The 130,122-nt window shown below is 34.1% G+C and overlaps 3 protein-coding genes and 3 non-coding genes across 6 annotated transcripts; 5 read left to right on the top strand and 1 right to left on the bottom strand.

Annotated features, from left to right (window-relative positions):
* The first annotated feature begins 15,535 nt into the window (after positions 1-15,535).
* LOC143405339 (small nucleolar RNA SNORD45) lies at positions 15,536-15,614 on the top strand. Its single transcript, XR_013092050.2, has one exon. It is a non-coding gene; the product is annotated as a small nucleolar RNA SNORD45 (small nucleolar RNA).
* A 139-nt stretch (positions 15,615-15,753) lies between these two features.
* On the top strand, positions 15,754-22,152 carry Rabggtb (Rab geranylgeranyltransferase subunit beta). Its single transcript, XM_076863714.2, has 8 exons — positions 15,754-15,888; positions 17,361-17,558; positions 17,986-18,091; positions 18,786-18,838; positions 18,925-19,035; positions 19,485-19,610; positions 21,263-21,412; positions 21,633-22,152. Exons 2-8 carry the CDS (start codon positions 17,370-17,372, stop codon positions 21,771-21,773), a joined length of 876 nt encoding a protein of 291 aa, XP_076719829.2. The 5' UTR covers positions 15,754-15,888; positions 17,361-17,369; the 3' UTR covers positions 21,774-22,152.
* On the top strand, positions 16,166-16,245 carry LOC143405338 (small nucleolar RNA SNORD45). The gene has a single exon (XR_013092049.1). It is a non-coding gene; the product is annotated as a small nucleolar RNA SNORD45 (small nucleolar RNA).
* LOC143405342 (small nucleolar RNA SNORD45) lies at positions 17,691-17,761 on the top strand. Its single transcript, XR_013092051.1, has one exon. It is a non-coding gene; the product is annotated as a small nucleolar RNA SNORD45 (small nucleolar RNA).
* Positions 22,153-36,041: 13,889 nt separating the features above from the next.
* On the top strand, positions 36,042-108,853 carry Msh4 (mutS homolog 4). The gene is made up of 18 exons (XM_076862285.2): positions 36,042-36,128; positions 37,757-37,864; positions 41,636-41,751; positions 42,561-42,734; positions 47,041-47,213; positions 56,055-56,122; positions 70,984-71,058; positions 79,151-79,215; positions 80,498-80,667; positions 82,921-83,057; positions 83,967-84,070; positions 85,090-85,214; positions 87,000-87,200; positions 91,010-91,128; positions 92,433-92,561; positions 102,252-102,426; positions 104,308-104,396; positions 108,472-108,853. Exons 1-18 carry the CDS (start codon positions 36,057-36,059, stop codon positions 108,661-108,663), a joined length of 2,292 nt encoding a protein of 763 aa, XP_076718400.2. The 5' UTR covers positions 36,042-36,056; the 3' UTR covers positions 108,664-108,853.
* A 4,537-nt stretch (positions 108,854-113,390) lies between these two features.
* On the bottom strand, positions 113,391-124,934 carry Asb17 (ankyrin repeat and SOCS box containing 17). The gene is made up of 3 exons (XM_076863454.2): positions 124,537-124,934; positions 115,819-116,098; positions 113,391-113,597 (listed from the first exon to the last, which is right to left on the bottom strand). The coding sequence occupies exons 1-3, from the start codon at positions 124,932-124,934 to the stop codon at positions 113,391-113,393; spliced, it is 885 nt and encodes a 294-aa protein (XP_076719569.2).
* Positions 124,935-130,122: the final 5,188 nt, after the last annotated feature.

The following is a 130,122-nucleotide window of genomic DNA, read 5'->3' as shown; positions in this document are numbered from 1 at the left end:
GCACAACAGGTTCCCAGCACCTCTATGTGTTCTCTAACCTGGAAGTTCTCTGAATCTCATTCAAGAGTGTTGAGTTCAACCTCTAGTTCCTTTTGACCCCAGAGGAGAAGCTGAAAATCCCCACTTATGAGAGTCTGCTAGGGCTTCCCTTAAAAAAAAAAAAAAAATCCCTGCAGACAGGATGGTGCAAATAGAAATTTATTTTCTCAGTTCTGGAGGCTAGAATTCAAGTTCAAGGTGCTCTTAGGGATGTTTTCTGGTGAATCCTCTCTTCCTGGCTTGTAGACTGCTACCTTCTTACCATATTCTCATGTCTTCTCTGTGCTTATACCAAGGGTTGGATTAGGGGGAGCTCTGGTTTTCTTTTTTTTCTTACAAGGACACCAGTTCTATAAGATTAAAGGCCCTATCTGTTGATCTTAATTGACTCCTTAAATTCTGTCACCAAATTCCTTCACACTGGGAGTTACAGTTTCAACTTCTCAACTTGGGAATTTGCTGGCACAGGGTCCTATGTACACTTGAGTCCATATCATTACACTCTAATTGGTCTTTCTGGTGATCAACACCCTTTTGAGGCTATATAGGGGTCCCACCCTAAATCACCTTATTAGCATAAATGCAGGTATGTTTGAAAATGGCTCACTATGAATGATAAATGATATCTTTATCAAAGTAAATTAGTTTTTCCAAACTTTTTGAAACATAAATATCCTCTTTGAAGATTTTTTTTCCCAAACTTTGATAAAATGATTTTGTTATTCTCACAGATTTCACAAAATCAGATGCTCTGTATGTTACAGACCCTGTATATAATTTGATTTTATGCCAGGAACTGTGGACAAAGACCAAATATGTATTATACCACATTTATTATACCATAAAAATCTAACTGGGGGGTGGGGTACTGGGGATTAAACTCAGGGGCACTCAGCCACTGAGCTACATCCCTAGCCCTATTTTGTATTTTATTTAGAGACAGAGTCTCACTGAGTTGCTTAGTGCCTTGCTTTTGCTGAGGCTGGCTTTGAACTCCTTGTCCTCCTGCCTCAGCCTCCTGAGCTGCTGGGATTATAGGAATGTACCACTGTGCTCAGCTTAATGTTTTCTTTTTTAAAGTTTAAATGACTTTTTTTCATGCTAATATTGAAATTGTATTTCAACTGCACAAGATTGGTAAGATTTAGAGATTTCTTAATTGAATATTACATAGAAATTATAAGCTAAATAGAGAATATGCATTTCAAATGCAGATTTGAATTTGCAATTTGCAGATCCAAAATTTTACCTACCAGTTTAAAACACATAGCTTATAGACATGATATAAATGTGCTTTTAAGGCCATATGAGAATACTGAAGTATGCTTTTTAGCATTAAGCAATTATACAACTTATATGAATCATAACTTTTGAGTCACAACAAATTAAGCTACTTTAAGCAAAGACAAAGGTGTCTTAAATACACTGAAATGTCTCTTGGATGTGAAGAGCGGGAATGGAATCATTTACAAGAAGGGACTACAACCAGACAGTCTTGAGGAATCCATGAGACAGTCTTTTCTTACTCCAAACACTTCTTATTCTCACATTTCATTCCTTCTTGTTTTATAGTTTGGCTTTCTCGGCTTTGATTCCACAATAGAATAAGACCTCTCTGTAGCATATTTGTAATATTAAATTGACCATCACATATAGACATTAACTGTCTAGGGCTGAGAGAGAAATTTGGGAATACAGAAAAAGAAAGATAGTACACTGAGTCTCAATAGAGAAGTTCCCATGAAACTTGAAATGCAAAACAAACAACTTGTAAGCAATGCAGCCCACATCCTTATCTCACATCTCAGCCCCCATCCTTGGCTTTCATCTTTGCCTTCAAAAAAGTAAAACAATGCAGGAAATAGAAAAGAAAGGTAAGGGGGAAAGTGCCATTGATATGGATTCTACAATTATAGTCACAAATTTTAAGACATTACCCCATGACTAAACAGAAGAAGAGGTCTTTGGAGATTAAAAACTATTCCGCAGGCAACAGTGTGTTTGGTTTATTTATTTTAACACGTGTTTTATTCAGCTTTTTTGCTGCTGCAACTAAAAGACCCAACCAGAATGACTATAAAGTAGGAAAAGTTTGAAGGTTCATGGTTTCAGAGGTCTTAGTCCATAGAAGACTGGCTTAATTCCTCAGGGCTTGAAGTGAGGCAGAATGTCATAGCAGATGAGTGTGGTACATGGAAGCAGCTCACATGGTGATCAGAAAGCAGAGAGGTCTCCACTTGCCAGATACAGATATATGCTCCAAAGCCACACCCCTACCCCTATATGCCCCAAAGCCCACCTCCTCCGGCCACATTCTGCCATTTCAGTTACCATTCAGTTAATCTCTATTAGGGGATTAATCACTGATTCGGTTAAGACTCTCACAACCCAGTCATTTCTCCTCTGAACTTCTTGCATTGTTTCACAGGTAAGCTTTTGGGGGACACCTCACATCCAAACCATAACAACATGACAGATTTTAACTCATAAAAACTGTTATAAAAATTGAAGAGCAGCTGGTATGTGGTGCATGCCTGTAATAACGACTTGGGAGTCTTCTGCAGGAGAATCACAAGTTGAGTCCAATAGCAAGGCCTTAGGCAACCTAGTGAGACCCTGTCTCCAAAACAAACAAACAAACAAAAACACAACAAACAAACAAACAAACAAAAACAGGAACTGGGGATGGTGCTCAGTGGTTAAGTACTCCTGGGTTCTAAGTCCCTAGTACTAAAAAAAAAAAAAAAAAAAATGAAAAGCAGACATATAGCAAATCAGAATTTGCTCACTGATAAAAAACTGATTAATACCTGAAAAGGCAATAAAATGTAATGCAGCCATCTTTCCTACATAGTAGAAATAAGCTGTAGGTTATAGTTTATTTGTATTATTTTCTGTTTTCTATAATTTAATTTCTAAGAAAGTTGTAAAACAGTTTAGTTGCTATGGTTTGGATGAATATTTCCCAAAAGTCATATGTAAAGGTTTGGTCCCCAGGGTGGCTGGCTGTGTTGGGAGATGCTGTGGTGAGGTGAGGCCTAAGAGGTGAGGCCTAATGAGAGGTCCTTAGACCATTGGTGATGTGCCCTGGAAAAGATTGTGGGACTCTGATCTACTAGCTTTCTGCTGTGGTTGGAGATGCGCTTTTTGCTTTGGCAAAATCATTGCCATCCATACCACAAAGTGATGCAGTTAAGTGGCAGCACTTGCTAAACCTTTGGTATGCTTGCTAAACCTTTAAAACTTAAATAAAACTTTTCTCTTTGTAAAGTTAACTGCCTCTGGTATTTCACTGTAGAAATGCAAAGTAAACTAATGTGATACCTGTGTTAGTCAGCTTTTCATCACTGGGACAAAATGCCTGAAAAAAAAAACAACTTAGAAGAAGATAAGATTATTCTGGCTCACAGTTACAGAGGTTTCAATACATGGTCAGCTGGTTCCATTGCTTTGGGCCTGAGGTGAGGCAGAACATCTTGGTAGGAGAATGTTGGGGAGAAAACCTGCTCACCTCATGGCAGCCAGGAAGCAGAAAGAGGGAGGATGGACTGGGGACAAGATAATTCTCTTTCAGGGCACACATCCAGTGACTTAATGCCTCCAACTTAGGCCCCAACTACTATATTTTCTACCACCTTCCAATAATGCCTTCAAAGTACTAATCCATCCAAGGATTAGTCCATTACTGTATTGATGTAGTCACAGCCTGCATGATCCAATTACTTCCCAAGAGCCCCCCTCTGAACATTTTATACTGGGGTCTAAGACTTCAACACATGAGTCTTTGGAGGTACACTTCATATCCAAACCATAACATGACCAACAGAAAGATAATCAAAGGTGCATATCCCTTCAGATAATATGCAAAAGATCCATTGAGTAGCATTCTACTAAAAGGAGATCCAGTAATTCTGTTTTATCTAAGTCTTCTATGATGTTTTTTAAGAGTCTCTTCCTTACAATCATAAGTAATGGGTCAAGATTATTTTGATTACAAACAGAAAGGTTTTATTAGGTTTGGCCTGACCTTACCTAGGTTCAGCAAGAATGTTAATTAACCCTGTAGTCCTCAAATTTGCTTTGCAAATACAGAGCCATGAAACACTGAACAATTACTAAGTATATAAGATTAATTTCTATCTGAAATTTTTCATAAAAAATCTAACATTAGACTTTTATTAAAAGGCTCTGTAACTTGCTATCCCAAGGATAGGGAACCAAACTCAAGAAATTATCCACTAGGTTTTGCCTGTAGTATCTAAGAATTTGGGTGAGCTTCTCTCCTGAGTATCTTCAAACATTTGCTAGATTTCTGGGCCTGCCAAACAGTACCCTTCATTACCACCTGTAAGACTGGGATTGGCACTATTTCAATTTAATTGCAACAGTTTTGTAGGCATTGACACCACATATAAAGTCAATTTGCTTTGGATAGCACTTGTCATAACTGATCATGAGAGTTATTCTTGAAGAGAAAATTTTAGGTTAATACAATAAATTTATTCAATTATATCTAGGTAAAAAGGAGTACATATTTCTATTGAGTATTGCCATGAAATGCAAGGAGATTCCTTACAAGTAGTTTCTGTATTCTGAGGGCTTAAAATCATATGCCACTTTAAAATTTAAGTTTACAAAAACAGAGCCCACTAAATTGAACTCAAGATGCTGGAGGTAATATCAAGCTCTGTAACTTCAGCCTGGTTTGCAGGTCCATGACAGGACAAAAGTGAGACACGATCTGCGACACTCTGGCATACTGAGCTCTAGAGCTCAAACAGTATGACAGCCCTGTGGTGAATTTCTAAAGCCTGGGTGTCCTCCTGTACCTCATGGTCACAGGGTGCCGCCTATTTAATGGGACCACTTTTGATCAGCTGAGGAAGTAAGTTCTGCATGCAAGGTGCATCTTCTCCCACATGTCAGCCAAGGTGAAAAGCTTCATCAAATACTGACTGTGGACCACACAAAAGTCCACAGTAGACCAAATCAAAGAGCACCAGTGGCTGGGCCAGGGTGAGGAATACTCACCACATCACTCACTTCCCACACACCTGGACCCCTCAATAATGATGGGCCTGGATTAACCTGGGTTATGGCCTATATGATACCTACGTATCTCTGGTAACCAAAAACTGTGATGAAGCAATGGTGATATAACTGATGCTCTAGCACCAGAAAAACCAGGGGGCAGACTGCACAGTCCAACTTAAGCCTGTACAGCTGGAGGTTTGGCATTGTCCATTCCCCTCAGTTCTTTCCAGCTTCACCCTTTACCCAAAGAATGCCAGTGAGTCCGCTCTTCACTCCTTCCCCTTTGCTCCATGATCATCAGCTTCCAAGGGCAGCAAAAGAGCCAGACTGCGTGACTTCTCCCCTTGCAGCTTGCAGGTAAGCACATCCACTACCAACATAGCATCCCTTCCCCCCAGCATGTCGTTTCACCCCTTCATTCCAACTTCTGATCAGTTGAGCAGCAATATGTGGGAGGCAAAGTGCAGCAAGTACACTCAGGATGTGTCATCAGAAGAAAGCTCTGTCTCCACTGAGTAACCCCATGGTGGAGCCACAGGCTATACCTAGGGAGTGATACTTGCTAAATTATATTGCTATACTGTGTACTGTGTGCATGTACAAACATGTAACAAATCCCATCAGCATGTACAATTATAATACACCAATAAAAAATGTGGGGGAAAAAAGTGGCTCCAGTAAAAGGAGAACAGACACAACCTGGACTCAGAACAAAAGTGGCTCCAATGAAAGTAGACAGCTGAGAAATAGGCAAAGTCAAGTAGACAGATCACACAAGATCTTACTTATGCAGAACAGCTGCTAGAGGAGAAGTGAAACCTGCCGTGGCCTCCTCTGCCACCTGGAGACGAGTGGGCTCCTCTGCCCCCACCTGAAAGAGACATCAAAAACTTTTTCCTGGGACATTTTCCCCAGCCCTGTTCTTCTCTGCCCTTTCTCCCATGTTTTGGGGTATAGCAGAGGTTCTTCTTAATAAATTTCTATTTCTCACAAATCTTATAATAAAATTGATATTCCAAAGATGAAAAATAAATAGATCAAAAGATAGGTTAAGAAGAGTTAACCTCTTATACCTCTATACCTAATATACCTCTAAAATAGAACATTACAACTAAACAATATTCAGAAAGCAATGGTGATTAAATTTGCCTGTGTAATTATTATGGATCTTGCTTGGATCAGTGGACTACTTTCATGAAGCTATTTCCAAACTAAATAGAGTCCTACAAAGGCTCTTCTTCTTCTTTTAAGTATTTAACAGTACGTCAAAAGTGTTATAGTTCAAAGCATCTGGTAGTTTCCAAGACGCTCTGAGACTGTCCCTTCTTGAAGGCACAAAGTTTGACCTCTTGACTATATTACAGCCTTCAAGCAAATATCAAGGTATAACAGGCTGAATATAAGAAGGGAGGAGAGTAAAATTTCCTATTACATCATAGTATGTAATTATTTCTCAAGAATTTGATCATCGTTTACCCCAAGGGAAATAAGAGCACTGCAAAAATCCCTAGGACCTTCTCATAAAGTGTGTAATTTGAGATATATTTATATTAGTAAAATTTTACCTATATAAATTTGAGCCAAGAAAGGCTTTCACTTTTCTGACTTATTTGTCACTTTTCCTATGATGATCTTAGAATAGTGTTGCTAGGAAGTATGGAGCACCTGAAATAAAGAAATAAACCTAATTATTTTTAACATCTTTTTTTCTATAAGGTCAAAGAACAGATTTTTGTGATTTTCTAGGGGCTCTCCAGAAAATTTCAAAAGAGATTTCTAGATATAAAATATATCATAAAATTTTTTATTTTTCTAAATTAAAGAGTTAGGTACTGGGGATATAGTTTAGTGGTAGAGTATGTGCCTAGCATGAGCAAGGTGCAGAATTCAATACCAGTGTTCAAAATTAATTAAGTAATTAATTAAAGATTTAACCCTGAGAAGATAAAATCAAAAGAGATATCAGATATCATTTTTATTAAAATAGGATCATGGATAGCTGAGAAAGACCATTTGGTTACTTTATTTCAAGAGAAAATAAGTACTTAAAAAATAAACATACCAAGGGTATGATTATTTATATTATTAATAAGTATTGTTATATTTATTAACAATTATAAAGAACTTTAGCTATTTCCAAATGAGGAAACTTTGTTCCTTTTCTTAAAAATTAAGGATATAACAAAGTCAATATATAGAGCAAAGAAAATTTATTCTGATAAAACTCAAAATCATTATCTGAACAGAAGGTAAAAGTAAGCCTTTAACATTGTTGGTGATGTAGTTAATGAGTAAGCCAAAGAAACAAGCTCAGTAAAATTGAGTGAACTTTGCCAAAATTGTAGCACTATTCAATATCTTTCAGAAGTAGGTAATATATACCAAGACAAATAAAATTCACTTTTCTTAAGTTTTGCACTTCACATTGTCATTTTCCAGAACAAACCAATACTTTAGAACAAAACTCTTTTGCTCCTAAAAATCCAAAACACATGCATAATTGTATTCCTCTGTCACTATTATTCCCATTGTAGTTACATGACTCTTTTTATACGTTAGTCAAAAAAACTAATGTCCTTTCTTAAATTAAAAAAAAAATTGGTGTGTGTGTTGCTAGGAATTGAATCCAGTGCCTCATGCATGCTCTACCACTGAGCTATACCCCAGCTTCCAAAGAAACTAATTTCTGTTTCACAGAGAAGGCTAGAAAGTAGATCACTGAGAATTGTCATGCAAACATTTTAGCAAACCAACAAAGCTCATGAATATAACACGACTTTTATATAACTACAGCCATCCCTCTCCACCTTAAACTGACATTTAAGAAACACTATTAACTTGACCTAAAGATACAACTCCTAAGTAGAGTATACATATTTAAAAGTATGCTTAGCAATAAATGATTCGCTGTTCTAAGAAACAATAAGCATAACTGATTTGGAGTTAAATCAATCAGTTCAAAATTTCAAATTTCCTATTTTTCTTCAAAATGACTCTAAAATACTGATGGAATTTTTTAAAAGAAGAGATATTAAAATTAGGATTCAATTTAGTAGAATTCAAATATAATATTTTTCAAAGTTCTAAACTATGTAGAAGTTAGGTTAATTAATTTGATCAATAAACCAATATAAAAAGTTTAGGAAATTGAGACTAACTAGTGTCTTCATTAACAAACAAAACTAAACATCATTTAAGAAGTACTATTATGTCTAGGATGATACCTCAGTAGTACAGCATGTGCAAAATCTGAAGCATGTATCATTCTTATCTCAATCCCCACTATCAAACCGTGATGTATAGCACTATATATTTTAGTCAACTTGAGCTGCTATAACAAAAACGGAGGAAAGAAATCTGAAATTATAAAGAAAATATAGAATTTCTTTTTCCCTACAGTGCTAGGGGTCTTGTACATGCTGGACAAGTTATCTACCATTGAGCTGCATCCTGACTCCAGATCTTTCTCATATCCTGTTCCTCAGCCAACTATTTCAACTCCTTGTAGGTAACTGCTTTTAGCAATCCCATATATCCACAAATATGTATATGTACTTTTCCTTTGCTTTCCTCACAAATAGCGTATTGTACAGTTTGGTACCTTTTATGTTTGTTCTCATTTAGTGTGCGTGCGTGTGTGTGTGTGTGTGTGTGTGTGTGTGTACATATATACATAGTACATTTTACACACTATTTATACACACACACATACACACACACACATATATGGGGGGAGCACACACTCAGAATTAAACCAGGGGCTTCACAACAAATGTTAAGCATGTGCTCTACCACTATGCTACACTCTAAATCCACTTTTCACTTAGTGTATTTTGAAATATTTCAATAGCAATATGTATAGAGCTTCTTTATTCTTTTTTAATAATTGAATAATTAATGTATCATAATTTATTTGATCTTTTGATGGTCAATTAAAATATTCATAATTTTTCACTATTATGAGAACTGCTACTATAAATTTTTGTGTGTGTGTGGTGGTGCTGGGGATTGAACCCAGGGCCTGTGCATGCTAGGCAAGCACTCTACCAACTGAGATATATCCCCAGATATGAATATTCTTACACATAAATCACTTCATACCTTATCTTGGTATCCCTTATCTGTAGGAGAAATACCTAGAAACAGAATTACTGAGTGTGATTACAATAATATATTTCTTATATGTATTTCTATTTTATTCACAATTGTATATCCAGAACCTAGACTATGTGGCACATTTTGGGTATCCAGTTCATATTTGTTCAGTGAATTTATAACGTAGGAAGTGAGGTTTAGTTTTCATTCCTTCATCCAGTATTGACACAATCTGAATAATGCTACGTCTTGGATTTGAGGCATGTAGCATTTTTATTTCATGGACTGATTTTCCTAGGACATCTGATCAGTTTCTCTCTCCTCTACTTTCTTCTACTGATGCAGCCACCAGATACCCCCATCAAAAAGATCCCCACCATAATTAAGCTTCTCTAAAGACTTCTACCATAACTAAGCTTCTCTTGTCAGAAAGATTTTTACAAAGAATGTATTCCTTTTATAAAGTATTTCTGCAGAGAGCTCATTATGGTTTGAGGTTTCCTCTTTGTTGTAAAGACCAACTTTCTCTTTCTTATAAAAGCTAGATCTGCAATCAAGCTTGCTGCTGTGCAAAAGTTATTATTTCTGTTTTCCTTGGTAAAAACTTGTGAAATCTGTCTGATCTAAAACACGGGACAAAGAATAACTGTTATGTAACCTGTCCTGGGTGTAAACCCCCAATGAGTATAAATCTAAAAAAATTTTCAGACCTGGGGTCCAGAAATTTTTAGGCATCAGCCCCTCTGGACTACTGCAGCTTAAACCATCTTTTAAAAAATTCCTTGGGTGTCCACCTCTTCTGTACTACATACCTACCATACTGCCCTCAACCCATTGATTTAGACACCTTTTTTCCAGGATGCTGAGCTTGCCTTTATCATAGAATTTAATCATAGATTATTTACCAACTGTCATCCCACTAGGATCATTAATGATAGAAACTTTTTTTTTTTTTTTTTTTTGGTACCACAGATTGAACTCAGGGACACTTAACCACTGAGCCACATCCCCAACTCTTTTTACATTTTATTTTGGGACAGGGTCTCGCTAAGTTGTTTAGGGCCTTGCTAAGTTGCTGCCTCAGACTCCCAAGCTGCTGGGGTTGTAGGCGTGCACCACTATGTCCAGCAGGAACAGTTCTTATTTGAGCTGTTTTCTCTAGTTGAGTGTCAGCTATATAGGGCATTTATTACAAGTATGCATAATGTAGATTTAGGTAATTTGGACCATTTGACCTTTGTCAGAAGCAAATGCAAGTATTCTCCAGAGAAAAACACCTTCTAATAGGAGCTTTCATCCCCAAAATCTCTAAAATAAATAAGGAATCAGTCCCATGGAAAAAAGTAAAAAGAAATTAAAAATAACAGATTCTGGAATCCAAGACTACATATAAGAATGATCAGACACAGCCAGGCATGGTGGGGACACCTGCAATCTCATTGACTCAAGAGGCTGAAGCAGGAAGATTATATGTCTGAGGGCAGCCTCAGCAACTTAATGTGACACTGTCTCAAAATAAAATAAAAGGGCTGGGGGTGTGCCTCAGTGGTAGAGGGCTTCTGATTCAATCCCCACTACTGGAAAACAAAACAACTAGAATGATCAGTTAGACAAAAACTAATGATAAGCCAGGGTGGTGGTGGATGCCTATAATCCCAGTGGTAAGAAGGTTGAGACAGGAGGATTGTAAGTTTGAGGCCAGCCTGGGCAACTTAGCAATGCCCTAAGCATCTTAGCAAGACACTGTCTCAAAAAAATATAAAGGGCTCAGTGGTTAAGCAACCCTGGGCTAAATCCCTAGAACAAAACAAACAAACAAACAAACAACAACAACAACAAAACTAATGACATAAAAGAAAGAACAGGCAATTACAAAAACAGATCTGAAATAATAAGACTGAATCTTTAGAACTAAACAATATAATTATTAAAATTAAAATGTACTGAATTTGTTAGATAGCAAATTAGGCACCAGCTGAAGAGAGACTTAGAGAACTGAAGTAGTGTTTCTCAAATTTTAACATGCATAGAAATTACTTGGGGAAATTGCTAAAATAAAAAACGTGATTGGTAGGTTGAGGGTCCAGCTCTGCCTTTCTAAAAGATCCTGCAATGTTGATGCTATTAGCCCACAGACTGTGTAACAAAAGGACAAAAGAAAATAGACTTGAAGAAATTACCCAAGATAATCATAAAAAACAAAGGCAGAAAATACAATAGGCTAAGAAATAAGAAGCATGGAACAAGAAAGTCTAACATGTTTACTAAAGACCTACAAGTAGAGAATATTGAGAGAAGATCCACCCCTCACATTTTTAGGGCCTAGAATAAGCACAAATGGAGGCCTATACATATGTATTAATATTTAAAAGTTAAAAACAAAGTTAATAAACTATGTTCTATCCTCCCACTTTCATAATTATACCTTTATGACAATGCAGAAAGCCAGGATCAAATTTAGACTACTTGGGCTTCTAAGAATCCTGTGCTAAAAAATTCAAAAGAATAAAGCAATGCCTCTTAGGGCCTGTCCCTCACCTTGTCTTGGGTTTTGTACCAATGAATGTAGACATTTCAGCCTATATATCCAAGCTGTATCCATACACAACTTAGCATAGTGCTTTGACCACCCTGAGGACATGTGGTACACATCCAAGCATATGCTTTACCTTTTAAGAAACCTGCCCACAGAAGGAACCCAGAGAGAAGTGGGCTATGAAGCAGGTGGGCAGGGAAATTCAGGAGGTCCTAAAATATGGTCTGGAAATGGGGAAGGAGGCTCTGGGAGGCATACTCAGTTGTCAGAGATAAGTGAATGGCTCGGTTCCAGGGACACCTTGTCAGATGTAGAAGAATGTTGGATGGAGGATGAATAGAGCAGGACTTTCTATAAATGAGGTCCAGACCAGGAATCCAATTTGGGTTTAAGAGTGGCATTGGAAGAGAAAATGTTAGAGAATTTTCAGATCGGATAAAATAACTAACTTGCAAATATATGAAGTTCATCAAATATTTAGTTTAAAAAAATCCACAATTAGACACATCTTCATTGAAAATGCATAAAACAGAAGACCAAGAAAAGATCTTCTAAGCAGAAAAGGGAATTCACCCACAAAGTGACAAGTAGAATGACTGGTATCTTCCCAATAGCATTAATGGATTATCTTTTAAGTGTTGAGGAAAAAAACAACTGTTAACTCAGAATTTTCTAAAAACAGCAACAAACAAAATTATTTGAAGAATCATCCAGGGTGAAAATAAAGGCATTTTCAGATAAACACAACTGAGAGTTTACAATCAGCAGACAATCATTCAAATAAGGAAGATCATTAAAGGAATAAAAAATGACTCCAAAAGGACAGTGTGATATGCAGGAGGAAATAGTTAAGTGAATTGATAAATCTTTGCCCTCATCAGGTGATGATAACAAAATATTATTTTTGAAGTTAAAAAAAACTAAAATACTACAGTTAAAAGAAGGGTGACGGGAGCATACTAAGGTTTTTATACTGTTGGGAAGTAGAGTCAGGGTATTAATTTTAAATGTTTTTAAGTGGGCTGTGTTTGTAGCTCAGTGGTAGAGCACTTGCCTACCATGTGTGAGGCCCTGAATTCAATCCTCAGCACCACATTAAAATAAATAAATAAATAAAGGTATTGTGTTCATCTACAATTTTAAAACAAAAGAATTTAAAAAGTGATTTTAAGCATACAATGTAAATTTCAAAGTAGTCACAAAAATGATAGAATTATATATAGTCTGTAACTTATAAACCAGAAGAATAGGAAAAAAATAGAATAAGGAAACAGATTATTAGAACATACATTTTTTTTAAAAGGCAAGAAAGGCCAAAACAATAAGCATAGAGTTGAGCATGGAGGCTAATGTCTATCATCCAGTTAGGAGGGAGGTTGAGACAGGAAGATGCCAAGTTTTAGTCTATCCTGGGCAACTTAATAAGACTGTCTCAAAAAAAGAAAAAAAAAGCAGGGGTGTGTGAGTGTGTGTTTGTGTGTGTGTGTGTGTGTGTGTGTATGTGTGTGTGTTATGTGTGTGCTGGAGGTGAAGCTCAGTGGTACAGCTTACATGTGAAGGCCTTTGGTTCAATCCCTAATAATGCAAGAAGAAAAAATAACAGAGTTTAGAAAATGAATAACAAATACAAAGTAAAAAGTTAAATATAAGTCCAAATAAATAGTCACATTACATATAAACGGATTGAAGTTATTGGTTAAAAGTAGACAATAAAAAAATCTGCTACTTTCTATTTATAAGACATTTTCTAAAACATAGGAATATTGAAAGCTTAAAAGGTAAAATTGAAACAAAACTAACAAACAATCCCCTGGAAGTAATTACTAACCAACAGAAAACTAGGAAAATTACATTAATATCTAACAGAGGAGGCTTTTTGAGATAAAACACATTGTTGGAAACAGAAATAGTCCTTACCTAATGATAAAGGCTCAATTCACCAAACTAATCACCAAACAAGTTTAGATGCATTTAGCAAAGCAGTTCTAAATTATAAATAGGAAAATCAACAGAATGATAGGGAAAAATAATAAAGCTCATCATCATAGTTTGTCTCAATTATTGACAGTTCATGTGTATCAGCATATCAGGAATACTTCTGCAACCCTAACTTAAAGAAATCAATTTTATTTTCTAAAGGATGCTTAAGTGTGACCAGCTTTGGTGGCGCAAGTCTGTAATCCCAGCGATTTAGGAGGTCAGGCAGTAGGATCGCAAGTTCAAAGCCAGCCTCTGCTCGTTGGCAAAGACCTTGTCTCCCCCCACCTACACCCCGCAAAATTAAGAGGGTGGGATGTAGGTCAGTGGTCAAGTGACCTTGAGTACTAAATCCCCAGTACCCCCAAAACAAAACAAAAACCTTTAGCGTGGAAGACAACACCGAGAGAAAAAAAAATCAGAATTCTGTAGAAATCTCAATTTCTTTTTGGAAATAACATCTAAGTATTTTAATTACTAAGCACTTCCTCAAGAATCCGGGAGCAGAAGGCAATACAGGAATGGACACTTACTACGTGCAAGCGGGCATTCTAATTAACTGCCATTACACATCTTTTAAGCACTTAAGAACAAATAGTTTCTTAACAGGGTTCAGATACTTCAACGTTACTTAAAACTGCTTCATATAAATCGAACTGATCTTACGACGGAGAAAGGTGAGCCAAAAATTTAAGACGCAGGCAATGAGGACACCTATGAGAAACCAGTAGGATCCTAGAGCAGCCAGGGAATTGCTCCGTCCTTCAGGCGGGCATATGGGCAGCTATGTCGGGTGTGGTGGGGGCCTCAAGGAAGCTACTGCGCAGGCGCGCGAATCGTAAGTCTACGCAGGAGGTGGGTAGGTTCTCTCTTTTCGCTCTCAGACATGGTGAGTGTGCATGGTCTTTACCCGGCTCCTCAGAGTGGTCAGAAAAATAATATGTACTGTTGAGCAGTTAGTTGCTATAGGTTATCTGTCTAGTATTAGAGAATGGTTAGGTTAAGACGCGGGCCTTGGGAACTTTCTGAGGGCTCGGGTTGAAGTATTACTCAGCGTTTTCTGCAAATTTCGCAGGCGCAATTGCCGCTTCTAATTTTATGTAGGCTTCATCCTTTTGGGCAGGCCTCTTTTGGGTTGAGCGGCCGCGTTTCTTGGTTCCTCTAAAAAAAGCTTCACTGATGGCTGACTTTCCCTCTGTGTTTATTGATTTCTTTATACATACACACATTTTTCCGTGCTTTTTGTAATTAGTTTTGGGTTCGAGTAAATTTTAGAAATCATTAGCGATGAGGCTAATGATTTTCCCTGGTCCTGGGGTTTGAATCGTGGCCTTTGTGCATGCTATGCAAGCCAGTCCTTTCTAATTTTATTTTGACACACGAGTGGAAAAAATTATCCAGACTCCCTTGTGCTTGAGATCCTTATGCTTCACCCTCTTGGAGAGCTGGAAATCTCCTAAATTTTAAATGGAATCTAAAGGAAATTTGCTACTCAATTTTATTTTTGGTCATTTCCGTGGCATACTTCTGGTAACTACAGTTCAGTAGTAGATATATGAAAAAACTAATAACTACATTATTTGGTGATTGTTGGAAATACTCGGATTGAGCTTAACGGTGGTGAAGGAGTTAATGGGATTGCATACTTCATTATTGGAATGGTTTATGAGAGTAGAGGGTGCTTTGAAACCTGAGTTTGATTAAACGGGAGTGCAAATTATTTCCCACCCAGACATTAAAAAAAAAAATTGCGTGCTTTCTGCCACGTGTTAAGTTTTCAAGTTTTCCGCATTTGGTAAGCTTTTACTTAACTCAGTGAAAGACAGGAACAATAAATGCAAGTGGTAATTTTTGGGTCAATGATGAGCTGGCATGTATTCTGAATCAAAAGTTGATTATTAATATATTAGCTCTAGAATTACTCTGAGACCTGAAAAATACCTGAATTTGACTGGTTGTTTAAAAAGTTACTTTCACAACAGATACCTGAGATTTTTTTAATTGGAAAATTTTCAGTGAGAAAATTCAGATGTAAATTGGATGTATGCTAAGGGGCAGAGTAAACATTGATGAGATTGCTGTTTTTTTATTTTTGAAAGGGCACACCACAGAAGGATGTTGTCATCAAGTCTGATGCACCTGTCACCCTTTTACTGGAGAAACATGCAGATTATATTGCATCCTATGGCTCAAAGAAAGATGACTATGTATGTATGAATTTTTGTGTTCAAAAGTTTTAAAGAAGTCTGACATATCCAAGTAATAATAGCAGTATTTATGTCTTGTTAAAGTGGTATCCTCCTCTGTGTAGAGGACTGAAGATTTGCCCTTAAAATTTAATATGTGTCGCTTATATATCTGAGTTTGGTGGTTTGGCAGAATCAACCATGATCTTACCCATAAGTATAGACCTTGCCAGACAAAGAAGATAGAGTATAAGGTAAAAAATAGGCTTCTATTTTTGTAATTGAGGTATACATTCAAGGTCAATGATGTATTGGCATGTATTACCTGAATTTACTGCTGATGTGTAATACTTAGCTCTAGAATTACACTGAGACCTTGAGAAAATTTTGCCTCAATTTTTTTTTTTTTTTTGAACAGGGATTGAGGGGGGGGGCGTGCTTAATCACTGAGCCACATCCCCAGTCCTTTTTTAAAAAATATTTTATTAGAGACAGGATCTCATTAATTTGCTTAGTGCCTCTAAGTTGCTGAGGCTGTCTTTGAACTTCCAATCCTCCTGCCTCAGCCTCCCAAGCCCCTGGGATTATAGGTGTGCGCCACCAGGCCCAGCATTACCTCAAGCTTTTAGACAATAATTTAAGTAGATTATCTGGCTCCATGAGAATATTAGCAAGAAGTAGTGAACAGTTTGGATATAGTATCTGAGCAGCTAGTTTTCTGCCATCTTGGGAAACAAACATCTGATATTAACTTTCGCTCCTAAGTTTTAGGTTTTTAACCCTGTAGTTTCACATTTCTTAATAGGATCATGAACTTAAGTCAGAACTTCAATTTCCCCAGTGTGACTTTAAGAGGCATGAAACTTGACTTGTTCCTTTTTAATGAATTGTCTCCTTTGAACACTGGATTTGGTTTGGCAGCAAACTAAGATCCTCATCTGATTTACAATCTCTAAAATAATGCATTGTTGAGTGCAGCAAATTTTTGTTTGGGGCTGGGGTTATAGCCCAGTGGTGGAGTGCTTGCCTAGCACATATGAGGCATTGGGTTCTATCCTCAGCATCACGAATAAATAAAATGAAGGTATTGTGTCCATCTATAACTAAAAATACTTGAAAAAAATTTGTTTCTGGAATCCATACTAATTTTTAAGTCTTCTTGATTATCTACTATTTGAGTTGGGCATCTATCTGCACGTATACTTTCTGTGTTTTTAGGTCATTTTTATAAATTTTATAGATAATAGATTTTGTGCCACATTCACATTAAAAGAATGGATGTCTGATAAGTGGTATAGGTACTGTGAAAGAAACACTGAACTTTACTGATAAACAGATCTTTTTTTGTTGTTTTTTAAAGCTCTGGTTTGCCCTTAAATTTTCAAACAGGTGAATTAATCCTGGTTAACCCAGTTTATAAGCCAGCTATTAGTGTTAAATCTCTTTAACCTGTCATAAATTCAAGTGACACATTGAAGAAATTGTTGTTTTAGGAATACTGTATGTCTGAGTACTTGAGAATGAGTGGTATCTACTGGGGTCTGACAGTAATGGATCTCATGGGACAACTTGATCGGATGAATAGAGAAGAGATCCTGACGTTTATTAAGTCATGCCAACATGAGTGTGGTGGAATAAGTGCAAGCATTGGACATGATCCTCATCTTTTGTATACTCTTAGTGCTGTCCAGGTAAATGTTTCAGGTTCAATAGTTTTGATAATGTATTCTCTTTTCTCAAGAGTCAAGAATTGAAACTATATTAGGAAGATGATTAGTATGTTAATGTTAAAAAGTCTTGTTCTGTTTAAGTCATTCCCACAAGGTCAGTGATGTGATGGCATGTATTATCTGAATGCAAAGTGATGTGAATTCTAAAATTACACTGAGACCTTGAGGGTAAAATTTTTTCCTTCAGTATATGTAACGTTGAAAATAATAAGAATTTAATATTGAAGTCTATTTATACTTAGGTTGATATATTTAATAACAGGATAGTCTGCATGTTTTGAGAAAGGTTCATATAGACAAAGGACATGATTGTTTGACATCTTAGAAAGTAAGTGCAAAAGAACACACTCAAAAGGTTACTTACCAGATTCATTTATCTTTCTTACAGATTCTTACTCTTTATGATAGTATTAATGTTATTGATGTAAATAAGGTTGTGGAATATGTTCAAAGTCTACAGAAAGAAGATGGTTCTTTTGCTGGAGACATTTGGGGTAATGTCAGATTTTGTCCATACTACCATAAATTGAATATCAATATTTCCTGGTCTTGGTAGTAATCAGTTTATAAGGAGATTAAGTTTTTCATCTTTTCAGGTCCCAGTAAGCAGCTGGTCTAACTGGAGTTAATGGTCTGGAGGTTCCAGCATGCCCTGTGGTAGTTATATCAGCATACAGGAGCACTGGAACAGAGGGGCCCAATCTAAAAAGATAAGGTAGGTGACATTTTTTTCCCCCAATATTTGGTGGTTTTGTAAAGTTTTTAAAATTTTTGATGGAAAGAGGACCAAAAAAATAACAAAATTTCTGAATATTTAAATGGAGGAGGGAATATATTTGATAAATGTAGATAATCTCTGCTTTAGGGCTGAACACAAGTGCAGACCAGAGAGACCAGCTGCTTCATGGGATATGAAAATCTACTTTTGTAAAATAGGGTAAGTTTATTGCATTTTAGAAATTACTAATCCTTTCAGTTCTATGTAAATAAATTAAGATAATTTGCTCTTATTTGTTAGTTTTTAGTTGTTAGTTTATTCAGTTTTCTCCTGACTATACAACGTAAAAGTTAAGCTCAAACTTCTGGAAATTTTGAGATATTTGTCTGACGTTGTTTTTAAGATAACTTGAACTGTTATGATCAGAAGCCTCTGGTAACATATGTTGGTTTAATCCATTTTTGTTTTAGGAGAAATTGATACAAGATTCTCCTTTTGTGCAGTGGCAACTTTGGCTCTGTTGGTAAGATTTGACTATTGATATTGAAATGATTGTAGACATTCATGAATATTCTGGAATTTAATAGTTTCTTTTCCTTCTGTGTATAGGGGAAACTTGATGCTATTAATGTTGAAAAGGCAATCGAATTTGTTTTATCCTGTATGAACTTTGATGGTGGATTTGGTTGTCGACCTGGTTCTGAGTCCCATGCTGGACAGGTAATTTATATTGATTATGATTCAGGGTCCATTTTGAAGAGACCATTTGTAGTAAATTTGTTGAATGCAAATGAAGTTAATTTTGATTGTAATGTGGGATATTACATAAGAATAGCTTAGTGCTACATGAGGGGAAAGCATTTTTACAATAGTTTGTCCCATGTATCTACCTTCCTTCTTAGTAGATACCTCTGATTAGGTAGATCACAATTAGATTAAGTCCTCATGTTTTTCTGAGTGAGCACATTCTGCCAAGAATATTGTATATGTAAATGCTTGTGGAAATGGACTGTGAAGAAATTTTGACAATATTTATATCAGGACAGAATTTGCTCCTAGTAATAAAACTTAAATACAAAATGGAGTTTAAATAGTTTGAATGATTTTTTTTAATTACTTTTGCTATCAAGAAGTTATTATACACATGTACTTTATGTCTGTAATTTTAGATCTATTGTTGCACAGGATTTCTGGCTATTACTAGTCAGTTGCATCAAGTAAATTCTGATTTACTTGGTTGGTGGCTTTGTGAACGTCAGTTACCTTCAGGAGGACTCAATGGAAGGCCAGAGAAGGTATTGTTTCATAGCTGTGTTCTAGCTTTACTAGTTTTTTAACCCTGAGCAGACACTGCTTCTTTGTCATCACATTTCAATATTGCTATTGATCAATTATGAGCTTTTTCATAGAAATGAAACCTTTTCTAAACCTTAATTCAGGGACCTATACCAGGGTATCAGACATGCACTGAAGGGGTGAAAGCTGATATAGCCAAAGGCTTTACTGTGACACATCTTATACAAAAAAGTCTCCATGCCCATATATTTGAAAGCACAATTGATTTTGCCCAGTTTTGAGGTTTGAAAACTTAAATAAGACATCTTTCTGGGAAAACCCAAATTTTGACATTTTTAGAGGTAAGGTTACTGAAATTTTCCTACACATTATGTTCTAAATCTTAAGTCTCTAAGGGCCAAACTGAACGCAGATTGAGTATCCATAATCTGAAATCCAGTATGTTCTAAAATGTGAAAGCTTCAGATCTATATGATCCTACAAAGTGTAAAATTCCACACTTAACCTATGTGACAGATTACCACCAAAACACAAGCACACTAAAATAGTGTGTAACATTACTTGTCCATATGTTTCAACTATATATGAAACATGTTTTTGGATGTTTTTGCAAATATTCTGAAATTTGAAACTCTGTTCCCAAGCATTTTGGATGTAGGATAGTCAGCCAGTGTTTTGATCTTGCTGGTATGCAGTTTTGTTTGCAGGACAATTTGTCCTATTGCAAATACAGTCATAGAAATATGAGTCTGGCAGTGTTCCAGTTAAAATTATTGTGGGATAACATTTGTATTTTATGATCTAAAAACTATGTACTGTTTTAAAAACTATTAGGTTATAGTCTAGATTTGACTCATGAACAAATCTAGGAACCATCTCCAGTACTAGCATAAGACCCCATTAAATGCGCATAGTTTTAAGTTATTTATAGTCTCACATCTGAACTTTTTCCCCATCTTTCTGAAGGCTTGCTGTGCCCCTGACCCATGAACTAGGGCATGATGGTACATTTCATTTGACCTGATGTATTTTTAAACTTTGCTTTATAAATATTTTTGGATAACATTAATGGCTAGGGAAATACCCACAACTGATATGTAGATAAGGTCTGATTTTGAATCCTGGGAACCTCATTAAGAAAAATGGGTGGCTGTCAGAGCACCAAGAGCCTGCGTATGAGTCTGGAGCAGCCTTTAATGTACATATAAATCCTTATGGGAGTTCATTAAAATGCAAACTATTGTGGGTAGGATCTGCATTTCTTACACTCAGGTGACCACATTTTCAGGATTTAGGTGTGTAACCACCTGGACCATACTTGTTAAAAATGCTCTACCTAGGAACGTGGAAAATGGGTTTTGTGAGCCTTTACTACTAGACTAGGCTTGTTGGTTAAGGTGCTAAGTTAGACATTAATAAAGATATATGTATGCTTATTCACTGAGAACTGAAATAGCATGGGTACGAATGGGTGGAGATTGGTCATTTCCAGTGATCAGTTTGAAAAACATTTCAGTCTGTTTGTAATATCTTTGATTTCTCCCTGCATTGTTTTAACAAAATGAGACTTATTCACTTACAAATATTTCTAAAACTAAGAATATAAGAGGATGATATGCTGACAATTTTTTGTGCCCTTTTCCCCTTCCAGTTACCAGATGTGTGCTATTCGTGGTGGGTATTGGCTTCGCTAAAGATAATTGGAAGGCTTCATTGGATTGACAGAGAGAAACTGCGAGCTTTCATTTTGGCATGTCAAGATGAAGAAACTGGAGGATTTGCAGATAGGCCAGGAGACATGGCAAGTATATTTTGAACATGTTTGTATAAAGTTTGGTTTTTGTTTTTAAAATATTAAGTGTCATGGTTCTTGGCATTTATGGTTGTAGAAATGATGGTACATCCAGTGGGTGGTCCTAGTGTAGTTTTGAAAGTAGTGTATTTAAGCATAACTGACATTTTTAGTATTTATAACTTTAGAGACATTTTCATTTTGTAATGGTCTCAAATTTTTTTAATAGGTGGATCCTTTTCATACATTATTTGGCATTGCTGGATTGTCACTTTTGGGAGAAGAACAGATTAAACCTGTTAGTCCTGTTTTTTGCATGCCTGAAGAAGTGCTTCGAAGAGTCAATGTTCAGCCTGAACTAGTGAGCTAGATCACATTGTTGATGGAAAAGATCTTCCTAGAGTTTTGCCATCTCAACTTTTCTGGTTTTGAACCTAAAAATTACTGCTAGTATTTTGTATATTGTTAAATTAATTTTAATAAATTATATGATTATACATATTATAAAATAAAGGCTTGTATTGCATTTTCTTTTAGATTCCTTTTTGAAGTGCTGTTATGTTTTTTTTGTATAAATGTATCTGTTACTCTTATCCCCATAACAGGAAACTTAAAAGAATTTAATTTTACTTGATTTCTTTGAATGTGCTCCTGTATTCAAAAACCATAGTTCATGTTAATTGGTTTGTGTCAACGGAATGTTCACTGATGTAAATGGATAAACATGAATTAAAAGATGCACAAAGTAATTGACTGTTGAAATTTGAATATGGTTACTCTTAAGTTAATCATAATTCCAACTTTGGAAAGGTTTGCAATTTGGACCTGAACTAATTTTTAGCATTTTATGGATCTGAATTGCCTGAGGGATATATTTTGACTATTATCCCAGTAAGGAAAATTAACAGTTCATAGCACAATGTTTTTTTCAAGACAAAAATGTTAATAACTTCGTCCAAATTTAACGGCTTGGGGGGAGAATAAGAGGTCTTTTCAAGCATGTTTTTGTCATCACCAAGTAATAGTCATTGTAGAGTTCTCAGTTGTACAGCCATTGCATGTGGGTGAATTAGGTTATATCTTTGAGATGCTTAATGCAATTTAGTAGTGTAGTGTATTTAATAGCTTATGCATTAAGGTGCTTTTCCTGGTATCCCTAGGAAAACGGTACTATGGTTTTATCTGAAGAGTATAATATTATCGCAAAGGTGAGTGCTTCTCTCCCTCCCCCCCCCCCCGCCCCCGCCAAAAAACTGCAGTTTAAACTTGTAGTCTTATATGTGTGAAACTGCAATAATTCGAAATTTGTGGTGTTGGGACTAAAACAGCCCGAGATCTCACCCAGTCTTCTTTCGGGTCCCTAACATAACTATGGACACAGCCTTGTGCATGCCATAGCCTTGTGCATGCCATAGCCTTCGTGATGATTTGAGTACAAGTCTTAATGGGCGCACCTAGGAACCAATGAAACCCCAGAGGTTGTGGAAAGCGGGCTTCCTGCTCTGCGCACCGTTCTCCGGTCCTTTTCGGTAGCAACTTCCGCCCTTGCCTCGCGACCAGGCATTCACAAACGACCTTTCTGAGGCCCGGAGAGGCTTGTGAGAATGCTGAGACCTACTACCCCCGCTTCCGCGTCTGCGGCTTCCCCCTTACCCGGAGGGGTTCACCCGCGGTGTCCCCGAGGTCCCCGCTACGCTTTCGAACTTCTGGAGACGCCTCAGAGCCGCCCTTCCGCTCAGGCCTCAGCGTCCTCTACTCCTCCCGGCACTTCAGGAGCTGCGGGGGATCGCAGCTGCAGCAGCAGCCTCCCTCACCAGCCACCAAGCTCTCTGCCAGCCCCAGGCAAGGAGTGCTTGATGGGGTGAGGGTGCACCCCCTGGGCTGGACAGCCACCACGGAGGAGGGCAATGTGGTTCCTGGGGAGATGCAAAGAGGGTGTCCTGGGAATTGTATGGGTCAGGCCCATTAAAAGGCTGGATGCCTTTTCTCAGGTCTGAATAAGGCCGGAACAACACCCACTATAATGGGTGACAAGTGACAGGTTGTGCATGAATAGTCTCTAGGTCATTAAATGGGACGAAAATAGATTGATTTGAATATTTCATCTGATCCTAGTGAATATGTTTACTATTAAAAACTAAGTCCTTCAGGCTGAGGTTATGGCTGTTCAGTGGTAGAATGCTTGCCTAACATGATGTATGAGGCAATGGGTTCAATTTTCAGCACCACATATAAACAAATAAATGATAAAGATCTATCAATAACTAATAAAAAAAAGCCCTTCAAGTTAAGTTCGACTTATTTAAAAGATAAAGATGACTCGTTAACTGTTATGAGTGAGGAAAAACTTCTATACTTAAGTCTTATATACTTAAGATTAAGCTATCAGGTTATTGAGATAAATACAAAAAGCAAACTACAAAGCATCAGAATGAAATATTAATTATGATTTTGAGGTATCTATCCATCATTGGAAATTTTAAGAGATAGTCTGAAATAGAAATCTGGAACCAGATCAGATCCAAGCTGTGCATTGCAGTTGTATGTGAAAATGATGCTTTTACCATGAACTGAAAGAGGGTGCCAGTATTCTGTCCATTTCCATCTCTGTGCTATTGCAGACTCTCATAATTCTATGTCTAATTTTATGACATAATTTTATGTCATATCCTTTCTTCTTCCAGGTTTACTTAGAGTACCACTTGAGTTATGTGGAAAATGCAAAATTCTTATATCCCATGCAACTTAAATCAGTGGCTCTGTATCAACAGGTACAAGGTCAAACTGTTTAAAAGACTGTCCATGGCCATTTGGGATCTGTTTCCAATCTTTATAGCTTTCTCACTGTTGTGACTAAAGGACCCAACCATCACAACTATAGAAGAGAAAGAATTTATTTGAGGGCCCACGGTTTTAGAGGTCTTAGTCCATACAAGGCCAGCTTCATTTCTCAGGACTCAAGGTGAGGCAGGACATCATTGCAAAAGAGTGTGACAGAGAGAAGCAGTTCACATCATGGTGATCTGGAAGCAGAGAGAGACTGTACTCTCCATATACAAAATATATACACCATAGCCACGCCCTAATTCCCATCTCCTCTAGCCACACCCTACCACTCTAGTTACCACTCAGTTAATCCCTATCAGACGATTAAATTACTAATTGGAATAAGACTCTTAAAACCCAATCATTTCTCCTCCTTCTTGCATTGTCTCAGCTCAGATTTTGGGGGACACCTCACATCCAAACCATAACATCTCCCATCCCTTCTTTAAAAAAAAAAATAAATAAATGTATTTTTTAGTTATTGATAGACCTTTATTTTATTCATTTATTTATATGCAGTGCTGAGATTCGAACCCAGTGCCTCACACATGCCCGGCAAGCACTCTACCTGCTTCTTGATATTTACACTGCTTTAGAACAAAACTGAGAAATTTGCAGTTCCTGCAAGGCTATATGCATGTTTATATTGTTAGTGGTTTTCCTCTTCGCAAAATACATTGTCATCCATTTATTTTCATCAGTTCTAAAAATATCCGCTAATTAAAATTCATATACTTCATTCTAGTTTCTTATTAGGAATATTAAAACTCCAATGCTCACTATAATTTTGCAAAGTAGGGATTTTTGTTGTTGTTATTTAGTTTTGTTTGTACTGGGGATTGAACTCTGGGGAAGCTGAACTACATTCCAATCCTTTTTTAATTTGAGACAAGGTCTCACTAAATGGCTTAGGGCCTCACTAAATTGCTGAGACTAGCCTTGAACCTGGATACTCTTGCCTCAGGCTCCCAAGTCACTTGGATTTTGGGTGTTACCACTGTGCCCAGCCAAAGTAGGTGTTTAGTTCCTTTTTTACAGAAAGAACCAAGACCCAAATAGGTGAGCCAAGGCTCTAATTGTTAGGAGCTGTGAATAAGAAAAACATGTTTTCAAGGAATTTATGGCTCAATAAGGAAGACAGGTTTACAAATCTATACATACACTTTTAAAAGATAACTATATTTGAAGACATTTTTGAGATATTTATAAGTAGGAAAACCAAAGTGGGAAAAGAAATTCAATAGAGTAAGTGCAACATGAATTGGTTTTAAAAGTAGGACAAAGAATACCAACTAAAGGGAAGTAGAAAAGAAACCAAAGAACATTCTTGAGAAAGAAAAAACATGTGCAAAGGCACAGAAGCAGCAGATAAAACTGCAAATAATTTTGTGTCACTAGAACAGATGAGCTGATGTAGGTAAATTTAAAGTACTTATGGGAATTAGATCTGAGAAGCAGATTAGTTTTATTTTCCATGCCAACACTAGGTCTTCTCTGGCTTTGATAATTGAATAGATGGTCATACTCTTACCTGATATAGGAATTTTTTAGTAGAAACAACTTTTAGAGGGAAGCTGATGAGTTCTGTTATGGACATTTTGAGTGTGAAGAGCCTCTGGCATGTCCATATAGCTAGGGCTAAGAAGAGACATTTAGAAGAGATACAGATTTAAAACTTATGTATATTTGGGATCAGAGGAGAGAATATGAAGAAATACAGCAAAACAGAGGTTAAAAAAAAAAAAGTTGGAGGAAAGCTGAGACAAGTGGACAAGTTTCAAGAAAGGACTCAGAATCTAAAAGTAGCTTGAGAACAAGAAACAGTGGTCTCTGTCTTCAGTCTCTAGTACCTAGTTCCTTCCTTAATTCTTTTAAGCCTGGAGATGCTCATGAAGGGTATTTTGTCAGATTCTACACTTTTTATGATGATACCCCTGAATTATCCACACCATTGTGAATATTTTCTGAGGAAGATACAGGCTTGAAATGTGCTGATAGGAGTGGAGAGAGTTGGAAATTTTTCTAAGTTTACAATAAACAAAAAGAATTACAGGACTTGGTAATTCTGATTAGCTGTTAGGATTGATAAAAGAGGAATTAAAAGTTACTACTAAGTTTATGACTTGGGTGTCAGGATCCAAGATGGCACAATTGACATGACTGGTAATAAATATTGGGGGAAAGATTGAAAGCTCTGTTTTGGATTTAAGTTCTGGGAAAATATCTACAGGTTTATGTCCAGAAAGTAGTTAGATACAGTAATCTATACTACATCCTCTGATGGAATTTTCTGTGAGGATTAGTTCAGTGTAGTGGCACATGTCTCTGATCCCAGCAGCTAGGGAAGCTGAGGCAGGAGGATCACAAGTCCAAGGCCCACCTCAGCAAATTAGCAAGTCCCTAAGAAACTTAGTAAGACCCTGTCTCAAAATAAAAAAAGATTAAAAAAAGGTTTGGGAATTAGTGCAGTGTGGGGCCCTGGATAAACAGGACTTTAAGTCCAGATGCCCCAGGGTCCTGAACAATTATTACAGTTTCTCAGTAACTCCCAGCTCAGATAACAAGGCTGGGCTCCAGGTGTAGTTACACTCACCTGTTTGTTCCTTTGTAATCCTACCCCTTCTGCCTTTTTTGAATAGAATGTTCTAAGAAACAGCATCCCCCTCCCCAAATAAAGGCCCACTTCCAACCGTTGGCATGTCTGTCTGTCTGTCTCTCTCTCTCTCAACTTTGTCTTGTCCCCTTCTTGGGGAGCCTGAGGCTGGGAGACAGGGAAGCTATCCTGAAGCTTATAAAAGGTATTTTGTGTCTGTGTGGTATTTTGCATCACCCCAAATTCACATGAGTAACTTTAGTTCAGCTGCTTGTACTGGACAGGGGCAGCAGTGCAGTAGTAAAGCACTCTTGGGTTCAATCCAAAAAAAAAGAAGAATTTTCTGTGAGGATAGAAATATTCCATATCATGCTGTCCGTATGGTAACCAGTTGACAAATGTCACTTTTCAGCATTTTAAATGTGGCGAGTATGACTGAGGAATTGAAGTCCTAATTTTATTTAAATAGCCACCTGTGGCTAGTGGCTTCTATATTGAACAGTGCAGGCAAAGTAGTAAGAATGGTTTTTGCATTTTTTAAAAGGTTGAAAAATTTTAAAAGAATATTATTTTATGGCATGTGGAGATTTATGAAATTTAAATTTTAGTATCTAAAATAAAGTTTTATTGAAATACATGCTTATTTACTAGTGTATTATCTATGACTGCTTTCCTACTGTGTCAGAGTTAAATAATTGTAACCATGACTGTATAGTCCACAAAGCCTAAAGTATTTTCAGTCTAGTCCTTTGTTAAAAAGCTGATCAAACCTTTGTTTACAGTATAGTAGAGGGATCAGGACTGCATAGGAAGATTTGAGAGTTGTCAGGAAATAGAAGTTAACAGGAACAGATGAGATGCTAATAGAAAATGTATAATGTTGATTTGTGAAAGAAGATTTAAAGACTAGAATTCTGTACTCCAACAGTTAAGAGGAAGACAGAAGAAAATGGATCTGGCAAAGGAAACTAAAAATAGTTTAAAGTGAATCAAGATAAAAAGTTGTCATGGAAATTAAAGGAAAGGAAATAGTAGAAAAGAACTATTTATTTTAAACCTCCATATTTCAGGACACTATGCTAGGCTGTTTATACTTTGTTTCAGATTACACTGTAAAACAGGTAATTTGTCAATAGATAAATATCTAAAAAAGTAACTGAAATCAAGTCTGAAACTTATAGTACCTTTTACATGTGAAGAGAGAGTTTCAATGAGGAAGTTAACAGAGGAAAGAGGCTTAATATTTACTAAAAAATTAAACATATTAAGTATATTTAAAGAAAGTAATTTATGATTTTAGCAAGAGTAGCCTCAGTGAACTTGTGGAAACAAAAGCCATATTAGCATATTTTAGTACAAGAAGACTACTTATAAAAAATGTAACTAAATGCCATAACTTGATATTTTAAAAAAATCATTATGAAGTTTTATAGAAAGTAGACAATGTGAATTATAAGGATTTACACATTGTTACATAATTCTAATCTTTAAGAATTAATACTTTTTTTTTTTTTTTTCAAATTTAGGTTCACACTTTGGAAACAAAAGATCTTACACACCAAACCCCATTGCAACAAATTTTGGTACAAGCTCATCTTCTTTACAGGAAACTTATCCTCAAATACTTAAAACTCCATTGTCTGCTGGAAATCCCCAGAAATCAGGTTATAAAAGTTGGACACCACAAATAGGATATTCAGGTAAAATGAGTGCAAGACTAACATTGATGACCTTCTGGCCTTTTGAAACTTTTTTTTTTCTTTAGTGATACTGGAGATTGAATCCAGGGGTGTTCTACCACTACCCTATGTCCACAATCTTTTTAATTGTATTTTGAGACAGTCTCACTAAGTTTCTCAGGTTGGATTCAAATTTAGGAACCTCCTATCTCAGCTACATAAGATTCACCCAGCTTGAATCTTTTATTAGAGTTCTATAAATTATGGTGACTGAGTTTATTTGAAGTCATCTATTACTGATATGGATGATTGAAAAATAAATGTCAGTTGACCCATATTCATAATTTTTAGCTACATTACTATGGTTACACAGCTTCTGATATTGTTTGTTATCTGCATTTCTATGTAGTTTTATCCATCCTGACAAAAAATTACAAGGAAGAGAAAGCTCTGTTACTCCCATGATGTTTATTTAAATCTAAGTTAGTCCTGATAATACTATTGAATGTCTTTTAATATTCAAATTTTAATTTTTATTTAATCTACTTCTTTGGATAAATGGATGAAATAGGTTTTAATGTATAACAGTTCTATAAGGTACATACAAGAAAATTTTTGGTTATAAGATGTTGCCAATTGTTTTATAAAGTCTAAAATGATACATAATAATATTTCAAGACAGACTGTATGTGATGTTGTTCCTATAAGATTATGATGGAGCTAAAAATTTCCTATTGCCTAGTATTTTTACAATACCTTTCTGTGTTTAGATACACAGATACTTACCTTTATGTTATAGTATTCAATACAGTAGCATGCTATATAGATTTAGGACCAATAGTCTATACTATATACTCTAGGTGTCTAGCAGGCTATATCATCTACACTGAGTTAAGTGCACAATTTGATTTTTGGACAGTGATGGAATTTGCTAATGATGCATTTCTCAGAATATATTCCCATTGTTAAATGGCACATGACTGTTTTCTTCCAATATACACTTTTCTTAACAATGTGAGAGAGTACTTGTCAGCATTCATATCGTTAGATTCTAAATATTTACCAACCTAGCAGTACAATCTATAGTCTCAACTTCCATTTTTTTGATACTAATGAGGTTAATTTACTTTTTGCATATTTTTGACCATATATCTTTAATTTTCTTTGAAATGAATGTTCATATCCCTTGCCCATTATTCTGTGGGTTTTTTTTTTTACCCTGAATTTTTTAAAAAAATTTTCGGTCAACAAATCATTTATAAAGGAGCAATCAATCCATAGATTGAGAAAAACATTTGCAATACACATACTTGTTTACAAAATATACAAAGACTTGAAAACTCAACAATTAGCAAATAATGCAATTAAAAATTAGCAAAATAAACAGGTATTTCATTGAAGAAGATAATCAAATGGCAAATAAACATACCCAGTATTATTTGTTGCCAGAGAATTTCACATTAAAGCCGTAATGGGATGACAAAGAGATTGCTTATGCATATATTGCCTATGCATATTTGAATATTAAAAGACGTGTGTGTGTGTGTGTGTGTGTGTGTGTGTGTGTAAATTTTTATTTGCAAAATAAAAAGTGTTAACGGGCTGTGGCTGTGGCTCAATGGTAGAGTGCTTGCCTTGCATGGATGAGACACTGGGTTGGATCCTCAGCACCACATAAAAATAAATAAATAAATAAAGATATCGTGTCCATCTACAGTGTTAATAGACAATAATATACATCTGTTGCTGTGCACCATATGATAAATGAGAGAATGAATATCTGCAATAAAAGCATTCCAACAATCTTCTCTCTGAGTCTGACAGTGGGACCCATTTTATTCAACCCATTTTCCAAAATATTACATCATCAAACGTATCATTTATCCAATTTTCCACTGACCTTCATGTCAGGTGTTCTTTTTTTTCATACTATCAATAATTAATTTAAATATAAATGAACTAGATATTGTACTTGTATAAAAATCAAACAATAACTATATGCTCTATACATGTCACAATTTAAATATCAATACACCAATAGGTTAAAAGCAAAAGAAGGGAAAAATAAGCATGAGAAATCTGAAGTAGAGCTATTAATATAAAATAAGTTTCAAGAAAAAGCATTTTCAGAGATAAAGGGGAACATTTCATAACCATAATACAGTAACTTCTTCAAGAAAGTATAACAATCCTAATGTGTCTGTACCTAATAACAAAATTTCAGAATACATGAAGTAAAATTAATAAAACTAGAGAGACAAGTCACAATCATATTTGGAAATGTTTAGCCCTCTCATTTTGCTGGAAGGAGTAATGATATAGAAGGCTGAACAACATTATCAGGCAATTTGACCTATTTGTTATTTATAGAGAACTATACACAAAAATGACAAGTAGAAAATTAATAAGAATGGACTGTATTCTATCATAAAATAAGCTTTGAGAAATTTTAAAAATATGAAATCATACAAGCTGTGTTTCCTGCCTAATTTATTACATTAGAAATCAATAACCTTAAGATATATAGAACCCCACCCCCCCATCTCATCTACTTTAAATTTAAACAGCACTTATAAATAAATATCACACAAATCAAAGAAGAAAGCACAAGAAAGGTAAATTAAAAGTGCTTTTTATCACTAAGTGATAAAAATATCAGAATTTCTGGGATGAAATAGTACTCAGAGGAACAAAGTATTTATATCAGAAAGAAGCTAGATTAACAAATTATTTTCAAAATTACATAGAAGGAAGGAAAAAGTAAGAGTAGGAGCAGAAATATGTGAAATAGAAAAGAAATAATACAGCTTAAAGTTGATAAAAATCTAACAAGTCTAATTAAGAAAAAAATATCAGGAAAGGGAGCTATCAAAACACCCTTACAGATGCTAAAAATGTATTAAGGTAAAATTACAATTGTATGATTATAATTATATAGCTTACATAACTGTCTATTTTAGAGAACAGAAACCCCTTCTTGTTATGCAGTCCATGTGAGTGATATGTTTTTTCCCATCCTTTCACCTTCAGTCTGTAAATGTCTTTGCTTATGAGGTCAGTCTCTTAGAGACAGCATATTGTTGGGTCTTGTTTTTTAATCTTATCTGCCAGTCTCTGTCTTTTGAGAAGAGTTCAGGCCATTAATGTTCAAAGTTATTATTTAGATATGATTTGTGTTCCCAGGCATTTTGGTTTATTTCTAGTTTTTAATTTGAATTAGTTCCTCCTTTGATTGACTATTCCCTTAGTGGAGTTCCTCCCTTCATTGGTTTTCACTTTTTTTTTCACTTCATTTTTGTGGAGTATTTTCTTAAGAATATTCTAAAGTTCAGGCTTCCTGATTGTGAATTCCTTTAATTTTTGTTTATCATGGAAAGTTTTTAGTTCATCTTCAAATCTGAAGGTTAATTTGGCTGGTATAGGATTCTTGGTTGGCATCCATTTTCTTTCAGAGATTGGTATGTGTTATTCCAGGACCTTCTAGCTTTGAGAGTCTGAGTTAAGAAATCAGCTGAGATCTGAATTGGTTTCCCCCATATGTAATCTTATATTTTTCTCTCACAGTATTTAAAATTTTATTCTTATTCTGTATGCTAGGCACTTTCATTATGATGTGTCTTCACATGGGTCTGTTGTAATTTTGCACATTTGGGGTCCTGAAACCTTCTTGTATTTGATTTTCCATTTCATTCTTTAGCTTTGGGAAATTTTCTGATATTATTTCATTGAAAAGATTATGCATTCCTTTGGGTTGTATCTCTGTGCCTTTATTTATTCTAATAAATCTTAAATTTGGTCTTTTCATGTAACCCCATAATTCTTAGAAATTCTGTTCATGTTTTCTTAACATATTCTCTCTGCAGACAACTCTATTTTCAAGATTATATATTTTGTCTTCATTGCCTGAGGTTCTGTCTTCTAAGTGATCTAGTCTGTTGGTAATGCTTTCTATTGAATTTTAAATTTGGTTTATTGTTTCTTTCATTTCAAGGATTTCTGTTTGGGTTCCCCCCACCCCAGACTGTCTATCTCTTTCCTGAAAATATCTTTTGCTACCTATATTTTCTCTTACATCATCCTTTACTTCGAAGATCAGTTTAACTACTGTGTATTCTCAACTCCTTCTCTGACATTTCTTCCACTGTGGTATCAATGTATTCTGTTATTGGAATATCCTGGTTTGCTTGGTGCGATTTGTTCCCTTGCTTTTTCATATTGTGTCTACCCATTTAACAGTATGGATCTGAGGCAGTAGAATTTCTACCCTGTGGACTTATAGTGTCCTTAAAATAGTTCCTCTCTGTTTAGGGGGAGATAAATAATAACTAAAACCAATGCAAACAATTTACAGCATTAAACCAAATAGTTCCTACTATGACATCTACAGTGTTAATCATCACAATAAACAGAAATGATGTGATCAGTTATGCCTATAATAAAAAAAAGACAAGTTTGCAAAAGGGTTTATATTTTCAAATGGTGGACAGGGAGAGAACAGAAGTGATATATATAATTATGAGGGAGGAGGAGAGAAGACAGAAGAAAAAGATTAAAGAGTAAAAAAATGGTGAAAAAGAACAACAGTTTCTTCTATTAGTAGAAGAAAGGAGAGAATCAAGGGAAACAGGTAGGAGAAAAATATACATAAAGCAAAATTTAAATACATTAAAAATAAAAGAATACAAAACAAAACTAAAATATACTAATCAAACATCCTAGTTTTTTAAAAAAAACTAATCCATGTAAAATAATTGGCTTTAATAATGCTAGAGAAGAAAAATAAAATAGGAAACTGTATAAATTCCATGTACCATTATGGTCACAATTAAACAGTGAAAAAAGAGTAAAAAAAAAAACAATCTTCATGAGAAGTTTAAGAATTCTTTCCACTGGAGTTCAAAATATTCTCGGCTTTTCTTCTCAGGAGTTTTAGGTAGAGCCTTCTGGAGTGTGGTGCTCCACACTCTGGATTGCTGAAGTAAGAGAGGTAATCCTGTAGGTGAAATTCCTGTCGGCAGGGTTTAGGAATACGTGGTCTCCAGGCTCTTTGCTGAATGCTAATTATTCTGGAGATTTTAAATCAGTCCATCTCCAAGGCTCGGTACTTCCTGGTCCACACTGGAGGACTTTATCCCAGGGCTGCTCTGGGGGTTCCACTCGTGGTGGAGGAGCCAATTCTCTCTCTCTCTCTTTTTTTTTTTTAGTACCAGGGAGTGAATTCAGGGTTACTCAACCACTGAGTCACATCCCCAGCCCTATTTTGCATTTTATTTAGAGTCAGGGTTTCACTGAATGCTCAGTGCCTCCCTTTTGCTGAGGGCTGGCTTTCTTTTTAGAAAAAACTTACCATCCTCCTGCCTCAGTCTTCCCAGTGGGTGGGAGTATAGGCTGCATCACTGCACCCTGCTGGGGGTGGGGGAGCCAATTCTTAGTCCCCTATGTCACCTACAGACCCCACATTTCCTGGTCTCTGATTCAGTCTCCAGTTTCTTCTGACTCTGCCCAGCCAGAGATATCTCTCTTAGCAGGTCCTGCTGTTAGACCAGGATGCAAGAAAAGACCACTGACTCCAATTAAAATCAAATTAAAGCAAGCTTATTATTTTGACCGGCCGGGCTGCCTCTCCCTCCCAAAACGGCGGGAACAAGACAGCACCCCAGCTTTCCTGCAGCCCAGCTTTATAGCCCAGAAAGTTACACAAAGGGGGGTTACAGATAACAGAACTCTAACAAGCATCACACTAATGGTAGTTTACATTTTTTGCTGGCCCCAACATCAGAATATATGAGGACCATTAGAGCCTCAGAGAGGGTCGTTGTCTGGCCAGGGAAGGCCAATATTTATGAGGTGTCACTAAGTTTCAGAGAGGGCTGCTATCTGGTCAGAGAGCCAGGCATGGGTGAGTTCAAGGCACGGGCAGGCATTCCAAGCAGGTTCAGAATTTGCAGTAATTTATAGTAAAGCCGAAATTATCTTTTCATGGCTTTGTGGCAAGATGCCCAATTTTAAGAAAAGATCAGGTTGGGTCTATCACTGCAAGCAGTCAGATTGGAGGGGGAGGGGTAGAGAGGGTGGGTTTCCAAAACAGTTGTCCCTTGTGTAAACCTCTCTCCAGTTTTGATTTTCTTCTGGTCATTTAAGTATACTCTATATTGTTCAGCGTGTTCAGCGTGTGTTTACCGGACCTGTACTTCAGGCCCAAAGTGGGTTTGCCAGGAATTGACTTCTTCAGTTTCCGGCTTCCCCATTGTAGCTTCAAAATGGTTCCTTCCTTTGTCTTCCACAACTTGCCTGGAAAGATGGCAGTTTCATGTACAATATGTCCTTCAGGTTTGCTGGGCAATGTCTTTGATCTCTAACTGCTCTATACCCAGACACACCTTGAGCTTCCCAAAAATGCAAGTTCCTTTAATTCCCTTATCCTCATGGAGGGACCTCTGGCTGGAGCTTCCAGCCCATCTGTGGCAGCTGCTGTGCCCCTGGGGACTTTTTCCTTATATTATCCAACTTGCTATGTCCCTGATCTGCTTTAAATATTCAGTTCTAGGTTCCAGTAAACTACCACTCTGCCTTTTTGTTGTTCACCCACCTTGTGGAGAAACTGCCTATTTTCTTTTTTGATTTCATGCCATGGAGCAGCCAGGAATGTGACCTTTATTCTACCATCTTGGATCTCTCCATTCTGTAGGTTTTTAAAATTTGTATCCATTCTTTATTCTGGATACTAAAACTTTTGATGATTTGTATATGTTTGTTTCAATATCTAGTTCTCTTTTAACCTGAGTAGGTCATTATGTCTATCTCTGTGCCATTATTATACCATCTTTAACTTTATAATAATTCTTGCTATCTAATAGAATATCCTACTCACCCTTAATATTTATAAGCCACCTTCTTTTTTTCCCACATTTTTTATTGATTAACTATAGTTGCATATAGTTCTTCTTTCTCTTTTGGTATCAGGAGTTGAACAGGGATGCTTAACCACTGAGCAACATCTTCAATCCTTTTTGTTGAGACAGGGTCTCTATAAGTTGCTTAGGGCCTTGCTAAGTTGCTGAGGATAGCTTTGAACTTGTGATGCCTCAGCCTCCTGAGCCTTTTGGATTAGAGGCATGTACCACTGCACCTGGCTAATTCCTATTCTTTATGTAATAATAATTTTATTTTCTTTAAAAATTTTTGATGCAATAATAATTATAAATATTTATGAGTATAATATAATGTTTTGATTCATGTGTACATAGCACAATGATTAAATTGGATAATTACCATATCTGTCACCTTAAACATTAATCATTTCTTCATGGTGAGTATACATCAAATTCTCTCTTCTAGCTTCTTTGAAATATAGACTGCATTTTTCTTAACTATGTTCACCTTTGGGGCTTTGAAGTCTTATGTGAGAAAATTAGAAATGATCATTTGTAAGTTTATATATTTTCTTCATTTAAAACTTTTTTTTATAGCTACATCCTCTTCAGTTTCTGCACATGCCCCATCAGTTATTGTAGCTGTGGTAGAAGGGAGAGGACTTGCCAGAGGTGAAATAGGAATGGCAAGCATTGACTTAAAAAGCCCTCAAATTATATTATCCCAGTTTGCAGACAATACAACATATGCCAAGGTAAGTATTAATAATTCTAGAAAATGGTTGTTCTAATAGGCAGTATGCAGATTTCCAAGTCAGTGTTTTGTACTTTTTGGTAGGATAAAGGTTATTCATGGTTATTCCAGTTACTGTGAATTAAAATAAAGTTGTTTTACATCTGATTTTTTAAAAATATTTTTTATTCTAAAAAGAAAATGTTTGGGCTGGGGCTGTGAGCACACCTGCCTGGCATGTGTGAGGCACTGGGTTCAATTCTCAGGACTGCACATAAATGCATAAAGGTCTATCAACAACTAAAAAAATATTTAAAAAGAAAATGTTTTATTGTTACTTGGAATATTCCAAATTTATGTTTAACATTAGTGTCTAAAATTAATGTATTCGAATTAATAATACCTGGGCTCATTCTAAAGGTAACATGATAATCGTATCTCTAGGAGGATTATTTCCATTGAAATAATATTTGTTTTTTTTTCTAGAGTTAAGGGAAACTAGTATCTTAGATCATCATAATCTACTTCCTTAGCTTCTTGCCCTCACTTATTTTGCCTCCGTATTGATCACATGAATTTGGGCCACTGACCTGTGGTCATGTGTGATATATCAGCTAGATGTGAACCTTTTCCTAATCTTTTCATTTAGAAAAGTTGTTGGTATTATTAATATTATTACTATTGTTAATTCCAGGGATTAAACCCAAGGGTGCTTAACATCTGAACCACATCCCCAGCCCCCAGGCCTTTTTATTTTGAAACAGGATCTCATTAGATTACTTATGGTTTTGCTAAATTGCTGAGGCTGGCTTGAATATGTAATCCTCCTGCCTCAGCCTCCCCAGCTGCTGGGATTACAGGCATGTGCCACCATGTCTGGCTAAAGTTACTTGACAAGATTATAATTACTTTTAAAATATGATGTACTATGTTACTTTTAGTCTTTTATTGTTTAATCTTTTCAAGTTCCCCTTTATGGTTCCCCAGTATATATAGGCTTCATTTTCCTAATAATTTTTATTATCTTTAACAACCTAAATGATATTAATACTGCATACTAACTTCATTTCTGGATATTTAAAATTTTTTATATAATTTGAAAAGAATAGGGAATTTTTTTTTTTTAAGAAAAACAGGAATGTTGGACATACTGATTAAGTTTGTGTCTCGAGTAGCCCCAAGAAATGCATCTTGTTAAAAAGCACAAGGCAGAAAGCAAATATTTCTCACTGCTTTTTGTACTTTTCAACTTCTGAAATGTACTGATGGGGATGTACTAATCCCATTGCCATGCTTACATGATCGGAATGTTCATGTTTTTAATGAAGATGGATAAAATACTGAGTAGAAGAATTTATTTTAAAATACCTTATTTGGGGAATATATATTTCATAAGTTCAAATTAACTTTTAAGTTATAATTATTACAAAATAATGTGAGTTACATATAGCCTATGTTTATTATAATGTATATATGTGGATATATGTTTAATATATATCATTAGAAATTGATTTAAGTATAACTTGGACCATTTGTGATTTTGTTATTTCTGAATTAATATTAAGTCATTATCTCAGAATATTGAATTTTTTTGTTTTAAAGACTGTTCTAAGATTACATTGATGAAATTATTTATACCAATAATTTTAGGTGATCACTAAGCTCAAAATTTTATCACCTTTGGAAATAATAATGTCAAATACTGCTTGTGTTGTGAATTCAACGAAGTTGTTCACTCTGATCACAGAAAATTTCAAGGTAAACAATTTCATTCTCAAAAATAACATTCAAGGTTTAATTATTATCTGTTTTGTAATATAAAGAAAAAATAATTTGAGTAACTGTATATTCAGAATCCTAAAATAGTCAATAAATGCAAACACTAATCTAAAACAAGAATAAAATAAAGAATTCACATTTGATTGGACATTCTGATCTACTTTAAGTAAAAGAAAAAAATGTTTTAGGTAATAAGAGGTTTCTCAAGTATACAAGGGACAGCAGATTATTAGTTAAAGCCCAGTTTTCTTTAGATGTAGCTTTCTGGAAACTAGTTACTGTTAAAATTGAAGTTCTCATCCTTCCAGGGGATAGCAACTATCAGTAAGTGCTTTTTTTCTCTAGGCAGTTTAGTTTGTGTTACAAAATTGTTTCAGCTTCCCCAAAGGGAACATGTACTGCCTTACAATTAGTCTACTAGTGTAGCCTCCCTCTGTGGGACTGTAACTTGTAAATGCTGTACAACCTATACAACAAATGCTTTGTCCCTCATATAGTTTCTCTCTTCTCTAGTAACTCTCCCTGTTTAGTGGAATTGGGACTGTGGTTCCAAGAAAGTAAACAACACTGCAGTTGGAATAATTCCTGAGGAGTGCTAATTATTTTCAGAATATGGAATATTTTGTTATATTTTTAGACTTAGCTTTTATTTTAATACATTTGGAACCAACATGAGATTTAGGGTCTAATGAATTCTGCTCTTGTTCTTAATATATTCAGCATCTGTAATCATATAAGTTTTTCCCCTCGTGGTGCTCTTAGAGGTACTACACAACTCAGCTGTTTTGTTCTGTTTTGTTTTATTTTATTGACTCATTGCCAGAAATAGTCCCTATTCTAAATTTATTGTCTCTATTTTACAAGATTCTTTCTCTCTGCTCTCTCATTCATTGGCTCATACTTCTTTTCATCATCCTTTTTACATATTTATTTCTCACTTCTTGTTGTCCTGATTAGGCCTTTTAGGTCTTTTGGTAAGTAGCAGGAATCCAACTTAAACTAGCCAAAAATTTATTGGCTTATGAAACTGGGAAGTCAGTGGTTGGATAGATCCTATGTCAAAGATAAATCTGATCACATCTAGATAAGATAGTTGTTGGTAGACCTTTATTATTTATTTATTTATTTATTTATTTATTTACGCGTGGTGCTGAGAATTGAACCCAGTGTCTCACACATGCCAGGCAAGTGTGCTACCCCTGAGCCACAGACCCAGCTCAAGGACAAATTTTTAATCAGAAATATATTATTGCAATAGGAAAAAGTGTTCAATGTGGAGTGAACTCTGCTTTGTTAGAGGTGACTGGATATTTTAAAGGGAGAATGAGGAACTAGGGAGGGAAGTGAGAGAAGGGGCCCAGTAGAGTCAGGGAAGCGAGAAGGGGCTCAGTAGAGTTAGGGAAGTGAGAAGGGGCTCAGTAGGAAAGTGGAGTTGGTCCATGTGAAATCTATCTGGGTATTGAAGTTAGGCTTCTTCCCTCACAGAGAATGGAAGACAAGGACTCTTATCTTTAGGCATTGGCTAAAATAAATAGTAAGGATTTTTTGGCATCCTTTTGTTTTCTTAGGCAGGCACTTTAAGAGGGTTTAGAATCATCCTAGGGATGTACCCTTGAGCTTTTAGAAACCTTGTTAGTGTTTAGTTTGTCTGGATAGGTCAAAGTTGAGATCTACTGGCTAGAATTTAGTCAATGAGAGAATCTTTGCCTCTACCTTCTCCCCAGTATCATCTCTTTTCTACTGAAGATAGATTACCTCCATGAAGTTTAAGAAGATGATTGCTGATGGCTTTAGGCTGATGTAATTTCAGCATATCCAAACTAGAGAGAAAAGAATGTCTTTCTTCCAGTGTCCATATATGAATTTCAGGAAAGGATGCTGACTGGTCCTACTTTATTCATTTTCTCACATTAGACTAATCACTATTTCTGGAGGTAGAGGCACTATGATTAATTCTCCTAGATCATGTTCTTTTTGCTGTGGGTCACAGAACACTGTAATTGACAGGGCTACTAGAATCACGTGAAATGTGGAACAGTTAGGTCCTCCAAAGGCAAAACAAAAAATATTCCATATGTTTGAGATGTAGTATAGCATAGTGCTTAAAAGAATAGAGAAGTCAACCAAATATATTGTTATATTGTGTGCATGTATGAATATATAACAATGAATTCCACAATTATGTATAATAATACACCAATTAAAAAGAAGAAAAATAAAAGAACAGAGAAGTTGGATGTCTTGATTTCAAATCCTGACTCTAAATGAACTTCTGCAGGTTATTTAACATCTTTGAACTTCAGGGTTGTTTTTTTTTTTGACAGAAAACTGAGGACAATATTAGTACCTACCACTAAATAATTCATATTTTATATAAAGTAATCAGAGGTGGCTTCATTCATAAGATTACACTTGGGCAAATTCATAAGATTACTCCTGGAATGGAGTGAGGGAGTAAGCCATGGGAAGAATTTGAAGAGAAAGTATTATACATAGAGGGAAAAATAATAATTATTATTATCACTCTTGTTATTATTACTACACTTATCATTAAAAAAACCTTCATTAAGTCAGAATCAATATGAAGTAGAATAAATGTGGACTTCATAGTTAAAGAAGTTTTACTTTGGACTGTGTATATCAGGAAAGTTACTTGACTTCAGAATTTTACTTAGAGGAAAATAAAACAGGGTTATTGTGATGATTAAATTGAATAACTTTTAAAACAATCCTGGCATATATATTACTTATCTGCTCATGTTTTTTTTCAGTCCTAACAGCTTTTTCATAGTTCATTGTTATTATACTATCTTTCTAACCCATTACTTTTTTCCAGAGTAAGTAAACCTTTTACTGTACAACTACATGCCTTTTTTTTCCCTCTTCAAAAAGTCCCATTAGCTCTTTCTCTTTAATCTAAATAAATTAAATTCACCACATGTAAATAGCATTTTATAGAACAGGGAGGTGGGAGTTGGGATTTTCATCTTTTCAACTAGCACATTATAAAGTTGACCCTTTCTCAATATGTTAGAGTATGGAAGACTGAGGTTAAAACCGTGTGATGTTATAGAATTGTTATTATAGAATAAGATTAATAGAAGACAAAGACTTTCATGTTTATTTATTAATCTAAAAGTTATTTGGTACTGGGAAGTAAACCTAGGGCCTCATACATGCTAAGGAGGCACTCTACTACTGAGATACACTCCAGCTCTATTTTTTAAATGATCATATCTAATATATATTTAGTTAAATTTTATGAGAGTAATGCCTAATAAGAACTACAGACTACACTATAGTTCATTTAGCAAGATAAATAACCATTTTCTTTTTTCAATAATTAATAAAACTTACTTTAAATGTTGAAAATATTAAAAGATAAATTTTAAGCAATATTGAAACCACCTACCCATGTACCAGGATTCACTTAAGAATAACAGTTTTGAGGTGGGCGCGAGGTGGCACATGCCTGTAATCTTAGTGACTTGAGAAGCTGATGCAGAAGGCAAGTTTGAGGCTAGCGTGGGCAACAGTAGTGAGGTCCTGTCTTAAAATTAAAAAATAAAATTAAAAAGTCAGTATGTAGCTCAGTTGTAATGTTCCCCTGGGTTTAATTTCTGGTATCAAAGGAAGAAAACAAAACAAAACAAAAAACTACAACAAACAAAAAAACCAAGCAAGCAGTTTTTTAGTAACTGTGTGGCACTCAACAATTTTTACAGTTTTAAAATAAAAACTTCTTTTCAGAACGTTAATTTCAGTACTATCCAAAGGAAATACTTCAATGAAACAAAAGGATTAGAATACATCGAACAATTATGTATTACTGAATTCAGCACTGTCCTACTGGAGGTTCAATCCAAGTAAGTTATAATATAAAGGAAATTAATCTCTAGTATGAGTGTCACAAGGGCAAAGATTTTCTTCTGTTTTGTTATCTGTTATATCCCTACCACCTAGAAAAGTGCCTGATTTCATAATACATAGTAATTACTGAAGTAGAAAAATAATTAATGAAGTTTATATACAAAGCATATATTACTAATTTGATTTACATAGAATTTTTCAAATTAGTCATAATTTGTTGCCCTAATGGTTGCTGCTTGCCATACTTTGGAGTTAAAAACAAGTAGTTACAATATCCTAGAATTTTGAGTACTAGAAAATGAAAACAGTTAAGGTTGTGTTTCTGTTACTTCATACATTTATTCCTAAAAGGGTCAGCATGAGACAGTGATGATACTTTTGGAAAAAATATTTCTTTAAATAAGCTAAATAGATACTCTCTGAGCCAGTGGACCTCCTGTTTACTCAGTTAATCATAATGGCTGCGGGACCTCTTGACTATACCTATAAAGTCTCAACTTATTTGAATATTTAGAATGATATGTCAACAATTGATACAATATACTATTGAATGTTTTCTTCTAAGTAACTTATTGGAGTTTAATATATCCCTTAAGTAATGGGATTTTTTATGGATTAGAGGTTATTTACCTTGTTTTAAAAAATTAGGCATATTCAGTGTACCTTTTAGCTTTGAATTTAAGTGATCCTATGCAAGTACTTGTGATTTTCCTAATATTAAGGTGAAATAAATGTTTTCTTCTCTATCAATACTTTTTTTTCCTAATTCTAAACACATAGTGCTATGTCATTGGTCACCTTACAGGTATTACTGCCTTGCAGCTGTTGCAGCCTTACTAAAATATGTTGAGTTTATTCAAAATTCAGTTTATGCACCAAAATCGCTGAAGATTTGTTTTCAGGGTAGTGAACAGACAGCCATGATAGATTCATCCTCAGCCCAAAACCTTGAATTGTTAATTAATAACCAAGACTATAGGTAAGAGCATCAGTTTTTTTCTTATAAAATATATCAGTGTATTTTATGTCATATTTTATGTGAATACATGTAAGTTCTTTTAATTTTTTGATAGAGAAATATTGAATAAACATTTTTAATCATTGTACCCTTGTTGGTGAACCACTCAGATGTTTTACAAAAGTTAGGTTTTAAAACATATTTGTATGAAACAACAGAAAAACCCAGTTACTATCTGAGTAAAAGGACTTAAAAGACATTTCTTCAAAAGATATAACAAAGAACAACCAAGTACATGAAAAGATAAACTAGCATTAGGGAAATGAAAATTAAAACCACATTGAGGTACTGCTTCACATATGTTATGGTGTGGGTTAACATTATTATTGATTTTCTGTTATTCTTCTTATGTTATTATTATTATTTTTTTAGTTGGACACAATACCTTTATTTTATTTATTTATTTTTATGTGGTGCTAAGGATTGAACCCAGCGCCTCGCACATGCTGGGTAAGTGCTCTACCACTGAGACACAAACCCAGCCTCATATGTTATTTTATTTTAACATAAAAAAATCAATGATCAACCCTGGTAATTGTTGTAAAGTGCTTTATATTCAGTTTTACCTCATGACATTGCATAATTCATCATTGTCAAACATTGCTTGAGTTCCTGCTGTATATTAGGGATACACAAACTTAAAGGAATATCTGATCTCCAGAGTTTGTACTATAATAAAAAATGAGAAATTCAGAAGTCTTTTCACAGACTTGAATCAAAGAATCTCAGTTTAACAGATGGATATATGGACTTGTCACCTGTTACACCCATTAATTTCTGTAGCAAATGTCAGACTTGTGTGTATTGGTCACTTCCTTTATTTCTACAGAAATCAAGTCCTCAAAAAGTTAAAAAAAATTGTGCATGTGATGAGAGACCCCCCATAAGTTAATCTGGATAGTTCCCTAAAAATTTGTTTAATTTGATCTGTCCAAAATCTAATAGTCTGACTACAAACTTAAGAGTCACTTTTATTTCCTCTCCTTTTAACATCCCAGATCTAATCCATTTGTAAATGCTTCTGACTCAGGCTTGAGAGTCTATATAATTCTGTATCACTTCTCACCGTTTCTAAGACTAACCCCTAACCCAAACCTCTGTTCTCTTAGACTGGACTAATATAATAGCCTACCAACTTATCTCTTTGCCTTTTCCTTATCCTTCTACAAGTAGTAGCCAGAGTGTGATATTTTTAATCTAGAAGTCAGGTTTTCTTTTTTAAAAATATTTTTAGTTGTAAATGGCTCTTTTTTTTTCAATTTATTTATTTATTTATATGAGGTGCTGAGGATCAAATCCAGGGCCTCACACATGCCAGGCAAGTACTCTAACACTGAGCACAACTCCAACCCCTAGAAATCAGGTTTCCTGACTTTCTTGTATAAAACCCTCCAGTGGTTCCTATGACATTCAGAATAGAGTCCAGATTCTTTACCATGACCTACAGGACTTCTGTGTCCTGGTCTCTATCAACTTCTTTATTCATCTCTCTCATTCTTAGCCCACTTGTAAAGCTCAATCTTTTTTTTCTGGTTCTAGATCCAGAATTCCTGGGCTTAAGTTGGTATTCTACTACTTACTTAGAAACTTACTTGGAAACCTTGGATAAGTTAGTCTTTGTGCTTCAGTTTCTTTAGTTGCAAAATGTGACTAATAATAGCATCTACCTTATATTATGGTTTGTGGGAGACCATCCTTGCACATGACTGAGTCACACTCCCTGGCTGGGTGCTGAGTCACAGAAATGTGGTAGAGCTTTCCCCACCCTTCTTGGGTCCGAGGGTCCGTGTCTCGTGCATGGGTGTGACTTGTTACAGCCCCATGGGTGAAGCTATGCTCACCTGTTCCTTTGTAATATAACCCCTTGCCCTGTTTAGGATAGAATCTTCCATAGAAGTGCCTTGTGTGTGTCCTTACTGTGCCCTTGGGTGTGGTCTACCCAGGTGTCAGTCAATCTCCTGACAGTGGACATCATGAAGATAGACTCAGCCCCCTGAAACCTTGTTGGGGATGCAATTAAAGTCAAGATGGCGCCTGGCAGTTTGCCAGGAGGAGCAGTTTGTGAAGCAACGCCAGCGAGCCATTAAGATGATGAAGATTCCTTATTGGCTGACTGCTGTATCTAGATAATGTTAATTGAGTCAAGCTGTGTGTAATTAGTTAGGTATATATACCTCTGCTGTCCCGCAGAGAAGCGGTTCCGCTACCTTAGGAGCCCGCTACTTTGAGTTCGCTCAGTTCCCACTGAGTTCACTTGCAATACAGTAGTTCCTGCTTCAACCTTCAAGTTGCTTGTCACCTCCCGGTTATTTGCCCATCAGGATTGCAGCAAAACCTGACCCCTTGCCTCATTTAAATAACTTCTCCTCAATAAAAGGGATCAGCGCGTGCTCTCGCTCTCTCTCTCTCTCTAGACCCTTAAGGTCAGAGGAGCAAGTCACAGCGACCCCCCCAAAAAAGGTATTTGTGTCTCTTATGTGGTTATTTTTTTTTTAAACACAATATCTTTATTTTATTTTTACATGGTGCTGAGAATCGAACCCAGTGCCTCATGCTTGCTAGGTGAGCACGCTACCACTTGAGCCACATCCCCAGCCCTTATGTGGTTATTTTGTGCAGCCCAGTTAGCCCAGTTTATTTGGAGTGACCCCTGAGCCTTTTAGTCATGAGAACAGAAACCTGGCAATGGTTGTTAGAAGTAAATGAGTCAAATACATGTAAAGTGATTAAAGCAATTCCTGGTACATACCAAGTGTTCTTCGTATGTTAGCTATACTCATCATTATTGTTATAATTCCCATCCCATCATCCTCTTTGCATTGCTGCCTCCTTTTTTTGTCATTCAAGTCTTAACTGTTGAATACACAGAGAAGTCTTTCTTAATCAACCTAACTAATCATCAACGTTTAATCATTTTCTTAAGCATTCTTATTATCATTTTTTTGTTAGTAGTTTATATATGTGAAATGTTTTCCCTCTCCTCCTCCCTCTCCTCTCCCCTTTCCCCTCCCCTTTCCCTTCCCTCTCCCCCTTCCCTTCTCTTCCCCCTTTCCCTTTTTCTTCTTCTCCTTCTTCACCAAGGATTGAACCAGGGGTGCTTAACTATTGAGCTACATTCCCAAACTGTTTTATTTTTTATTTTGAGACAGGTTCTTGCTAAGTTTCTCAGGGCCTTGCTAAGTTGCTGAGACTGGCTTTAAACTTGTGATCTTCCTGCCTCAGTCTCTCAAGCTGCTTGGTTTACAGGCATGTGCCACCATACCCAGCTGTTTTTTTAAGATTATGTGTTTATTGTCTCTCTGTCCCCAAATTGTTTTGTCTTCTGTTATGACTAATTAATGGATAAACACTGGTTTTGATCCTCAGCACCACATAAAAATAAATAAATAAAATATAGGTATTGTGTTCACCTACAACTAAAAATAAATTTAAAAAATTATTACCACTACACTATAAAGGCCATAGAAATTATGTCTGTCTTATGTTCTAAGGACTTAGCATAGAGTTTTGAATACTGTAAGGACTCAATAATTATTCATTAAAATTAGAATTAGGGGCTGGGGATGTGGCTCAAGCGGTAGCGCGCTTGCCTGGCATGCGTGCGGCCCAGGTTCGATCCTCAGCACCACATACAAAGATGTTGTGTCCGCCGAAAACTAAAAAATAAATATTAAAAATTCTCTCTCTCTCTCTCTCTCTCTCTCTTTCTTTCTCTCTCTCTTTAAAAAAACAACAAAAAATTAGAAATAACCAGATATTTTACATACATTATAATTGTCTCATAAAAAGTCCAATGAAATTCATTCTTAATAATAGCTTATTTCTTTATAAGAATCACTTAGAAATTATGGAATTCTCTTTTGCTTATAATTCTGTAACTTCTTCAATTAGAACAAAATCAGTACACTAAATACTCATTTTTAAAAAATCAATATAAATGCACCCCTTTTTAGGATATATTACTGATAATTTTGCTATTATTGATGAAATGTCATAGGTTTAAAAACTTTATATTAGTCTCAATATTGTAATTGATCTGTGGAAAAAGTCGCTAAAGGTAAGGAGATACTATTGATCCTTGATAATCAAAATTTGGTTCATTGACTGACCCTGTGTTTCCAAGACATACTGAAGAATCTCCAAGTAGTTTATATGCATACTAAAGTTTAAATATCACTGTTATAGATTATAAAATTATTTAATTACAAAGTTAAAATGGAATTTTCTTAGTATACTTAATGGAATTTTCCAACTTGTGTTTTCAAAGGAATAATCATACTCTTTTTGGTGTTTTAAATTATACTAAGACTCCTGGAGGGAGTAGAAGACTTCGTTCTAATATATTAGAACCTCTAGTTGATATTGAAACCATTAACATGAGATTAGATTGTGTTCAAGAACTACTTCAAGATGAGGAACTCTTTTTTGGACTTCAATCAGGTAAAAGAATATCATCTAATTTTGAAAATACAGTTGGTTTAGTTGAATTATTTTTTTCTAAGTTTTTGAAAGGCAGTCAGTGAAAGTGTAAATTCTTATATTCTTGGAGTGAAGCTATTTTCCTGAAAATTTCCTTTAAATTTCATGGTAAATAATTTCAGAGATATGTTTTTATTTTCTGGATGCTATTCTTTTCCTTTTTTCTATTCTTTTAATGAACACTTCATAATTATTTTGCTCTGTGGTAATCTTCAGAGAGGGAAGATCTTTCCAAATTAGATAATTATTATCAGATGGGGTATATTAGTTTCCTAGGGTTTCCTATTTAAAGAGAACCACATACTCCATGGTTTAAAACAACTGAAAAATTTTGTCTTAAAGTTCTGGAAGCTAAATGCTGAAATCAAGGTGTTGGTAGGGCCATGCTCCCTCTAAAACTGAAGGGGAGAATCAATCCTTCTTTGTTTTTTTCTAGCTTCTGGTGGTGGCTATTCACAGTGTGCCTTGACTTTCAGCTCTATCAATCCAATCTTTGCCTCTGTTGGCATATTGCGTTCTTAATGTCTTCATGTAAAACATTAGTCATATTGGATTAGGATCTATCCTAATGACTTTATCCTAACTTGACTATATCTATAAAAAAAAGTTTACAAAAAAGTCATGTCACAGGTACTAGGAGTTAGGACTTTAAAATTTCTTTGGAGAATGCAGTTCAGCTCATAGCAGGGGACAAGAAAATAGCTCTTGAGAAATTCCTTATTTGTTCACTGGCATGATGGTGCAGTTTCCTTCTTCTTTATTTCTTTTTCTTTTTTAGCATTTTATATTTATTTATTTAATATTTCGAGTATCCTTCCTTCTTTAATGCATATAACATTTTTAATATCCTACTTTCTTTAATGCATATCTAAACTTCCATCTAGTATTATTTTTCTTCAACTAAAATAATGTCAATTTACATTATGAATAATGCTGATTTGCTAGCAACACTTTTATCTAGCTTCTATTTATCACTTTTTCTTTTGGAGAAGAAAGCATAATTTATTTCTTTTTAAATTTTAATTTGTTATATATGACAGCAGAATCCTGTCACCTCTTTTGCTTAGAAGAACCTTTTTAATTTGAATCCATCCCATTTATTGATTCTTGATTTTAATTCTTGGACTATAGGAGTCTTATTAAGGAAGTAGGGGCCTAATCTGACATGATAGGGATTTGGGCCTACTTTTTCTTTTAATAGGTGCAGTGGCAGTTCTTCTTAAATCTGTAGTTGGAAGGATAGTTTGTATACATTTCTTAGTCCAATTTCTGGTTGCTAGCAATTTGGCCAGTCTTCCATATCTCTATTCCCTTCACTACCCCACCTTGTGTTCTAATAGTCTAAATTGAAGTGGTACCTGAAAATGGAGAAGACATTTATAGCTTCAGTGAGTTTTTCTCAGTCTAATTCCAAATACCTTGTAATTACTTTCAAATTTTGGTATTGGTTGGACTATTTCTCTATATTTCCAATGTTGTTGAATGTACTCCTTTCACCCTGTATGTACCTGTGTATTTAGTGAGACAGTAGGAAAGGTAGAAAGAGGTCATTTTTAACTGGTGACCCTTATTGTTCACAGGAACATTTTGTTGACCTGTCTATACCTAGGATTTGGTGTAAAACTCAAGTGCCAGGAATATGAAAATCATTTAATCTTGTAATGTTGGTTATGCTCCACCTTTGAATTTTTAAGCTTTCTGCTACCAAATATTGTACTCACCCACTTTGCTTTCCCCTTGTTTCAGTTAGAAGTAGTCATTCCTGTTCCTTTTATAGCTAATTCTGTCAACTATGTTCTGCATCCCATTCTTTCACTGGATTATTTCTTTTCCTGGGGCAGGGAGGGGAGACCAGGGATTGAACTCAGGGGCACACAACATTGAGCCACATCCCCAGCCCTACTCTGTATTTTATTTAGAGATGGGATTTTTCATACTATACTGGTTTTCTGTTGCTGGTGTAACAAATCACAAGAAATTTAAAACTGAATTTATTATCTGGAGGTCCCAAATCAGCTTTACTGGACTAAAAATCAATGTGTTAGCAGTACATTCTCATTCTGGAGGTTCTGGAGAAGAATCCATTTCTTTGTGTTTCCTTTTTCTAGGGGTCATCTGCATTCTTGTTATTGCCCTTGCTCTGTCTTTAAAGCCAGTAACATAGTATCTTCTTTGTTGTTGACTTCTGCTTTTGTGCTTACATCATCTATCTTTGACACTGATCCTTCTACCACTTGTAAGGACCCTTGTGACTTTATTGGGACAAACAGATAAAATCTAAAATAATCTGTTCATCTGTTCAAAATACTTATCTTAATTCCATTTGGTAAATTCCTTTACCAGTTAACATAGTCATAGGTTCCAGGAGTTAGGAAGTGGACATCTTTGGGAGGTTATTTACTTTTAGAATAAAATTCAAACTCTTTTATGTATCTCTTTCTCTGTCATCTACCACACCATCTCTTTCTATGCCATACTTTCCATTTTTCTTTCTAGTCTAATGGAACTTCTTTAAATTACTCAAACATATCTGCTCTTGTTTTCTAGCCTTGGTACACTATAAATTTTGCCTTTCTCTTTTCTGAAACCTCTTTCTCTCAAGCTGTTGTGTAGCTAGCTGCAGTAATGCTTTACCATTTTAATTTAAATTTCTCTATGACTAGAAGTCTGACTTCCCAGTCTGTGTTAAATGTCTTTTCTGCATGTTTCTATAATGTAATTGTTATGTTATTTATCTTACTATGTTGTAAATGCATGTTTTGTTGGGGAATGGTTCCTTTATATGAGTAGGACCTAATAGGTGTTCATATTTTTTTCTTTAATATTTTGGATATTTGAATATTTTAAACAAAATTTTAAAATTAATTTTTAAAATTTATATGTGACAGCAAAATGCATTACAATTCATATTACAAAATATAGAGCACAGTTTTTCATCCCTGGTTGTATACAAAGTATATTCACACCAATTAGTGTCTTCATACATGTACTTTGGATAATGATGACCATCACTTTCCATCATCATTTCTAACCCCATGCCCCCTCCCTTTCCCTCTACCTCTCTGCCCTATCTAGAGTTCATCTAATCCTCCCATGCTCCCCCTACCTACCCTACTATGAATCAGCCTCCTTATATCAGAGAAAATATTCGGCATTTGTTTTTATAGGATTGGCTAACTTTACTTAGCATTATCTCCTCCAACTCCACGCATTTACCTGCAAATGCCATGATTTTATTCTCTTTTATTGCTGAGTAATATTCCATTGTGTATGTATGCCACATTTTTTTTTTTATCCATTCATATACTGAAGGGCATCTAGGTTGGTTCCACAGTTTAGCTATTGTGAACTGTGCTGCTGTAAACATTGATGTGGCTGTGTCCCTGTAGTATTCTGTTTTTAAGTCCTTCTTTGGGTATAGACCAAGGAGGAGAGGGACAGCTGGGTCAAATGGTGGTTCCATTCCCAATTTTTCAAGAAATCTCCATACTGCTTTCCATATTGGCTGCACCAATTTGCAGCCCCACCAGCAGTGTATGAGTGTACCTTTCTCCCCACATCCTCGCCAACACTTATTGTTGTTTATCTTCAAAATAGCTGCCATTCTGACTGGAGTGAGATGAAATTTTAGAGTGGTTTTGATTTGCATTTCTCTAATTGCTAGCGATGATGAACATTTTGTCATGTATTTGTTGATTGATTGTATATCTTCTTCTGAGAAGTGTCTGTTCAGGTTCTTGGCCCAGTTATTGATTGGGTTATTTGTTTTTTGGGTCCTTAGCTTTTTGAGTTTTTTATATACCCTAGAGATAAGTGCTGTATCTGAGGGGTAAAAATTTGTTCCAATTCTGTAGGCTCTCTATTCACCTCACATATTGTTCCTTCTGCTGAAAAGAAACTTTTTAGTTTGAATCCATCCCACTTATTGATTTTTGATTTTAATTCTTTCACTATAGGATTATTACTAAGGAAGTTAGGGCCTAATTCCACATTATGGAGATTCGGGCCTGTCTTTTCTTCTATTATACATAGGGTGTCTTGTTTTATTCTTAGGTCCTTGATCCATTTTGAGTTGAGTTTTGTGCATGGTGAGAGATAAGGGTTTAATTTCATTTTGTTGCAGATGGATTTCCAGTTTTCCGAGCACCATTTGTTAAAGAAGCTATCTTTTCTCCAATGTATGTTTTTGGCACCTTTATCTAATATAAGATAATTGTAATTTTGTGGGTTAGTCTCTGTGTCCTGTATTCTGTACCATTAGTCTATCAGTCTGTTTTGGTGCCAGTACCTTGCTGTTTTTGTTAGTATTGCTCTGTAGTATAGTTAAGGTCTCCTGTAGTGATGTTACCTGTTTCACTCTTCCTGCTAAGGATGGCTTTAGCTATTCTGGGTCTCTTATTTTTCCAGATGAATTTCATCACTGCTGTTTCTATTTCTGTGAGGAATGCCATTGGGATTTTGATCAGAATTGCATTAAATTTGTATAGTGTTTTTAGTAGTATGGTCATTTTGATAATATTAATTCTGCCTATCCAAGAACAAGGTAGATCTTTCTATCTTCTAAGGTCTTCTTTGATTTCTTTCTTTAGGATTCTGTAATTTTCATTATATAGATCTTTCACCTCTTTCGTTGATTGCCAAGTATTTTATTTATTTTTTTTGAGGCTAATGTAAATGGGGTAGTTTTCCTTTCTGAGGATTTGTTACTGATATACAGAAATGCCTTTGATTTATGGTCGTTGATTTTATATCTTGCTACTTTGCCGAATTTATTTATGAGTTCTAGAAGTTTTCTGGTGAAACTTTTGGGGTCTTATAGGTATAGAATCCTGTCATCAGAAAATAGTGCCAATTTCTTTTCCTATGTGTATCCCCTTAATTTATTTTGTCTGTCTAATTGCTCTGGCCAGTGTTTCAAGAACTATGTTAAATAGAAGTGGTGAAAGAGGGCATCCCTGTCTTATTCCAGGTTTTAGAAGGAATGCCTTCAATTTTTCTTCATTTAGAATGTTGGCCTGGGGCTTAGCATAGTTAGCCTTTATGATGTTGAGATATGTTCCTGTTATCCTAATTTTTCTGGTGTTTTGAACATGAAGGGGTTCTGTATTTGTCATTGTTTTTTCTGCATCTATTGTGATGATCATATGATTCTTTAAGTTTATTGATATGATGAATTACATTTATTGATTTCCGTGTGTTGAACCACCCTTGCATCCCTGGGATGAATCCCACTTGATCACGATGCATGATCTTTTTGTAATTGACTTGCCAGAATTTTATTGAGAATTTTTGCATCTATGTTCATTAGAGATATTGGTCTAAAGTTTTCTTTTTTTGATGTGTCTTTGCCTGGTTTCGGAATCAGTGTGATATTGGCCTTATAGAATGAGTTTGGAAATGCTCCCTCTTTTTCTATTTCCTGAAATAAATTGAAGAGTAGAGATATTAGTTCTTCTTTAAAGGTCTTGAAGAACTTGGCTGTGTCCTGGGCTTTTCTTAGTTGATAGGCTTCTGATGGCGTATTCTATTTCATGGCTTGAAATTGATTTTTTAAAATTGTGTATATCATCCTGATTCAATTATATGACTCTAGAAATTTGTCGGTGCCTTCTATATTTTCTATTTTATTGGAGTACAAGTTTTCAAAAATAATTTCTGATTATCTTCTGTATTTCTGTAGTATCTGTCGTGATATTTCTTTTTTCATCATCTATGTTAGTAATTTAAGTTTTCTCTCTCCTCTTTGTTAGCATGACTAAAGATCTGTCAATTTTATTTATTTTTTCAAAGAACCAACTTTTTGTTTGTCAATTTTTTCAATTGTTTTTGTTTTAAAATTTCATTGATTTCAGCTCTGATTTTAATTATTTTCTGTCTTCTACTGCTTTTTGATGTAGATTTGTTCTTCTTTTTCTAGCACTTTGAGATGTAATGTTAAGTCATTTATTTGTTGACTTTTTCTTCTTTTAAGGAATGAACTTCATGCAATGAACTTTCCTCTTAGAAATGCTTTCATAGTGTCCCAGAAATTTCAATATGTTGTATCTGTGCTCTCATTCACCTCTAAAATTTTTTTAATCTCCTCCTTGATATCTTCTACAACCCATTGTTCATTCAGTAGCATATTATTTAGTCTCCAGGTGTTGGAGTAGCTTTTTTTCTTATTTTATCATTGATTTCTAATTTCATTCTATTATGATCTGATAGAATGCAGGGTAATAGCTCTATTTTTTTATATTTGCTAAGAGTTGCTTTGTGGCATAGTTTATGGTCTGTTTTAGAGACTGCTAAGAAGAAAGTGTATTCTCTCATTGAAGGATGAAATATTCTATATATGTTAGTTAAGTCTAAGTTATTGATTGCATTATTGAGTTCTATAGTTTCTTTGTTCAGCTTTTGTTTGGAAGATCTATCTAGTGATGAAAGAGGTGTGTTACAGTCAGCCAAAATTATTGTGTTGTGGTCTATTTGACTCTTGAACTTGAGTTTTTTGATGAACGTAGATGCTCCATTGTTTGGGGCGTATATATTTATAATTGTTAAGTCTTATTGGTACATGGTTCCCTTGAGCAGTATATAGTGTCCTTCTTTATTCATTTTGATTGACTTTTGCTTAAAGTTTACTTTATTTGATATGAGGATGGAAACCCCTGCTTGCTTCCGCAGTCCATGTGAGTGGTATGATTTTTGCCAACCCTTCACCTTTAGTCTGTGGATGTCTTTTCCTATGAGATGAGTCTCTTGGAGGCAGCATATTATTGTATCTTTTTTTTAATCCAATCTGCTAGTCTATGTCTTTTGATTGGTGAGTTTATGCCATACATTCAGGATTATTATTGAGACATGATTTGTATTCCCAGCCATTTTTGTTTATTTTGGTAATTAACATGACTTGGTTTCTCCTCTGATTAGATTTTTCCTTTAGTGTAATACCTCTCTCTGCTGATTTTTATCCTTGTTTCTCATTTCCTCTTTGTGGATAATTTTGCTGAGGATGTTCTGTGATGCAAAATTTCTAATTATAAATTGTTTTAACTTTTGTTTATCATGGAAGGTTTTTATTTCATCATCCAATCTAAAGCTTTATTTTGCTTGATATAAGATTCTTGGTTGGCATCCATTTTCTTTCAGAGCTTGATATATGTCGTTCTATGATCTTCTTCTGGCTTTGAGGGTCTATGTGATCTGATTTCTCTCTCTTGTGGCTTTTAAGATTCTATCCTTATTCTGTATGCTAGGCATTTTCATTTTAATGTAACTTGGTGTAGATCTGTTGTAATTTTGTACATTTTGTGTCCTGTAAGCCTCTTATAATTGGTTCTCCCATTCATTCTTTATGTTTGGGAAATTTTCTGATATCATTGAAGAGATTGTGCATTCCTTTGGTTTGAAACTCTGTGCTTTCCTCTATCCCAATAACTCTTAGATTTGGTCTTTTGATGCTGTCCCATAATTTTCGGATGTTCCGTTCATGGTTTCTTACTATCTTCACCATGTGATCAACTTTATTTTCCAGATTGCGTTCTTTGTCTTTATTATCTGACGTTCTTTCTTCCAAGTGATCTAGTCTGTTTGTTATGCTTTCTATTGAGTTTTTTATTTGATTTATTGTATCCTTTATTTCAAGGATTTCTTTTTTTTTTTTCTTCTGAGTCTCTATCTCCCCTATATTCTTGTAGTACCTGTGCAGATTGTCTGTACCTCACCTTGATGTTGGGCTTCCAGACACTCCTGTTGTCCCTCAATGTATGTTACTGCATCTAAAGATGGTGGCGGCAATAATCGAGGTAACTTGAGACAATAGTTAAGGTGCCCCAAGATGCATGCAATATCTTACAGAGATGGGGCTGAAAGGGTGGGCCTCACGCTCTCTTGGGATGCTTGCTCTGAGATGCAGCTGCTTCTAGGCACTGTCTGTTGTCAAAAAGTTAGGGGTTACTGCGTGGGGAAGACTATGGTGATGACTGCAGTGTCCCAAGATGGAAGTGGGTTAGGCTTAGGCTCCCAGGTGGGGGGAGGGGTGAACTTTGACCTGCCTTGGACCTGGGTCCTGTGCAAGTCCTGGGGGTTGTAGGTGGATCTGGGCCAGGCCTGGGCCTGGGCCTGGGCCTGGTCAGAAGGGGCGGTGCTGTGCCAGAGGAGGCTGGGCTTCCATGGGTACCTTTTGGTGGAGGGGTGGACCTGGGCCTACAGTGAGCCTGGGTCCTGTACAGGCCAGTGTGAGTGGATCTGATGCTATCCACATTGAAAAGATGAGAATATCTGAAGTTCAGAGAAGTTAGATAACTTCATGGAAGGTTAATTACATGGTTAGTGGTTAAGCCATGCTGCTAAACTAAGCATTTTAAATATCAGAAAGAGAAGTAGAGATCAAAGTAGATAAAGAAAATTTTATAGGTAACATCCAAAAGACAGAGTAGCTTCAAGAAGAAAAGGGTTGTCAAAATGTCAAATTTTGAGAAACGATGGGTGAAAAATCAAAATTAACAAAAGAACATTAGAATGTATTGTTTTATTCCTGAGAGAAAGAATAATATTAAAATAAGTAAGAGTTACAGGTAGAACTGTTCTGTTTTATTATTCAAGGGTTATATTTTACACGATATATATATATTTTTGACTGTGCCATAAAGGTTTTTGTTTTTTGTGGATTTTTTTTTTCTTACTAGGACTACCTAGCCCTTTTTATTCTAAGACAGGGTCTCACTAAATTACCTAGGGCCTCACTAAGAGGATGAGGCATAAGCCACGATGCCTTGCTAGCCCTAGTTTAAATGCTCACATTTTGTCTGTTTATTTCAGTTATATCAAGATTCCTTGATACGGAGCAGCTTCTTTCTGTTTTAGTCCAAATTCCAAAACAAGACACGGTATGCTTACTTACACATCATGTTTTTAATCATTATTGTTATATAACTTATCTTAATATAATGTAACAATGGTAAAATATAAAAATGTTTGGGAAAATACTTCATTATTTATATTTAGAATATTTTAAGACCTCTTAAAAAAATCTTTTAAAAATGTATTATCCCAGGCTCAGTGGTAAAAGCCCTTGTGAGGTCCTGAGTTCAATCCCCAGCAGCACCAAAAAAAAAAAAAAAAAAAAGTCTTTCAAATTAAAAAATGTATTATCCCATATGTTATGGCATAATAAAAAATTTCTTAGATCTTTCAGGAATTGGCATATTTAAGTTACTGAAAGATTTATATATAATTTTAAAAAAACCTTAAATTATAATAATATTTGCCTAATAAATAAATAAAATTATATTAAATTCAAAGAGTATTTTTTATTCCTCTTTGAAAATTATTTTATTTATCATTTATTTATTTTTATGTGGTGCTAAGGTTCAAACCCAGTGCCTCTCACTTGCTAGGCAAGTGCTCTGCCACTGATAGTCTTTAAATATGATTAACCTTTAAGAATAAAACTACTTCTTTGGATATTTTCCAAATTTAAGTAGTCCTCATAGATAAAAGAAATAATACATTCTTCCTTTTAAGGTGAACTAAAGAATATTTACTTTAATGAAATAAAATCTTGTACATCAGTAAAATTTGATTACTTTTAAAAATTCATTCAAACCTATTTTATATTTGGGAAATTATCCCATATTGTAGAAAAAAAAACACCCTTTGAGGTTTATTTGTAATAAAAGCTCAATAGGTGGAAAAGCTTCAGCTGTTGGACAGGCACAGAACTGGAAGTTTCTTCAAGTAATTAAAATACCTTAAATTCAGTATAAACAAATTGGAGATAACCTGAGATTACTGATAATTAAATGACTTTTGTAAAGTAAATTTGAAAGTATTCTCCCTACTCTTCAATTTTTCTGGTAGAGTTTATGTAGAACTGATATTATTATTTATGTACATTTAGTAGAATTCACAAATGAAGTCATTGGAACCTGTACTTTTTTAGTAGGAAGGTCTCTAACTAAAAATTCAACTTTTTACATAAATATGGTTCTATTTATGTGTTTCTTCTTGAATGAGCTTTAGTAAGTTGTATCTCTCAAAGAATTTTTCATTCCACTGAAACCTTCATATTTACTGGCATAAATGCTTGTAGTATCCTCCTCATTGTCTTTACATGTCTGTAAAGTTTTTGGTGATGTGCTTTCTCATTACTGATACTGGTAACTTGAATATGATCTTCTTATCAGCCTTATTAGGGTTTGTCAATTTTGTTGCTAGTCTCAAGGAATCAGCTTAGGATTTCAATTGTTCTTTGTTTCATTGATTTTTTTGATTGTTTTTTTGTTTTATTTTTTCCTTCTGCTTACTCTGTGCTTAGGTTTAACTTTTTACCAACATGTTAAAGGTAAAAGCTGAAGTCATTGATTTGAGACCTTTGTTTCTTTTCTTATATAAACATTTAGTATTATAAATTTTCTTATGAATATTGCTTTAGCTGTAATCCACAACTTTGTTTTCTTTTTAATTAAGAAATATTCAAAATACTTTCTAAATTCCAAGTTTTATTTCTTCTTTGATATATGGGTTATTTAGAAGTGTGTTTTTTTGTTTCCAATGTTTGGGGACTCTCCAGATACCTTTCTGTTATTAGTTTAAACTCCTAATGGGCAGAGAAAAAAGGTTGCATAATACAGATCCTTCTAACTTTATAAACGCTTATTTTTTAGGGGTCAGAATAAGCCTATCTTAGTTAATGATCCATGAAAAGTTGACAAAAATGTGTATCTTGCTGATGTTTCATAAATATCAGTTCAAGTTGATAGTGTTCTTCAAGTCTCTTATTTTCATACTGGTTTGTCTATTTGTTCTTTCAGTTATTGAGAAAGGTGCATTGGAATCTCTAGCTGTAACTGTGGATTGGCCTCTTTGTTTCCTTGCAGTTTTATCAATTTTTATTCAGCAGTTTGGAGCTCTGTTATTAGGTACAGAGATCTTTAAGATTGTTATGTTCTCTTGATGAGTTTTAACCTTTCTCATGAAATAATCCTCATTATCCCTACTAAAATGTTTGGCTCTGAAATCCACTGTTCTATTATTAATATAACAAGCTTGCTTTTAATTAGCATTAGAATGGGACATCATTACCCTCCTTTCTCTTTTAACTTATTTATATCTTTGTACTTAAAGTGAGTTTTTTATAGGCAACATACATTTTGGGTCTTATTTTTTTTGTATCCAATCAGAATGTATTGAGGTATCTTTCCCTTTACATTTACTGAAATTATTCATATGGTGGTTCCATTTAAATCTGCCATCTTGATTTTTTTTCTATATTCCTCATCTATTTCCCTCTTTTTCTCTTTTATTTACCCCCTACCTTCTTTTGGATTGAGAACTTTCTATGATCCCATTTCATTTATTTTGCTGACTTTTTAGTTAGAACTCTACCACTGGGCTACATTCTTAGCTCACTTTGTTCTTTTTTTTTTTTTTTTTTTTTTTTTTTTTTTTTTAAGAAAGAGTGAGAGAGAGGAGAGAAAGGGAGAGAGAATTTTTTAATATTTATTTTTTAGTGTTTGGCGGACACAACATCTTTGTCTATATGTGATGCTGAGGATCGAACCCAGGCCGCATGCATGCCAGGCGAGCGCGCTACCGCTTGAGCCACATCCCCAGCCCTCACTTTGTTCTTAATATGTATGTTTATGGTACATTTTGCTTATTCATTTGTTAGTTGATGAACATTTAGGTTATTTTCACTTTTGGCTATCATCAGTAATGCTACTATGAATATTTGTGTACAAGTTGTTATACAGACATATGTTTTCATTTATTTTGATGTGTACCTATGAGTGGAAATGCTAGGTCATATGATAACTTTATGTTTAATTATTTGAGGAAATACCATACTATTTTCCAAAGTGACTTTATCATTTTACATACCCACCAGTAGTGCTTGAGGGTACTGATTTCTCCACACCCTTGCTAAGACTTGTTATTATCACACTCTTTGATTGTTGCAATCCTAGTAGGTAAGAAGTATTATCTCATAGTTTTGATTGGTAGTTCCCTGATGATTAAAATGCTTAGGCATTTTTTTCATGTGCATATTGGCCATTTGTGTATCTTCCTTAGAGAAATATTTATTCATATCCTTCATCACAGGGCAACCATCACCTCACCAGGGTAGTTTTCTGCTCAGGATATGATGGGCTGCCTGAGAAAATGAAAGTCTGAAATAATTAGTGAAGAATTAAGAGATAAAGCCAGAAATTAGTGTTAAAAAGCAGAGTGCCTAATAGCTCCTTCCTCCTGGTAGGAGCTGGAACTGAACAACTAGAAAGCGGCACTAATTGTTTATTTAAGAGAGAGTACATCAAAGGCAGGGACAAGGTTTCAACAGGTGTAGTCTTGCTTCATGGTAGCTTGCAGTCAACAGATTTGTTGGTACCTTGGCAAGTCACACTCATCTCTGAGAGGTTGTGTGGCTATGTGGCTCCAGTACGTCACTCCATCTCCTGTTCTGTGCAGAACCTGTGACAGAGCTGAATGGGAATTCACCTGAACTGGGCAGTCTCAACAGCAGGAGTGCCTCTGTGAGTTTCCAGATACCAGACTTTCCTACCCAAAGGCTTCCATGCTAATTTTAGTTCATGCACAGTTGGTGAATGGCTCCCGGCAATCCTTTACCCATTTTAATGGGGGTTATGTGTATTTTTGAATTTTAAGAGTTTATTCTGGGTACTAGCCCCTTATTGGATTTGCAAATAGTTTCTTTCATTCTGTGGGTTGTCTTCCCCCCCCTTTTTTAAATTTTTTAATGAGTTGCTCAAAACATTACAATGATCTTGACATATCATACATTTTATTCAAATGGAGTATGAATTCTTATTTTTCCACGTGTACAGATTGCAGGATCACATTGGTTATACAGCCATGTTTATACATACTGCCATACTAGTGTCTGTTGTTCTGTTGCCCTTCCTATCCCCCCCTCCCCTCCCTTCCCCTCCCATCACCTCTCTCTACCCCATCTATTGTAACACATTTCTCTCCATCCTAGCTTCCATGTGCTGAGAGGCTTTCCTCTACTGTGTCCTTCTGCTGTTATGTCTCACCTCAAGTTCAAAGCAGTGGAGTCAGCCAACCATGAACTGAGACCTCTGAAACCATGAACCCAAAATAAATTTTTTCACCTCTAAGTTTTTCTTTCCAAGTATTTTGATCAAAATAATGAACAACTAGTTGACTGACACAACTCATAAAAATGTTTCATATATGAAGAGTGATGAATGTATGTCATTTGGAAGTACACTCATTATTCTTTATCACTTTCTGGTACAATACAATGGAATCAGGTTTTCCTTGTACTTTCTCTGCTCCAGCGTTTGAATCAGGTATTTCTCCAAGGAGTTCTTGTTTATTTTAGTAGGGAATTGTATCCACAAGTTAAGATTTGGAGAGGCAAGATGGCCTGCCTGCACTCACCTACTTTTCTGGAAGTTGGAATCAGAACAACTAGAGAGCAGCTTCTTATTAAAGTGATGACTATGGGAAGATGCTGGGGTTCAATACTGGACAGAGACTTGGATAAGACCAGGGACTCTAGAGAGTGGAACAGAATGAGAATGAGTGTCCCAGTACTGAGTGTGCAACAATGTAGTGCATACAACAGTGTGACTGAGGGCAAGGGTAGCGGGGTGTGGGTGGTTATGGTGACAGGAGGGAGACCAAGTGAACACAAGTAGAACAGAAATTGGCACAGTACAGAGAGCCAGTACTTCCAAATGAACACATCTGATCTGTTTGGTATCTGCATAGGAAGCTGGTGCTGGAGAGGTTCTCTGTACTTTCCAGTGTGTACTTGTGGTGCTGTAATAGAAGTAACTTGAGAAGGTTGCATCTGAGCTTACTGCTTCTGGGAAACAAAAGCCCCTGCATTTTCCTGAACTTGGAGAACCCATAGAAAACATTACTAACAACACTGTCTCAGCAGGAATCTCTCTTGAGATTTGACTTGACTCTGGAGGATCAGAGTTCCCCCTTTAAGATGGATGGCTTAGGCAACCAGCTAAAGAAGTTCAGGGAACTAATGAGATGAGCACAGGAGCTAGGTGCTAGGTCTTGGAAGGCCAGAGTCATGGGTAGTGGATTATACAGGGATCTGCTGCAGGCAACTCCCTCTCTCAGGCCCTCACAAAGTGCGAATTGTTGCCCTTCCAAGTGGATTTCGCAGAAGGTGTTGGTGAATCAGATGTACTAAAATGCAGTGGCTACACAGTCCTGGAATAACACTGAGCTGAATCGAATCTCCAGAGTAGATTTCTGCCAAGATATTGTCCTGTGCTGCCTTAGCTCACACTGATGAAAAGGCCAACTAAGTATTCTAACTGGTTCCAAACTGATCCATTCCTACTGGTCATCTGTGAAGCAACACAAGAGTAAGAAGGAAAGGGTGATAAACTCCAGTCTTTGCTCTCTCCAAGAGGTGCATAGCTAAAAAAGTCAAGGGAAGAATGCTGATTTGCATAGGTAGCAAGCGTTTACTCTTGCCCAGACAACTGAAAAATAGTAAAATATTTACTATTTTGTCCAAATATTTATGTATGTATACACACACACACACACACACACAAATTCTTTTTAATTTTTCTTAACTCTTTTTTAAGATTCAAATTTTTGTCTTATTTTTTATTCTCACTTTCAAAATTTACCATTTTTGTTCCTTTCTATTTTTAATTTTATTATGCTTTCCTTTTCCCTTTTTTACTTCCTCAATTTTATTTTCATCATTTTTTAATTATTTGGTTGATTCTGTATGATTTTTGTTGCTGCCATTTCTAGTGTTTTGTATCTGATTTGCTTTTATTTGTTTTTCTTAGAGTTACTTGTTTTCTTCTTTCTGCATGGTACTAGAGATTGAGCCTGACATTTTATGCATATTGGGTAGATCCTCTGCCACTGAGCTGTACTTCCAGTCCAGATAAGAGATTGCACCTTACTTCACCCATGACTCAACCCTGCTTGAACCTAAGCAGATACTTCAGCATAAAGAATAGGGGAAATAAAAACTCCAAGTTAATAACATGCCCTCAAGCAGGCATAGCTGGCATCAGTGCTGAAGACCCACTCCCATAGCAACGACAGAGAGAATTAACAACTGTTTTGGACATTGCACCTACAAGGGACCTCATTATAGGTCGCTATCATACCCTTGCAGACAGCACATTGTTGACAAGTCTGAAAGAGTGACCACAGATTATCCATATACTCTGCTGTCTATAACACACCTACCTAAACTACTAAAGGGACCCTCTCTTGCAAGATCTAAAGAGGAAGGGGGAGTCTCAGGCTCCAACACAGTATGCACTGTCAAAATTCACCAATCACAGCCAGAGAAACCACAAGTAAACTTACACTACCAAGTCTATTTTGAATTAAATTCAACACTATGCAACAAACCATGGGCACATCATCATGAAAAGGCTCTTCCTAAAGAAGGCCTTCATATAAAAGTGGAATAGATACACATTCAACAGATGCACAAATCTCAAAAGAAATATAAGAAACATGGAAGAACAAGGCAACACAATTCTTCCCAAAGTTCATAACTATTTAGTAATTGATTCTAAAAATTGATTCTAAAAAGAGGATGAAATGCTGGGCAAAGAATTTAAAAGAATAATAATAAAAATAATGAATTCAAAGAGGATTCAAATAAATAGCTGAATTAATTAAGGAAGATAAAGAAGAATATGAAAGAACAATTCAATAAAGGGAGATTCAAAAAGGCAAACAGAAATCTTGGAAATGGAAATCTCAATAAGTCAAATAAGAAACTCAGTTGAAAACTTTGCCAATAGACAAGATCAAGTGGAATAAATAATATCAGGGCTTGAAGAGAAGGTTGACAAATTATTACTTTCAGATAAAATAAGAATGAACAGAACGTAAAATACCTTTGGGACATGATTAAAAGACCAAACCTGCAAATTGTAGGAGTAGACAATGGAGCATTGTCTACTCCTATTCAGTGGAAATAATATCAAAAAATTTCCAAATATTGGGAATGACATGGATGTCCTATATGAGTCTGACATTTTATGCGTATTGGGCATTTAGAACTGCAAGTAGAAATGACCAGAAAAGAATTCTTCACATTATATTATATTACCAAAAATTCAGAACAAAGAATATTGAAAGCTGCAAGAGAAGCAAAAGTCACTTATAAATGCAAACCCATCAGAATAACAATATGTTTCTTAGAAGAACTATAAAAATCTGGAGGGCATGGAATGATATATTTCAAGCCCTTGAAGGAAATATCTGCAAACCTAAATGACTATGTCCTGCACAATTATCTTTCAGAATCAAAGAAGATCTTCTAAGATAAGCATAAACTAAAGGAATTATCACCATTTGCCGAAGTCTGGCTGGGCACAAATCACGAGCCACTGAAGCAGGAACAAACTTTATTTTTGAACTGCAAGAAAAAACCTCACACACGCTCCTGGGGAAATCTCCCGAATGCCACGAGGCTCGTCCAGGAACCCGGCAGCAGGAAATATCTCCTCCAGAAAACCCTCCTCCTGCACTTCCCCAACCAATGGGAACTCTCAGGGAATCCCTGGAAATCCCCACGAGAGCAGAGGCGGATAGTAATGCCTCGCCTGTCAATCAATACTGTTGGCAAAATGCCAGGGGCCATACAGACCCCGCTGGCTCTCAACAACCATTAAACAACATTACAGAAGACACTTAAAGGAATCCTATTCACAGAAGAGGAAGCAAGATAAACAGAGTAATGAAAGTCCAGGAAAGAATAAATGTCACTAGAAGAGTAGATATATAAATGAGAAAAAGGAATCTACATCATTGATTCAGTAAATCATCAAATCTCTAAGATGAATAAGGGAGAAAGTAGTGAACAAAGATCATTCAAAGAACTAGACAAAACAATCAGGCAAGAGAACAAAGTAAAAGGGATACAAATAAGAAAAGAGGAAATTGAATTGTATCTATTTACATGTGATATAATTCTAAAAGACCCTAAAGAATCCATGTAAAAACTCATATAACTTAAAAATTGAGCAAAGTAACAGAATACAAAATCAACACAAGCATTAATTTTTTTTATAAAACAATAAGTATTTGCTGAGAAAAAAATCAGAAGAACATTTTCATTCACAATATCCTTAAAAAAATAAAAGAAAATCTAGAAATAATCCTAAACGAGTAGGTGAAAAACGTTTACAGTGAAAAATTTAAAACTCCTGGGGGAAGACATTGAAGAATACACTAAGAGATGGAAAGGCCTTCCATTTTTATGGATTAGGAAAATTAATATTGTTAAAATGGCCATGCTACCCAAAATAATCTGTAGATTCAATACAATACATGTCAAAATATCAATGATGTTGCTTACAGAATTAGAAAAAAACAATATTAAAACTCATATGGAAGCTCAGAGACTCTGAATAGCTATAGCAATCTTAAGCAAAAAGTGCAACACTGTATCACAATATCTGACTTCAAAATATTCTACAGAGCCCTACTTATAAAAAAAGTATAGCAATAGCATAAAAACAGACACACAGACCAATGGAACAAAACAGAGGACTCAGAGTTAAACTCACATTATTTACAGCCATCTGTTTCTTGACTAAGTTGCCAAAAACATGTGCTGGAGATAAGACAGGCTCTTCAACAAGTGGTGCTAGGAAAACTGGATAACCACTTGGAGAAAACTTAAACTAGGTTGCTATCACCCACCTTGTACAAAAATCAACTGAAAATATATAAAGACCTTAATGTAAGACCTGAAACTTTGAAACTACTATAAGAAAACATATGGGAACCACTTCAAGGTATTGATATAGGCAACAATTTCTTGAACAGGACTCCAAAAGCTCAGGAAATAAAGGCAAGAGTTGACATATGCTATTGCATCAAATTAAAAAGCCTCTGCACAGCAAGGAAAACAGACAACATTGTGAGTAAACAACCTACTCAATGGGAGAAAATTTTGTCAGCCATTCATCTGATAGAGAATTAATGTCTAAAATATATAAAGAACTCAAAAATAAGTCAATGATAATCCAATCGATGGGCAAATGATCTGAGCAGACACTTCTCTTAAGTATAAATGGCCAATAAATATGTGAAAAAAATGCTCAACACCTTTAGCCATCAGGTAATTGCAAATCAAAATTTCACTGCCATCTATCTCACTTTGGTCAAAATGGCTATTATTCAAAAACAACAACAACAAAATAATTATGTAGGGGACAATGTGGAGAAAAGGGAAGCTTTATACATTGTTAAGCCAGTAGACAAAAGAAATTCCTGCATACCCACATTTATTGTGACACTATTCAGAATAGTCAAGACACAGAATCCACCTGAGAGTGCATTGCCCATTGAATAGATAGGGAAGGTATGGTATATATACATAATGGAGTTTTATTCAGTAATAAAGAAAAAAATCATGTCATTTGCAGGAAAATCGATAGAACTGGATATTGTCATATTTGTTATACAAAATTAGCCAGACACAGAAAGATAATTGTCACATTTTCTCTTATGTATGAAAACTGGAAAAGAAAAAAAAAAAGGCGACCTGAAATAGAAGACAGACTGTTAAGGAAAGGGAAAGGGACTGGGAAGAGGAAGTAGAGAGGAGAAAATAAGAGGGAGGGTGAATAAGATCAAAGTATGCTAAGTACATATATGGAAATATCACAGTGAAACCCACTAATATGTACAGTTAGTATGGTGGAATAATTATAATAATATAAATAAATAAATTTTCAAAAAATATCTGAGCACTTGTTGCTATTGGAGTGTCATAACTCCCAACCCTCTCATGGCTAGGGAATAAATATGTATTTATATCAATAAGTATAGAAGTATATACATTTACCTCTATATATTTATTTCTATATTCATCTATACAACAGAAAATCATGAGTTTACACCAGTACCTCCAATTTCAGTCGGCCATCCCTGGGTATACTAGTTCTTTCCCTTTCCATTATTGTAATTCCCTTTTCTGCCAATGAGAAACCTGATGAGAAAGTCATTATCATTATCCTTAATACATTAAAATGTTTGGTCCATTTCTCCTATTATTCTCTCACTGCTGTCACTTCTTCCCCATGCAGGTACCATCCTCATTCTGCCTGTGTTCCAGTACCTGCTAATAAATTCTTCGGTATAGTAATTCTCTCCCTTCTCTCAGGCTTATATTCTGCATCAAGCTTGCCTCCTATGCAGAAACTTCTTCAGCCTAGTTGGGATCCAAAACTAATGCCAAACTATTCTCCCTTTGCATAGATACTCTCCTGATCTTGTTCAAGCTCATATACACTGTGATGGCTGTGATGGCAGACCTCCAGTTTGGATGTCCTTATCACTATCCTGTACTATACCATCTCTCCATCTTCCCTTGTTCTGGTTTTAACTCCCCCACAGCAGGAATGCTTTCTTCTTCCAGTTTCAATCCTAATAATTAATATTAAATTATAGTGATTATATTAAAATAAAAGGATTTATGATTATACAGATAAAGTACTTCACTTTATTTTTGAATATGTCATTGCTAACCTGGATAATTAATCTTTTTTCACTTTGCATTTAACAGTATTTTTGGAATCAGTAAATATTTAAGGATTTTTAATTATGAATGTTAATACACAAAATATTATGATTAGCCTTTATGGCCTTTTGCCAAATGCCACTGCTTTGAATGATAATTTTAAATGAGAAATGTGTTAAAGAACAATTTTACTTATGAATTGCACATTTTACCCCAAACTATTAGGTTGCAAATAGTGCAGAACAAGTTAGAGTGCTACCATTGCAAAAATTCTACGAGATCACACAATATTGTTAGGTCAGAGAGAAAGGACTTCAGTATCACAGCAGTAGCAATAACTAGAATATCATCATTTTCTTGCACTGGTTCCCAAAGGTCTATTTCTTACAGGATGATATGAAGAGGGCCTGGCAACACCTGTTCATTCAGTGTGTTGCAAGAGAGAATCACTGAGCTTAAGGAACTAGAATCTTTTATAAGGGTCAGGAAGTATGCCTTCCTGCCATTCTGAAGGGGATAATATATTTATTTTCCAAAACTGTAGGTAAACCTCTTCTTTGCTCTAGGACACTATATCTTTTGTGGATGTTCATCCTTGGAAATATTGTCTAAAAAAAAAAAAGGCAGTCAGTGTCACTCAAAAGATATGTGGAAATGCAAAAGGCCAGTGGAGAATTGTCTCCTTATTCTTTATGGAGAGACTGTCCCTGTGGTCTCTGAAGAAGCAAACTGTGAAGAGAATCTCTGTAAGTTTTATATTGCTGTGTAATAAAGAACTGCAACCATAGCCCCATAACACCTACTTACTATTCAATAGTTTTTGTGGGTCAAGATTCTCTGCACATCTTAGCCTAGACCTCTTCTAGTGTCTCACAAATTGCAGTCCCAGTGTGTCTATTTTTAGTTTTTACTTTATATTTTTATCATCAAGAGTCAGTTGGGACCCTACAATTTTTCCTGGTTCTATCAAGACTATTTTCTGTGCCAATCTTTGTTTTCAGTGTTTATGTGAACTAATGTTTGAATTGCTCTTTGCTTTTGAAACATCAATGATAATTTGTTGACCCTACTCCTGTTCATGTAAGTCAACAAGAAGCCCAGTACTTACAACTACTTCTTATTTTGGACTATATAGCTCTGTCCCCAAAAGCTCAACTTTAACTTTGCTGTCTTTATTTCCACCCCTATCCATTCCATGATATTTCCATTTTCCTCTCTGGTTACTCAAGTTCAGTTATTACCAAATCTCCTTTATATTCTTTAACTTCTTCCTCAAACTGAAAATTACAGGTTGGTGACTCTTGTTTTGCAGACCTCTTAGTGACAGTGGTTTTCCTTTGCATATTCCTCTTACTAGGGAGTTTAAAGCTGGTGTCCTCGTTCCTTATTGGTACTCAGACTATTATTCTCCATACTTTCTAAAATTCACTAGCTTTGACTCTCATATATTCACAGAGCCTTCAAGGCTACCCAATAGTCATTCTGTCTTTTTCTTGACTTTTAATATGAGCTCAGAAACCATTTCAGTTCATCTATCTCCTTTAACCTTCAGCACCTCTTCAGTAGTGACTAACTACCATATGTTTAGTCAAATTTGTGGAGCAGGTGCTATTGGCATATCATCCACATCTTCTTGGCATTCACTTTTGTGCAAGGGAAGTTGCTTGCTGGAAGCAGATGAGATTACCTGAGAACTTTCCCTCACCACAGAAAAGGCCCTAGTGTGTATCAGGGAGTTGATGCCCCTGGCAATAGGTTTTTAACCAATACTGAATAGGAATTGGTGAATGAATATACCCTTTTCCTTATCTTTGGAGTAGATCCTGAAACTTGCTATAAAGCATCCCTCATAAATCTCCAGCAGGACTGAGCTGCATTGGTAACCTGATGCTATCATTCCTTTCCTTGTCTTACTCCCCCTGCCTTGTCTATTCTTGCTGGAATTACTTTTCAAATAAATTATCTGCCTTCAAATTCTAGTTTCTCAAAGTTGACTGTTGGCAAACCAATCCTGGCTTAGTAGTGAATAGAAGTGCTTAATTTAAATGTCTGGATTCATCAGTGTTTTTTCTTTATAGTTTATGCTTGCTGTGTCCTACTTAAGAAATATTTACCTATTCCAATATCATGATTTTACCCATTGTTATGGTTTGTATGTGAAGTGTCCCCCAAAAGCTTACATGTGACACAATGCAGAAGGGTTCAGAGGAGAAACGAAAGGGTCATGAAAGCCTTAACCCAATCAGTGAATTAATCACCTGATGGGATTATTGGAGTGGTAATTGAAGGCAGGTGAGGTGTGGCTGGAGGAGATAGGGCATTGGGGGCATGGCTTTGGAGTATATATTTGTATCTGGCAAGTGGAGTCTGCCATCTGATCATCATGTGAGCTATGTACCTCCACCATACTCTTATGCCATGATGTTTAGCCTCACCTCAAGCCCTGAGGAATGTAGCCTGCTGTCTATGGATTGAGACCTCTGAAACTGTGAGCCCTCAAGTAAACTTTTCTCCTCTACATTGTCAGTCCTTAGTCACAACTGTGAAAAAAAAGTTAACTAAAACACCCATGGATTTTTATTTATGGAGGTGACTAAATAGCAACATGGAGAAGTTAATGACACTGAAAGAGTTTTATTATTTATAATTCCCAAGAGGAGAGAGCAGGTTCACACTAGGAAGTACCAGGTCTGTTAAGAGATGGAAAGAGCAAAGGAAAAGCATAGGAAAGTCCTTTATTACTATAGTACCAGGAAGTTGTTAGTTAGGTAGGAATGTTTTCTGTTTGGCAGAAAGCAAAACTTAGATGTTAAGGTTTGTGATTATAGGATTTATAATACGATTTTTTTTTGTACCTACAAAAGCCAGACCACAGGGAAGATGTACACAACTTTGGCTGTTAGCTTTACCAAGTGATTAATGGATGCCAAATTATCAATTACAAAGTTCTATAAAACTTAGAACACCCAAAGTCATATATATATATTCTTTTGTTATAGTCCAGATGTTTTATTTGTTTTACTTTTTACATTTAGATTTACAGTGCATTGGAATTAATTTTTACATTGGTGGGGTGAAGAAAGGTCCATGTTTCTTTCTTCCCATATAGATTCAGAATTGTATTATCATTTATGGAAAAGATTGCCTTTTTCCTATTCTTCTGCAGTCAGCCTTTACCATAAATCAAGTACCAATATGTGCTTGGGTCTGTGTCTAGACTTTTTATTCTGTTTTTTTTTTTTGGTCTCTCTGTCTGTTTCTTAATTTATTATAAGTTTATATTCAGTGTGTTAATCTTTCCACCTTGATCTTCTTCAGGGGAAGTTTGGCTGTTTTTGGAATTATTTACATTTGGTGATAGGAAAAATAGTTGTCTTCTTTGTGGTGAATTTTATTTAGAATTAATTGTCCTGTTACTTTCAGAGATTCTTCATAATATAGTATGAACCGCTTTTTGGTCTGATGACTTCATTATGGTATCTTCTGAATTGGGCCAGATGGTCATAGAAGGGCTCAGATACCGTGCAGTGAAGATATAGGCCAGGGGACCTCAAAAGGAAACAGCTCAATGTCAAGTACATTGTGTTATAACTGGGATATCCTAAAACTCTGTTTCTGTCAATATTGATAAATTAGTCCATGCACAACAACATCCTCATTTTCCTAGGTCGGTACTACTACTCATTTGTAAAGATTGTAATTTCATTCACAAAAACTTTATTTACAAAATTTAGAATGTTGATATTATTGTATTTTGGAAAATTATAACTAATTTGGACCACTAGAATTATGAAAATGATTTTATTTGTCTAAACAGGAATATGTTGTGGGAATTTGTGTTGTTCTATACCTATCTGGGAGATTCAGATTCAGTTTCAAAATACCATCTATCCACATATATTCTTGGTGCTTTTTAAAAATTAACCTTAGACTCTTGGTGCCACTCAGGTTTAAACTATATCTACTTTTGTTATTACAATTTAAGTTTAGCTCAGATGTAAAAATAGAAATGAAAATTAGGCACGATGAAGTAAACTCCTCCCATTGTCAATTGCCAGGAAACTATAGTCTGCTTGGCTTATTATGGTATGTCAGTAAGTTCTAATTATTCTCTAGACTGGCATCCTGAATAGACTGCTAAAATATTCAAGAGAAAAACCCATTTTTGCATTAAATATTTATGGTTCCACATTTAGATTTTTATCTTAACAGGTTAATGCAGCTGAATCAAAAATAACAAATTTAATATATCTAAAGCATACCTTGGAACTTGTGGACCCTTTAAAGGTAATTTACGTGTGTATATATGTGTGTATGTGCATATATATATATATATATATATATATATATATATATATTCTAATCAGTTATACATGACAGTAAAAAGCTCCTCATTTACATGTGTGTATATTAATTGTATAACATGTTAGGCATCATTTTTTCAACTTGGTGTTTAGGAAAAAATTTAAACTTAGAGAAATTACATGATTGTTTAACAAATTTGCATATCTTTTCTTAACACAAACAGCACATGCACACTCACACACATGTGTTTATTAATAACTTTCACTGAACCATTTGAAAGTAAGTTGAAGTACCTAAATACTAGCTTGTGTATCTTTTACACAAAAGGATGTTCTCTTATATAATGACAATATAATTATCAAACTCAGAATATTTAATGTTGATATAATACTATTATACAGTGTATTACATTTTATCAAATTTTTAACCATATTCTTTTTTTTGTCTTTTTTTTTTTAATTCAAAACATTACAAAGATTTCAGAATCACATCTGTTACACATCCACATTTTTACATAATACCATAATAGTAACTGTTGTATTCTGCTACCTTTCCTATCCTCTACTATCCCCCCTCCCCTCCCCTCCCATCTTCTCTCTCTACCCCATCTACTGTAATTCATTTCTCTTCTTATTTTTTTCCCATTCCCCTCACAAACTCTTATATGTAATTTTGTATAACAATGAGGGTCTCCTTCCATTTCCAAGCAATTTCCCTTTTCTCTCCCTTTCCCTCCCACTTCATGACTCTGCTTAATGTTAATCTTTTCCTCCTGCTCTTCCTCCCTGCTCTGTTCTTGGTTGCTCTCATTATATCAAAGAAGACATTTGGCATTTGTTTTTTAGGGATTGGCTAGCTTCACTTAGCATAATCTGCTCTAGTGCCATCCATTTCCCTGCAAATTCCATGATTTTGTCATTTCTTAGTGCTGCGTAGTACTCCATTGTGTATAAATGCCACATTTTTTTTATCCATTCATCTATTGAGGGGCATTGGGGTTGGTTCCACAGTCTAGCTATTGTGAATTGTGCTGCTATGAACATCGATGTGGCAGTATCCCTGTAGTACGCTCTTTTGAGGTCTTCAGGGAATAGTCCGAGAAGGGCAATAGCTGGGTCAAATGGTGGTTCCATTCCCAGCTTTCCCAGGAATCTCCATACTGCTTTCCATATTGGCCTCACCATTTTGCAGTCCCACCAGCAATGTATAAGAGTACCCTTTTCCCCACATCCTCACCAGCACTTGTTATTGTTCGACTTCATAATGGCTGCCAATCTTACTGGAGTGAGATGGTATCTTAGGGTGGTTTTGATTTGCATTTCTCTGACTGCTAGAGATGGTGAGCATTTTTTCATGTACTTGTTGATTGATTGTATGTCCTCCTCTGAGAAGTGTCTGTTCAGGTCTTTGGCCCATTTGTTGATTGGGTTATTTGTTTTCTTATTGTTTAATTTTTTGAGTTCTTTGTATACTCTGGATATTAGGGCTCTATCTGAAGTGTGAGGAGTAAAAATTTGTTCCCATGATGTAGGCTCCCTATTTACCTCTCTTATTGTTTCTCTTGCTGAGAAAAACTTTTTAGTTTAAGTAAGTCCCATTTGTTGATTCTTGTTTTTAACTCTTGTGCTATGGGTGTCCTATTAAGGAATTTGGAGCCCGACCCCACAATATGTAGATCGGAGCCAACCTTTTCATCTATCAGACGCATAGTCTCTGATTTGATATCAAGGTCCTTGATCCATTTTGAGTTAACTTTTGTGCATGGCGAGAGGAGGGGATTCAGTTTCATTTTATTGCATATGGATTTCCAGTTTTCCCAGCACCATTTGTTGAAGATGCTATCCTTCCTCCATTGCATGCTTTTAGCCCCTTTATCGAATATAAGATAGTTGTAATTTTGTGGATTGGTTTCTGTGTCCTCTATTCTATACCATTGGTCCACCCGCCTGTTTTGGTACCAGTACCATGCTGTTTTTGTTACTATTGCTTTGTAGTACAGTTTGAAATCTGGTATCGCTACACCTCCTGATTCACACTTCCTGCTTAGAATTGCTTTTGCTATTCTGGGTCTTTTATTTTTCCATATGAATTTCATGATTGCTTTATCTATTTCTACAAGAAATGCCGTTGGGATTTTGATTGGCATTGCATTGAACCTATAGAGAACTTTTGGTAATATTGCCATTTTGATGATGTTAGTTCTGCCTATCCATGAACAGGGTATATTTTTCCATCTTCTGAGATCTTCTTCTATTTCTCTCTTTAGGGTTCTGTAGTTTTCATTGTATAAATCTTTCACCTCTTTTGTTAGGTTGATTCCCAAGTATTTTATTTTTTTTGAGGATATTGTGAATGGGGTAGATGTCCTCATTTCCAGTTCAGAAGATTTGTCGCTGATATACAGGAATGCCTTTGATTTATGCGTGTTGATTTTATATCCAGCCACTTTGCTGAATTCATTTATTAGCTCTAGTAGTTTCTTTGTAGACCCTTTTGTGTCTTCTAGGTATAGGATCATATCATCCGCAAACAGTGATAATTTAAGTTCTTCTTTTCCTATTTTTATGCCTTTAATTTCTTTCGTCTGTCTAATTGCTCTGGCCAGTGTTTCGAGAACTATATTGAATAGAAGTGGTGAGAGAGGGCATCCCTGTCTTGTTCCAGATTTTAGAGGGAATGCCTTCAGTTTTTTTCCATTTAGAATGATGCTAGCCTGAGGCTTAGCATATATAGCTTTTATAATTTTGAGGTAAGTTCCTGTTATCCCTAGTTTTTCTAATGTTTTGAACATAAAGGGATGCTGTACTTTGTCGAATGCTTTTTCTGCGTCCACCGAGATGATCATATGGTTCTTATCTTTAAGTCTATTGATGTGGTGAATAACGTTTATTGATTTCCGTATATTGAACCAGCCTTGCATCCCAGGGATGAATCCTACTTGATCATGGTGCACAATCTTTTTGATATGTTTTTGTATACGATTTGCCAGAATTTTATTGAGGATTTTTGCATCTAAATTCATTAGGGATATTGGTCTGTAGTTTTCTTTCTTTGAGGTGTCCTTCTCTGGTTTGGGAATCAGGGTGATATTGGCCTCATAGAATGAATTTGGGAGTTCTCCCTCTTTTTCTATCTCCTGAAATAGATTATGGAGTATTGGTATTAGTTCCTCTTTAAATGTTTTGTAAAACTCTGCTGTATATCCATCCGGTCCTGGGCTTTTCTTGGTTGGTAGTCTTTTGATGGCTTCTTCTATTTCCTCCCTTGATATTGATCTGTTTAGGTTGTTTATATCTTCCTGATTCAATCTGGGTAGTTCATATGTCTCAAGGAATTTATCTATGCCTTCACTATCTTCTATTTTATTAGAGTATAGGGTTTCAAAATAATTTCTAATTATCATCTGTATTTCTGAATTGTTTGTTGTGATGTTGCCTTTTTCATCCCGTAAGCTAGTAATTTGGGTTCTCTCTCTTCTTCTCTTTGTTAGTGTGGCTAGTGGTCTATCAATCTTATTTATTTTTTCAAAGAACCAACTTTTAGTTTTGTCAATTTTTTCGATTGTTTCTTTTGTTTCGATTTCATTGATTTCTGCTCTAATTTTAATTATTTCTTGCCTTCTACTGTATTTGCTGCTGATTTGTTCTTCTTTTTCTAAGGCTTTGAGGTGTAGTAAGAGGTCATTTATTTGTTGGCTTTTCCTTCTTTTAAGGAATGAACTCCATGAAATGAATTTTCCTCTTAGTACTGCTTTCATAGTGTCCCAAAGATTTCGATATGTTGTTTCTGAGTTTTCGTTTACCTCTAAGAATTTTTTAATTTCCTCTTTGATGTCTTCTGTAACCCTTTGTTCATTCAGTAGCATATTGTTTAATCTCCATGTGATGTAGGGTTTTTCCTTTCTCATTTTATTATTGATTTCCAATTTCATTTCATTATGATCAGATAAAATGCATGGTAGTATCTCAACTCCTTTGTAATTGCTAAGCTTTGCCCTGTGACATAATATATGGTCTATTTTTGAGAAGGATCCATGTGCTGCTGAGAAGAAAGTGTATCCGCTTGATGTTGGGTGGTATATTCTGTATATATCAATTAAGTCTAAGTTATTTATTGTATTATTGAGCTCTATGGTTTCTTTATTCAATTTTTGTTTGGAAGATCTGTCCATTGGTGAGAGAGGTGTATTAAAATCTCCCATGATTATTGTGTTGTGGTCTATTAGACTCTTGAACTTGAGAAGAGTTTGTTTGATGAACGTAGCTGCACCATTATTTGGGGCATATATATTAATGATCGTCAAGTCTTGTTGGTGTATGGTTCCCTTGAGCAGTATGTATTGTCCTTGTTTATCCCTTTTGATTAACTTTGGCTTGAAGTCTATTTTATTTGATACAAGTATGGACACCCCTGCTTGCTTCCGGGGTCCGTATGAGTGATATGATTTTTCCCAACCTTTCACCTTCAGTCTGTGTATGTCTTTTCCTATCAGATGAGTCTCCTGTAGGCAGCATATTGTTGGATCTTTTTTTTAAATCCATTCTACTAGCCTATGTCTTTTGATTGGTGCATTTAAGCCATTAACATTTAGGGTTACTATTGAGATATGGTTTGTATTTCCAGTCATATTTGGTTATGTATGATACTTAACATGATTAGTTTTTCCTCTATGCTTAGTTTTTCCTTTATTGTACTACCTCCCGTTGTTGGTTTTCATTGTTATTTTTCATTTCCTCTTCCTGTAATGTTTTGCCAAGGATGTTTTGAAGAGCTGGTTTTCTAGCTGCAAATTCTTTTAACTTTTGCTTATCGTGGAAGATTTTTATTTCATCTTCAATCCTGAAGCTTAATTTCGCTGGATACATGATTCTTGGTTGGAACCCTTTTTCTTTCAGCGTTTGAAATATGTTGTTCCAGGATCTTCTAGCTTTCAGAGTCTGTGTTGAAAGATCAGCAGTTATCCTGATTGGTTTACCCTTAAATGTAATCTGCTTCCTCTCTCTTGTGGCTTTTAAGATTCTCTCCTTATTCTGTATGTTGGGCATCTTCATTATTATATGTCTTGGTGTGGATCTCTTATGATTTTGTATATTCGGTGTCCTGTAGGCTTCTAGTATTTGGATTTCTTTTTCATTCTTTAAGTCTGGGAAGTTTTCTAGTATTATTTCATTGAATAGATTACTCATTCCCTTGGTTTAGACCTCTGTACCCTCTTGTATCCCAATAACTCTTAGGTTTGGTTTCTTGATGTTATCCCATAATTCTTGGATGTTCTCCTCATGATTTCTTAACATTCTCGCTGAGCTGTCTATGTTCTTTTCAAGTTGAAAAACTTTGTCTTCGTTGTCTGAAGTTCTATCTTCCAAGTGTTCTACTCTGCTGGTAATACTCTCATTTGAGTTTTTAATTTGGTTTATTGTTTCCTGCATTTCCAGGATTTCTGTTTGTTTGTTTTTTATATCCTCTATCTCCCTATAGAGTTGATCTTTTGCTTCTTGGATTTGTTTATGTAATTCATTGTCCAAGTGATTTTTCATTGTCTGAATTTGATGAATAATGTCTTCCTTGAGACTCGTATATCCTGAACTCTTTGTCTGACATTCCATCAGCTGCAGATATTACCTCATCTAATGTTGAATTGACCTGTATTGTTTGTGGTCCTTTCTTTCCTTGTCTTTTCATACTGCTCATGATTCTTTCTAGCTTTGTGAAACTGTTGAGCTAATGTTTTTCCCCTTATATATTTGTATTGTTCTTGAATAGCTCCAATATCCCTCTTTTTCGGAGAAAGACAATGTTAACAGATCCCAATATCAACAGTACATTATCTAAGGACAAGTTTCATTATTAATACATTTATAGTTAGATTCTAAGACTATAGATGTTGGATTTAATTATTACTTAAGAATATATTCCTTAGTTTCATAAAAGGCGTACCATATCTGGTGGCATATAGAAAACTTAATTTCAGACGAAGGATGTTATATTTAAAGAGAAAGGAGTGAGGGAATGAGGTTAAACTAACTTAGCACCTTTGGAGAACTCTAACCACTCGACTGGTAATTTATGGAAGAATGTATAGACTCAACCTCCTATTTAGATAGTTACCCTATGTATAGATAGCAAAAGTTAGGAGATTGAAAGTGGTATAGAGAGAATATGAATTTAAAAAAAAAAGAAAAGAAAAGAAATAACAAGGAAGAAAAGAGAAATAAGAGAAGGGAAAGGGAAGTAAGATAGAAATACAGAAAAAAAATGGGGGGGAGGTGGGGTATATGCAATTCCTCTATATTATATTACTTTGGTAATTCAGTTGTTCATGCTCAGTTCTTGGTTTCACATATGCTGAAGTTGTGGAAGAGAGAGAAGAAAAGAGAAAGAGAGGAAAAAAAAAAAAAGTCTCTCAGAACACTGTTTTCCTTGCTTCCAGTAGGTGGTGTTGTCTATTCCTAGTTTGAGCCTCTGTATTCAGGGTGGTGGGTATAGCCAGTGTGAAGGGAAATGAGCTTCCACCTGTATCTTCCCTACTCTAGTCTCTGAGGTAGAAACCAGGTGCCTCTACAGTTGTTGTTTTGTGTTGATAGCTACAATCCCCAAAAGCTTGTGGGAAATATTTTGAGTTATCGCAGCTAAGGGTGGGGGAGTTGGAAACCGGGTACCTGGATCAGCCGCAACTGTGCTGGTAGCCACACCCACTTTGATGGGTTTTAAGGGTTGATGGGCTTCCTGGAGACTAGCGCTCTGGGCGGGACCGGACTTCCTCCTCCGGTCTGGCTGAGCGGCTGGCGCCTTCTTGCTCCGGTCTGGCTGGGCGGCTGTCGCGGCTTCCTGCTCCGGTCTGGCTGGGCGGCTGTCGCGGCTTCCTGCTCCGGTCTGGCTGGGCGGCTGTCGCGGCTTCCTGCTCCGGTCTTTAACCATATTCTTAATAGAATTTTTTTCTTGGTACAAGATCCAGTCTACCACCATACATTATATTTAATGTTTTAAACTAATTTAAACAGGAAAAAAGTTTGTTAGCCTTTTCATTCATGGTATGATTATTTTGGAAAAATGAGAGACCAATGAGATAGAAAACTTCTTAAACAGTACAAATTGTACCTACTTTATAGGAAACATTCGTAACATATATCTTTTGATCTTGCAATACTATGCCTACAAATCTGTTTGAAAAAAATTAACAAATGTTGACCAAGATTTACATCCAATGATGGTCAACATTATTTGTATTAGTATGAAATTATACGTGGAATAATACTCAAATAATTAGACTATTTGTTTCCCACAGGGTGGAATATAAATTATTAAATTTTGTGGTATGAAAAAAATCTCTAATACTTATATGTAGTATTAACTGTGGGGAGAAGGAACATATAATGGTGTATAATTTTTGATTTCTGATAGGAAATATATTGTAATATTTAGAGTATCTTTAGAAGAGATATAATTTTGTGATTTAATTTTTCTTTATGTTTCTATGAAATTTCTAGTTTTTATCAGTATGTATATATTATTTTTCTTTTCTGAAGCAAAAGAAAAATGTTTTTGCCATTGCCTTATATCAACTAAAATAGATAAAGATCAGGTTAAGGAGGTATTCTCCTCATTTCTGTTTATTCAGTTAGTGACCACTCATAATTTTCATTAAGCAAAACAAAATTCCTACTTTTGCCACTTAATAATAGAGAAATTGCTTTATTTACAAACATACCAAGCACTTTTCTAGTTTAATGTATTTACAATCCTAATTTTGTAATTATATGTTGAGAACTCTAAATGTACAACAGAGCTATATTACTACCTACCACTATATGTTGTTAAATCTTAACAATTAGGAGATAAAAAAAATAGAAGTCATGAAGGTGAAACAATGAATGACACTCATTAACTATGTGCTCTTTTTGGAAGGAAAAATATGTCCTCACCTACATACCTAAAATATTTTGGGGGTACATGAAAATGAGAAAGCAAGAAAGCACTTGATAAACTATAAAGTATTAAACAAATATAAAATGCTGTGTTTGAATAATGTCATAATTTGTTATGTTTAACTATTCTTTATTTTACTCTTTAATAGATTACTCTGAAGAACTGTAACACACCTTTATTAAGAGCTTACTATGGTTCCTTGGAAGACAAGAGGTTTTTGTCATTCAACTGTTAATAAAATATAAGATTATTCTTTTCTTCCTGATAATAACTTATTTTAAAGATTCCAATTGTAGTCTATAGAATAGTTACTTGAGTTTTAGTTAACAGAAACTTTAAACTATTCATTAAAATTCTAGCTATATATTTCATCTTATGTATATAAAAATAGGGTAACAACACATTATTTATGCAACTGGCAGGTAGACTTGTATGAGAGATTAAAATCCATGGGTGATTTTTTTTGGCGGTGGGAGGAGTGGGGGGAGGAAGGAATACCAGGTATTGAACTCAGGTGCACTCTACCACTGAGCCACATCTCTAGCCCTATTTTGTATTTTATTTAGAGACAGGGTCTCACTGAGTTGCTTAGCACTTTGCTTTTGCTGTGGTTAGTTTTGAACTCACCATACTCCTGCCTCGGCCTCCTGAGCCTCTGGGATTATAGGCATGTGCCACTGTGCCTGGCCTATGGATGATTTTAATACTTCCCTTTTTAGTCATTCTCTATGGAAAGACTTAAAAATATAGAAATATATTCCTTTTCTTTATTAAATAAAAAAGGGCTAATGCAAATAGAAATAATAGATATGAGTATGGAAAAAGATCTAAGTACAGTTTGATTTGAATCTTGTTAAATTATTAGCAATAGCCTTTTAGTTCATGACCAAAAAAGATACTTAAAAATATTTTATTTATTCAAGTTTTATACAAGTGTGATGCCACAAACTGAAGTTAATAATAAAACCAGCTTAATTGCAAATAAACTACAGAGCAGAATAAAGGAAAATAGGTGTTACCAGGCTTCTCCACTCCACTAGATAACTGATAGTTATGAGGCTTCAGTTACACTGCCTCACAATATATGTTTAGTCTTCCTTATGAGGTCAGGGAGCACATGTTATCTTTCTTTGAATCCTTGTACCTAGTACAGCTCTTGCTACACCGTGTAAGTATTTATTGGGTGAATGAGCATGAAGACAGAATTTTTATGACAGTTCTTTAGGAATATGTTTTGTAGTCACAGGCACAGTCAGTATGTATAATTTGGGAGATCTATATATTAGCAGATCTTAGAATTGTTCTTGGTAGCCTCACACTATTCTAGTTTTGACTGATGAAAAAATTTAGAATTAATATTGAGTCATAACTGTAACTTATGGAAAATAATTGTTGCATAATTATTTGAAAATAGCTTTCAATAAGTTTACTATTATTATGATCAAATTATAAAAAAGCTGATTTATTACTTGTAATTTTTTAACCTTAACATTAGGTTTGAAATCATACTTGAAAAGATTAAAACAGTAATTAATGATGATGCAAGATACATGAAAGGATGCTTGAATATGAGGACTCAGAAGTGCTATGCAGTGAGGTCTCACATAAATGAATTTCTTGACATAGCCAGAAGAACATATACAGAGATAGTAGATGACATAGCAGGTAATTTATTTCAGACTTTTTTTTTAATTTTAAGGAATAAAACATACTTTTTAGGACATGCTGGATTTTTTGCTGGTGATAACTAGTTATACATATTTTAAATTTATTTTTTATTTCAAAACAGATAATGTTAACATGTTACTATATAAGGAACCCTTTTTTTAAAAAGGACATGAAATTATTATATCTTTTTTCTGAACTTGAATATAGTTACTCTCATACAATATTGTATATAAGTTATAAGAAAAATGTAGGCTATTAATGCTAAAAATTTCAGCAGCAGAAACATCATTTTTTCTCAAGAGGAGGTGATTATTAAGCCAGTCCAGTAACCTTTTAACAAATATTTATTGATCTAATAATACCTTTGATACTGATCTGGGCACGAGGAATACATAGTGATCAAGATTAAGTCCCTGTCCTCACAGAGCTTATGTGGAGGCAGACAATAAAGTAAAAAACACACATACATAAATATGTACACATTATATATGTATATAAGTACTGGTGGATTTAAACCCTAAACATCATAATTTCACAAGAATATTAGGTGTATAAAGGAAAATGCAGCATTTGAGAGGAGTCAGAATAAATAGAGGATCTTCCCATAGATGATGGACATTTGTTGGTAGTTGGAATAGCCTAGGGAGAAATTCTAACCACTGGCAGTGGTATAAGCTGAAGCACAGAGGTTCAAGGAAATCCTCAAGGAATGAATGAGCAAAGGTGATAGGATGGAATAAGACATCCCCTCACAGTACTAGTCAAAGATAAATCCTAAGTGTAGACTGGGAACCAGAATTTAGTCTTTGAGAGTTAGGAGTTTAAATGTTTTCCCCAAAGAGAATGAAGTACTGAGATGGTTTTGCCTTGTGAAATAAAATTTATTAAAAAATATATTTAGTAAAGTTGAGTAAAATGGAGTCAGGGAAACCAGTTTAAATTGTTGCATGTTAGTAATATTAATATTAATATTTAGGATGATAACAATGAATCTGAGTCAAGAAAAATACCGAGGTTAAAAGAAAATTTTATATAAGTTAATTATTAAGTAAATATGGCCTTGGTAAAGGGAAATGTGGCCATTAGTGCTTAATGAAATTTCTAATGTAAGAATGATGATACCATTGAGAAAAGCAGGAAAGTCAGGAGGAGTGATTGTTTTGAGCAATGTTCAAACAATGTTCAAGATTAATGGTCATAAAATAAAATATAAATTTAAAACTCTGTATTAGTATGAAGTTGATAGGAGGTTTAGATTTTTAGGGAATTTTGATGAATTAATTATTTCTTTAAAAAGAATATTTTGTGTTATAAAATATATTTTATAGAGGGACCTTCTTAATGATTGCAATAATTTATGTGATTGTTATCTTTTATTAAAATTAGAATGGGGGCTGGGGCTGTATGTAGCTCAGTGGTAAAGCACTTGCTTTGCATGTGTGAGGCACTGGGTTCAATTTTCAGCACCACATATAAATAAATAAATAAATTTATTTATTCTGTCTGTCACAACAAAAAAGATGGCAAAGATTAGCGTTAAATAAAATAATGCTAAGTGAAATTAGGTAATCCCCCCAAAACAAATGCCAAATGTTTTCTCTGATATAAGGAGAGTAACTCAAAGTGGGGTAGGGAGGGAGAGCATGGGAGGAAGATTATTTCAAGATAGGGAAGAGGGGTGGGAGGGAAAGGGAGGGGGAAGGGGATTAGCAAGGATGGTGGAATGTGGTGGTCATCATTATAAGAAATACATGAATGAAGATTTGAATTTGGTGTCAACATACCTTATATACAAACAGAGATATGAAAAATTGTGGTATATTGTAATGCAAAAAAAAGAGTACATGTGTAATGGCATAATTTGGCGTAAACATACTTTATATACAGTGTTACGAAAAATTGTGCTGTATATGGGTAATAATTAGTGTAATGCATTACAAAAATAAAAAGTAAACATCTAGACTAAAGAACATATCCATCACTCCAAAATTACCATTTCTTTGTGGTGAGAATGTTAAAAAATCTATTCTTTTAGCAATTTTGAAACATACGATGTATTATTATGAACTATGGTCACCAGTAGAAATTATTCTTGTCTATTACTCATTTTCAACTACAATAAAATAAAACTGGAAAAAAATGTTTAAAAACTATTTATGGAAAAATATTTTGTGACTTTTTAAACAAAAAGCAACTCTCTCATTAAAATTCTTTCACTTTATTTTTGTTTTTCTTGTTTCTGGCCATTAGGAATGATAACGCAGCTTGCAGAAAAATATAGTCTGCCTTTAAGGACAAGTTTTAGCTCTGCTCGAGGATTTTTCATTCAGATGACTACGGATTGTACAGTGCTACCCACTGATCAACTTCCTTCAGAATTTATTAAGGTTCATTCAAGAGTGGTTAGGAAATTATTGTTCCTGATTTTGTAGTACATTTACATATATTCCAGCACTCCTTAAGTTTACATGCCAATCTTCTGAATACTTTGTATATTGCTTCTTTTATTTTCCTCCCACTGTGTAAGAGTTATACTAGACTTAGAGTGATTTAGAAGCTTTTTTTAGGAGAAAAATCAGTTTTGAGAGCTTGGTATGAGAAGAAAGGAAAACAAAGAGACTACCTAAAATAGAAAATGTTCCTCTATACATATTTTCCTATTTTGAAAAATCCTGAAGTAAAGAAATCTGCTTAAACTTTAAAACTTAATATCTACAAACCTTTGGACCATGGAAATTTTTTTTTTCTGCATGCTTATTAACTTTTCTTTCTCTGCTTCCAAGGAGGACCTTTTGACAAAAACAAACTCTTTAACTTTTAAATTTATTTGTATATTACCCACATACATACACATGCATGTACTCTGGGGTGTGTGTGTATAAGCAAACTGTGTTTCCAAGAAGTGAGGAAAGGATGAAGTAATGAATGGGTTAAATTCAGCAATGTGATTAGATTTTGAGTGAGGTTCAATTATGGGATAAGGGATAAGACAGGAGTCATACATGGCATGAATATCACTGATATCTGTCATGTGTGTCAGTTGGTAATAAAATGCAGTGTTTTAACATTTACACAGACTATTTAAAACCTGTCAAAGTGGTCATGTTGGATAGAACAGGTTAAAATAGACTGCTTTAAGCTTTGAAGTTGTCTTCCTTTTATTTTTCCCAAACATTACTTAGAACTTTTTTTTGTGATATCATTTCTCAAAAATTAAAGTGACTTATATTTAAGTTGTATAAATCTGTTTTGTTTCATATGCATGTTCATATGTCCTGTTTTTAAATTATTAACAGATTTCTAAAGTGAAAAATTCTTACAGTTTTACATCAGCAGATTTAATTAAAATGAATGAAAGATGCCAAGAGTCTTTGCGAGAAATCTATCACATGACTTACATGTAAGAGCATTTAAAGTATTTGAATTTTGAAATAAATTGGTTTAAAGAACTATGATAAATTTTATTAATTGACTTTTTGTCTGATTACAATTATAAAATTATGAATGTTAGGAAAGAAAGTCTGTCGTTATGGTGAGGGCCACTGAGCCTCACAGAAACTTCAGGGCAGATCTAATTACACAAAAAATGCCATTATAACATTATAACCAATACTTCTATATTGTACTTTCCACCATAAGTAGAGGAGGTTAGCATAGCATGGGCTTATCTTGAATTTCTTTTATTTTTTTCCTATGGTCCATAAGCCCTCAGTTTCTCATATCCTGACATTTCTATAGCAATATCGCAATGGTACCAGTTCTTTTGTTGTTCGTGAAACAATGCTGTACTGTTAGAAGAAATAGAAAATTTAGAATTGGTGTTCTGAGATAATAGAGATATGTTGGGATTTCTAAACAGTTTCAAGACATGGACCACAGACATTATAAAATATAATAAGCTTTGGGTACATATTTATCTTGTAAGGGAAAAACTTTTATACTATATCAAAATACTGACACATAAATTCTTAAATGATTATGTTATTTGGATGTTGCATGCGTAGGAGAGAATGAAAGAAAAATATATAATAGCTTTTGTGTTCAATCTAATGTGTGCAAAAACAGAATTATTAACAGATGGGATTAAAGTATTGTTAGGGCTTGATTTGACCTATATATGATGATTTTATTAATAAAAGATTATTTTCTTAATAGAAACATCACTTTAAAAATGTAGTGTTAATACACCAAAAGATAGATTCTTTGTCATTAAGTAGATGGTAGATGTGACTTTAAGCAATCATTTCATTTCCTCATCTCTAAAATGAAACAACTGAACAATAGGTTTGTGTAGTTGTGGTGTACACTTCACTATGAATATTACTCTACCTTAGGCAATAAATTTAGTAGTATTTGATAATTGTATTGTATGTGCTTTTTAAAAAATAATTACGTGTCTTCCCCAATATGTACTTTCAGGATAGTGTGCAAACTGCTTAGTGAGATTTATGAACATATTCATTGCTTATATAAACTTTCTGACACTGTGTCAATGCTGGACATGCTACTCTCTTTTGCTCATGCCTGCACTCTTTCTGACTATGGTAAGTTACTTTCTTTGAAATAAGAATGTGGCATACTGAGATTTGTATTCCATTTAAATAATTGTATTTAACATGAATAATTGTATTTAACATTATGTAATGTTTTACATGAAATGTAGATTCTTGCCTATGTCCTAGACTAGGACACAAAATAAAGTAAAGTTGCCCCTAAAATTTATTTTAAAATCCAAAAAATTATTCACTCAGAAAATGGGAAATCAAAAAGAAAAAAACTGCAAGATATTTTAAAGGCTTACCAAATAAGACACTACAGAGACATTTCCTTGGTGAAAATGGCAATTATTGAAACGTATGAAGTTCAGATCTGAATATTCATTAGAAGTGATGTGACAAATGCTAATAGAGAGAAATGAATCTCCAAAGTGAGCGTTTTTGTTCTTTAGATGTGAGCATACCAGGATCAGGAATTATGTCATTTATTTTTGTATTCAATACTATGCACAGACCTTGAATACTAATGTTAAATAATTTTCTAATGTTGAGTGAATACTTCACTCAAGATAGCCCTTTGAACTTTCTTATCCAACTTATTAGTAATAACCATACTCTAGCATGAGAATTTACAGAACCAGTATGTGATGGTTATGGTTCAATAATTGTAGACTTAGGCTGGAGTTGTGGCTCAGTGGTAGAGTGCTGCCTAGCATGTGTGAGGCACTGGGTTTGAGTTTCAGCACCGCATGTAGATAAATAAAGATTCATCAACAATTAATGAAAATATTTAAAAAAATAATTGTGGACCTAATAACATTAAAAACATTAAAATTTCTAATTAAAATCAATGGTAACATTTCGAAATTATGATGTTAAGTTGTTTTTATGGGAAGAATCATAAAGTTTTTCATATTTCTCATGGAAATATTACTTTTGCTTTGGTATTTTATAGACTGAAACTTATTAATCTTTTATATGTCTTTTGGGATCAAAACCTTACATTAGGGATTGGCCATCCTGACAATAGTTTTTTTTGTAACTCTTAAAGGATTTAATATTGTTCTATTTTGGTTTGACAGGGATAATAATAATATTAATAATGAATAAATAATGAATTTTTGAAAATCCCTTAAAATTTTAAAAATTAATCTCTGTTTTATAATGCATGCTTTCAAGTTTATGCATGCATTTCACCTAGAGATTATACAGCATTTTAGTTTTCACTCATACTTCCACCTTCTTCATCCTACTTCCACCTTCAATTGGTTTCCATAGAGATCTGATCATTATTTGTTTTTATGAAGTAACAAAACTTTTGTGTTATATTTTATTTGTGCTCTTAAATTTCTTTTTAGACAAATTTCTCTAGAGGCTAGGACAGAAAATTCTTTTTTCATTGCTTTTATTCTATAATCATACCTTATTTAAAGTGCTAAGGATTCAAAATAATATTAAAGGTTGAAATAATGTTTAAGGTACAGTAAGTAAATATGCAATTCTGTAGTAATCACTTGTTACTTTAACAATACCACCAATGGATACCTTATTATTTTTAATCTATACAATTTAATCTGAAAATTGAATGATCTTGAACCTAAGACAGTGACAAAGAACTAAATTGCAGAGTTCTCTGAAAGCGAATAAAAATGATTAGAGTATATCCATTGTAATTTAGAGGGATTTAGTTAGGGATTTGTGATAAAATAATATCAAAATTAATGTCCCAAGTTGGCCCTGGTAAAATCTCTAAGTTATGCACAGTAATACATATCACAAACTCTTTATATATAAATATACTAATCTTTAAAAACGTTATATTTTTCTCTTCAGTACGTCCAGAGTTCACTGACACTTTAGCAATCAAACAGGGATGGCATCCGATTCTTGAGAAAATATCTGTGGAGAAACCTGTTGCCAACAATACTTACATAACAGAAGGGAGTAATTTTTTAATCATAACTGGACCAAATATGAGTGGGAAATCCACATACTTAAAACAGATTGCTCTTTGTCAGATTATGGCCCAGATTGGTAAGTTATGCTTTTACTTTAGTGTTACCAATTATATTCCCTTTTGAAAATGTTTTATGCCTAGATTTTAGCTCCACGTGCAAAAGTTTTGAGTAGATTCTCCTACCTAAAAGTATGGTAGTGAGGGTGGGGTTGTGACTCAGTTGTAGAATTCTTGCCTAGCATGCGTGAGGCACTGGGTTCGATCCCTGGCACCACATACAATAAACAAATAAAATAAAGGTATTGTGTCTATAAAAAAAAGTATAGTAGTGCACCTATTATGTAGATCATAACTTTAACTCTTGGTATTCATTAAAATTCATCGATTTGGATTGTATAGTGGAATATTTCATTTTGGAATATTACAAAATTAGAAACTTGCTTACTCTATTAATATTGTATCAATTATCATCGAATTGAATTTCAGGATCAAAAACACTTTTTTTGTGAGAAAAAATGAAAAGAGTAGGATAAGCTTTTGCCTTGAATAACCCATGTGAGTTTTTCCCAAAGTTATAATATTTCAGATAAAGAAATTTATCCTTTAATTAGAGGGTACCAATAGCAATTGGATGTTAGGCATACATATATGAACACACAACACTGTCACATATTCTTGGTGTCCAAATAACTACTATCTCTGAAAAATGAGTGTCCTTGAGGAATATATGGATCGGGGATGAAATTTTTGTTCCTAATGCAGGAATTGTCAACAAGGCATGGTTTTGGTTCACTTTCCCCCAAGCCTACAAATTTGGTTTTGGTTCCAGACCCCTAACCCCCAAACCTAGGAATCTGGCAATGTCTGAAAATATTTTTTGATTGTTAACTGGTGGGAGTATAGAGTCCAGTAATGCTGCTAACATTCTATAATACAGGGCTCCCCTCTTTCTCCTTCCCTCCTTCACCAACACATAAGAAAAATGTATTGAGCCTGAGATGTTAGTAGTATGATGGGTGAGAAACCCTGGTCTAATGTAAAGGATTGCAAGGAACACAGCAATGGTAATATTGTTGATACAGAGAAAATTTATTCTTAGTTCTGGGAAAGAAAATCAGAGATTAACAAATGAAGGAAATTAAATATTTTATTTAGAGTTTTCCTGAAATTAAAAATACATCTTAACTAACTGATTTATATGTGACGTAATCTCCTACTTGAGTATTTATGAGGAGCTTTGTCTTTTAAAAAGGCTGTCCGATTATTGAATAGCCCTAATTGTTAAAGTATTTATTATACTAAATTCTAACTTTCTATAACTTATATTTATTAGTCATAATTCTTTTATTTATCACAGAAAAATCTAGTCTTTCTGATATTAGTTATTTAAATATTTAAAGATAATTATTTTCTTGTTGTTGCCCATCTTAAACCTCTGAAATACCTCAAACTATATATAGTGTCTGTACAGTCTGAATAAAAGAAAGCTCTGGGACTTGAAAGGCTTGATAGTAAGAACACAGACTTGGCAGGTAGATCCATTTATCCAGTTACTAGTTGTGTAATCTTAAGTAAATTCCTTAAATTCTCAAGTCTTAGTTTTCCTATCTGAAAATGAAGATTATAATATTAGGTACCTACTTCTAAGAATCATTATTAGAACTGAAATAATATATACAAAATACTGTGAAGGGGAGGGTATGAGAAACAAAAGGGACTTCCCAGACAGAGGTAAAAGCATTTTTCTAAAGCACAGAAGAAAAAAAAATAGTATGATGTGCTCAAGGATTTACAAATAGTCCAGAGGTTTGTAGTTCTTTTGGTTTGTTGAGCAGAGTGACTGAATGGCAGGATATAACGCTGGAGAAATGGACAGGAATTAAATCATGAAGTGTCTAGATCCTTACTGGAGGAGACTGAACTTTATCCAGCAATCTTTAGGGAGCTATTTAGCAAGAGAATGGCATGATCCAATTTAACTTAGATAGATGACTCTTACTGGTTATAGACAAGAACCAGACCAGAAGCAAAATATCAGCTAGACAGCTTTTGTAATAATATAAATAAGCAATTTTGAGAATTTTGGGGGTGGAGGTTAGGAGAAAGGATAAAATACAAGCATGCCAATTAATAGCATATTCTATATTCTCTTTTTGGTACTTTTAACATTTATTTTTCATTTAATTCTTCTGAAAACCCTATAGGAAATTTATATTTAAGAGATTAATAATTTATTCTCTCTGAGGGAAGGGCCCATGTCTGTGTTACTCACCCCAACACATAATAGCTTTTAATAATTATTTGCTAAATTTCTACATAACAAGGAAGATCAGGGCCAAAGATTTGCCCAATATCTCCCCATATCAGTTCTTTGCCTTAGTGTACCCAAATGACCCTAATAGCTAATTCTGTTTCTCTGTACCTTCCATCTATTATCCTAATATATGTATTATTTATCTATTGCTTATAAAAATATAATGAGTATTATTATTAACTCCATGTTATAGATGAGTAAATCAAAGAATTGGGAAGTAATTTATCAAATATCACATAATTCCTATGAGGCAGATGTATATGTAGCTTGCAAATGTATTTTAACTATAGATTCAAACTCAGACAGCATGACCCTAGACTCTTAGCTCTAAATGAATAAAATGTCCCATCTTCTAGACTATTAAGAAAGAAGCAGTTCATTTCCAGTATCTTGAGAAAATAGAGGTTGTTTTTGTTTTGATTGACAAATCTGATTGAAATTCTGCCTTCCTCAATTCTTTATTTATTTTCCAGAAAACATTTACATGAGATTATGATGTGTTAGAAGCTGCTCTAGGTTCATAATCTCTGCTTTTAAGAAGATTAAAAATAGATTAACATGAAAGAGCTACATTTTACTAGCTTTGTAATTCTGAGGCTCCCTGTTTTCAGTGGTAAAATGAGAAAAATTAGAACCTACTTCAGTGGATTATCTTGAGAATTGGAGAAAATAATTATAAAATGTCTAGCATGTGAAAAGTAGGTGCAATCATTATAATTGCCATCACTACTTTTAGTTTTATTAGTATTAGTTTAACTGTTGCTTTCTTACCCCGATAATCTTGTTCTTCTGATCTAGGCTCCATCCTTTATCCTTATCTTTGTTTTAAATGGCTATTTCTTTGCTCCCATTATTTCATTATTTTATCTATAAAGAATTTTATATGTGTAATACTTTCCCCACTCAACTATTGTATATTTATACTCTTATGATGTTAGAATGTCTTTTATATCCCATACTATGTAGATAGATGGGTGCATCCTATCTGCAAATGAAGATTATAATATTATGTACATACTGTTAGATACATACTAATTAGATTGACTTGTTTTCAAAAGATAAATGTTATAGATTAGTTATCATATTAATTTCTCAGATAAAAACAGTCTTATGGATTAAAATTCACCTTTTTCATTTCTGATCCTGTTTCTGTATATTTATGATAATGTTTCCTAATATACCTTTCTATAGTTATTTTATCAACTTGAACTTTATAAACATTTCCTTCAAATTCTCATATTTTGAATGTGATTATCATTTAAGTATATTACTTAAAAATTATTCCATTTGAAATAATATTTGTATTATTAGAACTTCCAAATAACTTTGTACAACTATTTCCCATTTTATATGTGAGGAAGATGATAACTCAAGAGAGTTCAGTGCTGTTCAAGATTATGAAATAAATAATAGGGCTGGGCTGTGTTTCTAACTCTATATCCATTGCTCTTTCCACCACATAATTCTAGTAAATGAGCCAAGAAGTATAAAATGTTGTTGGTACTTATATAATTTTTTTATAAAAAAATTTTATAAAAGCATTTTAGTTTACTTTGATCTTATATTTTATAGGATCTTATGTTCCAGCAGAATATTCTTCCTTTAGAATTGCTGAACAGATTTTTACAAGGATCAGTACTGATGATGATATTGAAACAAATTCATCAACATTTATGAAAGAAATGAAAGAGGTACTCAAACAAAACATTTCTTGTGTTAAATATATTACATTTTCCCATTAATGGTCAATTATGCTAGAAAGTATTCTTGGAGTAAAACTTGCAAAGTGCTTATACTCCTTTCTGAGAGCCAGAGGGCAGTCAAAGACAGCTTCCTAATTTTTGTTTTAGGAAGAAATAGAAGTGAATATTTTATTGAAAAATACAGTTTTAAAAGAAAATCTTGTTATTGAATGATAAAAATATGCTTACATGTTTTTATATGGAATGTATAAAAGACTTTTCAAAAAACAATATATAGTATCATTCTGTATAATATCTATTTTTCCTCTTAGGCTTGATTTTAAAATAAAAAGTAACTGTTAGAAGGATTTTTAAATCACCCTCACATTTGCCCTTATAGACTTTTCTTTTGCTGAATAAAATATGTAGCCTTCCCTATTTCCAAACCTATATCAAGTAGGCTTGACAGCTAAACATAGGTCTTGAAATATCTATATTAGGTAGGAATTATTGGATCACTATAATTGGATAATTTTCTGTAAATAGATAGTGAATAAAGTTATAATTTGTCCCACAATTTATATAATTACTTAGTATATATTGAATGTCTTTTGAGGAGTATAGCAATATACCAGGTGCTTGAGGTGTTTCTTTAAATCATCCTAGCCTTAAAAAGCTTAGTCTCATTGAAAGAAACAATGTTCATAAAAACTTACATTGTGTCATAATATAATATAGTTGGAATTCTATCTTCAGTGAAAGAAGATAATATTCTTTTGGGTAAGGAGCACTTCTGACAATTTAAGTCTTACGTCTTTATTGGTCAGGAATTCCATTTTTTTTTCTTAAACAAAGAATTAAGAATTGGACACTTTTTTACTAAATTTTTCTTTCCATCTTTATTGAATACAGAGTGATGGTAAAATAAATTTGTTAGATGATTTTAAGTACTTTATGACAGTGGTTAGTCGTTTGTAGAAAAGAAAATGACTATCATGATGTTTTATTTGAACACTTAATTCACTGCTTTGTTTTATTTCACTATCTCTAAAGACATCAATATTTTAGATAATGATTATTTACTGTTGTCTCATATACATATGTCTATCTCTTTATATATCAGCTATTCTATTGAAATTGTTAGTCATGAGATCTTAAGAAAGAAAAGCAATGTGTTATTTTCTACTCAGCAGGATTTCTATATTAAAATACATTTCAGATGAACCAATAAAGAGATTGGGTTTCATTCCATTTTTCTATGATAGTGACAGCTGTTTGGCTACAATGAATAATATTAAAATTATATTTTTCAGATAGCATATATTCTACATAATGCTAATGACAAATCACTCATAATAATTGATGAACTTGGCAGAGGTACTAATACAGAAGAAGGTATTGGTATTTGTTATGCTGTTTGTGAATATCTCCTGAGCTTAAAGGTATACTTCTCTGTTTAATGTAAATGTATTAATTTTGAGTCATTTTTTATATATTTATGATTGGATGTCACAGGCACCCCAAATAGCTTTGCAAACAATTTTGGGGTTGAAAATGTATATCATAGCATTTTATATTTTTGTTGCTTTATTTCTGGTGGAAATGGGAATAATTGGTATGATAGCTGTAATATAAACAAGGAGAAAATAAATACAAACAATGTAAAAGATGGTTGGCTTTAATCAATTTGAATAGAAAAATATGAAGACATTTTAATAATTATTTCCACATGTAATTATATTGTTTATGATGTCACAACATGAAGTAAACACTATCCATCTGAGGTCACTTGCAAAACTCTATTGACCTACTCATCTAAAATCTAATTCCTTTACAGAAAAGAGTTTTTAACAAATCATCTATGTCAAACAGTGTCTTTTTTTTTTAACTTCAGATACATTTTATTATAATCTTAATACAGTCTACATAAATTTCAACTTGTATTTATTTGGGTTCAGTTATAACATAGCATAATAAAAATCAAAGCACTGGTTGTCTGAAATAAAGCAGGCAATCACCATTCAATAAACACCCTTGATTTATTTTGTATTAAAGGGTTAAGTTTACAACTAAACTTTTATAAAAAATTTAGCATGAAAAAATAACATCATTACACTTTTAAACAGTGTTTTTTCTCTATTATTAGTCTAATTTTTAAAATGTCTTTTTAGATGATCATTCCAAATACTTTTTATATTTAGAATACCTTAAAATATTCCTAAGATGAACCTTAAATGAGAGTCTGTAGTGATTTATTATATAAAATAAGAAAAAATTTCTTTTATACACAAAGGTATGTGATGAATTAAAAAATAATGTTCTAAGCACTCAGTGAGACCCTGTCTCTAAATAAAATACAAAATAGGGCTGGGGATGTGGCTCAGTGGTAGAGTGCCCCTGAGTTCAATCCCCGGTCCCTACCTACCGCCCCACAAAATAATAATGCTAATCGATAATTTTAGTTTTTATAATTCTAAATGTCAGTCAATTATAATTTCTCATATAAATAAGATGTACTTATTACTTAAAACCAAAAGCTAATTAGTATCTATGGTGGATGATTTTATGTGTCAACATGACTGGGCCAGGCATTTGGTCAAACATTATTCTAGGTGTGTGTATGAGGTTATTTCTAGAATGTGTTAACATTGAATTGTAGATTGAATAAAGCAGATGGCCCTCCCTGATGTGAGTGGTCCCCTCTAATAGATTAAGAACCTGAATAGAGCAAACAGCCAGATGACTCAGAGTCTGCCTGCATTTGATTTGGAAAAGGACAGAGTTGGGAAGGAATGGAATACTGAAAGTGTGAATAGAGATGTATAGGAAGATCATAATGAAGTTGGAGATATTTAATCCTTAAATTCTGATGAATCTTTTTTGTCAGACCTCCTTACCCCTAGTGAAAGTAGCTTTCAATCTCCTCTGAGGAGATTACCCAGTATTACCTAAGGAAACTATAATGACTGTTCTGAGGCAATTTCCATGTGAGACAATGCTGAGTATACTCCCCACTCCACCACTCATCTTGGCTTCTTTTTCTAAAACCTATACAAATAGAAATCTAGGAAACATGGGTGGGGATGGGTATTAAGGGTATGGGATAATGATAAAAGGGAGATAAAGTGGGCTGGGGATGTGGCTCAAGCAGTAGTGCGCTCGCCTGGCATGTGCGCGGCGCTGGGTTCGATCCTCAGCACCACATACAAATAAAGATGTTGTGTCCGCCAAAAGCTAAACAATAAATATTAAAAAATTCTCTCTCTCTCTCTCTCTTTAAAAAAAAGGGAGATAAAGTTGAATCAAGGTGATTTTATTGGTATGGGCTGTAAGTAGAGTCTGTATTTAATATTGCAACTCTGTGAATTAAGAAGGGCTCTAACAGTTTGGTTGGTTGGCTGAAATATGGAGCATAAGTGGCCCATCATGAGTGAGTTGGAAATACTGGGTATAATTCAAGGCAGAAGAAAAGCTTCAAAGCTAGGGAGGTTGGAATGTTAGAGTGTATTTGTCATATATGACCTATTTACCCCTTCTGGGAAAGTTGAAAAGACATGCCTTTCACCATGTGTATAGGAAATAAATTTATGAGAGAAGTCCTGGTATCCTTGAAATGGTCTGTTATCACTCTTTTCTATAAGCCAGACTTTATGGTGGGAACTGTGGTTTCTGAATTGGGAAACCTGTAATAGGAATAATTGGATTTGTGGTGGCAAGGGCCAAACAGTGATACTCAACCACCAAAGTCAAAGTGGGCATAGTTACTACCATAATAAGCAGAAGAGTCAAAACAATACTCAGAATAGTTTGACTTGGGAGCTTGTGAAGATGGCAGATTAAAGGAAGGGAGTACTTTCCAATTGTTCTACAGCTTGAGATTCAAGCAGCACAGGAGTATTGCTTCTTAGCAAGGGGGGTACCTGAGGGAATTCACTTAAATTCAATACTGGAGGGCTGGGGATGTGGCTCAAGTGGTAGCACGCTCGCCTGGCATGCGCACGGCCCGGGTTCGATCCTCAGCACCACATGCAAAACAGAGATGTTGTGTCCGCCGATGACTAAAGAATAAATATTAAAATTCTCTCTCTCTCTCTCTCTCTCCCTCTCTCACTCTCTCTTTAAAAAAAATTCAATACTGGATAGTAAAATAATTATAGAGACACAGAAATTCAGAAGCTTTGAACATAGAACAAGAAATAATATATTAGAGACATAGCAGCTTTTCTGGTGGTAGCAGCATTAGCACTGCCAGTTTACCACAGAGGGGAGGGAGAACACAGACTGAAAGAGAAAAAGATACTGTGAATAAATTTGGCATGAGAGAACCATAAAACGGAGAAGGAGGCTGATCTCAACTGACCCAGAGATATTGGAGCAAACTGATGATTGAAAGAACTAGAACCTCTTGGCAGTGAGCAGAGAGTTGACACAAGAGACATTTGCAAGTGACTGGGTGGCAGCATTCAGTGGTGGAAGCTCTGGAGTTCATAAAATTTATTGCCAACCTGTTCCAACAAATGCCTGGTGAGGTGTCCAGAGTGTACATAGCCCATTGCAACCGAAATAGGCATAAAGAGGGTTGTGCACAAGGGAATCCAGGCTGAGGATACCAAGGGAAGAGAGGCTTGTGTTACCATTGTTTCTAGCAGTTCATGCACCAGCTGGAGAGAGATCCTCTTGAGAAAGAATCCTGGTACACTTTCAAATATTTATACAGTCATCTCTCAGTGTCTGTGGTACCTGGGTTCCAGGAACCCCCAAGTTTACCAAAATCTGCAGATTTTCAAGCTCTTATATAAAATGGTGTCATATTTGAATGTAATATATGCATATCTCCCTGAATACTTTAAATCATCTCTAGATTCTTTATAATTCCTAATATAATATAAATGCAATGTAAGTAGTTGTTACACTATATTAAGGAACACGAAAAAAAAAAGATTGTCCATGCTAATACAAACCTATCTTTTCCCCATATATTTTCCATCTGTGGTTGGTTCCATCTATGGATATGGAGCCAATGGATATAGAGGGATAACTATTCAATTTATCCTCCTCCTACCCTATCCCCCAAAGGGATATATGGCCTTTCACCCGGATAATTGTGCACTGGGGAAAAGAAGCAGTCAAATTTTGTAAGGACTACTGACTGGTCCTGGCTTTGAGCTTTCTGTAATTTTAGGAAATCCAAAATGTTACTGTAGTCCCTAGTCAGAAAAGGGACTTATGAAGGTCAGGTGATCAATTAAATTTTAGTGGGCCCAGTGAATTCCCAAACTAATTCTGTGGTTATTTCTCCAATACTGTAATGCCTAATTAAAATATGCTTAACATCTGGAAAAATCCTTACATTGGTTCCCTGAATTGTGACTTGAGGGAAATTATCATTGCAAAGGCCAAGTAAAAGCCAACAGAACTGCCTGTATGCACACTATGCAGGTACCCCTAATGGTGGACAACTCCAGCACTATAATCCCTTTCTGGGACATCTCTTAAACACAATTATGAAAGAAAATCCCCTCAGAAGGAAGAATTTCAAGTACTGACCAGGTTGACCACTCTTCCTGGAAGGAAAAATGGCCAGATATGCAACTATATATTAATTCATGGACTGTAAGCAGTGGTTTGGCTACATAGTCAGGAACTTGAAATATGATCAAACAATTGATGACAAGGAAATTTGGGGAGGAAAGATGTGAATAGACTTCTGAGGATAGACAAAAAAAAAAAGATATTTGTGTCCTGTTGAATGCCTACCAAAGAGTGACCTCAGCAGAGGAAGATTTTAATAATCAAGTGGATAGGAGATAGGATGACTTGTTATGTGGACACAAGTGATATGGTTTGCATATGTGGTGTCCCCCCAAAGCTTATGTGTGAGAGAATACAAAAACTTTCAGAAGTAAAAAGATTAAAGAACTATAACCTAATGAGTGGATTAATCCTCTTGAATATATTAATTGAGTAGGAACTATAGGTAGATAGGATATGATTGGGGGAAGTAAGTCACTGGGGGCTTGCCTTTGGGGTTGATATTATGTCCCTGGTGAACAGAGCTCCCTCTCTTTCTTTCCTGGCTATCAAGTACTGAAATGTTTTCCTCCACTACCCTTCCAGCATTCTGTTCTGCCTTACCTCAGGCCCATAGCTATGGAGCTGGCCAACCATATACTGAAAATCTGAAATCATGAGCCAAAATAAACTTTCCTCCTCCAAGATGTTCCTGTTAGGTATGTTGGTCACAGCAATAAAAAGCTGACTAAAACCTTCAACTAGCTTCTTTTCCCAGACATCTTTGTCATTATCACCCAAAGGACTCAAGAACAAAGTAGCAATGATAGGAGGACTGGAAGTTATACATGGACTCAGCAACATGGATTTTTACTTACCAAGATCAACTCAGCTATGGCCACTATTGAGTGCTCTATCTGCCAGCAGCAGAGATCAACATGAAATCCCCATTAAGGAACCATTCCCTGAGATGATCAACCAGCTCCAGGTTAATTACATTGGATAACTTCCATCATGTTCTTACTGAAATATATACTCTTGAGATGGATTTACCTTTTCTACATATGATCCTTCTGCCAAAATTATCATATGGACTTATGGAATGCCTTATCTACCATCACAATATTTCACACAGCATTGCTTCTTTTTTATTAATTATTTATATATGACAGTGGACTGCATTATAATTCTTATACATATAGAGCATAATTTTTCATATCTCTGGTTGTATACAAAGTATATTCATACCAATTCATGTCTTCATATATGTACTTTGGATAATAATGTTCATCACATTCCACCATCATTTCTAATCCCCTCCCTTCCCCTCCCACCCCTCTGCCCTATCTATAGTTCATCTATTCCTCCCACGGGCCCCCTCCCTACCCCACTATGAATCAGCCTCCTTCTATCAGAGGAAACATTTGGCATTTGGTTTTTTGGGATTGGCTAACTTCACTTAGCATTATCTTCTCTGACTCCATCCATTTACCTGCAATTGCCATGATCTTATTCTCTTAAACCCCTATTTCTCACCATGCACAAAACTCAACTCAAAACGGATCAAGGACATAGGAATAAAACCAGAGACCCTATGTATAATAGAAGAAAAAGTAGGCCTGAATCTCCATCATGTGGGATTAGGCCCCAACTTCTTTAATAAGACTCCTTTGGCACAAGAATCAAAATCAAGAATCAATAAATGGGATGGATTCAAACTAAAAAGTTTCTTCTCAGCAAAAGAAACAATCTGAGAGGTGAATAGAGAGCCTACAGAATGGGAGCAAATCTTTACCCCTCACACATTTATATTAGATAGAGCACTAATCTCTAGGGTATATAAAAAAACTCAAAAAGCTAAGCACCAAAAAACAAATAACCCAATCAATAAATGGGCCAAGGACCTGAACAGACCCTTCTTAAGAGATGATATACAATCAATCAACAAATATATAAAAAAATGTTCATCATTGCTAGCAATTAAGAGAAATGCAAATCAAAACTACTCTAAGATTTCATCTCACTCCAGTCAGAATGGCAGATATTATGAAGCCAAACAACAATAAGTGTTGGCGAGGATGTGGGGGAAAAGGCACACTCATACACTGCTGGTGGGACTGCAAATTGGTGCAGCCAATATGGGAAGCAGTATGCACATTTCTTTCAAAAATTGGGAATGGAACCACCATTTGACCCAGCTATCCCTCTCCTCGGTCTATACCCAAAGAAGAACTTAAAAACAGAATACTACAGGGACACAGCCACATCAATATTTATAGCAGCACAATTCACAATAGCTAAACTATGGAACCAACCTAGATGCACTTCAGTAGATAAATGGATTAAAAAATGTGGCGATGGAATATTACAGCATTACACAATGGAATATTACAGCATTACTTCTGATCAACTCCCTTCACAATAAATGCAGTGTTGCAAATAGCTTTGGAATTGACTGTTTTTACCATGTTCTCCACCATCCAAAGTAAACACCTTCACAAAATCGTGGTATGGCCTTTGAAGAACTCAGTTATAGCACCAGGTAGGAGGCAGTACCTTGTTATACTGGAGTAAGGTTCTCCAGAAGACTGTATGTGTTCTAAGTCAGCTTTCAATATATGATGCTATTTCTCCCATAGCCCAGATTCATGAGTCTAAGAATAAAAGAGTGGTAATGGAAAAGACATTGCTCATTATTATCCCTAGTAACCACCAAGCAACATTTTTGCTTCTTGTGCTTGAAAACTTGTACTCTGTTGGCATAAACATCTTAATTACAAAGGGAACAATGTTTCCTCCAGGGGACACAATTACTTTGACTTGAAAGTTAAGGCTCCTCCCCAGCTACTTTAAGTTCCTTTATGTCTCTAAATCAAAGAAGGGAATCACTATGCTGACAGGAGTGATTGATCTTGATTACCAAAGGGAAACAGCACTACTCCACAATGTGGGCATGAGGAGTCTGTCTGGAATACCAGAGATTCCTTAGGGTATCTGTTTGTAAATTATCACATCTGTGATTAAGGTTGATGGAAAACTATAATAATTGGATATAGGAAGAACCATGGTTGACCAAGATCCTTCAGTAATGGAGATTTGAACCATGTTAGCAGGCAAAGAACCATGAGTAGCTAAGGTGCTTCCTTAAGACAAAGGGATTTTAAAATAAGTTCTAGAAGCAGCTATGACTATATTACCAGTTACAATAATGAAGAGTACAATTATGATTTCCCCTCCTTTTTTATTATAAATATTTGTACATAAAGACATATATTAAGTGAACATCTTTATTTTTTGCTATCAGGTGACCCAAATGTATTAACTTAATACCATAGGATTTAAATATTGCTAATTTTACATCATAGGTTTTTTTAAAATATATTTTTTTGTTTTATTGGTGCTAGACTCAGGGCTTTGTGCTAAGAATGCACTCTACTATAGAGCTACATCTGTAGTATCCATCATAGTTTTTAAAGTATAAGACATCAAAGAGAAGAATGAACTCTCTGGAGGATTTTTACCTCCTCTTCTGGGGAAGTAGTTAATGTATTCATGGTTGTTCTCAAGATAGTTGTATCATATTAGGTAAAATTATGACCTTATTGTTATCTTCACTTGGAGATGAAATATGGTATAAGGAGATATATATAGGTACCAAGTTGACAAGGAGTGGACTTGTGGATGGTTAGTTTCTTATATCAACTTGATGGGGTCACAAGTTGTCATGACATTTGGTCCAACATTTTTCTGTGTGTGTCTGTGCAGATATTTCTGGAGGAGATGAACATTTGAATTGTAAGCTGAATAAAGCAGATGGCCCTCCCAAATGTGGCTAGGTCCCAGCTAATAAATTGAAAGCCTGAATAGAACAAAAATATTGACTCTCTCAAGAGTCCTGAGAAACTTCTGACTGCCTTCAGTCTGGAAGATGAGTTCTTGTCTGCCACCAGCCTCAAACTGAAACATCTACTTTTTCTGGATCTAAAATTTGCTTGCATTCAGACTAGAACTATAATTGGCTCTTCTGGATTATCAGCTTGCCAATCACATTTCTTAGAACTTGTCTGAATCCATGATTATAAGTCAATTCCTAAATAAGCATGGTGTACATACCTGTAATCCCAGCTCCTTAGGAGTCTGAGGCAGGAGGATCACAAAGTCTCAGCATCAATGTGAAACTCCTGTGGTACTCTGTAGTATCTAAGAATAAAACCTTTAATGATAGGTCTGAATGTCTTTTTCTATTATAAGTAATTTAGTAAACATATAACATTGCTACTCACTTTTAAGGAGCTTAAAGTTAATTATTATTTTTATAATTTACTATCTTCAGTTCCTAGCACAATGTTTGCAATAGAAAACATTGTGAATAATTATTTGTTAAATTGAACTAATGTGAAATACAGTTTACAAAGTTATTCTAGTAGATAGGTTAGACACATAATTTTTAAGAATATTGTTATTGACCATGGTCCCTAGCTTTTAAATAGTTTATTCCAGTAATCAAGGACTGCCCCCTTGCTCTTTTATATCAACTTGTCCTAAAGTACTCACTCCAGTAGACCAGCATTGATTTCTTCTAGGAGCAGTGACCTAATTACCTCCACTAAGCCCTACGTCTTAAATGTTCCTTCACCTTCCAGCATTGCCAAACTGAGGAACAAGCTTTTAACAGCTCCTAAGAGGATGCACTCAATATCCAAACTATTAGCAAGTTATATACAAAACCTTTTCTTTCCTTTCTTGCTACCAGTCTTCCATGGTTGTACCATTTTGCCAACCAAATCCCTCCCTCCCTCACTCCCTCTCCCCGCCCCTCTCCCTGCCCCTCTCCCCCCCTCTCCCCCCCCTTCTCTCTCTTGTTTGTGGTGTTGGGGCTAGAACCCAGAGCTTTGTGCATTCTAGGGAAGAGCTCTACCAGCTGAGCTACATCCCCAGCCCCCAGTCAAATATTTTCTTTTTAGACTATTTTAGTATTCTGTTTTCCATTGATCATCTATTTCTTTTCTCATTGGTAAATATGTCCTAAAACATAATAAATTATGCATACCTCTACTTATTTTAGCAAAAGTAAAAACTTTGGTGGCTTTGCTTTTGATTTGATCCCTAGCACCACAAAACAAAAAACAAACAAACAAAAATCACATTAAGGGAATTTCGAATACCTAAAGGTAATCCATTGATTTCAATTACAGGAAGGGAAGCTACTTTCAAAATGGAGTTTTTAAAAGTTGAAGGAAATATTATGATTTTATCATGTGTGGGGGTTATCTCCCTACTAAGTGATTCCCTCAGTTAATAGTTTTGTTTCTGGCAAACATCTTTTTAATATATTCAAATATATTTCTTATGATCTTAATTTTAGATTTGTTCTCTTTCCCATAAAGTACCATACATATATATGAGGAAAAATAATAAAGATATTACTTCATTGGATATAAAATTTCAAAACACTTTAAAATGGATTGCTCATGTTAGCCTCCACATTATTGGTTTTATTCTTACATCTCTGTCAAGCTATTTGGAAAAAGAAATTAAATTTTTATGTTTAAATAGTTACATTTGAATTTTCTAATTCACTTTAAAAAGCACTAATATTCATTGTCTTTTATGTATTATAGGCATTTACACTGTTTGCTACACATTTCCTGGAACTATGCCATATAGATGTCTTGTATCCTAATGTAGAAAACATGCATTTTGAAGTTCAGCATGTAAAGAATGCCTCAAGAAATAAAGAAGCAATTTTGTATACATACAAACTTTCTAAAGGACTCACAGAAGAAAAAAATTATGGTATTGCATATATAAATTATATATTAAAACACATTCTCTTCAGACAAACTGTTTTCTCCCCTTTTCTTGGCTATCAATCTAAGCAAACTTTCTTTGTTTAGTTTTTTTTTTTTTTTTTTTTTTTGTGTGTGTGTGTGTGTGTGAATGTTTATATGCCTAAGACTATATGTCAAAATCACATTATGTATCTGTTATACTGGTTCATATAAGTTCATACAAGCTGAAAATTAATATATACCATATATATGACATTCATACATTATAAGCTTATATATATATAATACACACATGTATATAACTTTTTAATTTATATAGACTTACATGAACCAGTAACTGTATAGAAATATGTTAAATGAAAGCCCTAGAAGTATGAATTTCTACTCTTACAAAAATGTAATTTAGTTTATAATTGCAAGTTAAATATTAAGTTGAAAATTGTACATTTCCTACACACTCTATTAGGAGTAAATTCCTTCTGTTTTCTTCAATTTCAGAGTATTACTAATTAAATGAGAATTATTACCAAATCATATGATATTCCTAAACTTTATTAGATACTTTCTACATAAGTAATTATATGACATATAAAATCATCACAGATTCAGAGAATTTTCAGTTGATCCATACATATAAGGTTCCAAAAACCATTTTAGCTATGGATGTGACTGACCCTGTGAGGAAAAGTAAAGCATCCTTGTTTTACTTTTCAAAATGGTAAATCAACTAGATAACTTATTTGTATCACATGTCTTAATTTCATTACCTATGAAATAGGGATAATTTTTTTATATAGAGAGAGCCATAAAGATTCAATGTTATCAAAAGTCAACTGCCTAGCAAAGTACTTGGCAATGAGTAACTTCTCAATAAATATTGTCATTGCTTCCATTGCTTCTAAAGTACAATAAACAATTGGCACACAGTAGAGTGCCTGCATGGCATTGATACAATACAATTAAACTTTAACAATACAAGAATAATAATTTATACTTTGAATTTGCGTAGAGTGGTCACCTACTATTGTATCTTCTGAGAAATTCTAATCTCATAGTTTTGCTAGAGGAACATTCAGCTGTAAGGTTGTCTCTGTGACTCAACATTCTCATCATTTGAAAAAACAAATATCCTTCCATTCTATTAACCAACTACTTTTTGTTTGTTGTTTGTTTGTTTTGGTACCAGGTATTGAACCCAGATTGCTTAACTACTGAGCCATAGCCCAGACCATTTTTTATTCTATATTTTTAGACAGGGTCTCACTAAGTTGTTGAGTCTGACTTTGAACTGTTAATACTCCTGCCTCAGCCTCCTGAGCTGCTGGAATTACAGCCAGTACTATGCTATACGCTAGGCAGCTGACTTTTGATAGTTTATTGAATTTTTATGAGTCTCTATATATGAAAAATTATCCCCATTTCATAAGCCATGAAATTGAGGCTTATATAGACATGTGAAGCAAATAAGTTATCTGGTTGATTTACCATTTCAAAAAGTAAAACAAGGATGCTTTACTTTTCCTCACAGAGGTCCACATAGTTGCTGGATTACAGGCATGAGCCACTGTGGCCAGCAACTGACTGTTTTTGTAATTGTAATATTAATGTTATTATTTCCTAGTTACCTCTTTTCTTTCCTGTCTCAGAAGCATATTGAGAGGTAATTGATATTTGCCTTATTTGTCTGGGACAAGCAATTAAATCTAATAATTGGGAAGTTGTCATCCAAAACTTTGGAAAACTTAATTTTGAGAATTGAGCAGTTCAGAAATCCTTGTACAAGGGAAATTTAAATCTTTGGAAAAAATATTAACATCAGTTAAAACAAACATAAAAATATCATAAATAACTATTTTGAAGCCAGTTTTTTTATTTATAATTTTAGGTTTAAAAGCAGCAGAGGTATCATCACTTCCACAATCAATTGTCATGGATGCCAAAGAAATCACAACTCAAATTACAAGACAAATTTTGGTAAAAACCACTTTAACAATAAGAATTGTTTTTCAAATTAAAAAAATGGTTTTAGTGTACTTTCTTATTTTGGCTTTGACCTAAATATCTTGTAATAGTAATAGTTAAAATAATTAAATATTTAAAATATAAAGCTTAATTCTTAAGAAAATTATTTTTATTTCTCAAAACATTTTTGATTTGGCCTGTTATAGCTTTTCCCAGCACATCAGCTACTAAAAGAGAAAAATTCAGCAGTTCAGTTTCTATATTAATTATTGCCAAATGAATTTATAATGAGAAAATAAGTATTTAAAAGGGACATTAAAAATAAAAATCACTATGCATGACATTTGGTTTTATGTAGCATTGAAAAGAAGAAATGAAGTAGTTAGGTCTTTCTAATAAAATGATAAATAATAAATGTATTACCATTTTTATAGGTTTATAGAGGTTAAATGATTTGCTACAAAGTAGTATATCCAACACTAAAAGCACATCTGTTGATTCAGAAAATCGGAAATATTTTTCATTTTTCAAATTAGGTTGCTTTGTAGTGTTTTAAAAAATTCAATGTGAAAAAAAAAAAAAAAGAAAATTCAATGTGTTCAGTAAGTTGAGCTAGGTAGTGGGAATTTTCTTCAATAATAGTTTTCTTTCACTTTTTCTTAACCTGCCTTCCACTTTTTATTGCATTCTTTCCTTCTCTGATTTTTTAGACTGTCTCTATGACTTCACTTGCCTAATTACCCATTTAAATCTCTTCATCAGTAATTTTATCAGTGTTATAATTCTGAAGTACCTCTCATTCCATAATTTTTCAGATTTAATCTTGCCAAATTCCTGTTATAGGCCACTTCTTCACTGGTCGTCTAGGCTTTAACTTTCCTAGTAATGTTTGAAAAATATTCTAGATAGTCTAATTTTATCCACTATAAAATTCTTACATTCTAACTTTAGTTGAATATTTTACTGAATAATTTTTTCTCCTTTTATTGATCTCTATAACTCCTTTTCTGTAACTCTTTCAAAACATTTCTACCCTTTGTGAGCCCTTGTTGCACAATTCCTGCAAAATTCTGTTCTTGGAATATTTATTTTTCACCCATTTCATATTTCTTCTATTTTAAGAAAAAAGATTGCTTTTCAGACTTTTTAAAATTAACTTTTCTGGGGTGAGGTTGTGGCTCAGTGGTACAGCGCTTTCCTAGAATGTGTGACACTGGGTTCGATTCTCAGCTCCGCATATAAATAAATTAATAAAATAAAGGTTCATTAACATTTAAAAAAATTTTTTAAATTAACTTTTCTGTTTTCTTTCCTTCTGAGTAAATTATTGTTTCATTTTTTTCTCTTTTGCTTATTCTTTTCTGCACTGATATCCCTTTTTCTATGAATATGATTATGTTTTTTTCTTCCAACAAGAAATCCTCACCCCAATTTCTTAAATTATTTTCCCATTTCTTTTCTTTACTGAAAACTCAGGAGTATCTATACTTTCTTCTTCTGCTATCCACTTGGAATCTTAATCTTTTTTTCCTTTTTTTATTGGTTGTTCAAAACATTATAATGCTCTTGACATATGATACATTTGATTCAAGTGGGTTATGAACTCCCATTTTTACCACATATACAGCTTGCAGATTCACATTGGTTACACATCCACGTTTATACATACTGCCATACTAGTGTCTGTTGTATTTTGCTGCCTTTCCTATCCCCTTCCTATCCCCCCCTCCCCTCCCCTCCCATCTTCTCTCTCTACCCCATCTACTGTAATTCATTTCTCTCTCTTGTTTTTTTTCCCTTTCCCCTCAGTATTTTGAAACTTTTTTCTTAAATCCCAGTTAATCAAAACATCTTGTGTTTTTTGTTTTTTTAAAATCACTTCTTATCTTCCATGATATCTCTATAGCACTTATCACTTTCCTTTCCTTAATTTTGTCTTGGTTCTGTGCAGTTTTTCTCTTATGGACATTTTTATCCTCTTATTTCTTTGATTATTACTTATTTCCTTTCTTCATCAACACTTTATCTTTTTACACTTACTAAATATAAATGTTTATAATATTTTTCCCACCCCCACACTTTTTTAAAAATTTGCAGTCTTGGTGATCTCATCCTTTTTCACAGATTCTGTATCACTACTGCCCATCTCCAAATCTATATACATTTCCCCTTGACACCTTAGTCTACGTTTTAGGACAAAAATTGAATTGAGAATTACTTTTTCTGAAAACATCTCCCATATCTTTTATTTCAAGCCTCCCAGTGACCCATAAGAATCATCTATGTATCCCTCCTCTTAATTACCTCTCATTAGGTCTATGTAATTAAATTGTCTCTCTTTTCAATACCTCCTACACACTTCTACCAGATTATCTTCTAATGCTTAGTTCCTATCAGATTGTTTGCCTACTCAGAAACATTGTCATTTCTTAATATAAAAGTTGAACTCCTTAGCCTAGTGTTAAAAGTCTTCTATATTATTTCTCAAAACATAGTTTTAAGAAATTAGAATCACCTGAAATATTTGGTACATCTTAGATTTTTAAGGATCTCAGGAATTTGTGGCTCAGGAATTTGCTTTTTTTTTTTAAGCCAGTTATCAGATGATTCTGAAGTTTGTTGATTTTTGTGTTAAGATCTTCTTTGTTATCTACACAAGCTTTACATTACTTCACTCAGTTTTGCATAATCCACATTTGTCACATTGAATTACTTGTCATTTCATCACTTTGACTTGATTGTGTAGCATGCTTTTGAATGTGCTTTGGCTGTTTCTTCTATGAAGAACACTGTCCCTTCTAGGTGCTTCTACCCATTAGGATTCATTCCAAATACTCCATTTAATTTAAGCTTCTCTTCATGTGATCTAGAAGTGAACTTCCCTTTCTCAGAATCTTTTATATTGCCCTTGTGGAACTTTTCATAATTGCCATAATAAATTGCTTAAAATAAGCCTTTTTACCACTAGACCACAAGCTCCTTGAGTTCTGATATTATATCAGGTTCACATTTTGTATTCTCCCTAGACACATATACACAAGCTTTGGGGTCTGGAACATAGATGGTAATAGATATCTAAAATTTGTTATTTGAATAATAAAGTAATGGTAATAACTTATGTATTAAGTAGAAACATGGGTGAATATATGATAACCTTATTCTACCTCATGGAATCTTAACTCATCTTTTCCTATAATAAAAGTAGGAAAATATTTAGAATTCCTTGCTGTATTGAGAAAGAGTTGACAGGATTGTATTTCTGGGAGACTAACCAAGACTTTTCATACATAGTTGAGATTGAAAATGTTGATTCCTCTATCTAGATCAGGCAAAGGTATGAATTAAGAATTTTTCAGCTGTATTTCCAATCATGAAGTACTATTCAAAAATGGAACATATAAAAGTCTTCCAAATTCTCATTTTAAATTTCTTGGGTATCCTCAAGTATAGTTTGTTAGGAATTAAGGCATAATTTTAAATAGCTATTTATGTTGTGTATTTTTAAAATGTACTATTCTCCTCCATTAATATTTTCTCTTAGACTCCAACAATTTCTACATATGAGTTCTGTTAGGGACAAGGAATTTTCTGATGACCCATTATTTTCACCAGTTTATTTATTGAGGAATTAAAATAGGAGACAGCATAGTGGTATATTTGGATAACATTAAAATTATGATTACTGTATAGCAATGAGTAGTGCTATTTTCCCATACCATTTTAGTGAAAAAGTATTTGTAGAACCTTTCTCTGTTGAATTTTCTATTACTTTTTTTTGGTATTTTTATTGAAGAATTTGATTTATTTAACAGAAATTTTTTTCATTGAAAAGCGATTTTTGAGGATTTAAGGTTCTGTCATAAAGTACTAAATGTTCATAAGAAATTTTATTCTTCCAAATAGTATTTTTATTCTTCCAAATAGAATTTTAAAAATTTCTTCTAGTGTATTATTTTTACTAGTTGGATGGAACTGATTCTTATCTTTGAGTTCCTCCATATTTCTATAGAAGTAGAACAGTGTCAAACTATGATTTAAATAAAATTGTATTCATTTTAAATTTATATCTTTGGATATTTAATAACAGCAGCACCAAAGGAGTACCCCGGAGATGGAAAGACAAAGAGCTGTGTATCATCTAGCCACAAGACTTGTTCAAACGGCTCGAAATTCTCAATTGGATCCAGACAGTTTGCGGATGTATTTAAATAATCTCAAGAAGAAATATGAAGAAGATTTATGCAAGGCTGAGCAAGTTCCAGGAAAAACTGAAGAATAATACAAGTCATATTTTATACTAATGAAATAATATATCTTAATATCAGGAACCTTGAATTAATTTATCTCCTAAGAACAAAAGAAAATATTTGCTAAATATTATATTTTAATTAAAAACCATATTATATTAACCTCAGAATTTTCATCTAAATATTCTAAAATGAACAAAAATTTGCTATTTTAATTTAACAAATGAGAACTATTTAAAGGAATGATCTTTATGTTAGAAAAAAGTATAAGGCATAACTTTTATCTCATTAATGAAAATCACATTGCTAAGTTTATTTGCATTTATAAATTATAATTTAAAATATTACATATACCTTAACTTTAAAAAAAATCCTTTCTTTTTAGATCTGGAAACTTGTTTGAGTTTTTTTTTTTAACATTCTATTCTGAAGTAATATACCCTATAACTCAACAATTGCTGAATTGATACCCTTAGATTCCAATTATAAATGATTCTGATGTTAGAATGCTACTGAGAATTTTAACGTTCTCTTTTGGACATTCTAGATGTAGAAATAAGCATTTTGTAATGTTAAATCCTTTTAATTTTCTAGACATCCAATAGTTCAATTTTTTCTTACTTTCTTCTTTTTTCTAATTTTTATCTTGGTCATCTTTATTAGGTAAATAAAAGGCAGTAAAAAGGAAATACAGTATTTTTATTTACCCCATTTGTTGTTTTATAAAGGAGCTGTTTTTCAGAGGCATGTGGCTTATACAACCATTTCTGAGTTTACCCAAAGGTTATTCTTATTTTATAAATGGGCAGAAGAAAACAGAAGACTACCAGTTATTAATGAATTAGAAAGAGTCTTCTCAGGCATCTTATTTCCATATTCAGTAGGTGACTTATTCACATAATCACTGTATAAAGGCCTAATATAAGGAAGTTAGTCTTTTCTTGGGCAACTGTTATTCTTTTCTGTTGCTGTGACTAAATACCTGAGAAAATAAAATAAAGGAGGAAAGGTTTATTTTGGCTTATGATTTCAGAGATTTTAGTCAATGGTTAGCTGGTCTATGGGAGACAAAACATCATGGTGAAAGCTGCTAACCACATAGTGGCCAGAAGCAAAAAGTGAGTGAGGAAGAAGCCTAGAACATATTATACCGTTTAAGGACATGCTGTCAGAAACTAATTTCCTCCAACTGCTTTCTACCTTCTAAAGTTTTCACCACCTCCAGTAATGCCATCAAATTATAAACCCATCAATGGATTAATTCATTGATGGAGTTAAGAGTGCTTGTGATCCAATCACTTCCCAAGAGTCTCAACTCTAAACATTGCTGCATTGAGATCAGTGTTGAAACACATTTGGGGAAAATTCAAATTATAACAGCAACTAAGTATATGGAAGTCAGAGTATACATTTGAACTATTTATTCAATAACTGTAGTATCAATAGTAATTTGGCCAAAAAATTATTCACAGACTGATTAAGGCCATATTTTGTTGACATATGCATGTTACATTTTATAAGATTTAAATTTGTTGACCTTATTAAACTTGCTCTAAGTATTTTAATATTAGTAGCCAGGTTATTTTGAAAAAGTTATAATTTAAATGACTTACATACTTCCTTGAAAAAGTACATGTAAATTAGTGTTTTACACTTAATATGTATTAAATGTCTTGTTAGACTACTTATATTCTCTATTGTTATGTTTTAGAAAAAGAATATCACTCTATTTGTATTTTAACCTTAGCCACATTTTAATTCACAGTCTTTGTATTGAATTATATTTTATGTGATTATTCCTAAAGACATAATTTAGGCTTGTGACAGATTTCTAAAAGGCACGGAGGAGTAAAAGGTCAAGGAAGATTGGGAGAGTGGGAAAGAAAATGTAGGAAGCAGTAAAAGGTAGAAGGGGAATAGGCAGTAGAAGAAAAACAGACAAGCAGAAACAGGTGAAAAGTATCAAACATGCTGACTATCATTTCTTCAAATGCATTAGCTTCCTTGTAGAATTAACCCTAATGTTAGGTTCCACTAGAGTTTTAAGAAAATTTTTCAGTTAAAGTTTTGATGCAAAAACTGCAGCCAATTGATTAATCCCTCTTATTTTAGATTTGAGATATTGAAATAGAAATAGCCTTATATCTTCTTAAAATTAAATTACTTTTTCTTATACTATTCTATGTGTAGCAGAAACATAACAGAAAGCAAATCAAAGGAAGAAATAATTATGTCACAAAGAGAGGGAATACACGGGGGACAATCCTTCTTGAATTTTCAGATCTATTCTGCTTCTCCGTTCTTTGTCTTTTTTCAAAATAAGATGACTATTTCATAATCCAGCCTTTGACATAAATACCTATTATGCCTTAGTAGTAATTCCTTTAACTCTACCTCAAAGCCATTCTATTAGTTCATTCCACCTTTCTCCTCATAGGATAAAGTCCTGTATAAGGTAGTCTTTTCAAGTCTAGAGTAAGATATGTGGAAATGGAGGAAAAAGGAAGCTTATCCTCATGCTTAGGAAGTGTTCATCTTAAAATTTGCAAACAGTAAAATCAACTTTTGTGGGTACAGTTTTATGAGTTTTAACATATATTATGGTTTGAATATGAGGTGTCCCCCAAAAGCTCACATGGGAGGAGAATTGGTTGGGTTATAGCCTTAACCTAATCAATGAATTAATCCCTGATGGGATTAATTGAGTGGTAGCTAGAGGCAATGGGATGTGGCTGGAGGAAGTGTTCATTGGGGGCATGACTATGGAGTATATATTTTGTATCTGAAGAGTGGAATCTCTTTCTCTCTTTTTATCTCTGTATCTCTTCCTTCCTCCCTCCTCCTCCCCCTCTCCTCTCCCTCTCTCCCTCTTCCTCCCCTCTCTCCCCCACTCCTTTCTGATTATCATGTGAGCTGCTTCCCTCTGCCATACTCTTCTACCATGATGTTCTACTTCACCTCTAGCCCTGAGGAATGTTGCCTGCCTCCTATGGACTAAGACCTCTGAAACTGTGAGCCCTCAAATAAACTTTTCCTCCTCTATCATTGTTCTGATTAGATCTTTTAGTCACAGCAGTGAAAAAGCTAACTAAAACATATTGTGGATTTATGTAACCACCACCACAATAAAGATATAAAAGTTCTATCACTACAAAATATTACCCTGGCATTGTCCCTAACTTTAATCCACCAACCACAGACCTACATTCTTTCCCTATAGTTTTTGTTGTTGTTGTTGTTGTTGTTGTTTGTTTGTTTGTTTGTTTGTTTTTGCTTTCCAGAATTCCTAGTGGATACCTGCATAGAGTATATAACACTGAGATTTGCCCCTGTTGTTATGCCTTTCTATTGTTGGCTGAAAAGGGTTACACTGAATGTGCTTTAGTTTAAGCATTCATTCTTGGAAGGACATTTGGCTTTCTAGCTTTCGTTAATTATAAATAAAGTTACTATACATCTTCCTTTACTGATTTTTGTGGGAGTATACATTTTCATTTACCTAAATTAAATAGGAAGAAACTCTCTGACCTTTTGTAAGTTTATGTTTAACTTCATAAGGAGATACCAAATTGTTTTCCAGAATGGCTGTTATTTTTTGCATTGCCATCAGCCATATATAAGCATTCTAGTTGCTCCTCATGATTACTAGTATATGGTATCGTTAGAGCTCTTACTCAAAATTTAGTCATTCTTATAGCTGTGTATTGAGCAACACTTTGTTGGAAATTTAAAGTTATTCTGGTAATTCTTTATCCAGCAGTGATGTTTTATTTCTTTTTTTTTTAAATTAAAATTTTTTAACTTCTTTTAGCTTACTCTCTGACAGCACATTTCTAAATCTGTCCCTTCAAGCAAAAGCTTTTAGAATATGTCTTACTGTTAGAAAGCCACAAAGGAAATCTAATTCAATAAATATTTACTAAAGACCAGTCAACACGTCAGATGTTGGAAATACAAAAGATATGTCATCTAACTTTGAGAACCTCAGAAGTAGTAAAGAGAAAAAACACATACATTTGGATATATGTGGTAAGTACAATAATGTAATATATTACAGTAATATAATATTGTTACAAAGAATATTATCTCTGTGGCTCAAAGGGAGTTTAAAGAATAAAATATGTCTAACATTCAGGAAGGAATAGGCATTTTAGATAGCAGGATCAGCAATATGTAGAACCAAGGGCATGAAACAATAAGCATTTTATAAGTGTTTTTGTTGTTGAGCAGTGGGAAAGGGGTGGTGGTGATGTTAGTGGTGGGTGTACACCATGATTATATTTACATTTTAATAATATAACGTGGTTGGTAGTATAAATGATTTTAAGATGAGATTGAAACAAGAGTCAGAGATCAGTTTAAGAGAATATTTCAGTAGAATTGATGAGGGTTAAAAGTAGAAACAATGTTCGTGTGAGATAAAGAGACTGGAGAGGGTAGAATGACTGGTGAGGGATAAAAGACATTTACTTCAAAGAAAAAATAAATTTAGTGACTGAACCAAATTTAGTGACTGAAATGATTTTTTAGTTAGAAGTTTGTTATGTGTTGAATTTTGTCCCCCCACAAAAATATATGTTGATGTTCTAACCCTCAGAACCTCAACATGTGACCATATTTGGACATAGAATAACTGCAAAGGAAATAAAGTCCTTGTATATAATGAACCTCAAAAAATCTTTCATGAAGTTAATAATTTATTAACTTCAAAGTGGCACAATGGTGAGCATCTTTAAAGGACTTAGGATAAAGATGCATATTAGCTTTCTAAATTCAGGTAGCTCTGTAGACGAACAGGAATTACGAGTGAAAATATTCCATTTGGGAGCATATTGTTGGTTAGTAGTTGAGTCCTGATGGTTATTCTGCAAAGATGTAATAGTTCACATGGATCTTTGTATCTTGTTGAAGGAATGTATTCCAACCAATTTGAAATAACTGGATGTCTTCCTAAGCTCAGTTGTGTCTGAAATAAGGAAAAAGTTTTTGTCATGTTAATCATTGGATTAGTCCAAATTTTTAGCAGTTTTATTTTTTTTACTCAAATTCAGAAAAAAATGTTAATTTTTTTTAACTCTTGTAGCCTTTTCAAAAATATTTTCACCCAAGGCAGGTATTTTTTTCCCATTTTATACTAACAATGATAAAGTTTAAATAGTGTTTGTAAGAATACATACCAAATTGTTTACCACTATAGCTATGTAAATTTTTAATTTTATATGATCATACTTATATTTTATCAGTTTATTGTTAATGTGGCCATATATTAGTGGGTGTAAAGATTTTCAATGCTTAGGACCTATTTCAGAGATTGATTCTATGGGTCTAAAGCTGGACACAGACAACGTAAATCCTAGTTGTTCCCTGGTGGTTCCAGCCATTGTAGAGTAAAAGTTAACACATAGAAGGCTTACTAGAGGCTTCTCCAAATTAAAAAAAAAAATTAAGTTTTTTTGAAGGTGTCTCTTTAAAAATATAATTCTAGAGGTCAAAATATTAATAGATTGACTTGGTATTCCTGTATTACAAATGTATTTCCTAGTAAAACCTATACTCTTCAGGCTCCATGACACTTTCAATTATTTAACTATATTAGATACATACACATTTATTATTTATTCAATCATTAGTTACTTGAAGAATATCTAATATATCCTCAGCATTGTGATAGGCATTTGGGATAATTGCTAGGGAATATAAATGAGACACAGTTTTTGTGCTAAGATTCATCGTGTAGACATAGAGATATCTAAACATTTACTTACAATAAAATACATGTGCTATGATGGGGAACCTACTTGGAAGTGTTCTTTTTCAAACAATTTAATCCTTTATCTTCTTACACAGTGCTATTTTAACTTATTCAACTGCAATTGATTGGAAATTCTTTGCCACTCAGGTAGGTAATTTTGGTCAATTCACTCTATCCTAGTATTTTCTTCCTGTAGTGATACCTCAGTAATAGCATTCATGGAATTGGTTGAAAATTGATATGTTCTGGAATAATTGTGCAGAACTAACACTGAACAAGAACAAGCAAGTTGCTGAAAATGCAAAAAAAAAAAAAGTTATTTTTGTTTTAAAAGTGGGTTGCCAAAATAATTTGACCTACTTGTTTTCCTTACAGTTGGTGAAGGCATTGCTATTTACTGTTGAGTCACTAAGAAAAAAAATACAGCAGAGTTATATCTCTATTAGTTTATTTCTGGAGTGGGAGAATTGTTCATTCTTTTATTTAAAGGATGGGAGAACTGTTCATTCCTTAGTAATTTGACTGGTTTAAGTTTATAGGAATAACTTTAAAAAGGCATTTCTTTCTACTAGTGGGCATGGTACAATTTGATTCTAGAACTTGCTGTTTATTTTGAAGGGTGAAAATTTTCTATATAGATCGTCATTTTTTTTTTCTCTAAACCTGGTTTATTTTGAAAACCTTAGAAGAAGATCTTTACCACTTCTGAGATATATATTATTAGAACAAATATTTTAAGCCTTTATGTCTTTATAATGATTAGAAGTGTTTGGAATTTTGAATGGGAAAAAATATATTTCTTAGTATGTGATTTGATTTGTAAAGAGAAATGCAACTTTCATTTTAAAATATCTTATTGGAAAGAGGTCTGCAAAATGTTTAATCTACTCTGCTTTTTGTTTGTTTGTTTGTTTTGACACAGAGATTGAACCAAGGGTGCTTAACAACTGAGCTACATCCCAGAACTTTTATTTTTTATTTTGAGATAGGGTCTTGCTAAGGTGCTTAGGGCCTCACTAAGTTGCTGAGAACTGGCTTTGAACTTGCAAACCTCCTGCCTCAGCCTTCTGAGCCTGAGAACATAGGTATGTGCCGCTATGCCCTGCTCTATTTTGCTTTTAAGAGACAGAAATCTTAATAAACACAGCTGCTTATGTTAATAGTATTTAATAATATACAACTATATACTAACACTAAATAAACTGTAAATTTAACTTTTAAAATTCTTCCATATTGGGGAAATCAAAATTATAAAGTAAAGGACTAATTTTTAGCTAATTTGGATTTTGCCTCTAATTTTTAATTAATAAGCATATGATTAATTTGTCACAGGATATAATCTGTAGGTTAAAATTAACTTTTTAATTTTACCACCACAGTTTTATCTTAAAATTCATCATCAGTAGAAAAACCCAGAGAACAATATTTTACTTACCTCTATTTCCCTGATTGAAATGGTGGAAAGCACTCTGGAACATAACACTAAACATGTTTTGGCATCTTCCTCAATGTCAATCAATTCATGGTCAACCATTATTCTCACTCTTGAAGGGTACAGCAATATTGTTAAGACAATGTTGAGAGGGTTTTTTTCTCTTTCTAGGATTCCATATTGCAGGAGTATTTTTAAGATGTTAGACTGTCTTGTCTGAGCTACATAGAGTAGAGGTGTGATGCCACTTAGTGGGCTTGGACAGTATACTGGTGTGAAAGTTCTGTGAGTCAAACAAACAAAAACTTTATTGAATACAGAATTAAGAAATGTGACCAAACCCTTTGAATAGTAATAGAAAAATAATAGCATTATTTTAAATATTGTCTTAACTTTTAAAGTCTACCTTTATATATATAAAGTGTAATTTACATTTACATTAGTATGCCTTATGAAGAGTTTTTCATTGTGTAAGTCTAGACCAAACTGAAGGATAAAAGAAAACTACCAAACATCTGAAGTCCCCTTAACACTTGAAGAAAGGTAAGCATAAAAGATTTATAGTGTGTGGAAAGGGGTTACTTGTAGTCACAGCCATTCTGTGTTTCTCATTTGAGAAAGCCATAGTGATTAGAAACATAGTATAAAACTCGTGGAGCTCTGGAAAAAAATCTAAAAAGGAAAATTATTTTTCACAATTTTACTTTTGTTAACAGAATAATGGAACCATTTGGTATCTTTTTGTTTGATTTTGTTCTTGATCATGTGTCACATATGAGCTTAAATTGAGATTGGAGATTAGGTGAAAAAGGAGTAAGTATAGCTATCTTAATTCTATTTTTTCATTTTCATAAAATTAGAATGAGCTTAAAAATGTAAATTAGGTTGAGAGCTATATCAGGTTCCTTAGGGCAGAATTTTATTTTTCTTCAGAAGTAAAGTTTTGATTCCTCTAAAATCTTTTTTCCTGGAGTGCTGCATGATGGCTACACTTGAAAATTTTTCCTCTCTTCTGACAGAATGGAACTTTTTTCCTAATGTTATGCGGTGTAATTGTTTCATTTAATAGACTTTGGTGCTTACTATTGAGTTGGTTGGTGTAAATGTAGAGTAAACATGGCGGTGGTGTTTTTGATCACATGGAAATCTATATTAACAAGTGAAATTTGGCCAAGTAACATGGCTTTTAAGACCACGGAAAGGGAAATTTGGTTAATAATCCTTTCCTTTGGGATTATCTTGGCTGACCTAATAAAATACTAGTATACACTGCACAATAGCATACCAAGTATAAATATTGGTATGAGACAACTAGGCAGAGCAAGGAAAGGAAGCTTTAAGATTGTATATATTTAATTAAGATGAAGGCAGCATGATATAACAGTATACAGTGGAGTTTCTCCTAACTGTGTGATCTTGGGTAAATCATTCTCTTTGTCTTAATTTCTTCATGCATTTATGTACTAATTTGCTTATTCTTTTGTTAACTGATTTGTTTAACACTAGCTTGTGCAGAATGTACTGAGAAGTAGCTATATAGAGATGAAAGATGCAGTCCTTGATTATTTTGGTCTAATAAAGAACAGACAAGTAATTAAACACAGTAAATATAAGGTAATAATTGCTGCAGTAGAAGTAAGCTTGAGGTAATGTAGAAGCACTGAGAAGTGGCACTTGACTCTACTTAGAACAGTCACTTCCTGTAGGTTATCCAGGAACTTAGACTGGCTTTGGGGATTGTTATACAAGACTAGCTACATAAAATAAATGTTTTGTTTTAGATATATTGTTTTCAAATTATTTTTATCTGAAGAATTCTACAAAACTCAGAAAAAGGAGTATCTCTGGTTGAAGTGGATTTGAAGGTGCTAGAGCCCTCCCCACTATTAGTTCCCTGGTTAGGAACTTCAAAAATTATTGTTAGAAAATCATTAAACTAACTAGCTTGTCTCCAAAACTTCACTGAGCTCTGAAATGTCAGAATTTTGTAATTGAAAAAAAAAAATAGTATGTTGCAGTGCAAAGTAGCATTTTAGAAGTCAAAAGGTAAATCTTAACTTTGCCACTAGCACAGTGTGTGTGTGTGTGTGTGTGTGTGTGTGTGTGTGTGTGTGTATTTATCCTCATTCTCTCCTGAAATATCTTGAGGTGAATATTTTCATGGGCATATCTTTTTCACAGATATTTTTAATATGTAACCAAAATTGAACTCTTAAACTACTTCTTTTGTGTTATCGATCATTGGTATTCTGTTTTCCAAACTACCATTGTATTTAGCTCTTTCACATTTCTTTGCTTTGTATATGTTCTCTTATTTTTTTCAATGCTACGTCTCACTCATTTTAGAAGACCCTGTCCAAAAAATTCTTTCATGATGTCTTCTTTGAATACCCTGAACTTTATCTTATTCTTGGCATTTTGAGCATACCTCTCTTAAGTTCTTATTATTTTGGAAAACTTACTTAAATGCCTTTAAGCTTTCATTTTTATCATCTTACAAAATAAATGGCTGAGCAAAATTATCTGTAAAAAATTGAAGCTCCAAAAAGACAGAAATTTTGTGATTTTTATCCACTATTGTATCTCTAAGTGCCTAAAATAATACTGGGCATATATAATATAGGCACTCAAATATTTTTAATTGGAATTTGTCTTTAATCTTCACAAGATTTTTGGTGATATACAATCATTTAAACTTACCAAAGCCAATAAAATTTATTCATCTTGCTACTTCTTAAGAAAGCTAAGTTGCCTTAACTTTATAGTATTGGAATTCAGGAGACTTGAGGAACAAAATAAACCTTAAGTGGTCATTTTTAAGATTTGAGATACTAGTGGATTTAAATAAATTAAAATTGTGATTACCTTTAGAAATATTAAATGAGTATTGCAAAATGTTGAAAATATAACTAAAACTCAAATAAGTTTAAAATGAAATTAAAAAGTGTAATCAGTATCCAAATGATATATGATTAATCATCATATTTAAAGAGAATGGTACTATAAACCAAAAGTTGCTTAATCTGTAGTGACAGTTAATTATAACAGTATTTATATGGATAAAGTAAGGCAAGCAAAGCAAAATTCAGTTTTAAAATGTAAGGTTAATGAACTGAACCCTCTGTATCTGAAAACCTGTCATATATGCTTATGAACTGGAGCATAATATTTCCATATAGACATGCAAAGGATGATTCCGTTTTGTAGCTATAATTATTTCTAATTTTTTTCTAACCATTCTCCTTTGGTTTCTAGCTGACAAAACTTAGTAGATGCTTCTCCATATAATTTTATCTCTGTGGTATTTAACACAGAGGTTCTTGAAGCTATGTTTCCCTTTTCTTCAGACTATTGTCTCACTGTTCCCCATCTGTCTCTTTGGCTATTCCTTCTCAACTCCCCTGCACAGTCTCCTTTTTTTCTGCCTCATCATCTAAATAATATATGGCCTTTTGAGCAATTTTAATTTGATTCAGGAAATTTCATACATGACCACAATTTCAACTACTGTCTACTCATTTATTTCAACAAATATTTAATGTATACTATGTGCTAGACACTGCTTTCGGTGCTTTGGATACATCAGTGAATAAAATAAAAACTGTTGTCTTGCTTATGTTATAGTAAACCATTACTGACAATACAGGATGTATACAGCAAACAAATTTTATATGTTAGGAGGTGCTAAATTCTGTGGAAAATAGAAAAAGTAGCACAGAATAAGAAGTATGGATATATTGGGAAGTGTATTGAGGGCATTTTCCATTTTTACATTGGTCCTTACTAAAAAAGATGACATCTGGACAAAGACTAGAAAGGGATAAGATGCCCTTTAGATATTTAAGAGCCCTAAGGCAGGAGAGTGTAAAACCTGGAGTGATAAAGGAAGAAGGGAACCAAGTGTGGTTGGAAAGGTTGAAAAGGGCAAAGAAGGGTAGGATATGAGATTAGAGGAAATGGGATACCACACTGAAATGAACCTTACAGATTATTATAAGAACTTCACCTTTTACTCTAAATGGAATGGATAAGCCATTGGAAAGTTTGGTTAGAAGTGTAGCATGACTGGCACTTTGTTGAGAACTTACTATAGGACAAAAGGAATAAAACAACTTAGCTTGGAACAGGGTGACAACAGTGGAGGTGGCTCTATTCCATAAATTGAAAACAGAAGCAGCAAATTTCCTAACAGAGTAGATGTGGGATTTAATAGAAAGACATCAGGGATGACACTATAGATCTAGCCATGTACTGTACATCTCTACCTGGATATATCCCTTAGGCAATGCAAACTCCTACACCTAAAACTGAGTTTTCATATTCCTTGTAATGTCTAGAGAGGCTTGTGGTCATGTGTGGTAAGTTAAATGATGACAAAAGGAACTTTGCACATGTGATTAGGAAAAGGATCTTGAGATGGAAATTATCCTGGTAATTGCAAGGGTCCTTACAAGAAGTTTTGGAGAATGATTGCAGCAGAGTCAATGAAGGATATATGATGACCCTACCATGCTGCTGAAGTCATGCTGGCTTTGAAGATGGAGGAAGAGGCTGTGAGCCAAGAAATGTAGGTGGGCTTTTGAAGATGATAAAGGTAAGAGAACTGATCTGCTTTAGAGCCTCCAGAAGTAGCCAGACCTGCTGAAATTTTCATTTTAGTTCCATAAGACTCGTTTTGAACTTCTGCCTCCCAGAACTATAAATTCATGTTGTTTTCAGCCATTAAGTTTGTGCCTTTAAAAAAACCCCAAAACAGCAGCAGCAGGAAATTAATGCAACCATCAACAAGTCTGAACTTTTAGAAATCAAAGACTAACTTTCCCCTGATTCTTCACTTCTAATAATATATTATTCTGTTTTAAAATCTCTCTTTTTCTCTGTCTGCTGCTGCTTCAGTTTATTATTATGACTTAACTGGACAGTTGTGATACAGAAGTGTGGTAAAGGTTGGGGAGGAAGGTGGTAGAGCAGAATTATTTCCCCCTCTTTTCATTCTATAATTTTGATCTTCATTGCCTGGGTATCCCTATGATATCATTTAAATATGGCCTCTAAAGCCCTTGAAGCTTTCATTCAAGGCTTAGTCTTTAGCCACTTCTGATTCTCATCTCACTTTCTAGCTATTACTGAACTGCCTGAAGTCATTGGAGACAACATACTGAGTGTTTCCCTTAGTTTTAGTTGCCTTTCCTCTGCCTACATTACATTTTTTTTTTCAAGGGGAAAAAAGGGAAAATTTTTGTCTTTTAAAAATCAATTGAATGCATCCCTTTTTCTAGTGACTTTCTCTGATACATACTCTTTCCTAGTAGTATTAACAATTTCCTTCTCTGCTTTATCTGTAGAAGCTTGTATTTTGGCACTTAGAGTGTAATTATAATTTTTTTCCATTTATGCCTCACTATTATGTAAGCTTTCCAAAATCAGAAAAATAACTACCTTTGTCTTTATATCTCCAACAAGTTGCATGTAGCTTGACACTTAGAAAATGCTTAATAAATGATTATTGTTACTTTAAATGAATGACATCATTTCCCTTTAGCCACTTATAATCTGTTGCACTGTGGCATTAGAATGTTTGTTGCTGGTTTGTTGTAAAAATGAACAAATTCCTTTTTCCCCATTAATTCTATCTCCTCTACCCCAGGGATTTTGTAAATGTGGTATAGAAGATTTTGAATATGGGTAATAATGAGCTGTTCATTATTATAATAGGGATATTATCAAATTAGAGTGTACACATCAGAGAGTGACCAAAGAATGATTCTGCTGTAAAAATAAACAGATAGTAGGAAATTAAAGTAATTATTTTGAGGATATAATAGCTGTGTTCAAATATTTGAGAGGTTTCCATGTAGAAGAAAGAATATGTTGACTGTTTTTTAAAGCTAGAAAGGCATATTAGAGAAAGGGAAGCAGATTTCAGCACACTGAGAAAGAAGGATCAAATAAATCTATTAAAATTCACTTTTTCATGCAACAAAATCTTGGCTGAGCACTTGCTCAATATGTGGCATAGTTCTAGGCATTGAGGATTCAGTGATGCAGTAGTCAAAGTTCTTGTTCTCATAGAGCTTACTTTTATTAAGGGTAGAATGAGAGCAAACAAATCAATGAAAGAAACACAGACAGCAAATACACAGTGATTGGTGCTGTGAAGAGAATGGAAATAAAATGTTCTAATAATGATTAACTTCTTTAGAATAGGTGATTAAGGAAATTCTCTCTGTGGAAATATTATTTATTTATACTGAGATCCAGCTGTTAAGAAGAAGTTAGTTATGGGAATGTCTGAGTGAAGAGATTTTTCAGGTGAAGGGAGCAGTTATAAGGCCTCAAGGGCAGGGATGAACTTTAAGATGTTCAAGAAGGGTCTGTGGGGTTCAATGATAGTGATCAAATATAGAGAATAACATGAGACTAGATTTGGAGGAAATATTGAGGGCCATTCATATAGGATTTTATAAAAAGGGGTATTGTTAGATACCATTTATAGTGGGAAAACTTTGGAGGATTTTGAATATGGGTAATAATGAGCTAATTTACGTTTAAAAAAGGTCATTCAAATGTCCAAGTCAAGAATAGATTATAAGGGTGGGAAGGGAAGAATGAAACCTGGAAGTCTTAAGAGTCTATTGCCATTATCTAGGCAGGAGAAGAGGGTAGCTTCACTTACGTTAGAAAGAAGGAAATGAAAATAAATGGAACTGATTGGCTATGTTTTACAGATCAAAAGGACTTGCTCATTTGTTGTTAAAGGAAAGAAAATAATCAAGAATGAATCCCAGATTTCTGCCTTGAGCAATAGGGTAGAACAACAGGAGTTGTGAATCATGTGGGGGAACTCACAGAGAAGAACAGATAAGGAAAAGGATAAGTTAGATCAATATTCTGTTTTGTTTTTACTAAGTTTGACATACCAAGTGGCAAAGTTAAGTAGATAGTAGAGGGAGTCTGGAGCTGAAAAGAGAGATCAGAGCTAGAGATAAAGCTTTTGGAGACTTTGGTATATACATAATATTTAAAATTATGGGAATGGGTAAAGCTTTGTGGGAAACTGTATAGCTGGGAGACAAAAAAGGATTCCAGGCAAGGAACTGATATATCCCTGGAAATAGTTAACTCTCTATTATTAGAGTTGTTCAGAGACCAGGGAGCATTGGCCAGGGATGCTATGCAAGAGGCTGCTGCCTACAGTTAGAGTTTACCAAAAAATTCTCATTCTTCATTCATATCTAAAATTCTAAGATTCTGAAAAATTCAAGTGATGCTGTGGTAAACAGAATTGACCTGTAATGAGTTTTTATCTTATATATGATTCTAAGTCAAAATTTATTAATTTCAAAACTGTATTTTAAAGTAATTGATAATGGGGACTGGGATATAAATAGCTTAGTTGTAGAGCACTTGCTTAGCATTTACAAGGCCCTGGGTTTGATCCTCAGCACCAAAAAGAAAAGAAAATGTTGTTCATGGCCCCCTATAGTGTTTTACTGTGTGTTTCTCTTTTTTTTTAATTTTTTTTCTTTCCAATTTTCTTCTCTCCCTTCTGTATATATATTTCTTTCTCTTTATTCACTTCTGTTTTACTCCATTTTTCTTTCTCATGGGCCTGCTAAGGGTACACATAGGCATTACTTAATCAACTTTGTGACACACAGCTTTAGAAGTGCTGCTGTCTCCTGTAGTAACAAATATACTGGTTACTTAAGACAACAAAAAGTGCTACTTCGGGTTTTTAAATTGATATTTCCAAACCATAGCTATCAGTTCATGTACTTGGGTAATCATTAAGAAACACAGTCCAGGAGTTTTTCAATAGCACAGTGATACACAGTCCAAAAATAAAAAAAATAAAAATAAAAAAATCTCTGCTTCAGGTAGAACCTAAATTGAATTAGTCTTTAATTGATCTGTTTTTTCTTTGTACACCTGCTCCTGTCATTGTGCCTAGCACAGTGTTGCATATATAGTACAATGATCAATACTTCATTGAACAAATGAATAAATGCACATCTATTCTAGTAAGACTAATACCTAAAAGCAAAGAATAGGTTGGAGTTAATACAAATTAGATAACTTCAAAAACTATGTTACAGACTCTACAAGGAGGTCACTTTTATTTTATGAGATCCTCAGGTAGTCATTAGGTAAATTGACAAGTTCAGACTATGTAAAAATTTGGCCCTATAACAGATTTCTGTTGGAACTTGATTTTCTTTGTGCTCATGTGTGGAAAATTTGCAGTCAAGTTTATCAACATTTAACATACAAATAGGGAACTATGATGTTTAATAAATAATACTAAGTGAATATGTTTATATATTCCATATTGTACTTTGAAAGTCAACTAATACACGAATTATAAATAAACTATTTGATATTCTTAAAAGATCAGAATATCACACAAAACAATGTTTTGTATTGTTAAAGAAACCTATATTCTGTAACATTGCACTACATTGATCCCTAATATGTAAACTATATAAAGCAGAACCACTAATATTTTATTAGTACATAACTACATTCAAGTAGGTAAAAGTTTATCAACAACATAAGAAATAAAGGAGTGAACAATGAGCAGTTGAGTCAGGATTTATGACTCAGGTGTGAATAAATGCACATCTGTATATAGCAACTATACTTATTAATTGAAGAGAAAAGAATAATTATAATCTCCTAAAGGTAAAAATTTCAATGGTAAAAACATAAGATTATTACCTCCATATCAGTGCCAGGTTACAACTTCGGTCTTGAACATAGTCTTTTGTCTTCTTAAGAAGCAATTCCACAAAATCAGGATTACCTTTTCTGGCAAAAACCCAGTACAGAATTGTATTCACACATATTTCAGTAAATTCAAGGTTAAAATTTAGTTCAAAACGGTATCCTGATTTTTCCACAAATGCAATATAATCTGTGAGTAGTATGTCAAACCCATCCAAGTCGACATACCTCAGAATTTTTGCCAGTGTTCTGTAAATCCTAGGTTCATAACAGTGATATCCCCATTGACCCAAAAACTGCAAGGAGGGTCTCTTAACAATTTTGTCAATAAGATTGCAGAATATATTGCTTCTTGGAAAAGAAGTCTTACGACATAATTTAGATTTACTCATTGTGTCTTAAGGCAGCAGTATAGAAATAAAATCACAGGTAGTCATACTGTAATCCTTTAGTTACATATTTTGATAATGTGATAGGCTTTACTCCACAAACAGTGTCCTTTAAACTGTAACCAGGGTAAAAAAGTCAAATGAAATGTTACCATAAAGTACTGATGACATCACAATAGATGCAGATCTGTCATCAGCATAGGTAAGAAATTTGGGACTCTATGTAACTGATGGCATTTGAGAGAGACATGGACAGAAATGGGGTGGGGGAAGGAGCTAAGATACAATATTTTCAACTTCCCCAAAACTCACCACAAGCTACTTTGTATGTTTCTCAAGTGCTGAAAGCACGGGTTTATATATTACATTAAACAATATTAATCAAACTCATGATTCTTTTTAACCTAACATGTAAACAAATAGAGTAAAAGCACATTCTTACATTACACTAAATAATATTAATAAACAGATTGATTATTTTTAAGCTTATCATGTAAACAATAGACAATCAAGTACTATTGTCTTCATGTTCTGCATGAATACCATTCATTCTCACTTAATCCTCATAGGTTATTTTCCCTATTTTAGAGTTGAGACTGATTTGTTAACTAAAGTAACTTGCTAACTTGTGTATATTCATTCCCAGAGAGACAAGAATGGAGTAAAATATTAAATAAAATTCAAAAATTTTATCTTGGATTTTATATTTTATAGAGATTATTCTTCTATAAACAAGGAGAATATATATATAATTTGTATATTAAAAGTTCTTCAATCTTGGTATGGCATCTTTGTCCCAATTTTTTAAAAAGGAAATATGTTATGGTTGTTTTATTATTGTTTAGTAGCTTATGTTTCAGCCACCTTTCTATGCCATTCACAGAGTTGTCAGTAATAAATGTGACAACCTTGGTTTTATGTATTCCATGCATATACAGCATTTTTAAAAGGCACTTATGTGTTCTCTTTTTCCTTTTCCCAAATTTTTACTTAAATCACACAATTGATGTCTTTTTAGTAAGAGGAAATGATAACTTTGGATTTACTATAATATAGTTCTACCAATATTACATTTAATTTTGTAAATTCTGAAGTCTTTTTCTCACCATGACAACCTAATAACGATTGTCATCTTTCTGAAAACCAAGGGTTTAGTTGTTTTTCTCTATTCTTTCTTTCTTCATTTTCTCAAAAATACATTTCTAAATTGAACTATTTTTATTGATTTCTTAGTAATATGCATAAAAGTTATAAAAATTGCAACATTATAAAGCCAATGAAAATCTCTTGAGATATTCATGTTAGCAATTATGTATAGCCTTCTAAATACTTTTATGCTAATGTATGTGTATACAAAATAATATGTAGGTGTATTATTCTATATTTTGTTAATTTCATACAAATTGGATAAAATTACCATAGTTCTATGAGCTGCTTTTAATTTATATACCAATATATTATGGGCATTTTGTATGACTATGTGTAATAAAAGATAACTTTTATATACGAGGCACTGTTTATTGTACTTTAGATATTAACTCCTTTAATATTTAAAATAACTATACAGGTAAGGAAGCTAAGATATAGTGCTTTTTGAGCAAGAATGTCTTGTCCAAGATGATGTCTAATAATTTGTAAAGCTAGGGTTTGAATGCAGGCAGGATGGGGCTAGAATCTTCACCTCTACCCTAGTGCTTCTCCAAAAAGAGAAAACTACATTTTCATTTTTATGGATAGTTTATGAATATAGTCATGAAACAAGAGCTCTATGATTATATATAAATAAAACTGAGATAAACATATGATAGATTAATCTTGGTTTTGGAAAAAAGTGTTTGAGAATATATATTAAAGTAATAGAAATATAAATCTCTGGATGTATAAATAAGAATGATTTTCCCCTTTTTCCTCTGTAATTTTCTGCATAATTTGAATGTTAGTCAGTATGTATTTTTTGTAATCAGAAAAAAAAAACAAGTTATGTTCACTTTGAATATAAAAATTTGAACAGAGTAAGCTAAAATTGGTACTGTATTAATTCTTTAATTTTTTAAATTATAGCCATTACTAATGGTAATTATCAAAACACATTTAGTAGACAATCTACTAGTTAACATATATTGATTCCTCTTGTTCTTTGACTGTAGGCAAGTGCTTTATATGCCCTTTTTCATTTAGTTCTAATAATTTTCTATTGTTACCCCCATTTTGTAGTTGAGAAACTTGACGTTTACATGGGTTAAGCCACTTGCCAGAGGTCATACAGCTAGTGAGTAGCAATGATTTGAACAGACTGTATACACAGTTTGTGCTCAGCTGCCCTTATACTCTAGTGTATCTATACTATTTGTCCATATTGTGTGGCTTATGCATCTCATGTTTATGGAAAGCCCTCAGTAAAATCGACAGAAGTTTAATGGTACTACAAATATATTTGACAGCTTTAATAAATGTCTTTGCTTAAAAATTTTACATATCAGTTTCATACATTTTATATTAATGATTGAGAAGTTGTGAGGTTGTTTTTCTTTTTAAAAAAATTTTTAGTTGTCAATTTACCTTTATTATATTCAGTGCTGAGAATCGAACCCAGTGCCTCACACATGCTAGGCAAGTACTCCACCACTGAGCTACAACCTCAGGCCAAGAAGTAGCACGTTTTAACAAATACCTCTTTTTTTTTTAAAAAAAGATACTTAAAATTGAAAACCTAGGCATGAATTTTATGTTGGTTTCTGTGTGTTGTGATTAAGTTAAAACCATTTCTATCTGATACGTGGATGCTGATCCATCAGTGTGGGGAGAATGGAAGAACTTTAATTGGGTGAAGGGGAGGGGGAATGGGGGCAGGAAAGATGGTGGAATGAGGTGAACATCATTACGGTAGGTACATGTATGATTGTACATGTGGTACAACTCAACATCAGTACAACCAGAGAAATGAAAAGTTGTGCTCCATTTGTGTACAATGAATTGAAATGCATCCTGCTATCATGTATGACTAATTAGAACAAATAAAAAAAAATTTAAAAACAACAACAACAACAAAAAACCCCTTTGATCAGAATCAATTACATGGATAACTACTGGTTTCCCTGCCATTAGAGCTATGTCTGCATGTTGTTTAAAATTTCCTCCTAAAATATAATTTTCGAAGCAGCCGCAGAAACACAATCTGGGATTTTGAAAAATTTAGAACATGAAGCCATATCTAGATTCTTAGTTTAGAATCTGCAATGTTAATTATATCCCTATATGATTCATAATAAAAAAGTTTCAGAAGTCTTGTGTTAAGGAATTCTCATGAGTAATTTTGATAAAAACAATTAAAAATATAAATTAAAAAAGTTACATAGATTATAAATGCCACTTGAAATTTCTAATCAGTTTTCCTCTGGGTTAGGGCATTTCAGGCCTAGGTATTAGAAGACATATTTGAAACCATTATCACTCATTAATCCTTGAGGTAATTAATTTTTACTAGATAGTTAAATCTATAACCTGACTGACCTAGTGCAGCTACATTTTGTTAAGATGTAGAACTGGTGCAGCACAACAACACTACAAAAATAAGAGGTCATCACCTACCTAAGGAGTAATGTCAAGGATAAAAGGACAGCTGAGTTCTACCAGAGAAGCATTTATAAGTAAACCATAGGTGAGTGATATGATTGTGTAGTATTGCTACCTAGATTTGATGTTTTTATTATTGTATAATTAGTTCTTTTTAGAGCTTTTGGATTAAATTTTGGTTTTTGCATGAAATAGAGATGTAATTTTATTTACCAAACATTGCTCTTTGTCATCCTTTGATCACTAAAATACTCCCTATATCACATACTATATATATATAAATTTTTAAAAAATATTTTTTAGTTGTAGAGGGACATAATACCATTTATTTATTTATTTAGTGCTGAGGATTGAACCCAGTGCCTCACGAGATGTGCTAGGCAAGCACTCTATCACTGAGTTTCAACTTAGCCCCTATATATAAATTTTTTGAATGAACATTTCTAAGTTTTTGTACTCATTAGATGTAACTATTTTGTATCTTTTTGTGTCAGTATTCACAAGAGTTTTCTAATTTTATATCTTCTAATAATTGGCAGTTCAACTTTATCCTCTTTCTATGATTTAAAATTATTTTTATATCATAGCCATATTCTCTCATATTTGATTGGAACTGTATTTATTACATAGATTAATATGGGGAGAATAAGTATCTTTTTAAAGATGTTTAAATACTGAGTCTTTCCATTTAGAAACTTGAGATGCCCATTTATTTATTTAAGTCCCCTTTGTAGGTTGGTCAATAAAGTTTCATTATTTTCTCCATAGAAGACCTTAATACATTTCATAACACATTTATTTCTATGTATTTTATATTTTTTGTGTTCAGATTTTCCATCATATTTTCTTTTCTGTTTTGGGCATTGGAAATTAAGCCTAAGGACACTAAACTACATCGCAAGCCCTTTTTATTTTTGATTTTGAGGTAGGATCTCTTTCAGTTGCTGACTTGCTAAATTGCTGAGGCTGACTTCAAACCTTCGATCCTCCTGCTTCAACCTCCTAGGTCACTGGATATTTTCTATCTGGCTATTAATTACAGGGATATAGAAAAACTTTTGAATTTTACATATATATTAACTAATAAAAATCTTACTAGACTCTTTTATTAGTTTTACTCTTTCCTTCCCTTATATCTTCTGAACAGTAAGATATCTTTCTTTTCCATGGCCAGACTGTTTCCTGCTGAACCATGAAGAAGTTTAGGAATTCTTCTAGATAATGTTTCAGATAGCCTCTGAAGTCACTTGAAGATGGCAAGGATGAAGGACCTTCTTTACTATCTTTTCTTCTTGCTTTGTTTTACTATTAAGTGTGATCTTAGTTATTTTTGTTTAATGAAGTATTTTTATTAGTGACATGTACTAAATATAAGCAAATATCCTCTTTTGTTCATCTATTGATTTCATCATGATTTTTTTCTCCTTTGGCCTACTCATTAGAGAATGATATTTCGTAAATCTCTGCCCTCTTTGAATTCCAAAAATAAACTCCACTTGGTCAAGGTACCTTATTCTTTTAATATTCTCCTATAGTTAAGTTGATATAATTCCATAGAATATTTTTAGTGCTATATTGATAAATGAGATCAGTTTGTTAAGTCTTTTTGTATTTGTCG

Source organism: Callospermophilus lateralis, chromosome 7 (assembly GCF_048772815.1).
Source record: "Callospermophilus lateralis isolate mCalLat2 chromosome 7, mCalLat2.hap1, whole genome shotgun sequence".
NCBI classification, from domain to species: Eukaryota; Metazoa; Chordata; class Mammalia; order Rodentia; family Sciuridae; genus Callospermophilus; species Callospermophilus lateralis.
Note: the sequence above shows the minus strand (reverse complement) of the source record. Positions and strands in the feature narration are given on the sequence as shown.

Coding starts and splice junctions, on each gene's coding strand:
- Rabggtb (XM_076863714.2), top strand. CDS start 17,370: ATGTCTGAGTACTTGAGAATGAGTGGTATCTACTGGGGTCTGACAGTA. Junction 19,036..19,484: donor CTGAGTCCCATGCTGGACAG/GTAATTTATATT, acceptor CTGTAATTTTAG/ATCTATTGTTGCACAGGATT. Junction 21,413..21,632: donor CAGATAGGCCAGGAGACATG/GCAAGTATATTT, acceptor TTTTTTTAATAG/GTGGATCCTTTTCATACATT.
- Msh4 (XM_076862285.2), top strand. CDS start 36,057: ATGGCAAGCATTGACTTAAAAAGCCCTCAAATTATATTATCCCAGTTT. Junction 83,058..83,966: donor TTCCTTCAGAATTTATTAAG/GTTCATTCAAGA, acceptor AATTATTAACAG/ATTTCTAAAGTGAAAAATTC. Junction 87,201..91,009: donor TCAGATTATGGCCCAGATTG/GTAAGTTATGCT, acceptor TATATTTTATAG/GATCTTATGTTCCAGCAGAA.
- Asb17 (XM_076863454.2), bottom strand. CDS start 124,934: ATGAGTAAATCTAAATTATGTCGTAAGACTTCTTTTCCAAGAAGCAAT. Junction 116,099..124,536: donor AACCTGGCACTGATATGGAG/GTAATAATCTTA, acceptor TTTGACTCACAG/AACTTTCACACCAGTATACT. Junction 113,598..115,818: donor TTTCAATCAGGGAAATAGAG/GTAAGTAAAATA, acceptor TCCTTATTTCAG/ACACAACTGAGCTTAGGAAG.